This window comes from Rhinolophus ferrumequinum, chromosome 7 (assembly GCF_004115265.2).
Source record: "Rhinolophus ferrumequinum isolate MPI-CBG mRhiFer1 chromosome 7, mRhiFer1_v1.p, whole genome shotgun sequence".
Taxonomy (NCBI): Eukaryota; Metazoa; Chordata; class Mammalia; order Chiroptera; family Rhinolophidae; genus Rhinolophus; species Rhinolophus ferrumequinum.
This window is the reverse complement of record NC_046290.1, coordinates 11055048-11184665: the sequence shown is the minus strand read 5'-3', so window position 1 is coordinate 11184665 and position 129618 is coordinate 11055048. Positions and strand designations below refer to the sequence as shown.

The 129618-nt window shown below is 43.1% G+C and overlaps 1 protein-coding gene and 1 pseudogene across 3 annotated transcripts; both read left to right on the top strand.

The window, feature by feature from the left end:
• Nucleotides 1-7958: 7958 nt before the first annotated feature.
• RETREG1 (reticulophagy regulator 1) lies at nucleotides 7959-120690 on the top strand. Of its 3 annotated transcripts, XM_033110180.1 has the most exons (9): nucleotides 7959-8298; nucleotides 42174-42280; nucleotides 47816-47846; nucleotides 112587-112713; nucleotides 114883-114967; nucleotides 116760-116897; nucleotides 117698-117762; nucleotides 118004-118130; nucleotides 120111-120690. In XM_033110180.1, exons 1-9 carry the CDS (start codon nucleotides 7994-7996, stop codon nucleotides 120602-120604), a joined length of 1479 nt encoding a protein of 492 aa, XP_032966071.1. In that variant the 5' UTR covers nucleotides 7959-7993; the 3' UTR covers nucleotides 120605-120690. The 3 variants fall into 3 exon arrangements, with proteins under 3 accessions (XP_032966071.1, XP_032966072.1, XP_032966073.1); XM_033110181.1 differs by lacking the exons at nucleotides 7959-8298; nucleotides 42174-42280; nucleotides 47816-47846 and adding an exon at nucleotides 66978-67096; XM_033110182.1 differs by lacking the exons at nucleotides 7959-8298; nucleotides 42174-42280; nucleotides 47816-47846 and adding an exon at nucleotides 85039-85525.
• On the top strand, nucleotides 54134-55177 carry LOC117024724 (ribosome biogenesis protein NSA2 homolog; annotated as a pseudogene).
• Nucleotides 120691-129618: the final 8928 nt, after the last annotated feature.

Below are 129618 nucleotides of genomic sequence, written 5' to 3'. Positions count from 1 at the left end.
TTTTCTACTTCAGATGAAATGAAGGACAAAGCTGCTTTTGTGGTTTTTTGCATGCAAATACTGTTTCCAACAAAAAGTTCCTTGACATTTTACCCCTCGAGAAATGGCCCCGTTAGCTCTTTCCTCTGAACAGAGTTCTCGGTAGAGTTGTGGTTAAACCACTCCTGAATGAGACTGGTTTCTCTTTCTGGCTCTGCACACTACAGAGAATTTTGTGAAATTCTATTAGCACACAAAGGTTGATATCTGCTGCCACAATCCCAAGAGATACTGGGCACTCCTCACAAAATGGCTGGCCTGGGATCCAGATTCCCACGGTGATACTCTTCCCCCTGGGTCTCCCCAGCAGTCTTCTCAAGTAATTCCCACAACAGTCTTGAGAATCAGGTCTTAAAAGAACGAGGAAACTAAGACTCAGAAAAGACTGTGTTATGACACAAAGTCAGAGAGTTAGCGTATTTTCGTGAGTCTAAGATGCCATAGCTTGTAAGTTACATGTCATTCTCAGGTACTTTAACATGCGGAGGAAAAAGAAAACGAGTGTCTTAGGATCAGTGAAACAGTGGTTAGTGCCTGGACACTAGGATCAAATTCAGGTCTTCGTGACCATGAAACCCATGCTCTTTCCACTTGAGCAAGGGCTAGTGGAAAAGGAGCAAGCTGAGCTGCAGACAGCAAAGCTAGGGCTTGAGGACGATGAGAAGATGAAAAAGGTTTCAGAGCGTGAGCAAAGGCATGGATGGGAGAGTGTGCTTGGAGTGAGGATTTAGTGAAGAGCGAATCCGACAGCCGAGTATTCGGGGCGCAGCTAATCTGCCTGAAAAGAAATTCGGCTTTTAGAAAGAGATGCCGCGGGTCTGTAGAAGGTGGTTTATGATTATTTAGGTTTAGCTGCTCTAGGTAACTGGGCATCATAAGCACTTGGTGCGTGTTCCATGTTGAAAGCTGTGTTTCAGAGGAGGGGTGTGCAAGGCGGGTGGGAAGAGAGAGTTATGAGGCTGCTGCAGTCCAGACAGGCCCTGAGTGATGAAGCTTGAACAGGGCCGGCGGTTTGGAGACTGGGAAACAGAGCTATAGCATGGCAGCATTTAAGAGGACGGATTCTCAGCGGTGCTGACAGATTGGAGACGGATGGGGAGTCCATATAATTTATCATCCACACCAGGACACCTTTGAGAAAGAAAGTGAAGTGCTACTAAGAACCACGCCAGACAGGAGCATTATGGGCAAACCTAACATATGGTTACTGCAGACAGAGAGAATGAAGGACAGACCAGAAGCAAAGCATACTCCATATTTCTTGGGGACTGTGGATGACTGTAGTTGACAGGGAAGTTGGAAATGCTATAATACATCTTGTGCAGGGGGGCTCCTTGTGATCTCTACCAGTCCCCCCAACAGGGCTGGTGAGGAACCAGCCTTGCATGGTATGGATTAAGGAACAGGCTTAACTCATAAGGTGTGTGCCAGGGCTGGGGTGCTTTCAGGGACCCACTGGGATGGACATTCCTGGGGATAGAGTCCCTCCCCTCCAACTTGGTCACCTCCATTTCTTAGAGGGCAAGAGTGAGAACAACCTTGTCAGTGGGAGAACACACTGAGATGGGTACACTGACGCCAGCAGTTTGCAGAAGTTGTCCGGGAACTGCACCTGGGGAATTGGAGGGCCCATGGGAAGCTGGCTGTGGAAGCAGGAGCCCCTGAGCCTGTGGGACTCTGGGTTCACGTGCATCTTCTTCCTAGAGAAAGGAAAAGGCCTTCAGTCCCAGCCAGGCCCTTGTCTAGGCAGCCCAGAGTAAGCTGTTCATTACTCAGTTATTTACTTTGAGGACAGTTCTGCTTGTGGCACCAGAATTCCTAGCTTAGGACAGGGGTGGGGCAGGAAAGAGAGTGTTCATGGGGTAGAGAGAAACCATCACTTTTCAATAAATTGACCTACAGGCAAATACAGCAGGTCCTCAAATAAAATTGTTTTATTCAATGTTGTTTCATTATAATGTTGAGGAGAAAACAAAAAAGATTCCTGTCTGTGTAGAATTTATATATTCTCCCCGTATCTGCCCTGGTTTTCTCCAGAGATTCTGCTTTCCTTCCACATCCCACAGATGTGCACGTGAGGTCAACTGGCGTGTCCACATGGTCCCAGTCGGAATGTGGGTGTGTGTGAGCGGCCCTGCGACGGGAGGGCGTCCTGTCCAGGGGGTTTCTCACCTCTCACCTTGGCCCCAGAGCTGCCAGGACAGGCTCAGGCCACCTATGACCCTGAACTGGAATAGCGGGTTGGAAAAGAATTCTTTCTTGTTTTTATTGATTTTCTTAAATGTATAGATAGCTCACATATATTTCAATGTTTAATATTAGAAGTATTTTGGGTCTTCATTTAGAAGTTTGGTAATGATTTTGTGACCAGAAATATGCCATAGGAACTTAACTCTTGTTTATATCAACTAACCTATGGGAAAACTGGTGTTGTTCTACGTCATTTCACTTAAAGTTGCAGTTACAAAAACCTAGTGACGATGTTAAGTGAGGACTTAGCTGTATACTAAACTTCAAACTATATCAAATATGACCTTAATATTGCTTTGAAGGTTCAGAAGGCTCTTGAGTCTTACAAAGCTTCAGGGTCCCCATGGTTACCACTAGCTGCCCAGTAAACACCTGGCTGTGCCCATCTGTGCATGGTCTAAGAGGACACCTGTGCCACAGCCTGACTGCGTGTTCTCAGCAGGGCTTGCGGCCACCAGCCCAGCCTAAAGGGTCACCGGGTTTTGTGCCTAATTTCTAATGAACTAAAATTAGTAAGAGGTGACAAGCCAAATACACCCTTTGGCTGTCTGTGGGATGTAATTCTCATAGCTATTTCATTATATTCCACGAATCTAATTTTAGTTTACAAAATACTCTTGAGACTGGAGGCCTGATTTGGAGACCTTTATTTAGAAACCATCACACCACAATTTCACTTTGATGATGGAAGTTAAGCTGGAGTTCCTGGGACCTCAGGAAAAGGTGTTTTGGGTCTATCGCTTCCTTGGTAAAAACAAACCAACAACGACAAAGAAACCCACAAACTTCAGGAACTCTCAACAGCTCAAAGGATTGTGTCTAACTTGGGGAATGATGTGCAAAACCCTCCTCTATCTGCTGTGTTTATCCAGAAGTCTCGTCACCTTCTCTGCCCCATGCAGTCAACCTGGTCTGGCTAGCGCCTTGGAACTCACCTCGGCCTTACCCTTTGCCAGGTTCTCGTACAGGCCATTTCCTCTGCCTGGATCACAGCTTCCGCTGGTTTCTGAGCCGCAGACCCCGGGCCCAACTGCCTAACTGACATTTCCAAAGATGTCCCGAAGGACACTTGACAGTGTCCCTCCCAAGTCTGCTCCTCCTCTTTACGGTCCTAGCGAATGATAAGGAAAAAGCTCCTCTGGTGTCTCTGCCAGGCTCTACTTAACCCACTGTGCAGGGAAGGCTTTCTATTATAAACAGGCCCCTTCACTCTCCTGCTGAGAGCCCACCAATGGCCCCAAAGCAGCACGTGGAAGGAGCCCTTTCCAGGGCTCACCTGCTCATTCGCCCTGTCCTGTAGCTCAGAAGTGCTTCCTTTCTTTGAGGGCTGGGCTGGCTTCCCTCCACCCCAGCCATGCACGTCACGTGTACCCTCTCCCGTCACCTGGCCACCGTCAGGTCCTGTTCCCTTGCCCATGACCGAAGCACCATGAGGACATAAGCAGTCTTGCTTTTCTTACTCCAAACCAACCTTTAATAAAGGTTTAATGATCAATGAATGAAGAAATGACGAATGAATGATACCAAAGTGCAGTGAGGCAGAACCAGGACCATAAAGGAAAAAAAAAAAAGAGGCTGCAGATGATGACGTTGGTTTGCAACCTCAGGAAGCCCCTGGGTGAAATTTGACATTAGCCTCTACATAGAGGGCACGGAGAGACCAAAGAAAGTGGCTGGCGGACCCTCAGACTGATAGGTGGCAGGTTTAATGAGTAATGAATTTACTTAGTAGGCTTGTCTTGGGCAGCTGCAAGGTCTCTGCACCTGCCTGCCAGCCTCTTAAGGTTTTATAGAGAGGCCTTCACAGGTTCATTTCAGTCCAGATGGTCTCCACAACACCTTACTCTCAACCTGTGTCCCAGAAATGGCTCCCACTGTCACAGCAGCAGGCAGACGTACGTTCCAAGGCCAGGGACTGAGGAGCCTCTGATTGCCTGGGTAGCAGGTGAACCAGCGGTCACATCCTCTGTATGAACTGCTCCAACACAGGACCAGCAAAGCGGCTAGTCGGCTGATTGGAGTGTAACTTGTAGCACGGTGGGAAGGGGCTGGACGTTCATGTCTGCAGTCACCCTGGCTGAGTGTGTGTGTTGTGTGTGTGCGTGCGCCTGTGGCTAGACAGTACATTTTCTTAGGCTATATTCTTATTGTGGTGGGACCTAAGTTCTCTTTCATGAACCATTCCGAAGCCTTTAAAGCTCTTTTGTGTATTATCAGGGAGTGATACCTAAACTGGGAACCCAACTGGTGTGTGGATGGCTTCACCTTGGTGTGAGACTGTTCATGTCTGGAGAGCGCCTCCCTTACAGAAAACTTGTCAAATGTAGACTATTCTAGTTTGCAAGTTCCAATCCTCATGAGCACAACAGACAGCGGGCCCCCCAAGCAGAAATCGCCAATGCCTTCTGCGAGCCAGGAGTTAAAAACCAGGAGCAATTTTCCTTTCCTTTTCTGCCCGCTGGCTGCTGTTGGGTGATGTTGCTATTTATCTGTATACTTAAAGTGAATTCTCTAGGTTCTCTTGGCTCAGTGACATGAAAATTAGGGGAAGTCAGGAATAAGGAGGAGAGTCTATGGTAAGAATAGGAGGGTAGAATTGCTTTAATAAAATTATCAGCACAAAATAATCTACCTGTATTACTAATAAACACGTATGCACAGCTCCTTCAGTGAAGGAGTCATGGACCTACTGAAGGAGGATTCCAACATAAAACATTTTAGGGAAAAAAAATACTAGGGCATTGCCTGTGAGGCCTCCTGGAGAGGGAATTAATTATTCATTATTTTTCTCTCCTATTACAAGCTTTCTAGCTACTTTTGGAAGAGAAAGGTGAGTGGCCTCTTTTAAGAGTTCCTATGTGTATTTTGACTTTCTTTGCTGGAGCTGTGTTATTTTCTAAACTGTCTCCCAGCTTCAGTGGCTACAACTGTTTTTTCTCTCTCTCTCTTTTTTTTCCCCTCTGACACATTCCCAGTTTTCTAGTTTTCCTTGGATATATAATCAAATCATCTAGCTCATTAGTGTTAATCACTCTGTTCCCAATATACAGAGATGCAAAATTCAGAAGAGAATCTTAAACACTAAGGTTACCCACCGGAGTTTTAAACATGACATGTTCTAAAAACTAGGAGACAAGGTTTATTTTAACCATCATTAGCATTATTTTTATGTAGTCTTCACACTGAATAAATTACTCAAGCATCACAAAGATAATTAGACAAAGAGAAAACACCCAGTAGCACCTATTTACATGTCTATGCCAATGTCAATTCCTGTGACATTATTCCTTTGTCAGTAATTGTTAGAGGTCAGAGGTGAAAAAGACAGATTAGAGCAATTAGTCCAGCTTTTTATGCAAACCAGTTTTGTGTAGCACTTTCTCCGCAGTCATTTTGAGAGAAAAAGATCTCACATAGCGGTGGGTACGGGATTTATCATTAAACAGAGATAATAAGGATTGCAAACTACATATAGCAAATGGAGTTTAGTTTTTGTGTCTTGGTTGTCAACAGCTTTTGCTACTTCAAACAGATCCTGACAATAATTAGAATGGGGGCGGGGAGAGGAGAAGCAACGGGAAGAATGTTGCCAACCCTTCTGGAAGCACAGCCACACTGGTTTGGACAATAGGGTTCCTCATTACCTCTGCATGCCCCCTCCAGCTGCAGAGTCCAGTAACAAATCTTAGAATGTTGCAACCTCTGTGCTGTACTCCTGCTAAACAAAGACCAGATGACATAATAAAGCATCATTTATCTTTTCAAAAGCAAGAGGGGGATCAACACCTGGGAACAGATAGTCTTTCGAGTTGTTTCCACATTGTTTTTTCATTGCCTCCCTGACCACTTTCTTTCTGTTGTCAGAGGTGTTGTACTCAAAGGGAAGTCAGAAACGCCAGAGACCCTGCCTTGCCATCTCGGTACAACCCAAACTTCCTGCCACTAGTGGCTCATTCAGGGCCTTGGGGATCTGCTGCAAATAGAAGGAACTCTGGGCCTCCACACCTGCACCTCATGTTGATCTCCCAACAGAGATTACTGCCCCCTCCCCCGAGCCCCCACTTTACTTCCCTCCTCCTTACAACTCAGGGCAGCTGCCATCTGCTCCAAACAGCTTCCTGAAACCTGAGTCCTCCACTCCTTCTCTAATTTTGGGTGCATGATTTAAGTAAGGACTCTTCGCACAGAGCGATTATTTCCATCACAGCAGTTCTCACAATTGTAACTGGCCCCTCCTTGGACTGGGAGCTTCCTGGAGGAAGAAAAGGAGGGTAGAATTGCTTTAATAAAATTATCAGCACAAACATATCCACAGAGCTTAGCAATGCATTGGGCACACAGTAGGTGCTCAATAAACCTTAGAATTTACATATACCCTTCCTAAAGTATTACACACATACGTAAAGTGCACACATCTGCACTGTACAGATCAATGCATTTTTTTTACATATGTATACCCAGAGGGATAAACGTATATAATGACCACTCAGACGAGCATTACAGAACTTTCCCCAGAAGCTCCCTTAAAACAACAGGCTTTAATTGCTCTGGGAGTGAGCCCCACCCATCCTGTAAAAGAAGGCTGGGTGCTGGTGGTGGATACAAGATGCCCTGAGTCATGCCAGGTTGGATGCTCAGGTGGGGGGAAGGGGCATTTTATTCTAGAGGAAAGCAAGAACAGAAGGATTAAAGAATACGTTTTAGAAATGCAAATAGTGAAGAGTATAAGCAATTACCCTTCTTTCCTCTCCCCACACTCATCCAGAAGCACCAGAGCCAGTGAGGCCCGGTATGGGAGGTTTCGGGATTCTCTGTCACCTCTCCTCTACCTCACCCCTGTCCTGATGTCTGCTGGGACAGAGACCAGAGTGACTCTGGAGTAAGGCTTGCCAAACTGCCTTCGACACATGCAAAGCATCCACTCTCCTCAGGGGTTCTTCCTTCTGAGCTCCTGGTTCATCTGTGCCTCCCACAAACCAACGTGCCTTCTGGAGCCAGGTGCCTTTGCCCACAGTGAGAGAGGAAGCGCCTTCCCCCTTCGCTGAGGCCTGGCGTTTCCTCGCTTGTAAAAACCGGCCAGAAGCTTAGTAATTGACCCAAATGTTTTTTTTTTTTTCCTTCTCAATCCGTGATGACATTTATATCATCATGTTATTCCCAGAGTATTACAGACCTCTGCTATGGTTGGGTGGGTTGTCTCTGCGAGGGCACTGGGCCGGGGGATCGCTGGTGGCTGGCATCCGCTCCCAGGGGAAGGGACACCCCATAAAGCCCTGCAAGGCTGCGGATGGGCGAGTGGTGGCCCTGGCTCTGAGAAAGTGAAGATGTCCAATGGATTCTGCCGGTAGTCCCGACTCCCTTTTAGACAAGTCACCCGGCGGCGGTCCTCTGCTTCGCCCCGCTCCGAGAGCGGCAGGGGACGGGGGCTCGCGTTCTCTCGGCCGCCGGGACCCCGCCCAGCTCGCACCCACCGCGCGGCGGAGGCCGCCCCGCCCCCCGGCGCCCGCCGGCCCGCCCCTGCGCCAGCTGGGCCGCACCCACTTCCCCCGGGAGGCGCCCCCGCCGCGGCCAGGCTGACGTCACAAGGCACCCAGGGCCGGCGCCCCGCGGTGCGCGCCCCGCGCGGGGACCCGCCGCCCTTTCGGCGCCGACCGCCGGGCGCGCCCGCGCGCGTGCCCGTCCCGGCCTGGCAGCGCCGCTGAAGATGGCGAGCGCGGCGCCTCCGGAGCTCGCCGAGGAAGGATGCCCGGCGGCGGCTGCGGGCGAGCGGGCGCCGCGGCCCCGGCTTCCCCCCGAGGAGCAGGCGGAGGAAGCGCTGGAGGAAGGGGCGACGGCGGCTGTGGCCGCGGGGCGGCAGGTGGAGGAGGCGGCCGGCGGGGTGGCCGCCGCGGTGACCTGGCTGCTGGGGGAGCCCGTGCTGTGGCTGGGCTGCCGCGCCGACGAGCTCCTGAGCTGGAAGAGGCCGCTGCGCAGCCTGCTGGGCTTCGTCGGGGCCAACCTGCTGTTCTGGTGAGAGCTCGGGGCCGGGGTGGGGGTGGGGGGACGCCTGGGAGGGCAGGTGACCTTGGGGCGCCCGGGGCCTTGGGTGGGTAGTGCGCGCTGGACGCTGCGGAGGAGCAAGTGTGAGCCCTACCCTACTTTCTCGGCCACCTTTCTCGAACAGGTAGACACTCACTTCAACTTTCCTCCAGACCACTCTTGCCTGTAAACAGTTGTCATCCTCCGTCTGTGTTTCCAGCCTCGCAGGCAAGGTGGTCGGCTGACCCGTCTGCACCTGTACCTACAGGTGTGCCCAGCGTGCTCAGAAACTTCGGCTTTTTGCTTTCTAAAACTCGCAGGTCTTGACCTGCTCCCCCAAAGCATGCCTGAGCAATCGTGCTTGAACTTGTATTCGTTCTTGCACCCCCAGCAGGCCTATCTGGACCAGCTTAGGTACACGCTCAAGACTGCACCGCCTTCGTCAGCCACCTGAGATGGCACTGAATGACTTGTTTTTCTGTTCTCTGGAGGATTGGGTTTACTGTCTTTACTGCACGATGGGACAACAGGCAAACGGTGGATTACGTACATCACCCTGCCCCCTCCCCAGGTGTGCACAGGGTGGAAAACAGTCATATTTTTAGGTAAAATACAGAGAGAATACATAGGAATGTTCTCTGACAAGCCCCTGATCAACAGGTTTGTCTCTCCAGAGAGAACTCTTTACCTGTAAGGACCGGGGAAGTGTCTGGCTCCTTCGTTGAAGGACATGCCCTGTCATCTGCTACCAGTCTGGTGGAGGGCAGAGAAAAGCTGTCTTTGTTTGCAACTGTGTCCTCATAACAAGCATGACCCACACGGTACACATTAAACAGCTTAGGCAGCAGATAGCCTGCTGTAGGACAGATTTCTTAACCTTGCAGTTAGGAAACAAATAAATGCACATGGTATAACACAGCCTACCGTTTTCTAGGTGAATCTAAGCAATTCAAGGATTTTTTGAAAAAGAACAGATCTGTGCTAGTCCTGGTTTTCTCTAAAAACTGGCTGTGTCTTATCAGGGCCCCTAAATGTGAATTTACTTTGGGTCTCTTACTTCTGTGTTCCTAAAGATTATTCCAGATTTCTCTATCCTGTTATGAAGTTATGTGAGCATTCAAATAAGGAGGATATATTTATGGTATTATGCTAGATTGGGCAATAGTTCAATTGTCCTAGGGCTGTGTCTCACTCATTTCACCAATGAGGGACACATTTTTAAAATTCTCTTTCTTTAAGTTTAAATTTTCCTCATTAATGTTACCTGTTTCCTGTATCTTTCCAGGTAGTGCACATCACAATATTCTGTGCAAATTGTAAAATACTATCAGGGTCTTTACTCTTCTTAGTGTATCTTAGAAATCACGTCCATGCCCATTTTCAGCTGCATAGAATTCCCGTTGTAAGGTTGTCACAAATTATTTAACCTGTGTCCTAGTGATGGACTGTAAGGTTGTTTCCAAACGTTTGTTATTTCAGTGTTACTAATGGCTTCATACATGCATTATTTTACACACATGCTAGCATTTCTGTAGAATAAATTCCCAAGAAGTGGAATTTTTGGATCACAGGGGATGTGCACTTGTAATTTTGATGGATATCACTGAATTGTTGCACTTCCTTGGAGTTCTACCAATTTATACTCCAACCAGCAATGTGTGTGACTGTCTGTTTCTCTATACTCTTGCCACGAGCATTTTATCAAACTTTTTGATCTTGTAAATCTGATAGGTGAAAAAGGGTATCCCATTGGGGTTTTAATTTGTATTTCTCTGGGGTCAAGCATCTTTTCCTGTGTTCAAGAGCCATTATAATCATGTTTTCTTTGCATTATCTGTTTTTATATTTTATCCGTGTTTCTAGTTGAACTCTTGGGATTTTTCCTATTGATTTGTAGGAACTCTTTTTATATTAACCTCAGCCTAATTTCTATACTATGAGTTGCAAACATTTTTCTGTAATGTATTCTTTATAACCTCTATGGAAAAGAATGATTTTTGCATAAAATAATAGAAGGCAGATTTGGTAGTATTCAAGAGTGATGTCTCCTTTGTTTTTAATGAGTCTCATGAGAGGTACACAATATCAGGTCTTCAGTCCAGTTAGAGCTTTCTTCTTATCTGCTTTATATTTTCTCCCATTTGCAGTGTCTGCATTCCATGTATGTATTTTCTTTGACAGAAAGATAATAGTGTGGCTTTTTAAATTATGAAATATTTGTTAGCTGGAATTTATGACCCATTTATTAATTTCATTAAAAATTTGAACTCCTCCCACCCCTTTGTTGCTTCTGGGGTTAAAACACTTTTAGAAGACGTTGTTTTCCTTAAATAGTGTATTTCTTAGCAAGTAATCTTAAGTTATGTGATATTCTAACATTCTGTGTCCCAGGACTGCTAACACTCTGTATTTTTTATGAGAAAAACAAAAAGATTAATAATGTTAGCAATATGGGGAACCCAGAACTTAAGCAAGAGTGATAACGTGTTCACTTTAATTGATGTTACTTCATGTTTTTTGGAAATTAACTTTTTAAACACATGTTTTCTGAATGACTTAGTATCAGTTACCAGCAGTAGCTTTCAGGATTTTGAGTTTGAGTTCATAAAGCCTCTGACATTTCTTACCCACCGTTATGTGTAAGATTTTAGTCCTGTGTAATATAAGGACCAACACTGACACGTGGCCATGACAAATGGGTGTTAATCAAGGCTGCATGAAGTTAGCGTATCTTGGAAATCACGTCAGAAGAGTCAGAGAAAGGATAGTTTATTGTCATGCGATTTGCGGGGAGTGGTGCCATTGTGGAAGGAAGCGATTGTGCGGTCTTCATAAGGAGCTTCTGCTCGGACCAGACCTGGATGATAGGAATGATTGGGGTCCATCTAGTGTGTCATCAACAGCCTTCCAGCCCCAAGGAGTCGTACTTAATATTTTGACCAGTATACTAACTAAACTGCTGTAATGGCACATGGTAGAGGGACGTGGGGAAGAGGAGACTGGCCAGGTGTTTCTGAAGACACATTTGGGGGCAGTGGTTACCTTGGAGGTCATACTGTGTGTTTGAACTTGTTTTTTTCTCTCTAGCAAGTGGGAACAAAAAAATGCCTTGTAAAAATGTCCATGAATATTTTAATGGGTAAGTAAATCGTGATACATTTATTCCTACCGTAAAGTACTATATGACAGTGAAAATAAACTGCATGGATGAGTTTTACAAATGTAATTTTGGTCCAAAGAAGCACACAATAGATGCAGATAAATTCAGGTTTTAATAAGTTTTAAAATGTGCAAAACATTGATTAGGGGTATACACATAGGAGATGAGAAAGATGTTCTGATCCCTGAAATCAAGAGAGAGGTTGTCTCTGGGAGGAGTGAGAAGGTATGATCACAGAGGGGCACATGGAAAGTTTTGAGGGGCAGGTTTTCTGATTTGGGTGGTGGTTACATGGTGTTTAGCTTGTAGTTATTTAAAAAACTGTGTGTGTATGTGTTTTTATCTATGTATATATTTTATGAAAAGTACTAAAATACTAAACTACTAATACTCAAGTACTAAAATACTAAAGAATGCTAATAAAAATGGTATTCACTCAGAGCTCAGGAGGAATCTGACAAAGCACAGACCACGTATAGTCCCTGCCTTAGGAAGCGGGCTTTCCGCAACCTGAACTAGATTAGGCAATAGCTCAATGGTTTTAGGGCTGTATGCCCCTCCTTTTCCCAATAAGGGACATATTTTTTAAATTGTTTTAATTTTAAATTTTATTTATTTTAAAAAATAGCTAATACCGCCTCACAGTTCAAAAGTTTAAAAGTACAAAAGAGTAAACAGTTTGAAGCTCTCTTTCCTACGCCCGTCCCTGGCTGCCCAGTTTCCTTTCCGAGGCAGCCGGTGACACCTGTTGTCCCACAAGCACAACATAAAAGAGAATGAACCCAATGAAACAGCAAATGCCCATTTGGTTTCGTCTTAAAAGAACTAACTTTTTGTAGTACAGTGTCAGTAAAATGCCCACACTCGAAGTGTACAGTCAAATGTACACACCTGTGTAACCATGGCCGTCGGCATTTAGAACATCGCACCACTGCAACAGGTTTCTTTGAGTCCCGTTCCTGTCGGTACTTAACCCTGGGCATGGATCTGCTTTCCATCACTATAGATTTGGTTTGTCTTCGCTAAAGTTTCATATAAAGGATACCACATATTATGATGCCTTTTGTGTCTGGCTTTGTTTACTCCGCATGAAGTTTTGAGATTCACCGCTGTTGTGTATATCGGTTATTTGTTCCTTTTTGTTGTTGACTAGTATACCACTTCAGGGATATGCCCCAATTTGTGTCTCCATTTGCTAATTGATGTTCATTTGGGTTGTTTTCAGGGTTGGCTATTATGAATAAAGTTATTGAAAAAATTCAGGCAGAGGCGTGGCAGGCTCTGACTCATGTTTTGTCGGCCACGTGACACTTGCCTGGGATAGGCCAGGGACGGAGCAAAATGCCCCTATTCTCAGCCTTCCCGCCCATCCTAATACCGACGCTGGATGCCTTCCAGTGCAGCCACCGTCGTGGGGCAGTCAGCCTCTGCAGCCTCCAGTGCTCTCTGATGTGATTTGGTTCTGAACCCACCATTGGGGACCCGGCATCCAGAGAAGTCTACTCAGGAGCCGTTCTCCTCAGAGCCTGTGGCATTGCATGACTTTACCCTCCATCTGTGTAAATATTAGGTTGGGGCAAAAGTAAGTGCAGTTTTTGCAATTATTTTTAACCTTTTAAACCGCAATTACTTTAGCACCAACCTAATAGTAAAACTGCAAGGAAGCGATTTGCCTGAGGTGACCACGCAAGGGCAGGAGACCTTGGGTACTGTGACTTTTGTGGTGTCCCAGGCTGGGCACGGGTGCAGTCTGGAACGCCTAGGACCCACTGGGAGTCCTTGGCGTGCTGTCCTCTAGAGCTGGTTTGGATGGTTGCACTCGGTGCCAAGAGCAGCTGTGTACCCTCGCTGTCACTGGCGGTCCCTCTCCTTGCATTAGAGAACTCCTCAGAGTGCTCTCTGACCCGCAGTATCGTGGGGTCACCTGGGCGCTTGTGAAGATGCAGATTCTGGGCTCCACGCCACACCTAATGGACCCAAATCCCAGGATCTGGGCCAGATCATCTGAATTTTCTCCGGCTCCCCAGGTGGCTCCATAGCCACTCCAGCTTGAGAAGCACTGTGCTTGAGCACGTTCTGGGGTCCTCCGCTCTCTTCTCTATGAGGCAGCGTGTCCATCGCCAGATAACTCCTCTAAGTAGCAAATATCATTCTTACAGTGAGTTACAGCCACCTCTTGGTTATCTCTGCAGCGGCCCAAGGTCTGGGCCCCTCCCCAGTACAGTCCCTTGTCTGTTTCAGGATTCATTCTGTTCTCTGTTCCTGCTGAGTCTTCTTCCCAAATGAGACATCCTGGGCTCGTTCCACTCACTGTTTTCCAGAGTCTTCTGGACATGCCTCCATCATCTGTATTCCTCCTTGAATGCAGTATTCCTGAGACAGTCTGACCAGTGTGCATTTTACCCCCTCTGCCTGGACAGCACACACAGCCTGCGATAGAATTTCTTTATTCTAATGGCTAGAAACCCCCTCTGCCAGCTGCCACTGTTGACCAATGTTAGACTCTTGTCAAACTAGACCTGTATGTATAACTGTACAGGTGTACTTTGTCAAACGACAATTACTAAATTTATTAAGGACGTTCACATTTAGCACCTCATTTAAATCTCACAGCCCAGCAAGGCAGGTATTATTCCCTTATTACACAAGAGGAAACTAAGACCCCTAGAAATTAATTGAATTATCAAAGATGACTTCGACTCTTTGGCCTGTACTGTTTAATAGAGTATTTGCAGTGAAATAGTTTACATCTGTATTGTCCAGTGTGGTAGCCTGTGGCCTCCTGCAGCTGTTGAGCATATGCAGTCTGGCTGGTGTGACTCAGGAACTGCATTATTAATTTTACTTAATTTAAACGTAAATAGCCACACATGGCTACTGGCTGTCATATTGGGTAGCGTAGTAGACTACAGTCATGGGGCTGGGTCATGAAGGCACATTCTCTTTCTACAAATCCAGTGTATTGTTTTTACTCTGTCACTCTAAAGAATAAGAGAACACAGATTATGGGAACCAACAATCAGCGCCTACATTTACAGAATTACACTTAATGATTTCAGCGTAGGGTAAAAATAATTATGTTGGGAGAGGGTTGCTTCTGCATTAGCAGAACCTTTTCAGCGTATTAGTCCAGTCCCTGTTCCTCACCTATGTCTACTCCATCTGGGCGTAGCAGCCGTGGATGAGTGTTTCAGGTCCAGGTCCTATGGTGCTGGCTCCAGGGGGGTACCAGAAGCCCAAAATCTGAACTTGTCTTCGAAAGCTTACTCTCTGATTTAGGAGGCGTGGCTGCTTCAATGAATTAATTCAAACAATGCACCACAGTTCTGAATTGTATGTCACAGTCTCTAGGGCTGTACAGTTTAGGAATAGTGGAGATCAGGGGGATTTGGAATAGTTGATGAAAGCTTTGTGCGATTTATCAAATAGGCTTAAAGAGAAGGTGTAATTGTAAAAGTGAGGTTAACTAACGGTAAGGGCTGTCCACGTAGGACAACCCCAGGAGTAAATGGGGACGGGCACTGGATGCTGTCAGCATGGGAGACTCACCTGCCTCATGCTGAGGGTACATTCTGGGGAGCGGGGAATATAAATTACTGTTCTTGGATGTCTGGAACCAGTGTGGGTTCAGAAACGCTGTAGATGGTCAAAAGTTTAGTGCACTGAGCTGGACTGGAGGCTACTCCCGTAGCTTGAATAGCGTGGGGCTCGTGTAACAACGAGTGGTCTTGCACACATGGAAAAAGGCTTCATTCAGTTCACTGAGAGTAGCTATTTTATATCCAGCTTTCAGCAAGTGTTTCGGTGGCCCCCGTGTGCTTTTCATTAGACACAGTGGCTCTTTCACGAGTTCCCATGTAAGGCTCTTCTCTCAGACCTTCGGACCTTAGATCCAGGAGCTGCTGGTCGAGGACCTGAGAAATGGGGCTGTTTTCACCAGGTTAACACTCATTCTGGAGCCCCGCCAGGTTTTCCTCACCCATGTAATAACTACAAAGCTCATCGTTAGTGAGTCTGCACAGGTTTATGGTTACACTCTTTGGGTAATAACTTCACCTCTTAGCTTCTTTTTGCTACTCTTTTTTTCTTTTTCTCCTGTTGGTCGTGAATGTTTTAAAGCTGCCTGATTGATTGAAGTGAGTACAAATAAATGAGGTGTATCATTATTCCTAGCTGCTGGGAATACAGTGATGACTAAGACACATTCTGATCCCTGGTGAGAAACAGATTAATAAGCAAACCGTTCTAATGCAAAGTTAGGCTGTGAGTGCTCAGTTGTCACACGTGGGCCAAGAAGAACCAATAGGATTTTCTTGGTATTGAATGTGGAGGTCTGGTGACTGGGGAAGAGACAGGATGATCAGGATATAGAAAGGGGAAGAGAACTAATGCATACTGAGTAGCTGGTGCGTACTAGGTGCTCAGTTAATTCATGGAAGCTTGGACGGGTACACAGTAGCCCTCATAAATATTCACTTATGTAGATATATAAAGAGAATGAGAGAGAGAGATGGGGAGGGGGAGAGGCGGGAAGGATGGTTTTATGTACTAGGGGGAGTATCCAGAAGTGAGGTTGGAAAGAGAAACGTTAGGGCCCATTTATGAAGAGGTTACTGTTGGTTACTGTGCTAAGGGATGTGGCCTATATCAAATGAGCAGTCTCTGACTATTACCCTGATACAAATACCGTCCTATTACTCCCTTTCGAGACCTCCATTCAGAAATTCAGCAATTATTTATTGAGTGTCTACTACATGCCGACACTGTGCTAGGTGTTAGAGATGTAAGAGTAGACAGAAAATATTAGTAAGATCCCCTTTCTCTTAGAACTTCTATTCTAGTGGTGGAGATGACAGAAAAAGACAATAAATAAGTCTACAAAATGCTAGGAGAGTTGATGTTACAGAAAAACTAAAGCAGGGACAAGGGACAGGGGATGACAAGGAGGGGCTACTTCGCTGGGGTGGTCAGTGCTGGTCTCTAAGAGGAGCAGCCTGAAGAGCAAATCAGGGACTGAGCCACGCAGCTACCTCTGCAGTGGAAAGTCCCAGGCAGAGGGAAGGTGTGTGCAAAGATCCTGGGGTGACTGGGCTTGGGGTGTTTCTGGAACAGCGTGAGTCACTTGTTGCAGCTGGGCGAGCAAGGGGAGTCACCGTTAGTGTAGCTTAGTACTTCATGCAGCAACTGTGCCAAATTCTGCTTGTTGGCTTTCCATTGGCCCCAGTGGATGAATTAAGGGAGCAAGAGCCTGGAGCCAGAGGCCAGTGAGGAGAGGAAGTGGGGATGTGGGAGAGGAGGTGGGTTCAGTGCCCACCGGAGGTAGAATCAGGAGGACTGAATGATTCCATGGGTGGGAGAAGAGGCAGAGGTGGGGTAATGGGCCTGCCTACGATGATAAATGGGGAGTGGCTGATGTGAACAATTTTGAGGGTCAGTGAGGCTGCAGCACGTTGGGGCGGTGGGAGAGGAGGGTGACAAGCCCAATTTGGGGGTGTGGAGTTTGATGTGCCCTTGGGCCATCAAGTGCAGAGAAGATACATGGGCGGATGCTCCGGGGCCAGGCCGGGTGGGAGTACAGATGTGGGCATGTTGGGGTGCAGGCTGCAGGGGTGGGAGGCGGACGGTTGTCGTGAGATTTACTTGGGAGTACTTGCTGGCTAATAGAAGGGAGCCTGGGGCGAATGTTGAGGAAACTGGCATTCACTAGGTGAGTGACTACAAAGAGCACCTTTTGCAGGAGAGTTAGAGCATGGCAAGCCCCGGAGAGAGGTGTTCCGGAGAAACCAAGCGAAGTCCGCAGCTGGCATCCGACGGGCAAGCGCTCCTTCACGCCTTCGGGAGAGCGTGAGGCCGGAGCCTTCCCAGGCACAGCGGAAGGGGAGGGTTCTGCTCCCCTCCCCACCACCCCCTTCTCGCCCCAGCTGCACAGCTCAGTGTCCGTGGAGGGCAAGACTCCCACCTGGTCCTCCTGGGCTGCTCTGCGATTCGGTCCTCAGGCCTGTTCCTGAATTGCCCAGTGGAGTTCCGGCAGTTTAGGAAACGTGCTTTCTCTCCGAAGCCTGGCTTCGCACCTGCTGAGATACGCTGTTTGTAATGTCAGAAGCTGCCTTTTAGCTGTTTCCATTGCATTCCTCCTGTGGAGTCCTAACCATGCCCCTGCTATTCTCCACCCACTCTTCAGATGCTTGGAGACACCTGGGTGGGGACTCCGAAGGACCCTGGGGTTTGTGGGATGGAGGCAGTGCCACAGGGGAGGGAGAAGTGGCAGCAGGCAGCTCTGGGGAAGGCTGAAGGGGCTGGGCTTAGGACACGTGGGGAACGTGGGCATGCCGGTGGTGGAAGTGGCCTGCTGTCACGTGCCACTGGCAGCTAATTTCTCTTTAAAGGAGGAGAATGAACTACTGAGATTGAGGAGGCTGAGGGAGGACGAGGCTGGCTGTAGCTTTCACGGGGAAGGAAGTCAGGAAATCGAACGATTGCAGGAAAACGCTGCTTCATGCCATTGTTTTCTTGGTTTTATTTATATTTGGCCATTTCTTCAGTGAATACGTTTTCATCAGTTCCCTGTATTTTCATCTTTGCCCTCGTAGACCAACTTTTTTTTTTTAAGGTGCATTTTTTTAAATGGGCTAGTGTTATATTTAGTATTGTGGTCACTGCTATGCTGTATTACATTAACAGTAAATATTGCGTGGGAAATTTCCCATCTGCTAAAGAAGAGAGTTCAAATGTGTCCATGGTAGCCACATATCTTTACAGACATGCTTTTCATAGGAGCATAAAGCGCTAATGTATTTTCAAAGACTCTTTAGAAAGGTTTTCTACAGTGCTTTGTTCTCTGCTTATTTCAGTTTTTTTGGGGGAAGGAAATGTTTTTGTCTTGGGGAATTAAGGCAACACTACCTAAGTGAAAGCACGCCGGGCGAGGTGTGGCCACTTGCATACTGCAGATGGAATCTTAGAACTGGGAGAAAGAGCTGGAGTCACCCATGGGGCAGCCAGCCTGCCATCTGTGCCCAGACTCTGACCAGACCTTTCACCGGAAAGATAAATTCAGATGGCGCCAAGCACTCATGTGGCCATGCAGGCCCACTGGGTTTCTGGACTAAACCAGTTTGGCTACTGTCTAAAAAGCCAGTTTTAGGGCACACTTTCTGTGGGCTTGTGTGATTCCATTTGGTGATATCTTCAGTGATGATTGATTTTAACAATGGCCATTTATGGGGCTCCTCCTTTGCTGGGCACTTGACATAGTTATTTAATTCTCACACCGCCCAGCGAGGGATCATTGCCCCATTTTGCAGAGGGGGAATGGTGAGGCTCAGGGCATTTAAGTCGCTTGCCCCAAGATGACAGTATGTGGCAGAGCTGGTATTCCACCCACGCTTCTGTGTGTTCTGCCCCCATCAACTAGACTCTACTGCAAGGGGAGGGTGCAGCATAAGATGATAGTGCAGTGTTATATGGCTTATCCCTTCTGTCTTCTAGAGGACAAAGTTAGTCAGTTGCCTCTTACATAGCTGGTTACCTCTTATCTGCTTTCGGGAAAGAAGTTAATTTATTTTTCCAAGTAAAATTTTGGCATCCACCACAGCTCCACACTGCCACCTTTGTTTTCCATTTTCAGTGTTAACTACCAAAACCAGGGATGCATTTCTCTGAGTTGTCAAGTGGTCCAGCTTCGTCATATTTCAGTTCCCTTATGTGTTTGCCCTTTTGACCTGAGGATGGCTCTTTGTCTCCAGATGAAATGTCATGTGGACTTCCTTAACGCTTGGTGGTACCCAAAACATGTACTCTGGGGTGTGAGCCTGGGTGCGTTAGTGTTGGGCAAATGATGTCTTGTCTTTCGGGAGTGCTTCTGCTGTACCACAGTGTGGGGCTGGGCTGTTCGCTGGCACTGAGGGTGGTGTCTGTAATTGAAGGGAGCACCGGAGGATATCAAGAGAGCAGATCATTCTGCTCCCCTCCGGCCCATCTGCAAAGCCTCCCTGCTCCCCTTGCAGCTCTTGCCAGCTCCTGGGCTCGCTCTTTGAATCTCCAAGGCTCTGCTGTCCCCACCAACTTGTCCACAGCCCCTCGCTGTCATTAGTCTCATAATCACCCCCTCAGGGGGTCGTCCCCACCACCCTCTCCGGGTCTTTTCCTGTTCATGTCAAGATCTGCTTGTATCTTTCATGGCACCTAGTACAATTTGAAGATATTTTATTTTTCTTTGTGTTTGTTTTTCTGATTCTCAGAAACTTACTAAAACTGTGATGAATACCACTTGAGACAAAGAAAAAAATTAAAACTACAGTTACAGAATGTGTGGTAAATGATGTGAAAAATACTACATGTGAAAATCAATCGCTCTTTCTCTCTACACATACACACACTCTTTCTGGTTTTCCCTTTCTCTCTTGGATCAATTAATTCCACCTGACTTTTCATAAAAATACTGCAGTCTCTTGCTCCTCCACTTTCCAGTTCTGTTTCTCAGAGCAATTATTGTTAATTTTCTACTTTTAGCTCTATTTAGGCTTTTCTAAACAATATGGTTAAATTGCTATTTCTTTGTTTTTACATTTATAATTTATTGAACAATATTTTTGAAGCATACTTGAATTATAACATTATATTGTACAATATATAACAGCGTACAACAACAATACATACAGTGTACAATGTAATGATTTGATATTTGTATATATAGCGAAATGATCACCACTGTACGTCTAAGGCCACATCCGTCACCAAACATAGTTACACTGCAAGTGCCAAGTCTTGATTGAGCAATCTGAGACATTATTTTTTTTCCCCTCCGACACTAATTCACATACACACCCTTCCCTCCTCCATCTCCTATAATGATGCCACAATTTGGGGTTTTTATCATTAAGATTGTGTAAGCATTGTTTATATGTGAACTAAGGCGAATGCTACATTTACAGTTCTTGTGCAACTTTATTTTCCTGTTATTCTTAGCATTTCTTTTCTAGTTGATCTTTTTAACTCTCCAGCATTTCTGGGAAACGCCTTTTGATAAAGGTCAAGCATATCAGGCTGACACTTCAGTTTCTTTCTTTTTCTCCTTTCCCGTGGAGCCATATCCTCCTGTTCCGGTCTTGTGTGATTGTCCCCTGGGCCTGCGGTCCCTTTAGGACATCCACGTTGTCATCCTGCTCCTTCTGTCCTGTGTTACAGCCTCAGTTACTGGACCCTGGCTGAAAACCGGGTCAGAAGAAAGTCAGCAGCCTCATTGGGGAGGCCCCCATTGCTTCTCCTTACGCATATTTATGGTGGTTTAAGGCTTTCTTACGTTTGTTTCGAGTTTCTCATTTCTGTTTGTTTCTTCTGTTACGGGGCTCTTTCTTGGTGAGCTATTCTGTATTGAGAGAGCACTTGCTCTTGCTCTGAGACTCAGAGTACAAAGGAAATGCATGTTTTGAGAACTTGTGTGCAGAAACTCTCTTTATCTCACCCAACTGATTGCTAGTTTGGCTTGGTTTAGAATTCTGGGTTGGAAGTAATTTTCCCTTAGAATTTTGAAGCAGTGCCCTCCCTGTCTTCTCTCTTGTTTCCAGTGTTGCCTTTGAGCAGCTGGACGCCTTTCCAGTGCCTGGTCTCTTATCGATGACCTGGAGCTGGTCCAGCTATTGATTTCGGATTTCTGGTATTTAGGTAAGCAGGAAGTTGGCCAGGCTGTTTGCTGTGTGACTATTGCTCATGCTTTAGATTTTCAGGGCAAGCTTCAAGCATTTCTTTTCAGCTTTCCTACTTCCCAGATTCAACGTTTGCCATATGAAAGCTACATATGACTTTGGTGGTCCGTTGGAGCGTTGTAGGTCTGTGCCCCTCCCAGGAGTACTCACACAGAAAACGGCCTGAGTGGCGCCCCCTGGAGTTGTGCAGGAAGATTGCCCTGGCTGTCTGGATGCTGTGGGCTTTGCTGAGTCATGCCCTGGAGGGTGGGTATCGAGCCTGGCTTTGCGGGAACCCTAGAATAGGCTGCACCTAAATGAACCCAAAGGTAGAGAGAATTCATGCCTTGACCTTGTTAGTACAGCGCTCAAAACAAATACTCTAACTTGTCATAGACCAGGGTGCAATGAGTTGAGAGAGTCACTGCTATTTACACTTTAGGTTTGGTTTGGAGCTTAATGCCGCATGGGTGCCACTTTCTGCTTGTCAGCTTCTCAAGAACACCGGGTCCCTTTTGTTCATGGTTTGGCATTCTGTGTAGCACTGAAGGAAATACGCATCCAGAGTAGCAGGTTTCAGCCAAAGAATCATAGAATGAATCTATTAAAATCGTCTAGCTCCCCAGTACTTGGAAGGTCCTAACCTGTTTTCCTTTTTTCAAACAGCTGATGGAAGATACTCACTTCTATGATCAAGTTGCCCTAGCTCTGACCTAGTAAACCAGGTTATTTGTTTTGTTAGCAGCTAAACCCTTTCAAAAGAAGGCATCTGTATGATGGAACAAGAGGTAGGGAGTGTTTGCTCCAGTTTAATCATCTCATTTGAGAGATGAAGAAACTGAGGCCCAAGTCCCCACAGTGAGCTGGTGACAACGTGACCCATAGCAGAGCCTCCTGACCCCTTTTTAAAACTGCGTGCTGCTAAGTGTTGAAACAATGAGCGTGATGAAACTTAGGAAGGCAAAATAATAATGTTCCCAAGTGCCAGGATCACTGACCAGAGTTTTCAGGTCAGGGTGGAAACTTTGATGACCCAGCCACATCTCTGGGGGCCTTGAGAGTCTGGAGTGGGTGTATTGACAGATCACCCCACGATTTGCTGGGGCCCTCAAAAGCTCCTGGCTGTGAGCTTCAGACTCTATCGTCCCTCCTTACCCCTTGTCATAGCACCAGAGTTTGTGAAAGTCATTTTGGACAAAAGGAGACAATTGAGGGACTTGCTCTCGCTGTCAGTCATAATGGCTTGACTTGACCACATCTACTTGATACAAGATGTTTGCCATCCAGCAAATGGCAGTACCACCTTTTTTCAAATGATGAGGGTGACTCCATCCTGGAAAACCTTTTGTAGGGAGAGTTCTCGTCACTTCAAAATGCATGTACTAGTCAATGGAAACATTTTTATGTGAACCACAAATTGATAACTTGTGTTTGCTAAAACAACGCCAAGACTTGTTAAAATGGACATGGTCACTTTAATAGTTAGTTCTCAAATACAACGTAAGGGCTATTTTTGGTGTCGATAATAAAACCTCTTTAAAATAGCTGTTGACCTCTTCTCATCAAAGCTCTCCTGTAACTGGTACACACAATACAGGGTGTTCCCAACCAAAAACCATACATGCACTCAGTGTTAAAAAAAAGAAAAAAAATCAAATGTTCTTGGGAAATAAAATGTAAAAGTCGGGACCAGAGCTGGCCATTAGAACACAGGTTAGGGACCACGGTGCACAGGACTGCATGTGCTGTCACCAGCACCTGAGGAGAATTTCACCACAAGTCAGAAGACGGCCCTGTGGCTTCTCACCTGGGACTCTGGCTCGTGAGTTGCTAAAATCCCGATCCACCTGTGTATGAGGAAGAAATGGCCCCATAAGCTGGAGGAGGGACGTTATATGAACCTTCCTGTGTTGCGCTCCTCTCACTGAGTGGCTGTTTTGGGGTATTGATAGCATTGAAACCTTACTTTCTTTTAATTGACCTTTTTTTAAGAATGAATATATATTTTCTTAGTTTACCTTTTGAATTTAGCTTCCAAATATCTTCTGGGTAAATTCAAAACCACAAATTGCATTGTTATGTTGTGTATAACATCAGGTAATTTCAGTGAGAGTCTTCAACCAGCTTCTTATCAGGGTTTATGCAAGATGGTACATTAAGCTCTTAACCTTTTAAAAATAAATGATATCTAAATATTTAAAGATATTTAACAATACAATTTCACTTTTGGCTCAAGTTCTAAGTTTCCTAAAATAGATGTTTAACTATAATCCAGTGAAAATGGAAAATATGATTTAAAAATTGATTTTCTGTGTTTTTTCCCCAATTCACGAGTATTAGTGAACACTCGCTTTCATTTATCAAAATAGAAATTGATCACTTTCATTTTTAATAATACCGCTAAATAAAGCTGAAAAGTTCAGCACGCTTGTGTATATGTGCCATGTGTGACTAAGACATTGAATTCTGTGTGTGTGCCCACTTTTAGCTCCGCTGTTGACTGTGGAATCTCTGCTGTAGGTGGGCTTTGCCTGGTGCAGACAGGTGGATATCTTAAGGCTTATGGGCCCCTGGTTGCCACGTGCCTATAGCATTCAGAGAGTGGCCATTAACAAAAGAACCGTTTCTGGGCTACGGCCCCCAGAATGTCAGTCGTGATGTTTGGCGTCTGGCTAGAGGAACTCTAAGGAACTTCACCTTAGAGAAGCCCAGACGTGTGTTGTGTAGTGGTGTGGCCCACGCATGGCTTCTTACAGTTGAGGGAGACACATGTGCTGCCTCTGGGGATGAGGATGCGTGAGTTGGCCAGGGCACCATCTTCTTTGATGGGACCACCCACACCGTTGGGTGTTAGCACCCGGGCAGTTAGGAGAGCCAGACTGACTTCCCAACAGCTAACGAGAAGCCCAGGTCTTTCCTTAAAGAGAGAAAAATTAATCGAAGCCAAGGTCCATCCATGTTCTCAGTTGCTTCCCAAAAGGTGTTGGAAAATTGTACACAAATTTTCATGCTGCCCCCATACATTTTGGCAAGCTGTTACTGTTAATGATTGGGTGCTTTAGGGATTTCACGATGAATGATTATGTTAATGTCACCCCAGCACTAGGTCACGGCCTGTGGGCCAGGCAGTGACCTAGTGCTGGGGTGACATTAGTGAACAGGAGCAAGTGGGCCCTCTCCTTATGGAGCTTGGGGGTCAAGAAATGATAAACAAGTGATCAAGCAAATAAATACACAAGTAGGACTCAAGATGAGTGCTATGAAAGGAAAAAACGTCACTCTGGGAGAGCAATGGAGCATCTAATTTGATCACAGTCTGCCAAGGAGACTGGTTTTCAATGCCATGTGGCTACTGAACATGACAGCTGTCCATGGGATGGCATTTTGACTCATTCCTGTGCCTTTGACAGACTTCGAAAACAAACGCTTTTTGCCAAAGAGCCCAACTGGTCAGAATACCATTTCCTTTTGAGTATCGCAGGTTTGAAGGCCCGTCACAGTGGACTGCATGGTGGGGTATTGGTGAGACATGTTAAGGACTAACGGAGGGCGCTTCTCTGTCCTTTGTCAGCGCGGTTTTGCCTCTCATTTCACTTCTCGTCTGGTTGCAGTGCAGGCTTGCGATTGAAGTGCCGGTCCTGTTCTATTCCAGGCTCATGGGGCTCGCTGACTATGTTTGTGGTTGAGCTGAGGCATTTGTTTTCTTGTTTGTGTTTACCGTCAAAGGTTGTAAACACAGCAGCGGAGTCACTCATTTGGAGAGCTTGGTGAGAAACTGTCATCTTTCCTTATTATGTATTCTTTTATTCTTCTTCCCCACATTGTTTTTCACCGGCGTTGTGTGTCTTGTTTGGACTGTTAATATGGTCCGGGAAATCTCAGGCAGAATTATCAGGAGAGACACATGTTTTCCGTTGGAGCTTTGCGAGGGCTGTGCTAAGGGACGGCTTTGTCTCTCCTGTTTAATTAAAGTTGTTAGGGTGGTTTGTACGGCTGAGCACACCCGTGTGTGCACAGAGGGCGCGGGAACAGACAACCTTTACCTGCTGGGTAAAGGTTGCACCTTTTAGCACCGCCAGGTGAGTTTTTAAACTGTATGTGTTGAAGGGGGACTTTGTTTCCTCCTGCAACACTTCCAGTCACCATTTTTCTTGTCTTGTTTTGCAGCTCCTTTTTGGCAAACAGTGAAAAGCATTAAAAACAAACAAACGTTCCCATAGAGTCTCTTTGAATAAGTCAGCGTGATCTTGCTGTTCAGATCATTATTGTGGTTCCCAGGCTCTCCGAGGGGGTTTGGGGTGGTCATCTGACGTTCACTCTTTCACTATTCATTTGCTGTGTTTTACTGATTGATATTTGTCACAGTAAGAAGATATGGAAATGTTCTCTGTGTTAGTCTTCTCTTACTGGAGTCAAAAAAGGGACTCCTCATGATGAAGTATCCAGTTCTTAGCCTGAACAGTTCCTCTCAGGACCAAATTTGGGGCCGTCTTCTTGCATCTCAACTTATGGCTTGAATTCTTGTGGGCTAGTCTCAGACATGACTAATCTTTTCTCTTTTGGTCATTTTCCCTTTGCCAATTTCCTTATATTTTTGTACTTGTTCCGTATTATAGTAGATATTTAAGCTCTCTCCATTGCTTTTTGGACTGCGCTATAGTAGAAATAAATACTCATGGAGGCAAGCAAGTACGTCCGTGTGTGTGTACATGCGTGTGCACGCATGTGTGCACGTGTGTGTGCCTGTGGCTGGGGAGTAGGCTTCTGGAATGAGGTGAATAGCTTCTAGCAGGATGAGCCCAGTTAAGTGCCATAGTCTTTCTGAGCTTCAGTTTCCTCATTTGTAGAAAACAGGCACCTCGCAGAACAGCAGTAAGGATTTTGGAGACAACAGCCCTTCTTGAGTCTGTGGCCTGCGGGTCATGAATTTACTCTCAGGCCAGTGCTCTTGCCCTGTGGTTTTTTCCCAGAATCACAGTTTTCCACCAAAAGATGTTCCACTAAATTTCGTGTTGCTACTTGTTTGTGCTGTTTTTAAAAAAATCACAGAATGTAAAGCACGACATTAAAATATTATCTTAAATAAAAATAACTTTATAGCTGAAGGGAGCCCGATTTATAAATTAACTTGACTTTGGGGTCCAGGTTCAGCTAATCCACCTGTGCAGGTTTGAAGTGAGAGGACTTTCTCGTTAGAGTGGATCGTGCTCTCACATGCACGTGTGCACACGCTGCCCCTGAGTGGACGGGTAACCTGCATGAGTGAGGGGCTGTGCTCGGCCAGCTCCTCAAACCCTGCTGAGGGGTCCTGGATGTCCCCGGATCAGGGGCTGCAGTTGAGGGACTTTGGAAAATTGACAGCCATCGAAAGAGATTCATTCTCATCCCAGGTTCACTCTCAGTTTGGAATGTTCTAGAAACAGAGAGTATAAGACATTTTGAGGACCGAGGTCCATGAGGCAGCCAGCCCTCTCCCATACTTGTGCACTCAAAGGCATTCTCTCCCTGTCTCCCTCTGTCCATGTCTGTCTTCTTTTTTAATTGGACGCATAGGAAAGAGTCAGAAAGGGTTTTCCTACCTGGGATGACAGAACGTAGTCTCTGGCCTTGAGGCGGCCCTGCCATCAAAATCCACTGGACAGTGTCCATCGGTGTGTGGGCCCAGAGTGCACGTTACTGATACGTAATATTGGTGCCCAAACACTTACCGCTCCTTTCTCCTGTGCCTCCAGTGTGGCCACGGAGCAGCCGAGAGTCGTAGCTCCCCACGCACTGGGAATACGGGCCACACGCTTCCCCTTCCACGCCAGCCATTAGGACATCCATTGCACACACCACAGACTCCCTTTTTTTTTTTTTTGACTGAAGTTTTGAAAACATTTGCCACCCTGGGTTAGTCACGACAGTGGCACCAAGTAGGATTATAATCCTTAGCTTTGACTTCCCTCTCCCAGAGTGGCCTTTCATGGGGACACACGCCCAAGAGTGTCATTACTGTTCTGTCACTTGAAGGTATCCGGAAACTACAATGACAAGAGTCCACAGCCAGTTCTGGGTATGACGTGGTTTGTTTTAACATGTTGGCATGAATGAGAAATAAAAAGTGGCTGATGTGTTCCTGGGTCAACTACTGGATCTTGTGTTCCTGATATTAAGAGCACGTCTGTGTGGGGAGGCTGCTCCCCTGTGTTCTTGGACAAAGCGGTGTGTTCATTAACGGGGTGACCGTGGGCCGTCTCGCCTGGGCCTGCAGCTTCAGTGATGAAGCTGATAAAGGACACTTGAATTTGGCCTTAAGATAATGGCCCTCCCAGGAGGACAGAATACTAATTCAGTGCTCAGTCTATTTTATGTTTTGGGCATTTGGAACAAACAGGACGGACAGTTGCTTATGTGTCATGTGATCATTTGGATCTTTATTAGAGTGACCGTATAATTTACTGTCCCAGCCTACGTACGCCAGGGCAGCGTGTAAGTCAGGATACTGTGGACTCTCTGATCTTAAGTCACCTGTTGGTACTAACCTGCACAGTTTCTTCTAGTTTGTTCAGATATGTCAGTTGTTCTCTCTTTGTTCACTGAGTGTAGCAGCCTGAGAGAATGTCTGCCTTTGTAGCAGGAGTTGGGAGGAGGAAGGCTGAGTCCTCATCTGTGTGGGGCTGACAAAGCCAAGTGCAGGGCTCCTTAACCTGGACACAGATGGAGCTGCAGCAGGCAGTTCAGTCCAGACACTTGGCCCACGGGGTATGCAAGCCTCAGTGCTAGTTCTGGAGCCTCCTGATCTGAGACTGGGGCGGCGAGGTCTGGGCTGTGTGAGACCTTGTTGCTGAGCCTGGGGTGTTGACGAGGAGAGGTCAGGCCAGGAGCCCGTCTGTGTGTGGCTGTCGTCTTGGACTGTGGGTCATTAGGGTATGATCAAGAGTCATTCCCCTGGAAGGGGACTGGCAGGAGCTAGAGAAGGAGCGCCCTGGCCGGGCTCCTATGGGAGGCGAGGAGGGGAGCAGGGTCGGGATGGGCTGCAGACCAGGCCGACCCACAGGACAGAACCAATCTGCTGTCACACGAGGCGAGGTGGCTGAAGTCCCGTTCCTTGCAAGCTTGGGTTTGCAGAATGAAGGAGGCGAGGAAGCAGCACATCCCCTGTAGCTGTGCCTGTGCTGCCAGTCTCGGAACTGCAGGACAGCGGAACTCCGTTTCGGGACCCTGGACAGGGCCAGGTACATTGGAACGGGCTCTTGGACAGAATGTGGACGTGAGCCGATGAGTGGTTGAGCAGAACTGGATGGGCAATGATAAGGCAGGAGGAAATACGACAATGCTCTTTCAACTCTGCTCTCTAGAACATTCTGGTGCTTTTGATCAGTTGATTAACGTACATGCCAGGGGACTCTGTAGAGCGGCGGCCTTGGAGTCAAGAAAACCCAACTCTTTCAGTTACAGGCTGCACGATTTTAGACAAATTGCTCCATCCTAATCTATTTATGAACATATAATTTTCACATATCTAACTTCATTGGTCTGCAGCCTTAAATGAGATGGAGATGTAAAAATATACAGCACATGGTAGGTCCTCATTACACATTGAATTAAACTTTTTGGGGTGACATTTGTTAATCCATGAAGTTCCAAGTGTACAATTCTGTAATACATCATCGTTCTATTGCGTTGTGTATTCACCACCCAAAGTCTAGTCTCCTTCCTTTGCCGTATATTTGACCCCTTTACCTTCTTCATCGTCCTGCCGACTCCCTTCCCCTTTGGTAACCACCATACTGTTGTCTATGTCTATGAGCTTGTTTGCTTTGTTTGTTCGTTTGTTGCTTTCTGTTTTATATCCCGCCTATGACTGAAATCACACTTCTTGTCCGTCTCCATTTGACTTACTTCGCTTAGCATGATACTCACAAGATCCAGCCATGTTGTTGCAAATGGCAGGATGTCATCCTTTCTTATAGCCGCACCTGCTCCTTTCTTTGTGTCTCGGGTGTGCCCATAGGGTTCCTTGAATTTATTAGTATGTGTCTGGCCCCCGTCCCCACCCACAAGCTGTTCTTCACAACCTGCTCAGCACCTGCCACTGTGCCTTGCTGCCAGTATGTGCATGGATTTATTTATGAAGGGAGAGGCCCCAAAGGGCAGCTTGATGTCTGGATCAGTCACATGGCCGACCTTTAGTTTGCAGTTTATGGCCTCAGAGAGTGTTCGACTGGCAGTGGCCGGAGCGATCTTTGCAGTCCAGTGTTGGCAAAGCTGGCTGTGAACACAGTAAATCCCCAGGCCTCACCCCTGAGGATTCGGATCTCCTAGGTCCAGAGTGGGGCCCAGGAATCTGTGTTTTTCCAAAGTGCCGCAAAGTAATTCCGCTGGCCAGCCAGTTTGGGGAAGGACGTACCTTGCCAGTGCCTCACTTTACAGACGAAAACACTGAGGCACAGAGAGGAGGACGTGGGGTGTTTCTCACTGGCTGTGCCCCACCAGCTTGCTGGCCTCCCTGTGCAGCTGTGATTTGGGCCAAAATTAAATTATGGCAGGTGCCACTGGCCAGGAATACAGTGTATTTCATTGCATTTTGCATAAAAACCCAAACAAACTAACCGGGCTGCTCGTGACAACAGTTTCTTGACCTTCATGTATTTATTTCTTTTTCCCCTCCATGCTCCTGGATTTCACGTCCCTTTTGCCGTCCCCTCTTTCTTCCCTTTGTCCCTCTTACTCTTCTGCTACATTGCAATGTCTGACTTTGATCGGATCTCTTCTTTTCTAGCTCCTTTCTGTGACCGAATCTGGTAGTTAAAAGTTAACTTACTGGTCACTCAGCTGGAGAGGCTGCAGAGGTATTCTCCCTCCCGGTGTGGAAGTCCCCTACTGAGCTGCAGTGACTACCTCTGGTAGAAGGTGCGAGGCTGTGGATGGGAAGATGTTGTACTCCAGGTGGCACTAAGGGGCCCACTGCACTGACCTGCTCCTGACTTGATTTGCCCTTGGCTTTGGTCGTAAGTCAATGCAAAGCAGGACTAGAGCAGGCTGATTTCGCTTTGCCTTGACCTTAGATGGACTTGATTCCGCTCCAGCTGTGCCCTTGGCTTCTCCCACTCTGTGGGTTCAAGCATGCAGACTCCCTGCTGCTCTCCCCGCTGCCTTGTGGGTTCTCCACTGTGTCCTGCTGAGCTGGCACATTCCCTGAATTCACTGGGTTACCACCCTGTGCCCCATCTCCACTGCCTGGACACTTACTTCCTGGTTGCTACCACCCAGCGTTTCCCTGCCTGTGGGTGCCTTCCAAAAGTTCTCATCTTCCTGTAGAAGGAAGCTCACCCCTTTATTTTTTTCTTCATATTTCTCTCCTCTCTTGCTTCTAATTTACTTTTTTGGTCATCACAACTAAAGAAGTACTTCTCTAGGGGAAAAAAAAGGCTTCTGAGTTTACTTTCCCATTTGTAATTGAGTTATTACTTTACCTCACTCCATTTTTATTATGCTTTTGTTTCCAAGTTATTTAAAACTCTATATTTTGTTGATTTTTAAGAAATAGAACCCTCCCTCCCCAATGTAACACATTTAAACAGGTGTGAAACTTGGATGCATTTTACAATTCAGAGGGTCATAGTTTACTTGGCACTTTTTTCTTTTTCTTTTTTTTTTTTTTGCTTAATGGTGAATAATTTAGTTTCACGTAGCATCTTCAGACACTAGTTTTGCAGGATCTGCATAAAAGGCCAGGAATATTAAAGCCAACTTTAGCTGAAATTCAGAATTTTGTGATAATAAGGCAGATAGATGGCTGCAAGTATGCCAAGCTCCTGGAAGATGACAGAATTATTTTTTAGCAAAATGTGATGATCTGGCTTTGAATGTTGTTGGATAAAGTATTAGGCCTTAGGAGGCCCTTCTTTTATGCTCTAAACCACCATAATATTAAATAAAGCCAACTACATAAAGGATTCTATCTAGGCAAAGTCTATGGTTATATATTTCAGTAAAGGAAAACAAAATCCCCTTTTTGGATCTCTATTTTGAAAGATTTATAAGCAAATACTATAAATTAATTCCCACCTCAGAACTATGGAGGACTCCAGTGCTTTTGTTCATAGATTTTCTTTCTTTGAAGATAAAAAACAAAAATGTATATTTTAGCTGTTGACACTATCCTTTTCGTAGTATAAAGCCGGTTATGCTGTTCCCAGAAATGAGGGTTAAGTTTTAACACCCAGAATGAACTAACTATTGTCCTTTTTATCTATTACCAAAGAAGTTTTTTCGATTTATTTTTGTGAACTATCCCTTTCTTTTCTTTATAAAGTTGGATCCTGTTGAGCCATTTAATTTGACTTTGCAGAACTCATGTAAAGTAATGGGAAATTTAGTTAGGTTTTCCTTGTCAAGTGGATATACAACTATTTGAAACTGTTTTTAGAGATTTGTAGTAACTGCTGAGTGGCAGTGTCCGGAAGGTAGCGGTAGTACCTTCGTCTCCTTTTTGTCACGTGACTTGTCCACACAGCCCAATGCCTGTCCTGGCGCTCTGGCCAGCCCGGTCACTTTGCTGTGACTTCCTGCATTGCTGAGGCTGAGCAGGCATCCTGGGGCCCCATGTGCATGCAGAGTGCTTGAAAGTCAGTAAAGGGACAAGACAAAGCTGTGCCCCTGATGGACGGTACACAGAAAGCCAAGATGGCAGATTACCCGAGAGTAATTTAGTTCGCAGCCTGTCATTTCGTTTTGAACATCTTCATGGGGTTGGTGCCCAACTCTCATGGATCTGACTCATGAGCCCCGAAGGCAGACTGATTTGATATTAGTCAAAGCCCGTGATTTGATAGGAAATTGTTCCTTTAAAATCATGGTGCGTTCCACGATGGACATAAATCGGCGATTCCCCAGCCTCCTCTATTTTTTTTTTTTTAACCTTTTGTAGAGGGTTGACCCTTACAGTCTTTTAGGCTTTCTCGGCATCTCTACCTGTTTTCCTTATGCTCTCCTTTGTCTCTGAGTATACGGACCAAGTCTGATTTTTTAGCTGACCCCGATAACAGAGACTAATCCTGTAAACCATCCCAACAATACCAAGTGGGCTATGGCAGTCGGCTTGAAAACAAGACTAAAATTCAAAATAATATAGCCAAAGCACAGAATGAAAGAAAGTATAACAAGTAAAAAGCAGGACGAAAAAAGCAAATAGACAAACATTCCAATATAAAAATTAATCAGAGGGCCGGCCCGGTGGCTCAGGCGGTTAGAGCTCCGTGCTCCTAACTCCAAAGGCTGCCGGTTCGATTCCCACATGGGCCAGTGGGCTCCCAACCACAAGGTTGCTAGTTCGATTCCTCAAGTTCCGCAAGGGATGGTGGGCAGCGCCCCCTGCAACTAAGATTGAACACGGCACCTTGAGCTGAGCTGCTGCTGAGCTCCCGGATGGCTCAGTTGGTTGGAGAGCATCCTCTCAACCACAAGGTTGCCACTTCGACTCCTGCAAGGAATGGAGGGGCTGCACCCCCTGCAACTAGCTACAGCAACTGGACCTGGAGCTGAGCTGCGCCCTACACAACTAAAACTGAAAGGACAACAACTTGACTTGGAAAAAAGTCCTGGAAGTACACACTGTTCCCCAATAAAGTCCTGTTCCCCTTCCCCAATAAAATCTTTAAAAAAAAAAAAAAAAAGAGAATCAGAACTGATTCTATATAAGCAGGGATAGAAATCATCTGTGGCCTGTAAAAATCACAAGCTCATCATGAGTCAGCTGGGTAATGTGGTACTTTTTAAAGCAAACCATCATACTGAGATGTAGAAATTGGACACAGCTTGCTGAAGGAAAGGACATGTAGCGATTTGCAGAACTTCTTTTCTAATAGCAGCTAAACCATACAGTATGCCTTTATAAGACAAATGGGTATTCTTATATACATATAATTTTATATACAGTCAGCCCTCCATATCCACGGGTTCCATATCCATGAATTGAACTGACCATGGATGGAAATATTCGAAAAACAATGTTATGTCGTTGCAGACATTTACTATATAGTTAGGTTTAGTGGTTGCATCTCTTTTGAGCATTAATAGACTTTCTTTTATTTTTGACAAGAAAAAAATGGCCAAATTTAATTACAATCTGTTAGAAAACAAAATTCAACGGAGTAAATTTGGAAATCTAATTGGTTTTATTAAACGACTCATGAATGGGGCAGCACCCCAACTAGCAATAGAATGGCGCTCTAGACGTTTTTCATCTCCTTATTGCCTAAACAATGCAGTATAACAACGACGAGTATTTACATAGCGTTTACATTGTACTAGGTAGTATAAGTAATCTAGAGATGATTTTAAAGTATACAGGAAGATGTATGTAGGTTATATGCAGATACTACACCATTATATAAAGGACTTGAGGATCCACGGATTTTGTTATCCATGGGGTCCTGGAACTAATATCCTGCGGATACCGAGAGAAGACTGTATTTATAAAATGTGTATTTGTATATGATTTTGTATATATATAGCATAAATTGTCATATGTAATGTTTACATATCAAGATATGTGTATAGGTATTATAGTTATTCTATATAATGTTTGCCTGTTTTGGTTTCCAAAATCTGGGATATACTTTGTCAGATAAAAGTTATGCCTTCCTCATATGTCAGCGAAAAGAAGTACATGTAACTATTTTAGTAAACAGAAATGATATGTAAAAAGATGGAGTGGTTTTTGTTCTTTAATTGCTTATAGAAAGCCCATCAATCTACAGGAAGATGTTGTTATAGCCGGAGACGTAGGGATGCGTAGTGCGTGGGCTCGGTTCTCGGACCCTTCGATGCAGCCGCAGGTCCCGAGACTAATTTGGATAAAGACAAGGGTCAGTGTCCTGCTTTACTGAACTTGAAACGATTTTAAGGAGAAAGAAAGCCTTTATTGGTCAGTAATGGGGACCTCCCCTCCAGGATACGACGAGGGTGTGGCCGGCTAAATGGGCGAGGGGCCTGGATGCTCACACAGAGCCTGGTGTTCAGAAGGCCCGCCCGTGGGGATTAATGCTCTGAGGTTGCCGTCTTGCAATTCTGACTGATTTCATCTTTCAGTTTGTATTTTGTAAGTGAAGTCTGACAGGTCGATGAAGCATGACCTGGGGGCCTCGGCTCACATGTGTTTCCATCTCCCCGGGATGGGGTTCTTGCCAGCCCCTCCCTGCCACTTGGTGCCAGTTCTGCCCAGCCTCGCCCTCCCCACCCTGCCCTGCCTGACTGCGCAGGGTCCTCTGCCCAGCGCCAGGTTGTATCAGTGGAGGGAGGCTTCCACTGTGGCCGTCTGCCCCTTGCTGGGGCCTGAGCACAGGTGTGAGAAGGCTTCTTTTAGGGCACATGCCTTGTAGCTGCAAGATAAGGTGGTCACCTGCCTTTGTGCTCACTGGTAGCACCTTGGTGCATTGAATGGTGACTGGACAGAGGCCTCAAACCCACCCTGGATCAAGGTCCCGATCCCTGGAATGAAGGTTCCAGTTGTCTTGGGGATCTCCCCTTTCTCATGGGTTGGGGATATAGAATAGTGGGATGGGGATTTTGACTTCTCCACCCCCAGCGAGGTCTCTGCATTTTCATCTTGCTCTGGACTTCAAAAATTAGGCCCTCTGAGAATGGCGCACTTCCACAGCACACTCTCCCCCTTCAAAGTCTGCGATCACTCTGCTTCTCGTGGTCTCTCGGGCATCCTGCATTTTGACCACAGCCCCTCTCTTAATAATTATTCTGCAGCATTCAAGAATCCTCTGACCACTATGTGTAGCCTTCTTTGCCTCCAGATTTCTCCATGGGTGAGGTGGTCACCACAAATTTCTGTGAATTCTGTGACTAGGCATATAGCAGGGCCACCCCGGGGCTCAAGTCAGGCTGTACCAGGTGATACCATTTGCCAGGTTCTAATGGTGTTTGGTTCTTCCACTGAGAACAGCTCCTTACCTCAAAGTAATTCTCAGCATCAGGCAAGCCAATCAGTACTTCCTGACACTTAGACCTTAGGAATGCAGTAGATTTTAGCAAGATGTTTAAGAAAATCTCACATTATGTCTTTGTGGACAAGGTGGAATAATATGGCAAGAATACAGTGGCAAACTGGATGACCTGCCAGCTTCACAAAGTGCTGATTCATAAATGGAGGTCACTCTGGGCGCAGTTGCTTATGAGCAGTGATGGAAATCCATGACTGATGGATCTCTTTGATCAGTTGTGTGGACGGGGACTCATGACACACGGATATCAGATGTGTGGGTGTCATGAAGCTGGACAAGAGAACGGGTGTGATTGATGGCACCTTTAAGGCTGCGGATTTGAATGATAGGTTATGTCAAACAACATCAAATTCAATAGGACATACTTAGATTTAAAAAATTGCATCTGAAAAATAGGAATTTTTAGGGGTTTTAACTGCCTGTAAATTCAAAATAAGGCAGCATACTGATCGAGTTGTTGAAAAGAAGTCTGTGACCAAATAAGTCGAAAACTTATGAACGCACAAAATCCTACATGGAAATTTTTAGAGCAGTTTTATTCATAATTACCCCAAACTGGAAACAACCGTGATATCTTGGAGTAGGTGAATGGACGAACGGTGGCACATCATCCAATGGAATATTATTCAGAAATAAAAAGAAATGAGCCACGAAAGACACAGAACAAACTTAAGTAAATTCTGCTAAGTGAAAGAAGCACATCTCAAAAGGCTAGAGAGGGAGGGGTAAACAGGAAGAGCCAAGGAATTTTCAGGGCAGTGAAAATACTCTGTATGACCCTGTAATGGTGGATCCATGTCATTAGACATTGTCAAAGCCCATGGAATGTACAACACAAAGAGTGGCCCTGATGAGAACATGGACTTTAGTTATAGCGTATCAGTATTGGTTCATCAATGATAACAGTATCACTGACGCAAGATGGTAATACCGGGGAGAGTACACAGGGGAAAGGGGATCCATGGGGACTCTGTACTGGTGGCTTAGTTTTTCAGTAAACCTAAAACTGCTCTAAAAAAAATAAAGTCTAGTGATTTTTTTCAAAAAGCCTGTAGTAGAGCTATGGTGTCCAGAACAAAGGGATTTAAGGTGCCTCCTAGTCCCCCGACTCTGTAGGGACCAGACGCTGTGGGAGCATTTGGTATGAAGAGTCACCACCTGGGGCCTGGCCAGCGGAGGGGTGGGAGGGGTGGGATGCGTCCGGAAGATGTGTGTCCCGAAGACCACAGCGCTTCCGGGAGGCCTGAGCATAATCCCCAGTCCCTGCAACTCTGGAGGGGACTGCTGGTGTCTTTGAGGTACACTCCCGGCATCTCCGAAGTCCGTTTGGCACACCTGAGCAGACCCACTGACGAATTGGTGACAGTCCTCCCAGCTATTTTCGTGTGATAACTGGCAAATGGAGAGGCAGAAACTTGTGTCTGGGAGACATTTCGCAGAGTGGTAAGAGCCTGCTTAGAGCCAAGCTCCTGGTCCCATGTCTCCCTGGTCTTGGGCAAGTTGCTTAAACTCTCTTTGCTCACCTGTGAGATGGGGATAATGGCGGTGCCTTCCTCATGGGATTCGTGTAAGTAACGAATGAGTGACTGCATGTGAAGTTCTGAGAACACTGCTCACACTCACCGAACATCAGCTACTTCGCTCATCCACAGTTTGGTCCCGGAGGGCAGAAGCAGCACCACTGGGTCGGGAGAGGCACACTCGAAGAGCAAGCCTTCCCACTCTTCTGGCCTGGCCTCCATGCACTCGCGCAGTCCCCTTTGCTCACGCCATTCCCAAACCTGGGATGCATTTGTCTCTTTCTGCCTGGCAAAGTCCGCTTCTCTGGGAAGGCAAAGCTTAAACGCCACCTTCTCTGGAGCACTGTCTCTGACTTCCTTATGCGTTTGTCGGCTCCCGTTTCTGCTCCCACAGCATTTTGAATGGTACTAGGGTTAAATATAGTGGTTTACTTGTCTACTTCCGGCTCCGCCGGGCAGGCTGAGGCCTGGTTGTCGGTGTACTCCCCACGGCTCCTCTAGCATCTGACCAACACTCATTATGCAATGAAAACAGAATTTGCCCTTCCCCCAATGATCATAGGATGCTGCAGGAAATTGGATGCTGCAAGAAAGGCTGAGCTTCCTGATCTGAGATGTATTTCCGTAGTGGTGGGTAATGCTAACCGAGGGAATTCATGAGGGAGCAGAGGAGAGGGTCGCATTTTCCTGAGTGGTGCTACAGAGTGCCAGCGTCGGGTCACCGAGGACCAGACAGGCAGTTTTTGGGTGTTCTGTCCTATGACAGTTTTCATTGGTTGGAAACTTGAAGAAAAATAAATTTCGATACAGTAAGGTCACACATTCAAAACCCTTTGAGCTTTGAATTTTACCTAACATAACCTATTTTGTTTATAAATCGAGGAGATTTTAACAGCCATTTCCAAGATAGTCATTGTTGAATGATTGGTTCCATTAAAAAGTTTAGTTACACGCCTTTAAACATTTTAAATGCATTTGTAAATTTTATATTTTCTCTGTCCCTTTAAAGTACTTAATTATCAAAGATGACGAAGGTTGTTCCAAAGGGGCTTGGGAGCCAACCTGAATGAGTTCCCACCAACCAGGAGGGGACACTTGAGGATCAGTTGGGACAGTGCCACAGTGGACTGAAGCACAGCAAATATGTTCATAGTAACACTAAACATACAAAAACATTGAAGAAAACCAACTTCGTAACCTTTAGAGAGGGGTGTCCAAACTTTTTTTCAATGTTTTTCACCAAGGGCCATTTGCGGTAAAATACAAAAACAGCCGGGCCACTCACTTGAGGTGAAGTACGTATTGCCTCACCTGGTTTATTTAAGTAAACTAAATATATTTTTGGAATTTGCTGCGGGCCAATTAAAAATGGATTGCGGGCCGCCGTTGGCCCGCGGGCCGCTGTTTGGACACCCCTGCTTTAGAGAATACCAAGGAACCGCCCATTCTCTTGAAAGCTGGTAAATAAAGAGAAAGAATAAAATCCTGACCCTGCCTCCTCCGAGGTCCGCCTCTCACAGTAATCAAACGTGGAGGACGGGAAGTTTCCCTTTGTAGATGTGATCCAGGTAACACCTGAGGCCAGAATGAAGGGCTGTCACCCCCACGTGTCTCCTGAGGAGTTGCTAGCCCGGCAGTCAGCATCAGTGGCTGCTAGTATCACAAAAATAGGGACACTAGTCACCCAGACAGTGTGTACCTCCTGATGGAAATACACCTATCCTGTGGTTTTACAGGGGAAAACAGTTGAACCTAAATCTGGTCAAACCTCTAGACACAGCTACCAGTTTTTACAGTCTGCACAAGGAATAGAGGGAAATGTTAAACTAAACCACAAGGATACAGGGAGCGAGTCTCAGCCTCTGGAAAACTTTACTGGACAAATGAGTCTGTTTCTTCCACAAAAAATTTCAAGCCAAAAAGAAAGAGTGAGAGATGGCAGGAGACATGTAAATTACAGGAAACCTAAAACGTGCATCTCTCACTTTCATTGTATGACTTTTTTAGATCCTGTTTCAGCCGTTCAGTGTGTGTGTGTGTACATGTGTGCGTGTGTGTGCAAAAGATGATTGGGAAAATGTGAATGCTGACAGAATATCTGATGACATTAAGGAATTAAAACAATTTTTAAGGCATGATAGTAGTATTGTTTTTAGGTTATAAAGTCGTTTTTTGAAACTTAAATGGCAATATTTGCAAATTATATGATGTTTTGGATTTGCTTCAGATAATCTCGGGGTGGGGGGTGGGGGATGAGGGGTAGAGCTTAGTGTGCGGGTATATAGATAAAACAAGATTGGCCATGAATGGACAATCGTGGAGGCTGGGTTTATTATAGCTTAGCCTCCCTTTGTGTATATGTTTGAAATTTACCAAAGTAGAAGCTTAGAAAAATGACATCTAACAACCTAAGCCCTCCCAAGTATCAGGCAATTTCTATAAAATGAATTCAACTCAAAGTGTTCCTAAGATTTTAATTTCAAATCACAAGTCTGAATTATACAACTACATATTTTAAATTGGAGCCATGAGATATGAATCATCTTAGTGTAAATAATTAAAACACCAAATGTGCACAGGTTTTTCTAGATCCAAATTATTAATATTAGGGATTCATTTCTTGAAACATGTCTGTACTTAATTCTTGGGGTTCAAAGACGCTAACCTACCAAAGAAACAGTCATGTGACCCCATGCAATTTTTGCATTACCCCCCTCCCCCAGGCAGTCGTTGGGGTGGCTTTCTCATGGGGCTGAGGATTTGTAGTAACTATTGAGACCTTTGGCCAACATGCCAGGATACATGGGGGCATCATCTTCAGTGCTCTTTCGAGTTGCTATGGCAGTGGTCTTCAAATGAGGTTTTCTGGAAGCCCTGGCTCTGGGCTGAAGTCCTGTCATTACCTAATTTTTCTATTCCTGGAAGATTGCAACTTCCGCTAAAAGAGTAACTAATGACCTTCACCGTTTCAGTTGGTTTTGCCCCTTTCTTTCTTTCTTCCTCCTTCCTTCCTTCCTTCCTTTTTTCCTCCCTCCCTTCCTCTCTCCCTCTCTTCCTTTCTCTCTATTCTCTCTTGTCTCTTTCTTCATATTTAAATGGCTTCTTCCTGGCTAGCTCTAAGGATCTTTACACTTGAGGGAACTTTCTCTCTCTCCTAGGGCTTTGCCTGATTCTGCAAAGAAGGCCAAAACGTGTGCAAACACACACGTTTGCAGATTCCCTCTGATGCAGTGTGAGTCAAACTGTGAGTGACAACTCATGTGTGGATCCTGAGTCACTTTAGTGAGTCACAGTCAGCATTTAAAAATAAAATAGCGCTGAATGGAAAGTACCAGAAGGCATCACAGATTGTAAGGATAAATATTATTTTTTTAAATTTTGGTTTTATTTGTATATATTTAGATGTAAATGAATTTCTTACTGTTGGTCACCATGAAAAATTTTGTAATTGTGAGGTGAGGAATACCGAGCGAGCCTGGCACGCAGATGATAGCAAGAATTAATCATAAACTGATAGGGAGGCAGTAGGCCAAAAAGAAAATAAACACCAAAAAAAAAAATCTTGATTAAAACAAACATAGGAACTCAAAAAATAGAGTAAGCAGTGGTTGGTTAGTGGAGGAAAAATTGTTACCCAAGTCATGAATATTGATTGGCATTATGTTATGTTTTGTTTTGTTTTGTTTTTTAATGTCTGTTCCTTCCCTCTGTGCTTCTTGTTCACCATTAATAATTCCCTTTTGGTAGCACTGTGCCTGGCCCAGTATAGGCAATCCATAAATACATATTTATTGAATTTAAATACTAGTAATTAGACTACCTGTTTTAGAGAACCGAGAGGAGGACCCTGGGGTCTGGGAATCTGTATTTTAACATGCTTTCCAGGCAGTCAACCTGGTGGCAGCTGCAGACCAATATTTAAGAAGCCCACTGTTCTACCCACTCATTTTATTCATTTTACTCATTTAACTTATGTCACACACAGTTAACATTAGAACCAAACTGGAAACTTGGGCTGCCCACCTTCTGGTAGAAGGCTTCACACACAACTTCACCAGTAGCTCATGTTGCCCACTTCTTACCAAACACATTGCATGACTTTATGGTAAATGTCCTGGACTCCATGCTTCTTGCCTATCGCACCTCGTCCTCTCTGCAGCCTCAAGGCATTTTCCTAAATCACTCAGCATTTCATTTTCCTGCCCTATACCTTTGGCTTTCTCTCTATTGCTGGTATCGTTAAGACAAATGCCCTAGTTTATCATTCAGAGCCTGCACAGTGTCTGCCCCCAGCCTGTTTCCTCAGTCTCTTCTCCCTTTGCCAGTCTCCCAGCACTCTCCTTTATCTGTCTCCTCCTGCTAGGGTCACTTCAGAACACTTGGCATGCCCCGGGCTCACCTCAGCCTTCCCCGACTCTGATCTTCTGTTCATGTTGTATCCTCCAATGGGAGCAGCCTCTGTTTTCCTCTGAATTGTATCCATCCTCCCAGACCAAGTTCATAGGCCACTTCTGTAAATTTTCCCCTAGCGTAGTTAAGCCACTTCTCTTTGCTTCCTTGTATTTTTTGCTCATGTTCTGTTATAGCACCTAAGACTCATTGCCTTGGGCTTTGTTAGCTCAGTCTGTGTTAGTCTCTCTGATGGGGAAGTAAGTTTCTAGAAGGCAGTATTCACGTGTTCTTGAATTCACTATATTCTCTACAGTGCCTTGCAGTTAGCACTGAAGGACATTTGTTAGGTTAATTTTTCTATGCATTATGACTACATCAAAGTTAATATTAATTGGCAACTTAGTCAATTAACTTGTGTAAAATGGGCTTCGACCTTTATATGAAGCCTCAGAATTCCTTGTGACTTTCCATTTCTTTATAAGCCCAATTAAAAAAAAAAGTACTGTAGGGTTTGTGTGCCTCATGATAAAGGATTCTTTGTTTTCCTCTGGAGAGGAGGTGGGCAGATACACAAAAGGGTAGTGATCTTAAAGAGAAAGCATTAGCAAATTGGATCCTTAATAACTGCTTTTTTTAAAAAAGAAATTGGTGGGGAGAGGGTAGTAGTTAAAGAAATGAATATGTCATAGAGGAAAAACAAAACAGAGGAGAGCAAGTATAGGGCATCTATGGTAGCTCTGCTGTGCATATTAGAAAACCCTGCCGCTCTGCCTTTTTAGCCCATCATAATTCTGTTTCAGGTCAATTCCATTCTCCATCTGTTAGCAGAGCAATATTTGGGCCATACCCAGGCCAGCAGATCCTCTGTCCAAATTAGAGTTTAGAACAGAAAACCTAGCACAAAAATACATGTGGTACAAGCATTTTTATTTTGCTGACTTTGATGCCTATTAAATAACTTTCATGTGGTCACATTGGGCTTTTGAAAAGTGAAATCATTGTTGAATGTATTTTTTATTTCCTGTGGCAGAAACAACCTAATTTGGAAAAAAAAAAAAAAGATGAATATCCTGAAACCGAAATAACAATTTCTCTGTTTTTACTGTGATAGGTTCCTTGCACTGACTCCATGGAGAGTGTATCACCTGATTTCCATCATGATACTTGGGCGTGTTATTATGCAAATAATAAAGGATATGGTTTTGTCTAGAACGAGAGGTAAGAAAACTCAGAATTCATTTTTTATGGTATTTAATTTTCTACACCCTGAATGTCCAATCTTTGTGTAGGCACATTCACCAAAGTAGTCTTTTGAAAAGGAGCAAAAAGCCAGATGATACAGGCATTGACTGCTATTTTTAATGTTGATTACATATTATTAAACATTTATTTAATATTTGTTGTTTATTTAAGTGATATTGTCTCTAGTCATAGCTGCTGCTCTTGGGCCAAAGGGTTGTATATGTTGGTTTCTCTTTTGGATCTAAGTGCTGTTATTTTTGAATACCATTTTGATACTTAAGTAGGCTGCAATGAGGGTAACAGTTAAATATTTAGTACATGCCACATGATAAAACTGGGCCATTGGAAAATGGACTAGTTTATATAATTTTTTTTCTCCCTCCGTGGACAAAAATAATTCAGGGCTTAAGGACAATTAAGTAATGGTTACATTTTTTTTAATTAGTTGGTGATGCAAAACGAATTAATTTTAAACATTAGGTTTAAAAGTGAGAACTTGAATTATTTAAAAAGTTTTCTTAAAGTATTTTCTGACTAATTTGTCTGTATTATAAATCTGAGTCAAGTTTTTCCATAGTCGGAGGGGCCTCTTCTGCCAGGCTTGGAGCTAGTTTTGTAAATGGGCAAAAAGCCCTCCTTGGAATCATTGAGCCTGGTGAACCTAAATGTGGTATGATTGATTTGATTAAAAATAGCTAAGAGAAGGTTACAATGAGGCATTTGATTTCATGGAATGTAACCCCAAATGGAGAGATAATGTTGGTTGGGGTCCTTAAGGATCGGTGCGCATAAGACCTATGCAGAGTTCGAGCCCTGGCAGGGCCACCGAGGCCTTGGTGGGGGACACTCGTCTCCTCCCAAATGCCCACTCAGACCAGGAATTACCGTCATGATGTTTTATAGTAGGATTAAATCCAGTGTATATTTTAAGTCTTTGTAGTTCTAAATTAAATCATATGTTAACCATTTTTTTTAAAAAATACGTTTGTGTATGTACTTTCACATTGGTGTGCCTTAAGATTTGAAGGTTATTCCTTCATCCTAGTGTTTTGGGAAGGTGCACAAACTTGTTTTTGTCCAGTTACCTCTTTTCACGAATCTGTACATTTAGATTACATTCTTGCATGTTCTTCCGCGTCTCCCTCGCTTCTCCTATCTGCCTCTCTGTCCCCCTTTTCTGTTTCAGAGAACAGACTCCCTGACCTTTCACCTTCGCAGGCACTTTCCCTGATACTCTCTGTTTATGCGAGATGTGTTCAGGCCACGCAGAGGTGCACCATTCCAGTGCTATAGGATGTTGTATAGGGTCGGCCACATCAATGCCTGGTGGTGCCCATGTTTGTACCTTGATTCATAACTTACACAGCCTGTTTTCCTTGAATCGACTTGGTAACATTTTCACCCTCCAGGACCTCCCTCAAGGAAATCTTAGAAGAAATAGCCTCTTACAAGTTTTATACCCAGTCCTTTTAGCTCAGTGGAGGAAGTTCACTCACAGAGCCAGCTGAGCATCTCAGTCTTTTCAGTGGTGTAACAAACTTGGTTCCAGGACAAGTTACAAGGAACAGACAAATGTGGAAGGCCGAGGATGAAATTGAAAGATTTCATAACTGTCCTTTTCTCACTTTTGGTCTCTCACACAGAGATTGTTTGCAGCACTGACTTATTGGCTTAATGTTCTTGCAAATCTGGAACTTTCATATTCACCAATTGCTGGAAACATCTGCATTGCAAAGACTCAGTCCTCTAAAAAATTAAGGTGCTAGAGTTGGAAGAATACAAGCCTAAAGGGTCTAGTTCTTGAGCTCCTTCACTTCATTTCTGAGCCTTCATAGACGGTATGAGTTTCCTGTGGCTGCTACTAAACTTGGTGGCTCAAAACAACAGAAATTTCTTCTCTCACAGTTCTGGAGGCCAAGAGTACAAAATCAGTATTCCTGGGCCAAAGTCAAGGTGTTGTCGGGGCTGTATTCTCTTCTAAGGAAGGTTCTACTCCCTTCTTTTTCCAGCTGGCAGTTGATGGTGTCCTTGGCTTGTGGCTGCGTCACACTTTGGTCCCTGCCTTCATGGTCATATTACCTCCTCCTCTTCCTGTCTGTGTCCGGTCTCCCTCTGCCTTCCTGTTACGAGGACACTTGTGATTGCATTTGGGGTCCATCTGGATGATGCAGAATAAACCCATGGTTCTTAGCTTAATTGCATCTGGTAAATCCCTTTTCAATGCAAAGTAACATTTTACAGGTTCCAGGGATTAAGACCTGATGCCTTTGGGAGCCATTGTTCAGCCTCCTACACAATCTCAACCTCTTTGTCCTGTGAAATGGGAAAATCCAACACCTACCACAGAGCTGTGTGAGGGTCGAATTAGAGGGTAAAATAGCAGAGCTTCGGGCACAGTAACAATCTGTTCAACTCTGACATATAACCGGAACCACCTGGGGTTTGTGCCCTCGTCAGTAAGTCTGTGAGCACCTTTGTGTGCCAGGGCCTGTTGTAGGTGCCAGGCTTCCAGTGGGGTCCACACGCACCCCGGTCTCTCTGCACAAGTGGAGCTCTCACGCTCCATCCTGTGGGGTAGATATTTGTCACAGGCCAGTGTTGCTGTCAGGGTTTTCCCTGGGTGACATTGCTCTGAATACAGCATTTTCTGCTGCGTAAAAAGAAAAGGGGGGTGAGGGTGGAGGGAGAAATAGGATTAACGCTTTCCTAGCGTTCCTCAGTCTATGACTGAAGAAACACTGGTGCCTGCTTCGTCCTCTTAAGTAGTCTTCTAGGACAAAGACTCATTTGAGGCCTGTAAATAGTTGGCGGGAGCCCAACTTGACAGGCCTTTCAGCCCCAGGGCGCGGCTGTGATGGATTGGTGTTTCGGAGGCCCAGAATCGGCCTCAAATTAGATCCAGATGCCATTATGGTAATGCCATGGCTTCAACCAGAACTGCCAGACACTCTCATTAGCTACTCTGGCTTATAGCAGCAGCTACAAGGAAAGGATGATAAAGTCATGAGGGCTCACGGGGCCGTCCTGTCTCCTTCCATCTCTCAACTTCCCCTCCTCCCACAACGTTTTTGGGAAAAGACATTAAACTTCTATTGCTAAGTACTTAATTGTATCTGTCCTTCCCCTCCATTATTATCTCTAATACCGTCTTAGTGCTTCATATGAAATAGGTGAGTGAAAGTACGGCGATCCTTCTTGTGAATTAATCTTTGCAAAAGCTCCGGGAACCCAGGCCTCCAGCACGAGCACCCTCTAGCTAGCCGCGGTGGGCTTCTCTCTCACTCTTACTGTTGTTTACTTTGAGTGTGTAGTTCCTGCTGTAACCCCTTCGTCTGGGCTCTGGAGGACTCTTCTGCAGTGTGGAAAAGCCTCCTGCAGCCTTAGACTCTTCCCTAACCTCCTTCTGCTTCTCTCTCATTGCAAAAGAACCAGGTTTCCGCCCCAGCTCTCTTTAAGATGCTCTTCAAATACTGCCCTGGGCAGTGGGAGGGCGGAGGGCTCAGCAGGCTCCCCCATTTGCAACCCCTGTCTCTTCCCACCCTTTCCCCTGTGAAATCCACACCATGTATTTGTGCCACGTTCTGCCTGCTATTGAACATGGAGCCACCGTGGCTTGCGAACCGTCCCTTCTCTGTCATGCTGACTTACACCCTGATGATTTGTACATCAGTCCAGATTCCGTCACCTCCTCATGTGGCTTCGTCTTTGACCTTAGCCTTTGACCTCCAACCTTTACAGGTCAGTCCTCACTGGACCCAGTCCTCAGTGGACCCTCAGTGAAAGTCAGTCCTCAGTGGACCCTCTGGCCAGGCTGTGCCCCGTGCGCCTGTTGAACCAGCTCTTCATCCTCAGTTCAGATATCTCCCTGCTCAGCCTCTTGCCATTGCACTGTCCCTCGGCCCTGTGCAGCCTCTACCTGGCCTGCGTTTAGTGACTGTGGTGATGCTGTCCTTACCCTTCGAAAGGTCCCTGTCCCCTTGCCAGCAGCCACACTCATTCTTTCCAATTTTTAATCACAAAATGAACACGCAAACAGCCCACACTGTTAACCACTTTCTCCACTCTTGGCTCCACTGTTGTCAGAGAAATGTCATATGTTAAGGTGAGTTGGTGCCTCTAGAATTTAGTCTGTCCAACTTTCCAACGTTAGTTGAGACCTCACGAGTGTTCATCATTCCTTGGAGTCTTTTGTGTTGTTCATTTTCTTTGTTTTGATATGCCATCTGACTGCAAAATGTGGGAGGCAGCTTACAAAATGGAGGCAGAATATAGAAACTAAGGCTGCTTACGCGAGGTCTCGCAGGAGAGCAGGAGTCAGTCTGACGTGGTGACCGTGACTGAGCACCAGCTTTATCCCTGAGATGACTGGCAGTCAAGGCAGAAGGGGAAACAGCATCAACCGCACAGTTCTACTCATCCGAGGAAAGGATATGAGCAATTCTGAGAAACTTTTCCCTGCGACTACGTTTTAAGAAGAATTGAGGACATAGAGCTTTGATAGGAGATACTGAAGAACAAAAGAGACAGCATCTGTGGCATTTGTTTGATGGAAAATGCAGTCACCGCCTCATGGCCATTTCTTACATTGGACTTTATTAGAGCTGGTAACTGGGAGTGTAATATTAAGACATAGTCCAATGAAGACAGTTACTGGAGAATTAAAGCAAATGAGGGGCGGCCGGATGTCTCAGTTGGTTAGAGTGCGAGCTCTGAACAACAGGGTTGCCGGTTCAATTCTTGCATGGGATGGTGGGCTGCGCCCCCTGCAACTAAACATTGAAAACGGCAACTGGACTTGGAGCTGAGCTGCACCTTCCACCACTAGATTGAAGGACAACGACTTGGAGCTGATGGGCCCTGGAGAAACACACTGTTCCCCAATTAAAAAATGTGAAAAAGAAAGAAAATATGTATTTCCATCCATTTTTTTTTAAAAAAAGAAAGCAAATGAGATCTACGTATGTATATTTTTTCTGTTGTTTTCATTTGAGCCTAGATATAAGCTCTAAATACCTAAAGAATAAATACTCATAGGTAAAAATCTTTTTTCTCAAATAAGATGCCTTCGGTTCCCTTTAGTCAGTACCATGTCAAAGCTCACTTTCATGCCACCTCTGTTATTGTTGCTTTCTTGAGCAGCCACATTTTCTGCCTTTGCTAAACTCTCATGGTTTGTGCTGCTTGTATAGTTTCTACACCCCCTACGTTGGTTCATGTCTACTTGCGTGCAGGTTTTGCCTGCCCTTCTGGGAAGTCTAGTCCCCAAGCCAGGTCCATGTGTTCTACAATGTTCCAAGTGTTTTGCATGTAGTAGGATCTCGATAAATATTTGTGGACTAGTTGCCTGAATTAGTTATGGTATCGAAGGGATACACTGTGTGATTGGATGGCTTCTAGAATTTAAAGATTTAAGCACTGCATTTTAAATAGGTGGGAGTATTTCTAAGTTGAGAAATGCCTCCACAGAACAATACCTTGGTTAAGTTTCACGTTTTACTTTCCTTGTTGCAGGTGCACAGTTGTGGAGGAGCCTCAGTGAAAGGTAGGGACGTTCGTCTTAGTGTTGTGGCGCATGGAAGGCCGGGTGGGGGAGGTGACTGAGCTGCCAAGATGGGTCTCTGAAATAATATTTTAGTGACAGGGACCTCAATCCTATAGTAATGTACAAGAATAGGAAAAATACAAGAAAATTCAATTGCACTGAGGGCAAGGATCAAGATAAGCCTCGTTCTAAGGAATAGTTCAAATCTCGTTATAATATTGAGCAACGTTGATATATCGTGACACCCGCAGTGTGTGGACCGGAAGTGAAGGGAGGAGGCGTTTTCATTGGGGATTTCCTCTCAGGCTTCATTGTGGGGTGGGAACAGCACTGCTGTAGTGGGAGAAGAACAGGGCAACACAAGCGTGGGATTCTGCTGGACCATTCCTGGAGGTTAACATGCTGTCAGTTGTAGGACTTTGGGGTGGGAGGAGCAGGTGCGAAGCTCTTGGGGGTGCGGATGCCACAAATGTTGGCTGACCTCTTGACTCCTTGCCCAGCCAGAGGCAAGTCGTTTCCCTTTTCATTTGGCGTCACCCATCCTGAAGTAAAGTGCTGTTTGCAAGTGGGAGAGAAAAGTGCAAGGGCAGTTGATGAGGGGAACATAATTCACTTCACCGACTGTGCATATGAGAAGTGGAGAAATGAGGAAAGCATAAGGATTAATAGCCTAGTAAAATGAATTTTAGAGGTACTTATTTTGTTTTTAATTCTGCCTTAAAAATATTCTTAAAGAGAGAGGTGGTTGGGGTGCTCGATTTATATCAAAGGGGACAGCATGAAATGAATGCACAAAAAGCAGGACAAAACAATGCCATTAAAAACCTATGGGGAGAAAAACATAACTTGGTATTTTGTATAATGTAACTTTAAAAGCTGTGCTCTTGGAAATAATGCTTATTTCAGGTGTAAAGGGTAATTTTATGACCCTTCTGCTCGCTTTTGAGAATTTCGCACTTAATATCGAAGCTGTTTTGAGTGTTTGATAATCATTTGGAGAAAATATTAGCAAGCACAGCAGGACCAAGGAACTCACTTTGCTCATATTGAGTTTGGTCAAGGAATGAGTGGCTCCTTATAATATGGCTTTTCTTTTTTCTTCTTCTTTTTTTTCTTTTTTAGATTTGTAACATTTTAGTGCTTGGGGAAGGGCATGATAATGGAAATAACCTTTTTTGGCAAAGGTCTCATTCACTTCAGAATCACCTACATGTATATTCAGGTGCAACTAATCTTCTGTCCTGATTTCAACAACCCCTCCAGTGAGTGGTCTTGCCAAGTTCATTTCTCTCTTGGCCTCAAATTTTCTCATCTGCTGAATGAGAAAGTAAGAGAGAGAATCATTTTGAATATCCCTCCCAGTCCTAAAAAGTCTGTGATTTAATCTGAGAGATTTGTGTTTGTGATCTTGTGATTTGTAATAAGAAATGTGTATTTGGTCTCCGTCTCCGTTTCTGGCTCAGACCTCCTAAAACCATTGGGTTTTCCTATATAATGAAAGGGATAAAGCTGTCTTATGTTATGTGAACGAGGTGACTTTGGAAAGCACCAAGGATATGCGGCAGGTTGCCAGTGGAGCTAAGGATGTAATTAGGAGGCTAGAACGTGCAGTGCCATCCCCTGACCTCTGGGAGTGGAGACGGGCTGGAGATTGAATCAGTCACCAATGGCCAGTGATTGAATCAACCGAGCCTGTGAAATGAAGCCTCCTACAACCCCTACAGGACAGGGTTTGAGAAGCTTCTGGGTGCGTGAACACGTGGAGGTTTGGGGAGAGTATTCCCCAAGGTATTCCCTAAATCTTGTCCTATGTATCTCTTCCGTCTGACTGTTTCTGAGTCATATTCTTCTATAATAAACAGGTAATCCAGGAAGTAAAATGTTTCTCCAAGTTCTGTGAGCTGCTCTAGGAAATTAATCGAACCCAGAGAGATGGGGTCGTGGGAACCTACAATCGATAGCTGGTTGGTCAGAAGTACAGGTGATATAGATAACCTGGACTTGTGATTGGCATCTGAAGGGACGGGGGCGGGGTTGTAGAACTGAGCTCTTGATGTGTGGGAACCTGACTCAGTCTCCAGGTAGAGAGTGTCAGAATTGAGTTGAATTGTAGGACATCCAGTTGGTGTCCGAGAATCGCTTTGGTGGTCTGGGGGAAAGAACAACTTCACACATTGGACTCGGTGCCGCAATTATGATTGGTGATCAGAAGGTGGGATCAGAGTCAGAATCATCAGTATTCTTTCATACTCTCATCCATTTATGTCCTTGTTTGGCCACTGCCTCTTTCAACGTGAATTAATTCGCTCTAGAAGGGATACTATCCAATATTTTTTCACTGCAGTTTCCATTGTGCAATGTCATTCTCTTCTCTATCTCACACTGAAGATGTGAAATTAAAATATTTTTTCCTTGAATTCTTTTGATGATTTGGTACGTTGTTTGCAGTGCTTCTTGGCATCTAGTACAGATAGTGCTTGTGTTTTTAACATTGAAAATTTAAAACCGCTTTAAGGGTAAAAGACAGTAATGGGTAAGAGGATCTTTGGAGCAGAGAGAGATGCTGTCTTGCTCCTGGGAGCCATGTGGGTCAGGATCTTTCCCCTTCCACGGTCGCAGGTGCTGAGCTTAGAAGCCTCCCGCTTCACTTGGCAGTAGTTAGAAATCAGCACCCACCACCACCATGCCCTGCACAGCTGGGGTGCCCGGCTTAGCAAACCAGGGTTAGTGTTCCCTCTCTCTGCATTGTCTAGTAGTTTGTGTTCAGTCTCAGAATGAGCCAGACCTTCTTTTCGTGGGACTTTACTTGGTTCATTTAAGGATCATAAGTTCACTGTTAGAAAGGAAGCAAATAACGGACCATTCTCTCTTCATAAAGCCATTTAAATTAAATTAAAAGCTTTTAAATTAAAAAGGAGCTCCTCAAAAAGGGAGCCCTCATGCCCTGCTGGTGGAAATGTAAAATGGTTCAGCTACTATGGAAAACACTATGGAGGTTCCTCAAAAAATTAAAATGGAAAACTACCCTATGATCCTGCAATGCCAGTTCTGGGTATATATGCAAAGAAAATGAAAACAGGATCTTCACGAGATATCTGCACCCCCATGTTTACTGCAGCATTATTCACAATAGCCAAAACATGGAAACAACTTAAGTGTCTGTTGGCAGATGAAATGGATAAATAAAATTGGTATATATTCACAATGGAATATTTATTCAGCCCTTACAAAAAAAGAAGGAAATTCTGCCATTGGTGAGAGCATGGATGGACCTTGAGGGCGTTGTGCTACGTGAAATAAGTCAGATAGAGAAAGCCCAATACTGTGTGATCGCACTTATATCTGGAATCTAAAAGCTGAACTCAGAAACAGAGTAGATTGGTAGTTGTGAGAGGGTGTGGGGTGGGGAAATGGGGAGATGTTGGTCAAAGGGATACAAACTTTGTTATAAGGGGAATGAGTTCTGGGGATCTAATGTATACAGAGTGGGACTATAGTTAACACTGTATTATATACTCGAAAGTTGCTAATGGAGTAAATTTTAAATGTACCACAACAACAAAGTGGTAATTATGTGACGTGAAGGATGTGTTAACCTTATGGTAGTACATAACCATAGAGCCAGCATCTAATTTCCAATATTGTCGTCAACAATAAAGATTGGATCATTTTAATCAGACGTTATTCACCTATTGATTTTTGTACCTGGAAAATTAATTCCGTGTAAACGTGGTTCTCAGTGAGGAAATTCCGAGAAGGGCCCATGCTTGACCCATTATTTAATAAACAACGAGCACTAACTCTACAATCTGTGAACAGGATTTATACAGAGCTGTCTGTCAGCCTAACCAAATTAACATCTTTTATGACTACTCGTTCCTAGTATTGAAATGAAACTTGATCCATACATAGTATAATATTAAGCTTTTTATTTCTGCATGTGACTGCGGCAGCTGACTGAATAAAATCCTCAGTTAACAAAGGAAAAATTGTGCACAAAATTGTTTTCAGTTAGGCCAAGTTTTTCTAAGTAAGTGTAAATTAGAAAGAAGTGACTTAGATACATATCAATAATTCAAAAAAAGTTTTTACCTAGTTCTTTAATAGTTTTATACATTATAACCCAGATTAAGGAGCTGTTCTCATCATAAATCTTGTTTCATTGTTCAGTGCCAAATTACAGAAAATACAGGTATTTTTCATGGCAAGTAATGATTTTGAATATTATGGCTGTGGGCTCTGGGACTTTCTACTAGACTTCCCCGGAAGCCCCATGCCTCTTGCAGGGTATCCTTCACAGGAAGTGGAGGTGGCTTTTCAGTGGTATAAGCGGCATCAGATCTAGTTGCCTTACCTCAAGCACAGCAGAGAGTTCACAGTCTTTGTAGAGCTAGCACGGATTAGCAGGAGTTGTGAGCTCTTTACCTCTAGCTTGGTCACATTGCAGGATGGCTCCATTAGCCTGACTCTCTCTCACCTGCTCTCAGGGAAGCAGTTGTGTGGCCCCGCTTCATGGGATGAAATGCTCTTTGTCCTGTCAGTTTCCTCATAGCTACCAAAGCATTCTAGCTGGTTCTCCCCCCTGACCCATCCCCCTGGAAGAGGAGCCAAGAATCTCTGGTTGTAAAACCCAAGTTCTGATCTTGCCCCAGCTCATATGCTCAGAGCGAGTTGGGGCCTTTAAGTAAGAGATGTCTAATTAAATCCTTGAGCGCAATATTATGTCTCTGTTAAAAGTGAAAAGTCATCTAGCATTTGTTAAACTGTCTCCTCGGAGGAATAGATTTTAGTGTGTAAACTGTGTATTCTGTATTCATGAATCATCATTACTCATCAAAATTGCATAGACAGGGTGAATTACCAAGTAAAAAGCATTAAATAGTCACATGTGTTAAATAACAAAAATTCAACCTGGTAAATTTTAAAGATCTTATTGGCTTTATTGACCATTTCATGAATTGGGCAGCATCTCATCCAGGAAATAGAAAGGAGGTCCAAGGAGCTGTACAAATTGGAAGGCTTTTATAGACAGAAGGGTGAAGGAATAAGGAAAGCTGATTACCTCATCTTCCTTTGGGGGATGGAAAGAAAGGGCCCATGGAGCAGATGATCTCATTGGTGCTCACCAGAAAATTCTAGACTGACCAGTTAAGATTACATTCCTGGGGAAGGTTGAAACTGCAGTTAGGACATGTACTAAATATTGGTTTGGAGACATGAGCTTAACACAAGTGACTCCATTTTGGGCCTGTTGTTTTTTTTTTAACATGATAGCTTTAAGAGTTTCTTTCTTTGTTGTTTTGGCACAGCAGTAATTCTGACTCATGCATTGAAACTACTAGATTTTACAGTTTTAGCATTTTTTAAATGTGTTTATAACCTGTATTTTGTAACTTTCTGCTTTGTACCTTTCTAATAAGGCATAATATTTGGAAGCTGTATTTTTTAGTGTAATTGCAATCAGAACTATAGACAGGGACCCACACATCTCCATGAGTTTTAAAAGAAAACCTTGCTATAAAGGATACATTAGGTTGCATTAAATGAGAAAAAAAAATTATTTTCCTCAGGGAAAGAAAAATTCACTTAAATTCAGAATATGCTGGATTGTAGCATAAGCATATCTATGTACTTGGGTAAGTTTTTGGCAACAGAAGTCTGGGGTAGCCTGGGAGCTAAGCACCACTTTAAAAGTCTCTACCCTGCCAAAATAAAAATCCAAATAGGCCTTTTATTCCCTTTAAAAAAATAATAAATGCGCACAATTCTGTAGTATGTGTTTCACAATGGAGAGTCAAAGCCCTTTTCTTCCTCTTTCAGGAAAGAGCGGATCCATTCATTGACGGATAGATAGCTCTTAGCCAGAGCTACTGAGAAGGGTCTGAAAGTTTCTCAAAGTTCTTCATCCGGATTCCATTCTGTTGTGTTCATTTTTCAAAAGTGGTACTTTGACAATTACCCCATTTGCAGACAAGCATGGAACGTAGGACGATAAGCAGTTTTTAAAGCTGTTTTGGAGGACAGTGGTGTGGAGAATTCTGCTTTATTCTTCCCCATCGGTGTGTACCTATAGAAAAGATTATTTATGAGTTTTTAAAAATGCCTTATGCTAGACATTTAAGGGCCATTCTTTTCTCTCAGGTGTCTGTCAAACTAAAGTACATGCCTGGATTTTGCGTTCAGGGGACAATCCCTCCATGCAATTGACGTGGATCTTTCTGACAGTAACTGATAAATTTCTTGAGGCATTAAAAATAAAATGAGATTTTTTCAAAGTTTCCCTTTCCTGTCGCCAGTTGCATGGAGTAGGCTCTCGAGTTTCTGAGACCCGAAAGTCGAGAGCTTCTTTGCGCCCAGGGGACTGCGCCTGGCGTCTGCGCGGTCGTAACCATGCCACAAAACGAACATATTGAGTTACACCGGAAGCGCTATGGATACCGTTTGGATTACCATGAGAAAAAGAGAAAGAAGGAAGGTCGAGAGGCTCATGAACGTTCAAAGAAGGCAAAAAAGATGATTGGTCTCAAAGCTAAACTCTACCATAAACAGCGCCATGCTGAGAAAATACAGATGAAAAAGACTATCAAGATGCATGAAAAGAGAAACACCAAACAAAAGGATGATGAAAAGACTCCACAAGGAGCAGTACCTGCGTATCTACTGGACAGAGAGGGACAGTCCCGAGCTAAAGTACTTTCCAATATGATTAAACAAAAACGCAAAGAAAAAGCGGGAAAATGGGAAGTCCCTCTGCCCAAAGTTCGTGCCCAGGGAGAAACAGAGGTATTAAAAGTTATTCGAACAGGGAAGAGAAAGAAGAAAGCATGGAAGAGGATGGTTACTAAAGTCTGCTTTGTTGGAGATGGCTTTACTCGAAAACCACCTAAATATGAAAGATTCATTAGGCCAATGGGCTTACGTTTCAAGAAGGCACATGTAACACATCCTGAACTGAAAGCTACCTTTTGCCTGCCAATCCTTGGTGTAAAAAAGAATCCCCACTTTATACAACTTTGGGTGTTATTACCAAAGGTACAGTCATTGAGGTGAACATGAGTGAGTTGGGCCTTGTGACACAAGGAGGCAAAGTTATTTGGGGAAAATATGCTCAGGTTACCAACAATCCTGAAAATGATGGATGCATAAATGCAGTCTTACTGGTTTGACAGCAGTTCATACAAGTAACTCCTTATAATTATTGAAGATTATACATCAATCAAGAAAACCACCTTTACTGTGATGTTTCTGAGTACCAAACAGCTTCCATGTCTGCAGTCAAGAGAACTATTTATTCTATTGTAAAGAACATTAAAATGGCCCAGTTTTACAAATTGGTCTTTATTTTGGGGTCTGTTTAGCATTTAGATGTTCACGAAATTGAATGATTAAACAAGCAGTTATAAAAAAAAAAAAAATAAAATAAAATGAAAGTGGCAATACATTTCATCACCCACTGGCTTCACTGACAAGAGCTGTGAATTGTTAGACCTGTTCCTGGCTGCATATTCCTTTCATGAGTAACACATGCTCCTTATATTCAAGCAGATTTATCAAGTCAAAACATGGGCAAAATCCCAGGGGTCTGGCTCCCTGGGGACAGCAGCCCTCAGGTGACCCTAAATGACTTAGTACCTAGAGCTCCTAGGTGAAAAGCACTCAGTATCACACTTGATTATACTTTTCATTAAATTAAATTAACATTTTCATTCAATAAGTGAACATTTAATGTAATTCTATAGTAATCTGATTTAACATGAGTTCAATCACCATCCTCCCCATTATTGTAGAAGGACATCTTTGCATAAGTGAAAGTGTGTGTACGTCGTCACTCCCCATGGCAGCCCCTTGGGTCTCAACTGCCACGTGATAACGAATGACAATTCCAGCTCTGACCATTTTAATCCATGTTTGCAGATTTAGAGCCTAAGTTATTACGTATTTGAAAATGTAGTTCCTTTATAAATATCTGAAATAATTACACTATACGAATTGTTTCCTAATAGCATTCTTGCATCAGTAAATTTAAATTACCAGAGAAGGAAGAGTGACTAGTAGTTAACATTTCTCTTAACTGCTTATGTTGCAATTATTTGAATATACATTAAGACTTCACAGGTAGTTGGAAGTCTCTCTCTCTCTCTCTATATATATATATAGTTATATAGTTCCCGTATATATATATATAGTTATATATATAGTTATATATATATAGTTATATATATATATAATTCACAAACATTGTTATAGTCATATTTGCCTAATAATGTTTAAAATATAACTTTATTTTTAAAAAAGTAATACATGCTAATTTGGAAAACTGAAAATATTGGAAACTTATTAAAAGATGAAAACCCAAATCCCTTTTATAACCCCATTACCCAGAAATTAAACTCACTTTCAATTTTATTTTCTTCCAGTTTTTTTGTAAGCTTATATATATGTGCTTATTCATTTATCGATCCTTTCAATGATTTATTGAATGTCTTTATTGCCAGAACTTCTAGACATTTGTGGAAGGAAAAAAGGCAACAACAGACAAACAGCCGTGTCCTCGTGTAGAATGTAGTTGACGTTCTAGTGAGTGAGCCAGAAAATAAATACGTACTACAATAGATAATGTTAGATGGTGAACCTTGTTTCAGGGAAACTAAAGCAATTGCGGGGATTAGAGAGTGTGAAGGAGGGCAGGGAGGGTCAAGTGTAATAAAGTGCCCAGGAAAGACCTTCCTGAACAAGGTTTTAGAGCAGAGACTTGAAGGAGTGAGGTAGTGAAACATGTCTGGAAGAAGAGCTTCTAGGCAGGTGGAATAGCAAGTGCAAAGGCCCTGAGGTAGAAGCTGTGTATGAGACTGATTTTTGTTTTATATCATTAAGGGTTTTTTTGTTTTGGTTTTTTTAAATTCAGCCATAGTAACTGGAATAAATAGGATATTATATAGCTAATTCAGATCATGTTGTAAAAGAATATTTAGGGATATGAAAGTTTATCCTTTATTGCTAATTACAAAAAAAAATTGTAGATTTACAGCAAGTGCAGGGAGGTATAATGCACAGTACATTATAATTCCGTGTTGTTACATAAATATCTCCATGTGAAGGGAATACAGGTGGATTTTGTTTCCCCTTCTTCTTTCTCTGTATGGAACATGTATCGCCTTTATCATGAGGGATAAGAGGGTCGCTGAAAGGGGGAGGAGGGTGTTGTACCAGGCAGGGCTGGGCCAGTGGCTGGAGATGTGGGAGGTGGCACGTGCAGGCAGCGCCGCGCCAGGTATTCGGTTCACCTAAGTGCCAGAGAGCTGCCATCCAGCGATGCGGTTCCGGTTACAAGGAGAGAGACTAGCCCGGCCCAGTCATTGAAACAAAGGTCAGGGCCGAAGTCCAGAGAAGCAGCTGAGCTCAAAGGAGGGGATGGATGGAGCCTCAGAAACAAGTCAGAGGCATTGTGGCCCAACCAGCCCCCGTGTTCCTTGGCACTACGTCTCATAGGATTGGGGTGAAGAAAAACGACTAATGTATTGGTAAGTAATAAGGCGACGTGAATATTTCCCAGGTCAGGTGGTATGCGAGTCCTTTAGTTCTTCCTATCGGAGGCTCAGCGACAATCACAGTGAAGCCTCCTGGTACAGGTGAAGGGGGCTCAGTGCACATGCTCATGATTTAGGTATCCATCCCCAAGAATGTTTTCTTTAAGTAAAACTTGGAAACTCTTTGTGTCCAGAGTAAGACTGATCTCCACAGCCTTATGCTCCCAAACCGTAGTTTTTGGGCCAAACAGGAATGGATCTGGGAAGACATCGCATTCTCTTCTGAAAAACACATACCTGGGTTCTGTTGGCCTGTCTGTCTGTCTGTCCATCTCTCAGATATCAGCTGTCAATGTGTCAGTCTATCAATCTACCTACCTATACTATACATATTCTTTAGTTATATTTTAGTGATCATATTTGATATGTTGAAGAATGTATGTAACATACACATAAATTGTAAGACATTACCATAAAATGAACACACGGGAACCTGTCTGCCAACCAGGGCCGACACTGGTGTGTCTCCCTACCCTCCCCTGCCCCCTCCCCACACCAAAAGCAAGCATAGTCCTGAATTTTGTGCTGTTCGTTCATTTGCTTTTTAAAATATATACATACAATGCGTGTATACATACAAATGTATTAAGATAGAGTATAAATATACATATAAACATATGTATACATATACATATATTTTAATTACATGTATTCCTACATAAAATTTTTGTTTTCGAGGTCTGTAAAAGTGGTATCATATTTGTATAGTCTTCTAGAACTAGTGTGTTAACACTAAACAGATTTCAGAAAAATTAATCCATGTTGCTGTGTACAGCTCTCCTGCGTTTTTTTGTTGCTGTGTAATATTTCATCATGTGACCACAGCACAATTTATTTATACATTCTATTTTCACTGGACTTTTTTTTTTTTACCAGACAGACCGTTGCTTCTGTGAGTTTGAGTTTACTACAGGGCAGCACCAAAGATCACAGAAAGAAACGCCTAACGCATAAAGTGAACAGTGCCCTGTATACTGTATATTTGAAAGCTTGTGTAAAATCTGTACCAATTCTTGGGTTCTGACACCTATTTTAGTAACACTTCCTTGCAGGACCTGCACTGTTCTTGTGCTGCCCGCCACTAGAGGGCACATAAGAGATGGGACACCAGCATGTTGTAGAAGCGAAGAATAATAGCTACTGTTGAAACCTAGCTAGCTTCCTGGCTCCAAAGTGTTGTTAGGACCTGCATATTTCATCAGGGCAAAAACATTAGTACGGCTCCAGTTACAAGAAGAAAAGACAATTAAAAGTTATGTTTGTATACATGCACACATATGCATGGGTACGCATATATTTTAAGGTGGTAGGGGGAGTGAAAAAAATGAACAGGGAGTAAGAGAAGTGATAGAAGGATGCATCAGTGGAGAATAAGACAGACTGGGTGGGGAGGAAATTCACAAGTCAATGACAGATGACTGTGCTTCTTAGTTTAGGGACAAGCTGATGATTTTTGAGGCCTCTAAGAACTCAGTGGCACTTTGAGTGCATCACCATTTTACTCCTTATTTCTATCCACTCTCTTATGAAATCTTTTGAATATTGTTTATTACGTGCTCTCAGGAGTCTCTCCTTTCCTCACTGGTCCCTGACTTAATACTTTTCCTCTGTTGGAAATAAATGGGAACATATGGGTCTCTCCTCCCCCGCTGCCGCACACATGCACGCACACGTGTACAGCTCTCAGTATTCTTGAATCTTGAATTTCAAAAAATTGCTTAGTTTGCACTTTCATGAAGAGAGGACTTCTTGGTGAATTCTTGGCCTCTAGGTGTGAATTGACCTGTGAAATATTGAGGGCAAAGGTCCCTGCTTGTTAGAAAGTGTGCAAAAGAAATGGCTGCGGAAGCCTGTCTTGGAGACCTTGGAGGGTTTGTGGTAGACTGAGTAACCCGTCCACATCCATCCCATACCCCTGAACCGGCCCTCCCCCCCAAAGATGTCCACCTCTCCTGCCCAGAACCCATGACTATGTTCCTTCCATGGTAAAAGGGACTTTGCAGATGTGATTAAGGTGGGACAATAAGATGGTGAGATTACCCTGGATTATCCAGGAGGCCCAATGTAATCATAAGGGTCTTTATAAGAGGGAGCAGGTGGTCAGAGTAGAGAAGATGATGCGCTTTTGGCTTTGGCAGTGGAGCATGGTGCCACGAGTCAAGTAGTGCAGGCAGCCCCTAGAAAGTGGAAGAGGCCGTGATTCTCCCCCAGAGCCTGTAGAAGGAAGGCAGCCCAGCAGATCCATTCTGGACTCTGATCACCAGAACTGTAAGATGACAAATCTGTGTGGTTTTAAGCCACTAAATTTGGTACTTCGCAGCGATGGTAAACGAATGTAATGTTCCTTCATATGGAAGAGAACCAGCTTCCTTTGAAAATGTGGAGGGTAGGTTTGCTGGGTCATATCTCTGTCCGCTGAAATACAGTTTGAGCTCAATTAATGGGAGATCTGCATCCTCAAACAAGGAGGGTTAGAGGGATGATGGCCCAAGTGACCAAGTTGTTGCGGCAGTGGAAAGGGACAAGGAACCCAGCCCGGCCTGGGAGACTGTTCCCACTGGGCAAGGAGAGCTGGAAAAGGGAAACACGAGGTCAGAATGGGCGAGAAATGTCGTGAAGACCCCATGCCTGGAAGCCAGGGGCAGAGCGTTTCAAGGAGGAGGCTGTTACGTGGGCTCTGAGAGCACTGAGAAAGATCACTGGATTGTATCCGAATGTTTGTGGAGACCGTTAGAAATCGTTCTCCGTGCTTCTTGTTTATGTGTATGGAGAAGGAGAGTTCTTTTGGCGTGAGAAACCCAATTCAGGGGCTTACGGATAAGAAAACAGAGGTTGGTAGCATGAACCACACATTAGAAAATGTGGTGAACAAACGGAGAGAAATTAAACAGTGACCAAGAAAAGCAGCAGCTTGTTTGTTGTTACTAATTTTTTTTTTATTGTGGTAAAATCCACGTAACAGAAAATTTACCATGAATGTACCACTAGTACATTCACAGTGTCGTACGAACACCACACCGTCTAGTTCCAGAACATTTTCATCTCCCCCAAAGCAAACCCATAACCATTAAGCATTCCCTTCCCTCTCCCTCCCCCTTAGCTCCTGGCAACCATGAATCTGCTCTCTGTCTGTATGGATTTGCCTTACTCTGAGTGTTTCATGTCAATGGAACCATACAATGTATGGCCTTATTGTGCCCGGCTGCTTTCACTGACCATAATGTTTCCAGGGTTCACCCACGTAGTAGCGTGAGTCAGAACTTTGTTCCTTTTTCATGGCTGAATAATATTCCATTATTTGGACAGACCACATTTTACCTATTTAGTCATCATCTGGTGATTTAGATTGTTCCCACCTTTTGACTACTGTGACTAGTGAGAAGTTGTTTGTTTGTTTCTTGTTTGGTTTTGTTTTCAGAATAGAACAGTGTGACGGTGTGGGTGAAGCAGAAGCGCTATGTGGAAAGGGAGAACTGTGTTCCACCAGTAGTCAGGGACTTGCACAAGCCGTCCAGCTGCTGGGAAAAGCTTGCAGGAAGAGTCTGGGCTGTCACTAGGGCCAGGATTATGTCTGGGGCAGAGGGGGACCTGGGCAGGGGATTGGTTTGCTCATAGTCCATAAATCTCTACTGGAAAACTGAAGATAGCATTAGGTAAGCTGGCAGATGCTGGAATGCCAGTGGGAGAAGTTGTGTTCTAGGCAGCCTTGGGGCTTCAAGCAGCAAGAGTGATGCTTCTGAAGGGAGGACCCAGAAATGTGCTCTTCATGTGTCATTTTAGTCATGTTTCCTTTTCAGTTCTGTTTATTTTTGAAAGAGGAAGGAATACGCAGGAAGGAGGCAGTTGAGAGAGAGACTACGTTATTATTTAGAGGTATTTGGTAAAAAGGGGGAAAGGCGTGTGATGTAGTACTTTTATTGGGTAGATTGCGTTACTCATATGCTGTTTGTTAGTCTTTTTCAAGGCTATTCTTACTTGTGCTTGTTTTTAATACCTGAACAACTGGGAGAGAGAACTTATAATCCTGGAGTCATTTGGCTTGTATTCTTAGAGAGTATTTTTAAACTATAATTTCAGAGCCATCTAATGCCATTTAAAGCACAAGAAGTGCTTTCAGTATTTAGTTCTCCTGAGCTGCAAGCTTTAGATTTTGAATAGTATTATTACTTCCACTGAAAACGCATTTCTAAAAGATCTTTTCCTTGATGTTTGCCTCAGTTTTGCGGGGTCAGTTGTTGTTATCTTTATTAAAACGTGATGATATTTTCAATCATGACTCAGGAGTCATCTGTCTTGGAAAGCAAACTGTCTGAATTCCAGCGTGTGTCAAGCTAAACATCCTCAAGTCAGAAATGGATATTTATTTTGAATAAATTGCACATTTAAGGACTTTTTCCCCCCCTGGAGCTAAGTTGGAAAATGAAATCATCTTGCTTTAAAGAACTTTTAATGGCTGTACCATTCTTGGAATAGATAATGAAGACTCAGTAATTGAGAGAAGTTCGAAATGGAAAAGAAATTGTATTTTTAAATTGAGAAGTAGATCTGAAACTAATTTGAGGTCAAAACAGGACTGTCCCAATCTAGGTCCTCACTAAACTGGACTGGAAAAGGCCACCTTTCCCCAGTTTGGCGCAGATACAAGATGTTCAATAAATGCGTTGGTGCCTGAGTTGAGCCATTTTTACTTGCCTCTTGGAAGGGGAGACATGTTCCTGGTTTGGGGGAATTTGTGCTCTTTGTGTGGGGCACGTGGAAAGTTAGACATTAACCTATAAGTTTGTGTTTGTTCTGCGTTCAAGGCATGAAAATCCACCAACAGTGGAAGAATACACAGCTTGTAATAAATGAATTTTCTCCTGCTGGTTAGAATATGGGATCGATAATTTAATCAATAGTCGGGAGTAGTTAGCTAAAATCCTGGAGAAAGTTTTCCTCTTGCTACTGATAACTGATTTCTGGAATGGAAAACAAGCAATTCTCTGCTCAGCGGGTGATTTCGAGAAGTAGAGGGAGGCCATTGAGAAGTGGATGAGGCCGGGCGACCGGGGTGACACCCCAACACTGCGTCACTATTGTTGCCCGAGCTCATCGCCTGGACCTTGTGTGACCTCGCGGCCTGGGGTTCTCTTCCTGCCCATCTCCCCCATTTTGAAGTGAATAAGGAGGGTAAGCAGAGGGAATTAATTGGCTGACACAAGTCACAGGAATGCAGAATTAGAGTGCAGGATGAAGCTACCAGTGATCCAAGCCTCTGGAAAAAGATCGTCATGAAACAAAATCATTGAGATAATCTGTCTAGCGCTCAGATTCCGGAGAAGGAATTGTTTGCTAGTCCCTTCGGTTGAGTAGTTCTAGCATCTCACGACCCGCTTAGATACAGAGAAGTGCTCCCTTTCATATGCTTTTTGGAAGCTCCTTCCTGCTATTGCTATTCCTCTCCGGGACTCCTGAATTACAGGAGTTACTTCAGGGGATGTCCGGATACTTTGCTGTGGACCATTTTAGTCACAGACTCCCTTCGCAAAATCAGAGCAGTTAACTCAGGAATAATTTCAGGATATGACATTATTGGTAAATTTGATACTATGATGGCATATTTGTGTGTATTCATCTATTCAGAGCTAAAGGGCTTTAAAAAAATCCTGCTGTTACAGGACTGAACATACTGTGTACCCTTATATTTATGGAAGGTCCTCTTTGTACACATTGAAAGGGGAACTTGGAAGAACGAGACATAGTTTTGGCAAAACCATCAACCTATTTCTGCGGCTTAAATTAGTGCTGTTGAAACAAGAGTTAATGCTTTTGTATCATAGATTAAATTCCCACTGTTGGTAATACTCACGGTTATTCAATAACAGTTAACAGAGAGCCAACTGGGAGCCGGGCTCTGCAAGAGTATGGTCGAAACGTGACTGTAGACTGTTTTAAAAATGTTGTTTTTATTCCGAAGTCACCAAAGTCTCCTGTTATCTCTGCAGGAGTCTATTAGCCATCTATGCTTTCCCGCAAGAAAATATCTTGTATTTTGCATATGACTCAGAAATTCTGCACTCTTGTGATATTCATAAAGGGATGAAATGCTTCGTAAATGTCAATCTTTTTGTTTGAGAATAGAGAAGGGGTGGGGACGTTTACCCTGGGTGCCCTATAGGTCTCTAACAGCTGCTATTTTGGGTCCCTGCTTCAACTTTGGGGCCACTTTCCCTGTCGGTGTCTTGAGCTTGGAAGTGGCTCGTTCTTCCAACATTTAGTAACCGCCTGCAATGCATAAGGCACTCTGCTGGAGATCTAGCATCAGACCTCATATCATGTCAGGATTTTATTGTATTTCCCTTGATGTTGGAACAAGGGAGAAGGTCTCAAATGTCAGAGAAGTGGTAGGAATAACAAGAGTTATACATTGTCAGGCAAAGTTGAAGCTGTGTCATTTTCACTTTTGAAGTGATTTTTAAAGAGCTTCCATTGCTATTTGTTCTACATAAAGAGAGAGAGCCTGTGGCTGCAGAATAAAAATAGCTGTAAGTATTACATCATCACAGAAAGTTTTCATGGGTATATCGTGCCGTCAGGGGAGCAAGTCCACAGCTGTAGTTAGATTGGTTCTGTTTTGCTCATTGAAATAATAGTTTGAAGACCAAGTAAGAAAAAGGAGGGGGAGGGATACTGGAATACGGCCACCAAATTTATATTGTACGCATTGATTAATATTTCAAACTTGGGGTGAGGTGTTAATTTTTGTGTACATTAGATCAGCATCCTCTTTATTGCTGTTTTCCAATCACTTGCTATAATTACGTCTCATATTTAAACTACACAACCATCTTTGAGATAACATGTTGTTTCTAACACGTCGTTTCAGATGTTGAATGTTTCTTTATCAAGAATAGGAAATTTCAAGGTTTTGTGCAATGGGAAAGCAGAGGTACCAAAGCAAATTTTCTTTTTAGTGTTTTTTCCCCCCCTTGGGATTTTGGTCATTGAATCTCATAGCTTTGCAGTTTATGACCTGTGAAGACTGGACTTGTTTTGAGTCTGTCACTGAGGGACAAAGGCTTTTAGCTCACTACCCGTGTGCGGCGTTTTGTCTCAGCCAGCGGCATCCATCCAGCACTCCTGGCCCCCAGAGCGACAGTGTTCAAATGACCAAGAGCAAAAAAAAAAAAAGCTGCATTGTGGACACGGAAAACTGTGAGTCTTGGGGAGCTAATTTACCTGTCTTTCCAAGGAAGCTTCTTGGAAACAACAAACAAAAACCTCTCAATCTATCATTAATAAAGGAGGAATTATTATTTGGACTCAGTATCGTATGGAAACTGAAACCAAGAAGTGCAAGGAACCAGGAATTGAAGCAGCTTGAAGGTGTCCTCAGGTATCTGAGGGAGCTGACGTGGTGCTTGGAGTCCAGGGAAGGAGGCGTTGGAAGGGTGATGGAATTGTTCATTGTATTGATTTTGGTAGTGGTTTCATGGGTGTGGAAATGTCAGAAGTTATCAAATAATGCACTTTAAATACGCACAGTTTATTGTGTGTCAATTACATGTCAAAAAAGCTGGTTCAAATAAAACAAAGCAAGCACAGCTGTCAACACCAATACATGAATGAGAACACAAATAAAAGTAGGAGCTGTTCCATTTAGAAGCCAAAAGGAATTTTATTAAACTTTCTACAGATGGTTCCAGAACTAGTTCCGACACCCTTTTATACTGCTGGGGTGTCCCTTTCCTGTGTGCTGTGTGGCACCTATGTCTTTCAGTCAAAATGATTAAAAGGTCCTTTGCCTTTGAGAATAATGTGTTACCCACTAAAAAACAAAAGGATGCTTTGTGGAGACACAGTGTACAGATGGACAAGTGTAGACCTGAGAGCTGAGCGGTGTTTACCTGGGGGATGGCTTTCAGTTTCTGTGCTTGCCTGTCATAACAGCAAAAACCAAAGAAGGTTTGGGGGGAGAGGGAGGCAAAAGATTCTGCCGACTCGAAAACTAACAGCTCCCCACCCCCAGGCCTGTCTTCTTTGGAGAGCCTGTCACCGGCTATGGTTGTATGTAGAAGAGCAAAATGAAATCAATACCCCCACCCCCAAACTGAAAAACATTCAGGTACAAGTCCGGTGGGTAGTTTTTTTTCCCCCGAGTGCCATTAAAGCTCACGCCTTCACGCATCTGTAGTGACAGAAAGCAGAGCAGCAGTGGTTTTCTGGGGCCGAGTTGGGTTTCAAAGGAGTGTGACTCGGGTGGGTGGGTGTTTCTTAGGTGGGCATAGAAAGTGTTCTGTGTCTTGCTTGTGGTGGTAGCTTCGTGGGTGGTAGCATCTGTCAAAACTCACCAGATTTTATGCTTTAAGTGCATAGTTTATTTTCTGTAAATTATACCTCAACAAAGTTGCTACTTTAGAAACGGCACGTTTCTGTCCTCAGATCTCAGAAACGAGGCTATAGTGGCCCCTGAGCGCGCGCGCGCACACACGCGCACACACACACACACACATACCCCAGTTATGTTTTAATGAAACAATCATGTTGTTAATCCCCCCCTTCCCCGAGTAGTTTTTCTTAGGCAACAAGAATGAAACCACTCTTTTAGTTGTTGTTTCAACCATGGGCATATAGACTAGTTTTTATTGTTAAACTTGGATATTTCTTTACATCTAAGGACAAAGTCAAGTGTGAAATTGAGGCAGTTTTAACTAATAAAATATGCAAAAACGTGTGGTTATTAGTTGAGTCTCTTCACACACGTAAACCGTGGGGTAGGAATGAGTCTAAGGTTTGTTCGTCCTGGCACCTCAAGCGGTGAGGTCACATAAGTGTTTGTTGACTTGCCACTTGACTGAATTGATTCAGTTATTCAGAATTGTCCCTGTTAGGCAGCTGCTCTACTCTCTGATCCCCCCAAAAGACGCCCAGGACGTATTAGCCAATCGTGAAAAATGTCTTCACAGCCACTTTGCACCCCGGCCCCCTTCTGTGCTCCGACAGGTCTTTTCTCTTTGGTTGCTCCCAGCATGGGGGAGCTGATGGATGTGGGGTGCCCAGCACCTGTGCTTATCTGGAACAGGCACACACTATCCCTCTCCTTCCTTTCCCTTGTATATAATCATCCGTTAGTTCCAAATTACTCATTAACAAGCCTGCCTTTCCCAGATTTGATTTCCTGCAGTGACCGAAGTGAATCATTCACAGGCATGTGTATGAATTTCCTGAAGGGATCGGAATCAAAGGGGTTTCAGAATCTCAGTTTTTAAGATCCTTTCTGTCATCACTGAATTCATGGTAGAAATGAATCCATCATGTAGCCCTGGCCTGTGTCCGCAGAGGACGACCAGTGTTCCTGTGTGAGGTCAGTCCCTTAATCCTGAGTTCCGAGTCCAGCCTCGTCAGTTCTCCCACCGCCTTCCCACTTAGCAGGTACGCTTTGTCCTCTCAGGGTTTATCATTATTGACTTTATAAGTGACTCTACTCGATAAACAAGTGTAATGAGGTGATTGACTTGCTCGTAAGAAATTTACAAGTGCTTCAAATGCGTCAGTCAGATAGAGATCACTGCCACTGGACATGCAGCCTATTGTGTTGGTCACTTTTCGTCGGGGAATTCCGGTCGGAAGGAGAAAGCTGTTGTTCAGATGCCTAGGCCCCCATCAAGAGGGGATCCGATTTTGGTAAGCGACTCAGTGAGTGTCTGCATTTTTATCAGCAGCCAAATGCTCTGTCCTAACGGAAAGCTGCCAAGAATATAAATAAGATCATCATAAGTTTTACATTTAAAAAGAAAATTATGTGAATGCGTGCTTCCCTCGGGCAGAATTCTTATCTGTTCATTTAAGTGTCATTCATGTTTTCTACTCCCAGCAAGCATTACTTTAAAAAGGAAAGTTACTTTAAAACATGTCATTCAATTCAGGCACATTTATTAAGTGGAGAATCTGTTACCAGTAATTATTTGGCATCTAAATCTCTGGTGAGTAAACTACTCGTTAATTTTTGACAGTTACTCAAAACATGTTGAAGAAGAAGGGATGAGACCTGCCTTCAGCGATAGTGGAGTGACACAGCAGGACGTCCATACTGGGACAGCCGGCTTTCCTGGTGGTGGCTGAGAAGGGACAGGGCCGCACGCAGGGAGCAGTTTGTGTGGGCAGAAAAAGATGAGGCGGGTGTGGCAGGACGAGGGGTTGTGTTTTGACCTTTCCTGTCTGGCTCACTGAGTCCTGGCCCTAGATTATGAAACATGTTCTGGAAATTACTTCCAGAGGACACACATCCCTTTGGTGACAGCTTATTTCTGGATTCCCAGTGTAAATGCCTGGACTCTGATGACACTCAGGGGTGTGTTTCACGGCCCATCATCTGATTAGTCACTGAAGTGTAAGGACTCTCCCGCTGGCTTCTGGTCGGAGCACGTGATCACAGGAGCAAAATAACTTGTTTATTTCCTCCAGGCTCATTCTAACAGAGAATGAAGTCAGGCCCTCTTTCCTTCCCGGGGAAATGGTCTCTGATTCAGAGCTCTTTGAGGCGCCTTACAATGACCTGTGAACTTCGTGTCCGAAGAGATGATTTCAATCCCCTCTGGAAAAATCTCGAAATACAAAGTGTGTCCGTAATAGATTCTTATAAGCAATCAAGCGCTTTTGTTCCTTGTTGAGTCTAAGATGAGGTCCGTGACCCCGCTGGCAGGGTAGGTCTCCCGAGGTCAGTGGTTGCACTGAGTGGCAGGCCCTTGTGGGTAAGACAGGCTGGAGTTCAGACCTCTCGCTGCCTTCCTGCGCTCATGTTTAAAGGGGGTGTAATAGTCACATCTCCCCGCGGAGCTTTGAGGACGCTTGAGTGAGGTCATGTATGTACAGCATTTAATACAGAATGGTGTGCATTCAGTTCATCCTAGCCACCTGTCCTTGTTATTATTTATCTTCATTGTGTGTGACAAGGAGGAGAGCCCCTGAGTTGAACCCACTTTCATGCTCAGAACAAGACTCGCAGGGGGAGCCAGGGCCCCACTAATCCTGCAGCTGCCCGGCAGTCACTGACCTCACGGTGTTTTCATTTTCCCCCTGAGATTGGCGGCTTGGTCGGCAGAGTGGGAGCCAGGTGTCCTCTGCTCCCTATTTTGGATAAGGCGGGTGGGGTGGGGGAGTTAAGTGTCTGAGTCCCCTCCAAGGCTGGGGGCTGTGCTACAGACGGAGGGCCCTGCTGTGACCTCGCAGACACCAGGAAGCGGAATCTCCCTTCCTTCCCATGTATATCCATGAGAGCTGAGCTGCTCCATCTCCTGTGATACACCCGAGGCTGAGGATTCCTATAGTTCATCTGCCCAATATGTGCTCCCAAAGCAGTGGCCCTTGCCTACCAGCTGACAGTGGTCCCAGGCAGGGCTGTCACTCTCTCCCTCAGACAGAGGGCCCCTCGGATGTGAATGCACCACCTGGAAGGTGCAGTCCGCTTTCTCCTGCCCCCTGCACCCCATCCATGCCTCACACTGTCCTCTTCCCTTTAAAGAATTAAAGCCTTCATGTGATCTGTGGCCGTAGCCACACACCACGCATGACCCACTCCCATACCCACGGTTTAGTTGCTGCAAATGTTGGCAGCTGGCAGCCTTGCTGAGGCCTGGACACCCTCGCTGGCAGCTTCAGGCCACTAGAAGAGCCATTTACAGAATGTCCCCACCTCGCTCTCAACAGGTACAAGGCCTGGACAAGTTCCAAAACCTCAAAGCCTCGTTTCCTTACTTTTTCTCTATGGGTAATACTATAATTCAGGGAGTCCTGGTGCGGATGAAAGCCCACGCAAGTCTGCAGTGTGCCTGGCCCCTTGGGAAGGGCTCGGAGAACAAGTGGTGTCAGGTCCATATAGCTGTTTGGGACCAGCCCTGGAGTGTGTACTCTCTCACCCTGAAAGACAAAATGGGCAGAGTGGGATTGGCACAGGACTCATCTGAGGAGAGTGGGGAAGCGTCCAGAAGGCAGTAAGTTGACATTGGACCTTTTTCTATCTTGGGACCGTTGAGCGGCATGAGGTACAGTGAAGAACCCTTCCTCTGACTATGCATATGCCTTCCTCATTTTGGGAGCTCATCTGGGGTGGGGGGAGCTCAAGCAAATCCATATGTGGAAAGCATTCTTTTAGTCTTCCAGAATGCTCCCCTGAAACAAGAGTCTGTGAGGTGACTTGGAAGCCCCTAGTTTATGAGACATCCCAACTCTAATTTTAATGTCCAACTCACAGTCTCAGGCATCCTTGCTTTGGTGCCACCAACACTGTGCACTGACCTCCAGTCTCTTGTCAAAGCGCTGAACTGTGCCACGGTGACCCGGGAGTTTTCCATCCAGTGTCCTGGGGCACGTCAGTGGTGGTGGTAGTTCCTCTTGGGTGGGATGAGAGAAAATGAAATGGGAAACATACGTCCTGAGATTGTGTGTGTCTTGGTGGCACCTTGGCAGAGAAGTTAAAATGTGTTGAAGTGTTGACATGTCCAGGTCCCAGGGGTGAACCAAGTTGGCGATTTCATGTTTTGTCAGGTCATCCACTTATGCTGACTCATAGCCCTGTCACTCTCCTCCACTGTGAACAGGCAGCGTCTTCCTATTTGAAGACCAAAGGAGTGAGTCTGCGTTTCTCGCAGCACCAGCTAGCTTCAGGGCATCGTGTGAGCGCTTCCTTCTCTCTGAGAGTGAACGCGGAGGCTCACTGATTTCAAGGCCACCTCCTTTGTGAAAAGCTGGCCTGAAAATTCTGATCCATCCTGGAATTTGGATGGTCCATTTCGAGCAAGAGGAGTGAAATGGGTGGGAGGGGAAGGCAGTGATAGAGAACTTGTAAAAAGGTGATAGAGAACTTGTAAAACTCTTGCTTTGCATGCTCCCCTGTGATTTTAGGTCAGGCAGATAGATACCCATGGCAGTTAAGTCTTCTGTCACCCCCAACTCAGCGTGCGTCACAAACCACAGCGTCCGTTTCGTGGAGGGGCCTCTCCACATGTGACGTCCCTGATATCAAATAGAGCACTCAGATCTCATAGGACTGACACGGACGGAAAATACATTTGCATGTATTGGACGGCAGGAGCCGGAGGGAGCAGCAGAAAGACGGCACAGGTGTTCTGGTTGAAAGTTGACCTCATTTGGCCCCAGCTTCTCATAGCTCTTAACACAATGTGTCTATGTGATTATTTGTCTTCACTTGTTTAAAATCCAGCTTCACTACCCTGGGAGCTCCATGAAGCAGAGAACATGCCTCCCTTATCCGCCGCTGTATTTCTGAGGCCTAGCACAGTGCCTGACATTTGATAAGTGGTCACTAAAAATGCTTGATGAATGAATGTATGTATGATCTGGCTCCCATAAGAAGAAAAACGGGAGCCGAAGACATTGCCCTTTGGAAGTTTGGCGGGGATGTTTCATCGACGTAGCAACCGCTGGTGCCAGAGTATACTTCTGAGGGGGCTTCTACTCTCAGCAGCTGAATAAGACAGAGGTTCTGAGTGTCATGTGAAAAGTGACTAGTAAAAACTCAGAAAAGGAAACTGAGAGCTGGCTGGAGTTGAAGTGTGAATGTTGATATGAGGACAGAAATACCCGGGCTACCCCTTCTGATTCATTCACACATTATCACATGATGGCTTTGGCCTTGAGACGGTTGTCTGAAACAAGCAGGGTAATCTCTCCTCTCTGCCTGCTCTATACATCGTCCTTGCCGTCCAGTGGGGCTGGGCAAATGTGGAGCACTCTGCACGTCAGACGATAACCTCGCGGAGCCTGTCTTCTCACGGCTCCAAACCAGTGGGACACTCGTGTCTCGGCTCTTTGAGTGTGTGTAGACAGTGTAGTTCTCGCACAGAATCAAAGTCTCGTCTGCTCTGAATGGACTCTGATGCTCAGTTCTTTTGGTTGGTAAAATGTTCATTATGGTGAACCAGTGGGTGCAAGGAAAACACATCATGCTCCCTGGCTGCCCAGACCTTTGGAAGCGCTGCCCCATGAAGGGGCATTTTCTGCCTTATAAGTCCATGCCTTGCCAACACAGAAACCACAGCTCACTTTCCCAGCGTCCCCTGAAGCGAGGATGTAAGCAGGTAACCCAGGCTCTCTGCGAGCCCAATGGACGGACCTCAGACGGAATTAGAAGCTGGTCATGAAAGAAGCAGGCTTTCAGGAACCCATTCTGGTGAGGGCGGCAGCCTGTAGACCATTTTCCAAGGTAGCAGTGGTGAAGATTCTAGACTCACCAGTATTCTGTGGGCGGCCAGGTGCTTCCACTGGTATTTCTGGTGGTGCTGTACTGTGGTGACATTTAGGCAGCATTGTGACCTGGTTCTCTGGCCCTTCGTGAGACTCCCTGGGTTGCTTGTTAGTGAATTCCTATTCTGTTCAAACCAGCCAGAGAAAGTCCGTCTTATTTGCCACCAGGAATCCTGTCTGATACTGTGGGTTGTTCCAGTTGTAGAACCATGAGGATGTGAAATGTCCCCGTAATCACCTTGCAGCTTCATGTTGCACCTCTGCTGATTCCCACAGAAGTTTTCCTCCATTCCTGAGCACGAGTCAAGAAAAGGCTTAGACCTGGAGACATGTAGGTTGGTCTGCCTCAGACAGAGTCCCTCCCCACTTGAAATTTGTCACTTGTCCTCGGAGGGCGTGGGGATGGGGTGGTGATCAGACTCTTGGGTTAAGCAGTTGAGAGAATCTGAGTTTACACAAGGCTTTTGATGTTCATCCCACCGGCTGCTGAAGCATGCATTTCAGGCCTTTGCAAATCCCGTTCAACTCCAAAGTCTGGAATCTAGGATGAGCATCTTTCTAAAAGGGTTTTCTTCATCTTTTTCAAATCTTTCCAAAGTGCCATGTGCAGTGAATTCAGATAGCATATTGTATAAAATCACATTTGGCTATTTTATGGGCTGGAATAATTCTAAATTATCGACCTTCACAGTTGGCATTGTTTTAAATCTCACCGTAGTCTTTCGCAGGAGCTATGTTATATCAGCTCTAACAGTTTATAAAACAAAGATACCGATAAACAGCAAGGCAACCCAAGGCCGACTTCCGCTGTAGTCACTCAAACTATAACTTTGTACAGAGAATTCATGCAGTGAGCTCCGTGTTTAGATAATTTGTATAAATTTCTTCAGAACTATGCGTATAATACAGGCATTGTAAACATGCTTTAAAAATTTACATCTAGGTAATTGCTTTAGTCTTTCCCCTTATTGTCTGCGTGGAGAACCCACAAAAAGAAGAAACAAAAAGGAAAAAAAAACAGAAAGAAAACCGTTTGGACACTAAGGAGTAAGCTGAGAGGAAACCCCTGATGGTCTAGAAAGCTGTGCGCCCTGATACCCAAAGACTTGAGTGATAAACAGGCGCCTAGCACTCAGTGTCACTGGGTATCCACTGGATGTCAGGACACATTTGGTCTAAGTGTCGGCCTCCCTGTGTCTGTTTTCTAAGGAAGGTTTTTCAAGTCTGAGGAGGACGTGGGTCCATTACCTCCATCCCAGCAGAACGCGGGGGCGGGCCCTGGGAGGTCTGACAGGTTCCCTGATGCTCTCAGAATGACCTTCCTCTGTAACCTTGAAGTTGGCAGAAGGGCACTTGCAAAGCTTCCTAATCGGTTTGCCCACAGCGTGTGCTGTGAAAGAGAAGCCCAACACGGGGCTGTCTGCTGCCCAATTTGTTAACAGAAATCCTGTTTACTGCTGGGTGGACCCGCGTGTCCCTCCGCCTGTTCTCTCTAACCACCCCCCTTTTGGTCCTCAGACGTGCCATGAGCTGTCTTGTTTCCACCTGGAGTCTCCCCCCCCACCCCCGCCCCAGCAATCCTGTCCCATCACTAAGACGTCACTTCCCAGGGAAGCCTTTTCTGCCCACCACAGCCCCCAAGCCTGTCTCCCGGCTCGTGTGTGACGCTCTGTATTGCTCTGTGCTCTCCCTGTCACCATAGCACTGATCACATTGCTTTGTAATTGCTTGTTGATTTGTCAGTGTCCCTTACCAGACTTACACTTGGTGCTGACAAGGGACCGTTTCTAATCTTCGTCCTCCTAGTGCCTGGCCTGCGACTAACATCAATCAGCAGTTATTAAATGAACCAGTCATTAACCAAACTGTAGTTAATAAACATCTAGATGAGTCTGGAACTGTGCTATGAGCAGTAGGTGATTCAGGAGAAGAAAAACATGGCCCTGGCCCAGCCGTTTACAAGCTCTGTGACCTTGGGCAAGGTACCACGCCTCTCAGTCTCAGTGTCCTTGTCTGTGAAATGGAATAAGAAACACCACCTTCCTGGAGACATTTTAACGATTATGTGAAATGGTTAACATAAAGCACTTGACACATAGTAAACTCCTTAGCTGCTACATTCCCTGTCATCAAGGAGTGAACTGGCCAGCAGGTATGAGGGACCAAAAATGAAAGAATAGGAAATCTAAAAAATTGTTTCGTTCATTCATTCTTTCCGTATGTTGATATTCTGATGAAAGTCAGAGAAGGAGAAGATCACTATGATTGAAGAGAACAACATGAAAAATGTGAGATAGAGTATCTGTATCTCTTGAGTATTTTTTAAAGCAGACCTTTGAGTAGGACAGTCCACATGCCAACACTGTTCTCAGTATTTTGCGTATGTTTACATTCTCGTGCAATCTTATATACTTAATCCAGTCCAATCCACTTCACAACATTTACAGATGCATTGTCTTCACATCTATATGAATGCTATTATTTTCCCCATTTTACAGGTAAGGAAACAAAGCACAGAGAGGTTAAGTAATTTGCCTGAGATCACACAGCAGGTAGGTAGTAGAGCCAGAATGAGAACCAGGCTGGCTGGCACTAGGGGTCACCTGGCAGAATTGCCCCTTAGAGCACATACCAGTGCAATGAAAGGCTCAGATGCCACAGACTCTGCCCTTCCGTGGTTTACTGCTCAGGCCAGAAGTTGCAATCCATTTGAAAAGTAAATAAAATCTGGCAAGAGAGGAGAGGACTAGAGACAGGGTGGGTTTCCTGGAAGTGGTCAGGTGTGACCTGTTAGTTAGGATGAGCACCTCGGCTGGGCAGAGGCGAAGGGGACCTGCAGTGCAGTCTAGCCTTCTGGGGCAGGGTGGACAGACTCAAGTGATGGAGAGAGTCCAGGGCACAGCTCTCTGGATGCCAGAAAAGCTACATTAGGCTTCGCTTAGACTTGACGCTGATTGAAACAGAGGTTGAAAATGAACCTGACCACCAGGCAGGATAAATGCTAATAGTGTCTTGATTGATAGTGTGTTTGCGCCTGAAGGACACTCAAGGTTAAATTTCACTCTCTGCTCTGTCCCGTGTCACGGTGAATTAACAAAATACACAGGGATGCAATTAAAAACATGAAAAAAGGAACTGAAGTGGCTGAGCTAGCTGGGAACTTATCAAGATGCTTTATTTACTCTGCTGTTGACCAAAGCTGTAAAATAACCGTGCAGGTACCTTCGGCGGGATGGTGGTGATACAGGAAAAGAGTGTTTCTAGTGTGTTCAATTACCACATTAACAGCAAGTGCTGCTGGTTTGCTTTGCACCTGATAAGATAAGAGGCTAATTATATGACAGGGTGACCCACGTGGCAGGACGATTTCAGTCATAGCAACACAATATTTATCTGAACAGCAAACAGTCAGGCTGCTAATTCAAGATGCAACCTTTTCCAGAGACTCGGCCAATGCAGTGAAAAAACACCTTTCTCTGTTCCTCACACAGACAGACACGCTCCAGTGCTAAGGGACACAAACGACAAGTTATTTTCTTGTCAACTAGCGGTGCAGCATTTATTGACTGATGACCTTTTTAGAGTAAATCGTTTCCATAAAAAAAAAAAAAAGTATGATCAATGACGAGACACCGAAACACAGAATCCCAGACTTTGCTTTCATTTGTAGATTTTAATTTAAAGGGACGAAAACTTTTAAGATCTACTTTCGTAGCAACTTGCAAATGCACAGTAGAGTTTTGTTAGCTGTAGTCTCCATGCTGTCCAGTAGGTCCCCTGAACGTATCTGTCGTATAACTGGAAGTTTGTACGTATTCACACGTTTTTACCCAGTTCCTTCATCCCCCAACCCCCACCCCTGGCAGCCACCAGTCTGTCCCCCAGTCTGCGTCACACGACCACTTACTATATTACTTCTTGAAATTTTTGAAAGGTTTTTGTATAATCACAGCCCCTTCCACTCTGAGGTCACCCTCCCCCACAAATAATTATGAATTCTGTGATAAATCTTTCTCTTTAATTATATTATTCTTGTTATTAATATTATTTTACCACTTCTATTCGGTAACCTTTATGGCATCTAAAGGCTTCCCAAAGTAGCTTTGATTGATGTCATTTCAGCCATTCCTCCTCCACCACTACTTTTCTGTTCTAAGTAAAGAAATTGGAATGTACAGCTCTGCTGTATGACAGATTTGGTAAGACCACAGACATGTGGCCACATCCTCCTTTTGAGGGATAATTTTAAGTAAAACAAAGCAAAGCATGTTTTAAAGGACTGTTGCCACCTCCATGGTGGACTCTGTGAGACACCACCCGTCAGGTTCCCCTTTGGGAAGGAACCCTGGCGAACACACCTAGGAACCCAGTGTTTGCTCTTTCTCATCTCCCAGCTTTGGCTGAGCTCATGTCATGTTCATTGGAGGACCCATGGACACACAGGCCCGAGAAAGGTGCCATCTCATCCCCTGACGCCCATTTTTCATGATGAGGAGCCTCGCTGTGCCTTTGGGGTTTGTAATTCCATGTTATTGTGAAACTCCCAGGAACAGCTGTTTCTCACTCTTGGTGAGACTCCCTGTTTATCTCCTTACTTGAAGGCAGTTGCACCTTAATGGGGGGAGGAGGGGACCTGACTGTCCCTAGAAGACGTGTGAACACGATATCCCCTCTTGCACCTCCATCCACAGCCGGTGTGGAGACATACGTTGTTTTCTGGCCTCTGTTACAGCTTCTGGCACAGTGTGTCTGTCCCTTGCTCTTCACTTATATTTAGGACTGAGGTGACGTTTACATTTTAACGGGACACAGAAGCTAGATCCGGGTCTTTAACAAGTCATTGCCCTCTACAGTTTTCAATACAACCTGTGATTTTATTGTCTTATTAAAAATATAAAGTCAAGTTGGATATGAAAAATTCACACATTCGTTATAAATAGGCAGAGTGAAGGCAGCATCTGGCAGCGTGAAGCCGCTAGGAAAACCTATGATGAAGTGTGTGTATGATATTGCCATGGTTTGATGCTAAAAGCAGGACCAGGTCAAGAAGCCAAGTCTCGTTTCCATTTTAAACTGTGGATTCCCTCTAATACTCAAAATAGGAAAGAAACGTGGAAGGTAAGGACAAACAGCACATGTAGAAAGGACATTGGAACTCCAGTTCAATCCTGGAAATTTTACCAGAGCGAGGAAAACAAACAGCAGGTTACCATGGCTTTCAGAAGAATGCACTGGCGGCAGCTCACGCGTGCGCACAGCTCACCTCCAAGGACGCTACCTGGAGCATCTGGCACAGCATGGAGGGGCATAAGCAGTGCCCTGCCTCGCAGATGTCCTTGGAAACGGATGCACACGCATGTGCTCGGGCTTGTGTTCCCCTCTGTCGGCCCACCTCCGACTTCTGGGTTCCATCCCCGTGTCGCCTCTTGGCTGACGTAGGGGAGAAGGAAGCAGGATGGTCGTGGAGGGGGCAGGCAGCTCTGTGATTAACTCTGAACTCGGCTGGAGAGTGTCGACTGGCCAGAGTTGGGCAGGTCTAGTGGCACAGTGCCAAGAGGACAGAGAGGTGGTCTCTCCAGGTCTCTTGGTTAAGGGGATAGAGGAGGAGTCGGAGTGGGCAGGGTGGGCAGAAACAAGCTTGTGGCTGGAACAATTCGAGCAACAAAATCGATAACATAGAAGTGGGTTATAACGCAACGTCCTCATGAGGGCACGGAAGCCCTCACTGATATAAATGATTGAATAAGTAGATGAGGGAGGGAGGAGAGACAGAGCTCCCTTCCAGAAGAATTCTGAACAATGTATGTCACTATTCCCCCATTCAGGAGGTGGAGCTGTGCCTGGCCACCACCACCTCCCTTCCCCTGTGCGGAGGTTGGACTTAGACTTCCTTTCAAAGACTAGTGTGGAAAGGGAAAAAATAATAAATTTGCAGTGGAGGAACCTGGCAAACACTGCTTTATCCAAATGACCAACTTAACATCACCAGTGACAAGGCAAGTGTACATCGGGAACCCCCTGATGTGAGAAGGGTCCTTCACCACTGTGGTCTTCTTCCCCAAAATCCGTAACCTCAGTCTAATTGTGAGAAAAACGTAAGTCTAAACTGAGAGATATTCTGCAGAATACCTGATATCTACAAAGTTGTCCTCAAAACTGTCAAGGTCATGAAACCAAGGGAAGACTGAGAAATTCTCAGACGATAGGAGACTTTTGTAGGAGACTGTAGTGTGGTCCCCTAGATGGGATCCTGGAAGAGGAAAAAGGACGTGGTGAAAAAAGTGAGGGAAACACACAGTCTGGAGTTTAGTTCATAGTAATATACCAATGTTGGTTTTTAGTGTTCATAAACATACTGTGGTAATGCAAGATATTAACCCAGGTGGAATTAGGTGAGGGGTATACGGGAATTCCTTTGCAACTCTTCTAGAAGTTTAAACTTACTCCGAAACAAAAAGTTTATTAAAATTATTAAATAAAATGAAATAATCTTGTATATTAAATAAACAGTATTTTATTAAAATAAAATAAGTTTGTTATGCTTAGAGAGGTGCTGGATGCTGGGGGAAACCCTTCATGAGGAATTTTTGTGGAGCCAAGAAATCAGGCATTAGCTCATCAGTCTCAGTGGACCCAGTTTCTCTTCTAAGGCTTTTCAAGATTCATGGTTTAGATTTGTTTCATTCTGTTTCTAAAGCTTCTGCTTTTTGCTAGTCGTCGAAGGGGTTTTACTCAGATGGAAATGAAGTCACTTATGGGTCACCTTCAAGTTGCTGTTCTTGTATCATTTGGATCCCTGAGGTGACCTGAAGTTTCTGAGAGGCCAGATTTATTATCAGTCAACCAGTGGTTGAGGCAATCAGGAGACCCGATCCATTAAGTTATTGGAGGGATCTGCCTTTCTACAAGAAGCAATTTTGAAGTCTCTGTAAGTTAAGGCCTTCTCCTTTCTCACTTATCAAGATCAGCAGATGCCCAGCTTTTCTTGTAGCAAATGCTTCTAAAGGGGCTGCTTCCTCTTCAAGAATGCCTAGAAGCTGTAGGATGTTGGTCTCTAGCACATTTCCTCAAATTCCATTGCCTGGAGGAGAAGTTGGTTCTTCGTGAGTCTGAAGAGATTTCTCATCCCCATCCACGGCTGCGTCAGCAGGTGGAGCCCAGCCAGCCAAAGCCACAATGGTGTCACATGCTACAAAGGAAACGGACTAAAAGGAGGCTTTCTGGTCACCCAACCCATAATCTCCAAACGGATGATCAAGTTCACTAATCATTAATAGGGAAAACTAATATGGAAATAATGATTAACCATTGTAGGCCTGTTTGGCTAGAAAGTCTCCATTCAATTTGGCTTCTCCACAAAATACTGAGTAAATGTATAGCCAAGCATCTTATCAGGCGCTATTTAGGAATGAAAAGTATTGCATAATCTGTAGTTAAACAAAAGGTTCTCATTGCCCTCTGTCTTGCATTTTATTTTTAAGCTCAAGAGGTAAGTTTTATTTTGAGCTGTGTGCCATTCTTGTTCAGTCACTCTAGGGTTTCCCGTCCACAGAGACCTCTGTCTCTGGGACTCGTGGTCTTAGAAATTTTCCATTTCCTTATGTGTGCTAAGAGCAGTGAAGTCTGCCAGACTTCTTTTTCTCCTATGGCTGTTTGTTCTAAATTTCTTGGAACCAAAGACTGTCAAGGACCTTTACCCCTGAAATACACATAAAGCCTTAGAAGAGAGCTTTATATAAGAAAGCAAGCAAGATTACTCAGAACAGGTGTGTTCTGTGGAGGGAAGCTCGAACCAATGGTAACACTGGGCCCCCTAGGAATTTGATTTCTACCAGTGTCTATACTCCTGCTGGAATTTTATAGATTTTGGGGGGAGGTAGGGAAGAGAGGGGCTGGGGAAGGATGGGAGGGAGAAGAGATAAAGAAAACAATTGATTTGATACAGAAGCATATCAACTCTATTTTAAGGAGCGAAGGAATGATGAGATAAGTAGGACCAAGGCCGGTCACAGGTGACCAACAGGTGCTCGGAGAGCGGATCACAGACGAGTTTGTGGAGACCGTATGTAGTGCAATAAAATGGGCCTCAGAGAAACACATGCTAAAATAAAAAACAAACAAACGAAAGACCAGGCCAGTGAAGTAGGGTGACGTGACGCCTGAGCACGTCTTGTTTCACAGCGTCCTTTTCTCCCCTCTTCCTTAAGCAGCCGCCAGACCGCCTCTTTTTCCTCTCCGTCTTTCCCGAGGCCATCTCTGTACTCTGAATTCACTGTCACTTCCCGCTCTTCTCCACCCCCATTGCCCCAGCCTTCCTGCTGTGAGCCCACTGAAGGACTGGGTACATGGGTTATTTGTGGTGTTTACACTTAGCTTCATGGATTCAAACGGTCATTAACTCCTAAATATCACAATTCAAAAATTAACAACATGTAATGAACTTCATTAAAAAACACATTTGATTAGAAAGTTAGGACACCAAAGAGACCCCCAAAGAGACGAGCATGACAAAGGTGTAGCTGGCACAGGACAGCACCCTGGGGCTCTTGAGTCTCTCGTCTTGCTCCCACCCAGCTTCTCTCCTTGACCCACTTTCCCTTCCGCGTCTCTGACTCTCCTCCCATATTTGTCTTCCACTCCTGGTCTTTTCACCTCCACCAGCCTGGCTCGTTTCCGGGGTCCCCTGGGCTACTGCCCTCTATTCTATCTAAATCACACTTTCCAGACAGCTTCACTTCAGTATCTTTTTTGGGGGAACACAGTTCAACCATAGCAGGGTCAGACAGCAGGTGTAGCGTGGACAGGATTGGAAAGGTGTGAGAGGCACTCACTGGCCACACTGCATGGTCTGTGGCAAAGATTTGGCTTCAGTTGGGGGTCCCCAGCGAGACCATAACAAATTATGTGACAAATCAAGACATGACAGTCCAGCACATATGAACAAAATAGACATGCTGACTAGTAGGGGAAAGAAAATGGTGATCTATTGGGTTACCCTACGCTTCGATGGCCCAAACAGGTGCATTGATGAGAGTGAAAGGGGTCTGTTATTAATTATATCAGGAGAAGAGGTGCAACTGGGGACTGTTCCAGGCTGTATCTTGAGCAGCTCTGGGTTTCCTAGGACCCAGTTCAGGGGCTCCCTTGGTGGAGAGGTGAGGCCACGTGTCAGTGCCCTGCCCCCATTTAAACCTGAGTAACTTTTTTTGGTGGTTGTATCTTATATACTGAGGTTTGGCATAAGATAGCATTTGGGGGAAAAAGCTTTTAGTGCTTTGAAAGCCACCGATCTAGGACAAGTCTCAGTATGATTTCACCACCCGGAGAGCAAGAGAGAGGGGACCATCTCTCAGTAGTGTGGCATGTTGTCATTATTCATCAGATCTGTCATTACCGAATGGCGTCATTCACACCATGTACATACATGATGGTTTGATCCTTTGATTTGTTTTTGTTTTTTAATCTAAGAAAAATATGCCCTTTTCCGCTTGGCATTGATACTAGTTCCGTATTCTTATTCCTGTTTTGCAAAGTGGGTGATACATAGTCTGAATTTTTGTGGTAAACTAATTCTGTATCTGCTGAACACTAGAAGTCGGTGGGATACGAAACGGGGAGGGTGATACTTAGACTCCCGCGGCGGTGTGTGGGGGGAGGGCTGGCTTGGATTCCCTTTCTCGTTCTTTCAACATGTGTCTACCCGACCGTCAGTTCCCAGACTCTCACAGATTCTGAAGCCTGGTGCTCCTGCCGGCGTTATTTCCCATGTGAAAGAACAGGGATTGCCCCCGCCCCCTTTGGTGACAGGAAGCCACAGAAAAATGTTTCCCCTTCCATTTTAAAGTAACATTTTTTTTTTCGTATTTTAAGAACAATATATTTTTTTTCTTATCACAAGAGCAATTTGTATTTGTTGCTGAAAAATAGAAAATCCAGACAGGCAAAAAGTATATAATGGAAAATGTTCTTTATTTCCTTAAGCTGGAGAAGAAAACTACAATTAACACCTAGGTATAGGTCCTTTATGATCCTTTTCCTTTCTCTTCTTCCCCTCCTCTCCTCCTTTCTCTTCCTCTTCTCTTTCCCTCATCCTTCTCCCCTTGTCCTGGTTTCCCTTTCTTCATACATACTTTTCCAGATATTTACATATATATGTTTACATGACCACAGGCCACTGGTTAGGACCTTTGGCTGTACGGGACAGAAGACAGAGGTTAGTAACTAGGGGACTGTGGTCAGTGGTGGGCTGAGGGGAAAGAGCCAGTGGAATTTGGGAGGGGCATGGACTGACGAGAAGATGGATCATTGGTGGTACCAGCTGGAGGAGAGAGGAAGGGAGGGAATCAGGAACTCGGGATCCAGCCTGGCCTTGAAGAACTTACCAGATCTTACTCTTGTCTTCGGAGGCTGGAGGGAAGGAAGGATGGGAGAGGGTTGTTGGTGGAGAAAAGCAGCGGCCAAGATATTGAGGGAGTAAACGTTCAGTGGACTCTTCTCAGTCCTGTTAATTGCCTTTTGTGATCTCTAGTCTTTTCCCTTCTGATTAAAAGCTCTTCCGGAAGCGTTGTGAAACAGTTGGCAAGATTGTGTTAGTTAGCTCTCATAGTAACTTTGTTTTATGTCTAATTTAGGCCAATTTTGTCAAGGAAGTAGAGAATTGTAGCTCTAGAGCTGTACAGGCCATAGAAATATAATGTAAACTACATACATTGTTTAAAATTTCTAGTAACCAAGTTAAGAAAAAGTGAAAAACAAGTGTAGTTAATTTTAATAACATACTTTGTTTAAGCAGTATTCCCCAAATATTATCATTTCAACATGTAGTCAGTATAAAAATTAGTAGTGAGATGTTGTACATTCTTTTTTTCTGATTCTGTCTTAAAAATCTGGACTGGCCACATGTCATATGCTCAGTAGCCATGGGGAGCTGCCGTGCTGGAAGGCCCATACAGTTTTAGCACTGAGTGCTAATCTAAGAAATAAAAATGTGCGTGCTCTTAAGAGGTGACAAAGACCCTCTCTTGGCCAAACTGTAGTCAGCCTACCCTGAGCTCGTTTTCAACAAGACCCTGTCCTGTGCGGGTTCTCAGGAACCCGTTTTATCAAGAATCTTGTGGGTAGGATTTTGAAAGAGTATGGATGTAAGACACTTAAACAATGGAAGTGTCTGGCCACATGAGCTGTCGCGAGAATGTGTGGGCTCTGCGGTCTCTTCAGCTGGCATAGGGAAAAGAGCACTTTGCACTGGAGGCGGCTCCTGGCGTTGTCGCCTGCAAATCCCCTCACTGCTGGGCCCCACTTTCAGCCTCTGAAAATCCTGGGTAGCTTCATTGGCCCTCGTCTCTCCCTGTTTCCTTTGAATCCTCCAATTCGGGATGCCCAGTGGATTTCAGGTCAGCAACGATGAGTCCCTCGCAGGACTGAAGGTATCATTGATGCGAGAAAGCCACCCTTTGTGTTGGTCAGGTAGCTGCACTCTTGGTTTTGTTATCTGTGCTGGCTGTGTTTTCCCTTCTTGTCCTTGTGAATTTCAGGAGTTAAAACAAATATACGTAAAGGGGAATCCATGGTTGGAGCAAGTAATTTAAAAACACATGAAGGAGTGCTTAAAGGAAGTATGTTAGTAAATATTTTGTGGTAGTGATGGGCAGTTCACCTGTTATAGCACTAACCAGTTAATTGTCCTTTAAAACTGAGAGGCTGGTTCTAGGGATGTATTCATTGCTGTAGTACCCAGCACCTAAGTTCAGCAAAAGCTGTGCTCAGTTATCAAGGAATAGTAACATAGGAGCTTAGGAGAACAAAAGGTAAAATTAACAGGGTTGAATTATCAGAACTGAGAGACAGAATTAGCATTTTTGTTTTTGTTGATAAGGTTAAATAGAAGTGCTGTAATGTTCTCACTGATAATATTTTCAGTGTTTCAACGTTTCAATTCTTCAAACCTGTGATTTCTAACAACACAGCCCATTGCTTCCGTTCTGAGAGACTCCTGCAAAACCTGATCTTCAGAACTCTGCTGATGACTGTTTTCTTTCAAGGTCAACGGTATTTGAATTATGTGTTTGAGTACCTGCCCCGGCTTAATCTTAGACTTTGAAGTTGAAAACTTTAGATCTTGACTGAAATATTAAAGAATTGTCTCAAACTGTGACATGCACGTATCACAAAATAGCTAACACTTTCAAAAGGAATTAGGTTAATATGTTATTTGCTTTGACTCTTCAATTCTTTAATGCTCTAGAAATCACTTTGACAAATATAAATGTAAAATATGCGTTAGCTATAGACATATTGCTCAGATTAGCTATAACATGACAATGGAGCACACGTTTTTTAAAAAAGTTCGTAAAAACAAAAAATATATATATTGTTTCATAATAATTAGATCTGCTTAACTGCCTTACTTAATGTCACCAACGAGGGAAAAAAAAGTGGTTTCAAGTTTTTGTGCAAAGATTTTAGGGTACATTGCTAAAGGAATCTCAGTAATATTTCTCTTAGCCGGTTTTTTTTTTTTAAGTGAACAAGGAGTTATACTTTCTATTTTTTTAGTTGAGATATAATCGACATATAACGTTGTATGAGTTTCAGGTGTCCAACACAATGATTAGCTATTTGTATATATTATGAAATGATCACCACGGTAAGTCTAGATAATACTGTCACACATAGTTATGTATTTTTTTCTTGTGATGAGAACTTTTAAGATCTGCTCTCTTAGCAATGTTCAAATATGCAATGCAGTTTTGTTAGCTGTAGTCACCATGCTGTACCTTACATCCCATGACTTATTTCTTTTATAAATGGAAATTCGTACCTCTTGTCCACCTAGGAACGAACTTTTCTCCTAGCCTTTTTGGAAGCAAGTAGCATTGAAGTGATTTTTGAAGTGATTCGCTGCTCTTAGAAGTTGCAGCGAATGAAGGTACCTAGTGATTGATGACTCCTGTGCAGTGATAAGCCACACTTTAAAAACATCTCAGGCTCACAGCCCGGCCATGTGCCAATGTCAGGCTGCTCCCAGGTGATAGAGGGAAGTCCTGTGGGCGAAACCATGTTGCCCAAAGGAACACAGGGACTCGCATACGTGTGCATACTTACTCCGAGTTGAGAAATCTACATGACCCAAGGACAGATCTTCTTGCAAAACAATATCCGTCAAAACACAATTGTTTATTGGCATTTTTTCCTTTCTTTTTTTCTTCTGTTTTTGAGTGAGCGCTCTTTTGCTGAGTGGCTAAGCGTTCTCGGAACAAACAAACCTCTCAGTTCTGGCACGTACAGCCCATTTTGCTCTCTGCCCTCCAGCTCCCTCCTGTGAGTTAGAGATCTGATAGCCTAGGCTGAAGTTTCCAGCTCCCCGAGGCCACGCCACCCTCCTGTGGGGTGCTGGTCATGCCAGGAAAAAAAAGGAAAGAGAAAGGGTAGGCAGGACTAGGCGAAGTCATCCCAATAAAGGTTAATAGCTGGGTGGTGACACCTTCTCACACGACTGGACAGAAAATGCTGGGCAGCTGGGCAGTACTTGCTCCCAGCTGCCTGTCACGGTACTGGAGTAAGAGGTGACCTATTTATTTTTAGAAGGCAGCAGTCATAATAACTCGGCTCTTAGCTTCATTCAAGGCAGGCAGGCGCTTTGGAAGTTTGTAAACACCTACTTTCTGTAAGGGAGGAGTGCTTTTTCCAAAAAGGAAAGAACTTGATCACTGGGGTTTTTCCCTCCTGATACTCATCGTTACAGTGGAGGAGAAAACATTGCGGCACGAAGTGTTGCAGCTTTCTCCTCTGTGTTAGTATTTTCTAAAAGGCAGAAATGCCTGAAGGTGAGGACGCGGGACCAGGCAAAAGGTAATTATGATATATATTTTTTCTTGAGTGTATTTCATTCGCTTGCTATGTTTTTAAAAATATTATGACTAATTTAAAAAGTAGTTTAAATTAAAATTAAAAAAAAATTAGGACTGTTATCCCTTAATTCCAGGAAACAATTTTCTTTACATTGAAGAGAGAGAGATAAAATTAGCATACCCTTATATAGCTTATCCTAAACTATACCCTTAGAAACATGTGTGAGTGTTTTTCTTAAATGAGGAGGTGATGGCGTGAAATTTTTAAAAAGTATTTCCCTCTACACCATGTAAAGTCTACTTGAATTTTTTGATGTTTGATTTTTAACTTTAGATGATAGTTTTTGGAAATCTAAGCTAGTGAACATTTTGTAAAATGTGCATTTTAAAGACTTGCTGAACATTTCTAAAGGCTAAATATTAGACCAATATACCAGTTTTGATATGACAGCACTTTTCTTTTAACCACAATTCTTATCTTTGAAAATGTGATCGGTTGAGCTCCCATATTCAGTAAATTAATTGTAGTGATGTTTTTATTACTGTCTAGCTCTAAGAAGGGTGCGGGATAGAGATGGGAAAGGAAACAGGCAATAATTTCCACTAATATGAGCATAATTTGTGCCTGTATTGAGGGGCCATTTCTAGCCCCATTTCTGTGTTAACAAAATTTGTATGAATCAGTTTCATTGGAATTCTAATTAGGATCATGGAAATTAGGATATGAAGAAGTAGAAAGAGAGCTATTAAAATAGGAAAAAGGGAAATTGACAATTTTGTCAAAGAGGGTAGAAACTGGTAACTCTCTAGAAACAGGAATGCCAAATATATATATATTTTTTGGTCCCTGTCATGAAGATAGCATCCCTTTACAGCCTTAGTTATATGATGTGTGTGTGTATGCGTGTGTGTGTGTGTGTGTGTGTTATAATCAGTTACAATCATGTCCTTCAAAGCTACTTTTCTGTTTAGTTTTCTAATTTTTATTTTCTTCCACATTCCTTCCCAGTACGTCAAAGGGGACATTACGTTGACATTTAATTGAATAATGAGATAATTTTCTATATAAAATGAGAAATTAAGTACTTGAAGATGACATTTATAAAAATGCCTAGGTTTAGGACGTGGACTAACTAACTAGTTAAGAAAACATTTTCAGAGAAGTGTAAACGTCAGCCTTGGTTTTGAGCTAATGGATTGAGCTACCTGGATTGTATGTATCACCCCCACCCCCATGACATTTTAACATTCTGAAAATAGGACTTTCTCTTTTTCCGTTAGCATCTTGGCATTCCCACTAGCTCACTGCATAGAATTTTATGCAGAATTCGCATTTTTAATTAACACTTGTTGAATGGAATGTATTTGTGGACAATTTTTATACGTGCAATAAATACGAGTATCTAGGGGGCAGGATCATCTAGAGACTGACAGGAGAGATTTGGCAGAAATACGATAAGGGTTGCCTTAATGAAATGTAATATCACAATTAAACTGTAATTGTGGATAATTATAACTATTTTGAACTAAGTTTGTGGTTTAAACTAAACAAACATAAGATTATTTTCTAAGAATGTTTTATTGGTTACGAAGAATAAACATAAAAGGAGAGTATATGTCTAATAAAAATGATTATTACTAAGGACTGATAATATATTTGCTGAAAATGGGAAACTCCCTCTCCTTTGAAGTAATGTACCCTTCCCCCCCACTTTTTTATTTCAATGAGGTAACTCCCAGCTCTTAACATTTGGTGGTTTTCTATACAATATACTTTGCTTTGCTTCGAAAGTTTGTTCTTTCCCTATCTGTGCAGAAAGTTAGAAAGGGCACCCCGGACAGAGGGAAAGTTTAAAGCTAGGCTAGAAATAAAAGATTACACTTGAGATTCTTGCTAAATTTGAGATTAAATGCCACTGGACAACTCCTTTGGTGATGTCTAAATGAGAAATAACTATTATAAGTGGTAGATCTGCTGACATATCTTGTTTTTAGGGCTTGAATGCAACAGATTATGGTTGAATCTCATATCCAGGCTTCTTCATGTTATTTTAGTCCCATTTTGGAATTTGGTGACTCAAATTGCTCTGTAACTGACAGTGAGCTAAATCTGAATGTAGTCTTTTTTTATTTTTTTATTTTATTGGGAAATATTGGGGAACAGTGTGTTTCTCCAGGGCCCATCAGCTCCAAGTCGTTGTCCTTCAGTCTAGTTGTGGAGGGTGCAGCTCAGCTCCAAGTCCAGTCGCCGTTTTCAATCTTAGTTGCCGGGGGCGCAGCCCACCATCCCATGTGGGAATTGAACCGGCAACCTTGTTGTTGAGAGCTCGCGCTCTAACCAACTGAGCTATCCGGCCACCTCTCCGGAAGCTCAGCGGCAGCTTGTTCTCTTCAGTCTAGTTGTGGAGGGCACAGCTCACTGGCCCATGTGGGAATCCAACCGGCAACCCTGTTCAGAGCTTGCGCTCTAACCAACTGAGCCATCCGGCCACTCCTGAATGTTGTCTTTTAAATAAGTGAAAAAAACCAAGGGATATGAAGCTTCATCAGTGTGTTGGGATGTGTGCAATAGCCGCCCCGGTTCTGACTGCTTTGTACACTCATGGCCCAGCGGCTCTGCGGCACCGTTTTATACTCACCAAATGGAAGCACATGAACACGACTTCCTGGGAGGGGAGGGAGGCAGGTGAGAGACCCTCCTCCTCACCGTTTGCCATGTTGCAGGAGTAAACGCTCTTGGTGAGTACCTCTAAAGACTCCATTCCAGTTTCAAGGTCAGAAGATGCGGGGAGAGGGTGTGAAAGAATGCCATTCTGCAGGATGCGGAAGGGCGAAACCCAAGCAGGAAGCGTGAGGTGCCAAAGAAGAAGGAAAAAAGTACGGGCAGTGACTGGGGAAGCAGACAGGATCAAGAAATACGAGGAAAATTAGACTCTGGCCAGAGGCGTGGCTCTAGGTGTTTTCCTCGTCTCACCTACTGTGAGGCCCCACTGTGGGTGCAGCAGTGCAGCCCCTCAGATGTGGTCCATATGTGGTGGAGGGAGGAGTGTGATAGGCGTGACATCCCCTCTTCCAGCTGCCAGCAAGGGGGCTGGACCCTGGGCCATCGAGACCAAGCTCTGAGTCTGAGTGTGTCTCATGGACGCACTTCCACACGAGATCACTATGTCCTCACTGCCTGGTTCACTCTGTATGTACTTACAAGTGCTGCACCTGAGCCGGCTGCTATGCCAGGTGCCGAGAGGATGGGTCAGGCCCCTGTTCCCATGGAGCATACAGTTTGGATGGGGGAGACAAGGCACTGGCATTAAAAAATAAGTGAATATTTCAGACAATGAGGGCTGAAACATCTTTTTAAAGGTAATGTGGGCGAGTACCTTGTATGTATGTGGTATGGAAGCCTCGCTGAGGAGATGCCCTTGGAGCTGAGGTTTGAAGGAGCGGGCCCTGTGAGGATGTAAGGAGAGTGCTCTCTGAGAAGTGGACCCAGTGTGGGCACAGGTCCTGACAGGGGTGTGGGAATTGACACCTGTTAGGAACGGAAAGGCAGGAATAGAGAACAATGAGTGGGGAAGAGGTTTGGCCAGGCCTGCAGTGTCTCACAGGTACAGTAGGAGGTTGGACATTAATTAAGGTGGTGAGAAATCATTAGAGGGTTTGAAGCCGGGGGGTGGGGGCCACTTAAATACTATAAGGTAATATGCTTTTGTGAATTGGCCTGAAAACGTCACCATTTATAACTTCTCATGGAAACATGGGTTCTGAGGTATGAAAATGCTAACTTGGGAACACAACTAAATCCATAAGTTGGGAATTAGGTGGATATGCATTTCAGAAATCAGCATACATTACACATCAAGAAAACCCAAGGGTGGAGGCCGATATACTGGAAATTCAAGACAGCGCTGTTTATTACAGCGTAGTTTGTGGTCACCCACTGGGTGACAGAGAACTGGTTCTCACACGTGTAATAGGTACTTGGACTCCTGTGAGGGGCTTTACCGTCTGCAGAGAGAGAACAGTTTCTGACAGTGACGCAGACCCTGCAGCTGACCCAGTGGGGTGCGCTCTGAGTGTGTGACAGGCTTTAGTGTCTTTCTTTTGGACAAGACTCTTCATAAATCAATAGTGAGGAAGTGTGACTTGCTGTCCTGCTAACCATGGGACAGTCACAGACAGCAGCTGGTTTTCTAGAGTCTTTAGAAGGGTCTACTCTTTAACCAATAAGCAGAAAACATGAAGTTTTCGTGATTAAGAAGCAAAATGTTGGCTGTTAATACAGGACTCTCGGAAGCATTGTTGCTTGACTTGTCATATAATGTGGTCAAGACTTAATTGACCCTTTGATTGAAAAAGGCCGACTGTAACTCTGTCGTGGCAGTTTCAGTTGTTCACAGATCTTACTGCTCTGGAATGGTGAGGTGGCCACATACCAGGCTTCTGGACAGACGAAGGGCTGTTTCATCTAAGAAACCCACAGCTCTTTAAAAGCACGTTGGCCTGGTTAGTATTTGGAAATGGCAGCGACCGTCACATTAAATTTTACTCTTGGAAGGATGGAAAGAAATTGCTTTAAGTAGACTCTTTTATCCAGATGTTTGAATAATTCAAGTTGCCCCATTACAGGATTGATTTGACTGTATTGATGAAGCCTCTCCTTTGATAGTGCTGTTTCTTTAAAATATGAGGTGAGGCTAAGAATAGCCTCAAAAAGAAATCTGACTAGTGTGCCCATCTCAAGCTTTGTGTGAAATGGGTTTCCCGTGAGCAAGCGTATTTCAGCTTTTGGTTGCCTGAGAAGTCTGTTGGAACTAGGCGCAGAGAGAGCAAAGTTGGCGCGGCCATGAAGTGAAGGGCTTGCTGTTTGAAGACAGGCTGCTGAGTCCTGAGCCTGTGCAGTTAGACACACACGTGGTCCATATGGTGGTGACGCACTGGGTGGGTTTGACGCTGAGAAAGGTCCGTATGGTTGGCACACAGGAGGAAGGAGAGAGTGCCTGGAGATGAGTGGACAGGGATCCAGGAGCCCGTCATTGGGCCTTGGTGGGTAATGTGTGCTGGTCGACGACGTTTAACAACTGGCTCTCTGGGGCAGGGGAAGCCCTAATGTACCATTTGTCGATTCCTTTCCAAGCCACCCACATGAGGTCACTGAGAGTGGAACTGGGAAAAGATGTACCGAATTGGTGCCGATAAGCTTGGGGCGGTCGGTTCCAGCACACACATCGATTGTGGGCTGATGAAGGAGTTAGCGTTTAAATCTGTGTTACATCTTCTTCTTCATGGATGTATCCCCAAGACATACAAGCATTTCGGTAAAGGTTTGTCCAAGGAATTAATAATGGTTTCTTTTTTTTCCACCCTCCAACACAGTCATGGAAAATCGCTCTCAGGCATAGAAAATGTTTACCACTTTTGAAATCCTACTTTGACCCAGCTGGGCTAATATTTGAAATTGATTAAGAACACAGAGAACAACACAGTCTGCCCTTGTTACAGGAGTTTTTCTGTGTGTGATATCTTAACACCAGTGAACAGGCAGTATGCTTCCCAAATCCTTGCAGCTCCCCAATAAGCTTCCGGTCATCAAGCCCCTGTTAAAGCTGATTCCTATTTTATGAACATGGGCTGACCAATTTTTTGACATCCCTAAAATGTGATGAAGGTCTCTTTGGTTTCCAGTGCCAAAGGAGGTGGCAGCTACTGTGTGGTGAGCCATTGGAAAGGGCTGTCCCAGGGCTGCCAAGAGAAGCTGTTGCTAACAGAAAAGGCCATTGTTTGGGCTTTCCTTACTCCCAGCCTTTCGTCCCTTCGTGGGCTAATCTGTGTCCAAATCCAGTTGTCTCGCTTCTTCTCCTCACTGTGTAAATCTGGGTCCCACAGAAGGTGTGTGAGTACACGGGCTTGCTTGGGTGGCAAGTCTCATATGCAGTCTTGTTTTTCTTTTTTTTTTTTTTTTAAGATTTTTTGGGGAACAGGACTTTATTGGGGAACAGTGTGTACTTCCAGGACTTTTTTTTTCCAAGTCAAGTTGTTGTCCTTTCAGTCTTAGTTGTGGAGGGCACAGCTCAGCTCCAGGTCCAGTTGCCGTTTTCTAGTTGCAGGGGGCACAGCCCACCATCCCTTGCGGGAGTCGAACCGGCAACCTTGTGGTTGAGAGGACGCGCTCCAACCGACTGAGCCATCCGGGAGCTCAGCGGCAGCTCAGCTCAAGGTGCTGTGTTCAATCTTAGTTGCAGGGGGCGGAGCCCAACATCCCTTGTGGGACTTGAGAAGTTGAACCGGCAACCTTGTGGTTGAGAGCCCACTGGCCCATGTGGGAATCGAACCGGCAGCCTTCGGAGTTAGGAGCATGGAGCTCTAACCGCCTGAGCCACCGGGCCGGCCCCAGTCTTGTTTTTCAACTAAAAGATGTTAAAACTGTTCATTTGGGGATATAAAAATAGTATGGGGAAAATGCATTTGAAGAAGAAAGGATGAACTGTCATCTTACTACCCTAAAAAAATACTGGTATATTTTGCTTTTTAGTATTTCTTTGGACAGATTTTCTTGGCAAAGTTAGAATAATTGTATATATGTTACATACAATTTTGTATGCTGTTTTTTCCCTCTCTCCTGAGCACTTCCCAGTGGCATCTAAACATTTTGGAAGCATTTTTTTAATGCCTGAAAAAGAGTCTACCCTTTGGAATTTCCTACATATATCACCACTATATGACTGAAAACAGTGTTGCCCTACAAATGAGAGTGATGTATCACTTCTAATTTTTCTAATTAGGGACTGATTGGATGGGAAGGTGTGAACTATGAGCGGCTAGTTTCCGAAGGCCGGGCCAGCATCATTTCCCCTACATCCTGTTGGTCAAGCAGCCAAAAATTCCAGACTTGAGGGGAGAGGAGATGGGACCCCGCTTTACCTTGGGGAGAAAGAATTTGGGGGCTTTCTTATCAAACTTCTAGAAAGAGAAAATTTTTTACTTAATATTTGTTTTTATAAAAATTGTATCCGTTATCGTTTGAAAAAACATCTATGGAGAAACTTTCCACCTGACTCCGCCGCCTGCTCTTAAAACAATTGCCGACCGACGACATCTCTTCCTAACAGAGGACTGCTCCAGTGGTCTAGTTTCTTGATGACTGTACTTATGTATAATAACTCTGCATTTCTTTGAAGCTCATATCTTTAGGCATAAACACCTATCTATTTTAACCATTCTGTAGAGTGACGATGGCAGACATGGCTCTTGGAATTAAGCAAAGTCGTTTTCAATCCTGGCTGTAAATCCCAGCCTTGCCATTAACTTGCTGGGTGACCTTGGGCACGTCTTAATCGCTTAATCACTCTGGATTTCATTTTGTTTATCAATAAAAATAGGCATAATGATACTTTACTTTTTATAGACTACATATGGTGATCCACAATTAAATACATAATTTTAGTAAATGGCTCACTGTAAGTCCTCACAAAGTAATTAATAATAGTAATAATAATAAATAATAATGATACTTAAGTTATCCACTGCCTTAAGCAGTACAAAATAGGTCACTTTGAGTGAAAACAACCTCAGTCATCCGCGGTCTAATCCCTGTGACCTGTCCCGATCTCCAGTCACGACGTGTGTGGGAGACACTCAACGTACGCCGTCCATCTGCTCTGCCTACACGTTGTCTCAACCAGGGGGAATGCAGGCTCGCCCAGTGCATTCCTCGCTGGTCTGGTCTGGACAGTCTGCATGGTCTTTGTGTGGGGAATAGGGCCACGAGGGGTGTGTGTTGGGTGCATACAGTTTTGACCCTTCGTAGGATTGCTTTAACCCAAGTGAGTGTGGGTGTCACACCGCAGACATGGGCTCTGAGTGAAAGGATTTGCCACTTCGAGGGGGAAGCGAGGATATCTGCACAGTTGCAGCTGACGGTGAGCTGAGAAGCCACAGGCGCAAGCTCACGCTCAGACATGCATGTATCTCTTGTGCAGTTGGTCTGTTTTAATCATATGAGCACTGTGAATCTTCTCAGCGATCATAGTTCCGTCTTTGATGTAGCCAATTGGGAGGTAAAATGACCGCTCCACCTCCAGCAAGTGTATGGAACCCCTCTGGAAGACACTTTTGTATGCTCTTCTTCCCTCGGCTTTCTTGTTTTCTTCCCATCGGGCCTCTTAGCCCCATTGCCTTACAGGGCCACCCCGCACCCACGGCTGGAATGGCTGTGTACTGAGGGACCATGTACTAAGCCCTGGTGAGGAGCTGACACCCATCCCGCCTCTGTCCCCAAGCCGTGGGCCCTGGTTATGGGGCATCATTTTCTGGATGAAGGTGTGCTACCTGTACACGTGCGTCCTGGGGACAAATTGGCTCTGCTCCCTGGGTGTTTATTTTAGCCCTTGTTTTCTATGTATTATAAACGACCTCCTTTATGGACTGGACTGAGATACAATAATTACCAAGAGAATAGCCTCTGCCACACACACATTAAATATATCCATATATATGAAGAGCCAGAAAATGAACTGTTCCATTCACCTAATTTTTAACTTAGGACTAAGGGACAAAAGTGATTCAGTTCTAGAGATCAGTTACTGTTGGAGATAGGGTGAAAGAAATGCCTCAATTTTGTGTGTGAGAAAATAGGGCATCCGCTTGCAATGCCTAAAGAAAGGTTGCTTTGAAAATCAGTCATTTTCTTCAGCAATCAAACTTCTCTTTCAACTCAAATCCAGGGATTTCAGTTTGTTTCTGGAGCTGGTTGGCCCCCGGGCAGCCTAGTGAGACTGTATAACGAGAACCAGCCCAAACTCAGTGGAAAGACCTTCAGGCGCAAGTGAGTTAAAACTCTGTGTTTTCTCAGCTGTTCTTAGGAAACCACCAGTAAACTCTGAATGGGACAATAAAAATGGCCTCCAGGGGGAATATTGGCTTCGGCCAGAGTAATGTGACCTCATCCAGTTTCTTGTTTGAGTGAGATGCAATCGGGCAAGACAGTTCTACCCCTGCTCTGCTCTTACCCGTATTTTTTTCTAATTTTTTTCTCACACACATTGATCTGTTCTCACTCTGATCTCTTTGCTCCCTTGTACCTTCACACCCACGGTACCGGCTGTCTCTGAATTCCAAATTGGCAAAGGAAAGGGGCAAAAACTGGATGTAGCAATGCATGGCACTCTATCTAGGTCACAAAGTGTCCTGATGCAGGAGTTGGGAAACAGTGGGAGGGTCCCGTGTCTCCCTGGGGGACACATGCATTAGGTGGTGGTCAAGAGGACAGTGGTGTTTTCCTTGAAAGGAGGCTCCTGTCAGCCTTCCAGGCCCGGCCATGCCCCCCCCCACCCCTTCCCCTGTTATAGCCTCATTTTTTCAGGGTTGGCCTGCCTTGGGTGTGATTGTCACCCACTGGGGAACTGCCACTGAGGGCTATTAAAGATGTTGCTGTGTGGTTTCCGTAGTGTCTTGGGTGGGTGGGAACCCAGACTGTGGACTCTTTGTCTTGGACAGAGGAGCGGGGGGCCGGGAGGGGGGACTGCAGTGGTGCGTGCCCCATATGGAAGAGCTGAGGGCAAGGCTCAACACCCCAAAGTTCCCTCTGCCTGGAAACTGATCTATGCAGAGCGCTGTGTTTCAGGGGTGGAGCCTGGTGCTCCAGAGTCGGGCAGACACCCACACGCGGTGGTGCCTGAGGAGTGCCGTGTAGTAATTACCATCATGATGTGGCCTCCTCGCTGGCTGTAAACAGAACAAGCAGCTGTGCACAAATGCTGCTCTGTGACTCGGGAAGTGACATCTCCTGGTGGTGTGTTAGTTGAACTGTAAGCAAGTGCTTTATTTTGAAAACAAAACAAGCCCGTCAATCAGTGGAGCACTTTCAGTGTACACCTATAAAATGTAAACCAATAAGGTGAGGCGATTACAAATGTGTTTATACTTTTTGGAAATTACTAGTGTCTAGTAGAGTATTCTATGTAGGACTCACAAATTTTGTGGCATTTGTAGGTTTAAACATGGATCTCTTTTCTAAGAAGTTAACAAAATGTTTCTTGAATAGATTATAACATAACTTGGTGGATAACTTTCCTTACCGAGTAATTAAACTGAACATGAATGCTCCATAGTCTTAGCTTCTCCGTTTTTCAGTAATTTGAAGACTTCTTTTAGAAGCCTATTTGGTTTTGCAAAGGAAGTCTTTGAGATGGAGATTTTGTTATAAAAGGAATACACACATAGATGAATTATAACCCTAGACTGAAGGGACTTGCTTGCTGCAACGAGATTTGTTCAGTAAACTAAGGTACAACAAACATTGGCATTGATGGTAAAGGAAGTAGCTGGTAATCCGTTTTTGGGGCACAGCAGCGGGGAAAATGGGAAGCTCTTGTGTTCCATAAGGAAGGAATGAGGGTTTGATGGCAGATGGCTTCATTATCTCGTGCCAACTCCTGTAAACTGGAAATGGTGCCTGGAGTTCTGATAAGGGTTGTGAGGGTTTGTCAAGAAGGTTGTGGATAGAATGTCACGACAAATTAGTGTGATCTGCCATGCTTGGGGAGAGGGTATGATTATGTGAGTGAAACACGCTGTGCCAAGGTGAGAATGGAAGTGAGGGGTTTGGGGGAGCGGTGAGGGAATAATAATCTTTGTGTATTTAACTTTGAAAGACCCTAAAAGTTTTCAGTGATATTGCTGGCACTTTGATTCCCCCTCCCCCCATTAGTTACCTATGTTCTGAAGCTTGAGGAAGTAGCAAGTTTAGCCAGGAAAAATTTGAAGGTTAGATACCTCTTTGCTAAATCCTGGATAAGCTTCTAGGGCAAGGACTATTTTAAGATCACAAGGAAACCTTGTAATACTTTAGGAGTCAAATCTAGCATATAATAGCTTCACTAGTAATATGACAAGAAATCGTGTGCTTGTATTTCATTTCTTATTAGCAATAGGACTCTTTTTCATATAGCCGTTGGAGAACAGGTATGGGAGGCTGATGGGTCGGAGCTGGAAAGACCTGGAAGGATCTGATCCTGGTGCTGACACTTCTTGGCTGGGTCTGCATTCTCATGTGGAAAATGGGGACGTTTACCCACCATGTCAAGTTGTGGGGATTAGAGATAATACGCTAAAGCTCCTGATGTAGTTCCTAGTCCTTGGTACACGCACAATACGTGAGAGGTGTTTTATAGTAGAAGCTCTTTGAATGGTTCCCAGGCAGCTTGTTGGGTTAATCACTGATCTCCATCAACGCCGTTTAGCCACATGGCTGACGTCCACGAACCCTTGAACCTAGCCGACTAGTTCAGCCTGGAGGCCAAATCCACCCTTCAGCCTGTTTTTGTAAATCAAATTGTATTGGAACACAACCAGGCTCTTTCATTTGCATGTTATCTGTGGCTGTCCTCGTGCTGTAACAACAGAGTTGAGTACAGAGACCACATGGCCAACAAAGCGGGAAATATTTGCTATCTGGCTCTTTTCAAAAATGTTTGTCTGTCCCTCCTCTAGTATGCAACTGCTTCCACCATTGGAGTTGTGTGCTTACCAGATCAGTGTGTTTATTTACAAATCTCTTTATGATGCTTTTGTAATTGTATCATTTTAATTATAATTGACGTAAACTGATGAAATAAGAGATCAAAAAGAGTATTGTTGTGGGAGATTCTTCTCTTTGTTTGCAAATACCCAGCTTTCCTTCCTTTGGTAATACAGTCTCAAGTTTCAGCTGTATGATGGCCACCAGTAACTCAGTGACATTTCCTAGGCTCTCTTGCCGCTAGGCATGGCCGTGTGACTAGGTTCCAGCCAGTGGGATATAGGTGGAAGCTTTACATGCAACTCCCAGGCCATGACTTTAAGGGAAAAGGTGTGCCCTCTGGTTCCCTTTTCTCCTTCCTGCTGGCTGCAAGGTGGATGGGGTGGCAGGAGCTGCAGTAATGATCTTGGGTCATGGGATGGACGTGTGTGATGTTGAGAGTATCTGAGAAACAATGTGAAAAGAGCTTGGATCGCCAACACGATGGAGATCCCCTGTCAGCCCTGGACCACTCTTTTCCGCTGTACACGAGGGAGAAATGGAGTGCTATCTCATTTAAACCACTGTCACTTTGACTTTTGAAACACTAGGTCAACTTCTATCTTAATACATAACAGCTGTTTACTTCTTTGGAAATAAGGTGAATGCACTGGAGAGAGTCAGTAAGGACCAGTTGCTAATAAATACTGCTTTTTTAAAAAAAAAAAAGTGGACAAAACGGAAAAGGTTGGCTGGGGATGTGCGTAAGAATGATTCTTTATGTGGGTTGTTTGACTTATTGTTAAATTCTTCCTCCTCTTTAAATACATGAAACCAGAAATCACAGATGATTCATGGGGGTGTATTTTATGCAAGAACACCAGTCTTTGCTCCATACCCTACATTAGTTGGCAATTTTATAGCTCTCACAGTATGTATATGAAGTTAATATTGATTGAATCGAGTTAATGTACTCGGTTGGTTTGTTAGTCTCCGGTCAGCATTCAAGTTATTCCCCACGTCTAAGAATGTTCATTCTGATTTCTTGTTAATAAGGTGGCCGATACAGCACAGAGGCCAGGAATGAATCAACTCTGTGAATTGTTATAAATCAACTCTTTGAAATTATAAGAGCAAATAAAATTCATGTTCTTTTAACACACTATGCTAAAGAACGTGGGGCTATAACACTGCATATAGATAATCTATACTATTCTAGATAAAGGAAGGGGATGTTATCTAATACTGGAAAAACAGCTTAAAATTGACCATTGTTTATAATATATAAGGATAGGGTAGCTGTTTGAAACTCTGTGGTGAACATTTGAGAAAAGAGTTGTTCACAACTCTCGGATGATTAGGTCCTGATAGATAACAGCACCCATTGTTTTGGGTGAATTTGCCTTTCCATTCTAATCCCCATCTCTGGAATTTCCAGCGCATGTTTCTAGTGAAATCATAGGTCGCTGCTTTGTCCAAACCCAGACTTCCTAGTTGTGTGTTTTACCGAAAGGGAACAAACCAGTGAAGCTTGCAGCATCCAGGCCACGTCACAGACCCAGCTGGCCCAGCCTGCAGCAGGCAGCCGTCAGGACATCTGCTCTGGCCTTGCGTCATGGTGGCCTGGGAATCAGCATTCCATTGGCTGTAAGCTTCTCTGTTACAGGACAACTGAAATGGGCATAACCTGTGTTTGACCATTTACATTTTTAATATCCTCATAGCCTCAGAGAATGGAAGTACCTGGCTTTGTCTCGGCTTCTTAGGAGGCCTGCTCGCTGGGAACCTCTTTCGTCCTGAGATCTGACACTTTGCCATCAGTACTTGCAGGGTCACTGACAGCTGCTAAGCTTTTCTTTTCCATTAGTATCACCAGGGATGTTATAAGGGACATCGCCAGCTTTAAATATTCCCCTTTCAAATCTGCTTTTTACACGAGAAAGTAAGTGCTGTTTATTTCATAAAAGCTGAGGACTTATTCAGTGTTTTTCTAAACTCAGTTTTTCAAGCAAACGTGAGTGGATAGCCGATTACAAAATCCTTAAGCAGAAGATGTCATTTATCATCCAATCCAGGAGTACTCAACCCATGGACCCTCTGATTTCCTGAGATGTGTCAAAGGGGCCATGATTCCAGAACGGTCAATATCCGGTCTGGTCCAGCTCCTTCTTTTACAGATCTGGGAAACGCAGGTCCTCCTCTGAACTGGTCAGAAAGTCGAATGGCCTCCTGTGGTCACATGTACCTGATATGCAGTGTTATAGCCCCACATTCTTTAGCATAGTGTGTTAAAAGAACATGAATTTTATTTGCTCTTATAATTTCAAAGAGTTGATTCATAACAATTCGCAGAGTTGATTCATTCCTCGCCTCTGTGCTATATCGTCAAAGTAAACTTAATTTTTGAGTGAACCTCATCATACACTTAGCTTCTGGGGTGTCTGCTGGCTCTATGTACAGAGATCACTCAGACCATGTTGGAACTGGATAGTGTAGTTAAAGATTACATAGATTAGAAAGTACAAGGCTTTTGTTTATCACAGGAGAAGAAATGGCATATATCTTACTTAAAAAAGAAGCCAACATTTTGATGAGCCATTTTTTATCCATTTCTTGAAAATGCATTATGGTTACATGAGGTAGGGGAAAAAAAAAGGGGGGGAAACAAGCAAAATAGATTCAGTTCTGATCAAAATACAATTCTAAAGCATAGAATGTATTCCAACGTATTGACTAAAGGATATATCTGTTTCCCTCTCTGTCTTTCATTGCATGTTTGTTTAAAATAGTCATTGTGTTGTTTAATGACAGGTGACTTTCTTTGGCTATCTGGCTCCATTGGTTCCATTTTGGCTGTGCTCACTTCCCTAAAGACTCATTATACCTGTATGGCTCTCACCTAGAGTTGTGAGCTCCCAAGTAGCTCAGGATAAAATGTTTAGCACCACTTAATTGATCTAATTAGCTGGGTGGAGACAACCCTTAGAATGTCCAGGCCCAGTTAAAAGCTACCGTGTTTCCCCGAAAATAAGACCTAACCAGAACATAAGCACTAGCATGATTTTTCAGGATGCTTGTAATATAAAATAAGCCCTAATGCATCTTTTGGAGCAAAAATTGATATAAGACCCGGTCCTATTTTGGGGGAAATACGGTAGGGCTTATTTTATATTACGAGCATCCTGAAAAATCATGCTAGGGCTTATTTTCCAGTTAGGTCTTACTTTCGGGGAAACACAGTATTTCACAGTAGTTTTGTCTCTGTGGCTCTGGGTGGTCCTCGCCTAGGAAAAGTAAATAACTGAAGTAGATCAAAGAGTTATTTCATCTTACTAGAGGATCTTACCAAGTCTGTTTCATATCACTGAATTACAGAGTACAAGCAGAAAATGGAACAATAATAAACTGTATGTGGAACAAACCAGAAGCTATTTAACATTGTACTGACTGACCGGCAAGTCCAGTAAACAGTGACCTAGAGTGAGAGGAGTGAGGTATGAGCTTAATACTGTGCCCGGGGGAGGAGGTAGGTGTGAACACACACATCCCTTTCTTGTGCTACCTGATTGACTGAAGGTGATTTCCTAGAAATGGCTAGAATATTGGGCAAGCAGATTTCCAAAATGCTTGGCAGTTTTCCCAAGCATACAGCCCACGTGGCAGCAGTCCGATTCTCCTGAACACATTGGCAGAAACTTGAATTCTGGAGGCAGAGATGAATACCTGGACAGGTAGAAGTGGAGGGAGACGGAGTAATAGGCAGCCTCGCTCGTGGCAGCGCCAGGTTCAGCATAGATCATTCAGGTCTCATTGACATGCACCGAATTACATTTCACAAAGGAACACGAGTTTTTAAGAAGGAGGATTATGAGCACGTGAATATTGTGAATGGAAATGAAAATGTTGGAGGAACTCTGTATTTTCAGGAAATCTTTAAATCTTCAGCTATAAAACACGCAATAACTAGGATAATGGTGATGAGGAGTGCACTGAAGGCTGACTCCTTTCTGTTCATTATGAGCCCAATTCTTATTGTCCTTCCCTCTGTATGAGAACGTGGAGGAAATGCATTCCTGTAGGAACTCTCTCTAAAGCAGACAGGCCATGTTAATTTAAAAATGATTATTTTCCTGAAGAACCTATTATGAGGAGAAATAACTTCTTTTGAAATCTGTCCTCACTCCATAGTATAATATCAACCACTGAACCCCGTCACACATTTCGTGTGCTGGTATCCGTTTCTACCTGCTCTCCCACGTGTCCCTTTCTAGTTTGTGCCAGGCACACTCCCAAATACCTACCCCGCATCCCTGCATGCTGTCGTTGAATATTGCGTTGTACCAATTTACCATGAACACATGCTTATTCTTCAAATCCGCTTTTGAGGGAGGCTGATGGCAGGTTTAGCAGGCTTTGAGACACTGTCGTGAAATTCTCCTTCTTTCTATGACTGACGAGAGTGATCCTTTCGGTAAGGGTGTGCTCCTCTAAAAGGTGGGCACAGATGTCATTCCATGGCTGGCTTGTCAATGAAGATAAATGAGAGCTGTACTCTTTAAAGAACTAAAGTGAGACTCTGTCCTGTAATTTACAGCCCAGCATCTCAATAACCAATAGTCACAGACTCCAGACTTGCCGTATTCCAGGGGAACGCTCCCTTACCACGAAGACTGACGACAAATTCTCCAAACAAAATTAATTCTAATTGGCCTTCATAAGAAACGCACTTTGGAGTAATTTAGTCATTCTGTCTGTTTCGGTTGTATATACTTGTGCAGGCCCAGTGAGATGGGTAAGTTGTCTGAGAAACAAAATTAGGAACTATATTGTTGATGAAAACTTTTGCACTGTAAGAAACATATCCTTTAGTATTGTCACAGTTTAGGTTTCAGATAACTAGGCCAAAGGTGGAAAAGCAGGGAGGGGATACTTACTTTTGACTCCAACTACAGTAAATCCTGGATTTTACTTCTTTGGAAATTGTGGGTCCCAAATAGAAAGCAAAGAAAGGCTTATATCCAAATTATCCAGCTTGCTTTACAATAATTTCTGTTTTCCTTGAGAAATGTTTCTTGACTCTCAGATATTATCCATCCTTCAGGGATAAAGTTAGAAACCTTTTCTTCCCTTAGGGAGAGTGATTAAAACAAATCTTGGCATTCACAAATGAAAGGGTGTTGAATCTCCTGCAGGTCTCAAGTAGGTGCTTGTTCCAAGCTAGTAATGGAATTTAAATTGTTCATGCCGAGTTTATGAAAGTCTGGTTGTTGAAAAGTTAACAAAATTGAAAACGCTGGAAAATAACTTCTACCTGGCATCTGTTCATAGAAACTAGCATAGCATAAGAAGTAACGTGATGGCGGCAGCCTTCCAGATTATCTTGATGGATAATTGATGGCCTCTGCACCCAAGGAAGTGGCAGAGCATAGCTGAGACAGAAGAGACAAAGGGGCAATGTCACAAAGTGACTGATCTCCGATTCATTTGAAATTTAGGAGAGAGAGAGCCCCAAAGAGAGAACCCCAAGTTGCCCTGTGGGAGGTGGGGCTCAGCTTCTCAGGGCAGAAAAACCCGGCACCCAGGTGGCGCCTCCTGGTCCCCGGCTTTGGGAGGAGTTGCTCACGTGGTTAATTGGCCTGAGAAAGTGCTTCAAGTTCAGTGCTATGAAATTTCTTAATCTTGTGTTTGCTTATTTTAATCCTCCAGTTGACACATCTTATTTGCTTTGTCATGGTTCTAATGTTGTGCATGTTTGTGCAGAGATACGTACCCTTGTTTTTATTGTTTCTCTGTGTGTGCACACGGAGCAACGTATTATGTGTCCACAGGATTAAACAAAATTCTAACACATTGCCCTAAAAAATGTAAAAATCTGTAACTGGATACTGACTGACCTTTCTAAGAAAAATTCGACAGGAGTTACCATCAACAGATGTTCAGTACCAACAGAGAGCATGAGACCATTAGTCACCAGCTGAGAATGAAAGGGCTGCCAGGGCTCCCCGCCAGAGCTTATTTTTAAGTGTGATGGCTGAAGCAGCTGCTTGTCGCGGTTGCTAGGTGACAACTTAGGTATAACAAATCCCTTCTTTCAAAAGTTTGGTCACAGGGAATGTTGAGATAACTCATTTACTGAGAAATATTGTTTGGCTTCAATTTCCAATTCCTACAGATTAAAAATAACATCAAATAGTGTAAAGTAATGTACGTTCTCTGGAGGTAGTATGACAGAAGTCTTCTAAACATGTTTGGAAATTAGTATTTCAGTATAAGTTCTTTGGGCTAGGGAAAATCTAAAAAGTGATTAAAAAGGTTGTGTGTGTGTGTGTGTGTGTGTGTGTGTGTGTGTCAGTGTATGTTTAAGAGGCTACAATAATATCTGAAATCTCTCCAGTGGATTGAGGTTGCCCAACAAAGACAAAACAGAGACTCGTTTTTATCTATCACATGTGAAGGCTGGGTACTGGTTGATTTTTCACATTCTGGCTCAGCCTCCCAGGGCCCCATCATATTCCACCAAGGTATCACAGATGCTCCTGGGTTGTGTGAGAGTATTGTCTGCAGGAGGTGTGCCTGGATCCAGGGTTCCCCATGGACAAGTCATGCACTTGGACCTACATTTTGCCAGGAGGAGTTTCACATAAAATACTGATTTCTAGTTAAGGAAACTTTTGGACTAAAGGAGGCAGTTTGGAACGCAGTTTAACTCTCCATTTCCAAGGGGAAAAAAAATTAAAACAAAACTATTCCATACAAATGAAAGTTAGTTTCCAATTTTTTGGACCTTTTGCCCATTATTATATATATATTATATAAATAAAGGAATACCTGCTAATTATTGCCAATATTTCACATACAGAAACATTCAGGTAAGTGAATAAAAATAATACATAATGTCACTAGTTAACCACTGTTAACTGTTTTTGATATTTTCTTTTTTGATATTCATTCATTGTTTATAGTCATTCCTTCATTCACTATTTCATGTGTCTGAGATGTCAAGCTCTGTTAGCTGCTAACGCCAGAGCCACGTCTGTGAATTATTTCATGCAATTTAAAGTCAAATGGGAGACAACAGTACAAACATTCAGTAACTACAATGGATAACTGCCACAAAACTAACTGATGTCCTGATCGGGGGGCGGGGCTCCGGTGGAGAACCTTCAGTGAGAAGATGTACACAGAGCGCTTATCACCGTGCCTGGCAAGTGCAGAGAACTCAGCCCCTGGGCGCTCTGACCGTGCTTGTCACTGGCACGTTTGTGGAGTCACTGTGGGTCCTGACTTAGAAAGAGCTCAAGTGGTGCAGAGAGAAAATAGCAATGAATCTAAGCGCTCCGGTCCTTAGTTCCACCTGGGAACCAAAGCCGCTCTTTAGATATTTCTATTTCTGTCGCCTGGCATGTAGGGATTCTGTATTCTTCCCATGTTACTGCTCTAATGTCCTTTCCCACTCATCTTTGAATGACCCCCATGTTCCAGTCCAGAGAGTGTTCTTCCTGTATCTGCCCTCACATCACGAGCAGCCTCAGCTCCATTTCTTACTGTTCCATCACGTTCTCGTTCTGTGACCTTGGGCGAGACAGTTAAGTGTGTGGGCCTCAGCTTCCTCATCTGTAAGGCAGGGTGATACACAGCACCTCACTCCTCAGCCGGGTGTGAGGACTGGAGGCGACAGCAAGTTTACAACACCGAGAGCGGTGCCTGGCCCCTGCTAAGTGGCCCGTACTCTTCTTTCATGCTGCCCAAAGCCTCCTTTTAACCAACTGCCTTGACTTGAATTATTCACCCTATTTCCATTCTACTAAAAATTGTCATCTAAATAACACTGTGACACTAATCTCTCTGTGTAACCTTATTCCATAACTCTTTTTAATTAGTTATTCCTACCTCCCGCTTTAAAATATATAACTCTTCATTGCTCCCACTGAAAAATATAGGACTTTATTTTGTGTTGCAAATGCCAGAAACTAAACCGAAACCAGCTCGAGGCCAAAACTTTGCCTCTCGGGGCTGACAGGACCCCAAAACTCAAACCAGCCCCATCAGGATTCATTCATACTCTCTACATCCACCCACACACTGCTTTCCCCTTCGCTTTCTCCACCCACCACAGGTTACCTGTCTCTTGCTGCTAATTATGTCCTCAAATCTAAAGCTCAAGAAATATGTGAAAGGATTTGAGCTTTGATATTTTAAAAACTCCGAATATTTTGCTAGGAAACATAGCTTTGTTATAAAAACATTTTTTGACTTTTAGGTTCACGAGTATATGCTAGAGAAAGATTTATTATCCTGTAAAATGTACAATGACAAAAAGATAGTGTCTTATATTTATAACAGGGTTCTCCTCATATGTCCAATCCCCAACTTAGTTTTCGATTTTTTCCCCTAATAGTCCTAAGCACAATTGAATGTCATTTTATAAAAGTGAGTTTCATATAGAATGAGAGAGAGGGAAAGAGAGAGAAATCATTTGGGGGTCACACATAAACTCTCACTTGTTGAGTAGGGGGTGTGCCTTAGTCAACTCTATATCCCTGAATCCAGGATTGATGACTAGCAGTCACCTACTATCCTCAGCACAGGTTTGTAGAAACGAACGGAAGGGAAATGATGCTGAGGTATCATTAGTTCTGTGCCAAGATTCATTTGTTTCAGCAGTATTTCTTGTAGTGCTCAAAGGCACTTTGGGTGAAAGAGATGAAACAGGCTGCGAACACATGTTCTTTCTTACAGAATTACAATCTATTTGTAGAGCACGTGTCACATTTCCTGGTCTTCTAGCACCCCCTCATGGAGAATACTATGTACTGCATTCTGAATTTCATGCACGGAGCCAGTACGCTGTACAAAGACTAATTTGTCTTTTCACATAAAATTTAAACACTGTGTTTGTTAAGTATATTTTAAGAAAAAAAAAGGCACATAATAATTTAAAATGTAAATATCAAAGAAAACAAAATCATTCAGGTCCCATGTGAGTTACTTGGTTCATAACAAAACTTGGCACTTTTTACTCCTACATCTGACACACGTAAATTACTTAAAATCAGTTTGATGCTTTCGGAGTGTGCTTTTAGGACCTGTTAGGACCAGACCAGTATTTAGTCTAGGATGAATAATTCTCTGCTCCTGAGGCAAGACCCTTCTGGGTACGACCCAGTGTGCATGAATTTGAGGTTTTTCAGTCTGGTTGGTAGGACCTGTGTAAGCTCAGGACTCTGTCCCTTCTCTTCCCTTCTGGTCACTTGTTCCTGGCCCCCAGCTTCCTCACTGGAGACTCCAGGGGCCCCTTAGATGGTCAGCGTTCTTTCTGCAGGTTCTACGTGCCACACTCTGTCCTGCGTCTTTGGTCTTGTCTGTGGAATCTGAATTCTGTCTCCTCAACCCAGGTAGTCACCAGCATCCATCCTTGCCGCTCCGTGGCCTAGAAGCTCAAGGCAGCGCTGGGCCATCGCAGGACCCACCGTCTCTCAGGGATGACTGACCTTCTTTACATAACATGCACGGTCTTGAAAACCAGTGTTTCGTTATTTTGTCTGGTTTTTCTTGCTTACCTTTTTTTTTTTTTTTTTTTTTTTGGTTGTTTCAAATGGGAGGGCAACTTGTGGGTCCCTGATAGACCATCTTGCCCAAAGCAAATTCGCCTCTTGTCTTTATTTTTGCAACGGGAATTCTGTGTAACTTTCTCATGGAGTGTTTCTTGCAGTGACTTTTAGGGTAAGAAACACCTGGGATACCTACTAAAAATGCAGACTTTTGAGCTTCCCCCCAGGCCTGCTCCATCAGACTCTCTGCAGTGAGGCCTGAATGGCTGGGGTTTAAATAGTACCCTGGGGGTTCACACTCAGCTTGAGAACTGCCTAGAAGGGTTACTTTGACCAGATCACCTAATGTGTAATATCCTAAGTGTGTTCTATTAATAACTGGAATATGGAAGCAGAGAGAGGGGATGTTGCCTTCAAATTCCACCCAGTTCCCTTCTGGGATAAAGTGAAGCTGCTTGTCTGAGGAACCGTCTTCCTAATTTGTATTCCCTTAGATTCTCTCTGACAGGTGAAACCATACATTGGTTCTTTGGTAAATAAATGCTTATCTTGAACCATGCAGAATGTCTTCTGTCAAAAATCTGTCCTTTAGTGTTTCTTAAGAAGGAGAACATAAGTACATGAATCTGCTGTAGTTTGGGTATCTTATTTTGAAAGCACTACACGGCTGTAAATCCTGGGACAAAGCCCATTGAAAGATGGTGTGGCCACGAGGGTGCCTCGTGTGGCTTCTTGCTTGGAGCCACTTCAACTGGACTCACCAAGAATGTAGAAGGTTGGGGATGGTGGTCACGGGGGAGGGACTCTTAAGTGGTCCTTACCTCTGGCTGGAGTGTGCAGCAAGTTCACTCCCTGGTGAAGGCGTGGGTGAAAGAGAAAGCTGAAGGAAGGGAGCAAGCAGGTGAGGGAGGAAAGGACAGAAAGAAAGAAAGACGGGTGGATGAACCAAAGAACTTGACTTCCCCTTTGAACATGGCAAATGCGTGTTCTCTCTGAAACTAAGGAGGAAAAAAATCAGCCCTGGAATATTAATACTGATACTCCTGGTGACTAGTTTTCTCTTCTGGATGAGCTTCAATCATAGAAGAGTTATACTCATTGGTGAAGGACTCAGTAAAGCTTTACACTGTTTTTTAAGCATCCTTTTATGTTATTTGGACCTTTTGGTGCACATGATGAGTGCCAAGGAGGGTGGGAAGAGAGCCACACACCATGTAAAAGATCTTTCCCAAGCATCGTCCAGTATTCACAGGAGATCCTTTCTGTGGTTATGTGTTTTCCAGGTAAGGCTCTCTAGGAAAACCTAGAGTTTCATTATGGAGCCACTCTGCGTGTATGTGTGTGTGTGTGTGTGTGTGTGTGTGTGTGTGTACGTACATATAGACATCACCTGTATTAAACGTCAACCAATCACCAAGCAGGAATCTTAGTTTCCGCTGAGTATTTGGATTCTGCACACAAGGTGCTCTCTTTTGCCCAGAAAAGGTGGGTCCTAAACAAGGATGCGTGGGTTTGGGTCCATCACACCTCATTCCTCCTGACTCCAGAAAGGAGGGAGGAAGAACATCGTGTGTTCCTTCTCATTCTGAATTTCAGTATGGGGTTTCTTCAAAGAATGTCGCTGAATTTATTCATCCTTTGAATAGGGCACATGCTTAAAGGAAATAGAACTGCATTGGAAATCAGGAGTCTGGTCCTCGACTTGTGGCTCTGCCCCAAACTGGCCGAGGAATCTTGGGTTTTACTCTCCTCATCTATTAATAATAAGGGACTTTGAAATATTGGCATTAAATGTTCTCTCTCACTCTAAATTACGTAACTATATTAATTATGTTACATTTTGGTGACATAATTGAATTGTGGTGACATAAGTTGATGGTAGACTATATAATGGAAGACTACAGAAATGTTCTTTCCAGTGGTACTCAGAATTAATCACTGGACAATTTGAAACTATTATGACACTCCCAGAGAGTGATTCTTCTGGGTCCATGTTTCATTTAAAGAAGTGTAGAGTGACATCTCTTCTTTGCCCTTGAGTTCCGATTTCCTTTGTAAATCATGCATATTTCCATTCAGTTCTATTCAGCACCATCTATACGTTTATTTTTATCACAAACCTTTACTGCATTTCCCAAACCCATTTGGTTAGAAAATAATTTTCAACTGTACACAATGAATTTCACATTTTTGTTGCTGATTATAACAATAATTCAAATATCAATTAGAATTATTTAAGGGTTTTATGTTAATATAAATCTAAGTAACAATGCAATTTATTGTCCCAACTTGGGTTTCCCGTCAGGAATTCCCGCCCGTTCTTGTGAATTTTTTGCGTTTTTCCATTCCCAAAACCTGAGAAAAGTTGGTCGGGAAATCGGGAAAATCAGCTCCTTGAACCCAGGTGGTTGTTAGTATCGGCCATCACTTTGTGGAAACGCTTCATCGTGGAGAACAGAAAACAGTTTATATATTGGGATTCGGGAACGGGAAAGCGAAAACAATTCCTGAGAACAGGTAGGAGTTCCCGCCCGGAAACCCTAGTCCCAACGTACTATCCCAGGGGTTTTCTCAAGGGGAGAAATTTAATGTGAGAGTGTCTTTTTATGTCTAGGACAAATATTCACACATTGAATATTCTCTTGTTTCTTCTTAAAACCAAGTGGTGATATCTGTAGACACAGAAAGGAATAATGCTACAGTGTTGACTTGAAATAACAATAATACTAAACACACCAAATATAATGGAAGACAAAAACGGGGGAACTTTGTAGCTTTTTATTGAATAAATGAATAAGGTAATGGATGGATGGGTATTGAGGTTTCTTCATATCCATTTGAAGCTCACTATGAAAATAGGTAGGATCCTTAAATGCAAAATAGAATTTTTAGTTATGGTAGTATCTCAATTTTTGAACGTCTCCGTTGATGAACATTTCGGTTTATGAACACTGTACACCTGGAAGTAAATGCTTCGGTTTTCGAACACGCCTCGGAAGTCGAACATCTTGCACTTCCGCTGAGTGCAAGATCTTGAGGCCTAGCTGTTGGCTGTTGTCAAACATTTCAGAACTCGAACAGTCTTCAGAAACGGATTACATTAGAAAACCGAGGTACCACTGTATTTAATTGTTGTACTAAGCATCTTAAGTTATACGAAGACTTTACTATAACGTTAATCTCTGCGCAGATCATGTAGGTAATTTTAGGGATTTAGTATTAGACAAAGCTCCTTTCCAATTTTAGGGCATTTATTTGTTAGGGTAATAAAATATGTCTCTACAAATGTAGTTTCACTTCTGAGACATGTATCCTAAACATAGTATCAGAAGAAGGTTCCAGCATCTATACAAAGTACCATTTATTCAAAAAAATTATTTTTCATGGCTCTTGTAAGCAGAAATATTATTTTCACTTCGTCGTACATAAACCGAGGCAAACCTTAAGTAACAATTTATACTTTGACTATTGGATGTGAAGTGAGATACAATCATTTAAGGATGTTATTCAATAGAAAACATGATTATACATTTAAGTATCAACATATGTTTAAGTAGAGTCCGCATATGTATGCAGGTATACATATAGGTGTAGCTGTAAGAGCAGTAGATAAGTCACTTCCAAGTATCCATCCCCTAAGTTAACAAATAGACATGCCCAGTACCCAGGAAGCTCCCGTGTGGGCCTTGCTCTCATTTACTCCTCCGCCCCCCGAGGTAAGCCCTCTCTTGAATCTTGTTTTATTTTTTTTTAATCATTTCCTTGTTTAAATAATCTGTTAGCTTAGTGTGATTTTGAGTCTTACATAAATGAAAACATACTATATATACTCTGTGATTTTTTTTCTCTCAATATTATGATTCTGAGGTCCATAGACAAATGTGGAGTTGGAGTTCGTTTCCACTGCTATTGCACCTCTTTTGCTTAAATACAACTCACTTATTTTGTTCATTGTCCTAAGGAAATGATGTGCTTTAAATTTGTTTCCAAATAGGAAATGTTCATTTCATTTTAATTATTAAAAGAATGACAGTCAAATCATTCCATTGTAAGGTTTTCATTGCTTATTATTAGAATTATATTTGCCAAACAGTTCAACCAAATTCCTAACTACTACTCCTTATGCATAGAGAGCAGAAATTAAAATTTATATTTCTGTTAGCTTCACGGTCCACGAAACTGGACAGTAGCCTAGCCTAGCCTTGCTGATTTGCACCTAGTCTGTGGTGTTCTGAGAAAGGTGGCCACTGTTTAATAACCTCCTTATTTCATTTGCTGTTGCAGCTTTTGCTCTCCTATACAAAATCTTTTCCCGTTAAGCGCACATGTTGGCAACAAAGAGTGGCCATGTACTTAGTGTTTCTTTTAGTGGGTCTGAAATCATTCATGAGGTATGGAAACCTACGTTCTAGATTTGGTCAGTGATGGAGTAGAGTTAATGGATACATAAACCACTCCCTGGTACCTAAGCATCCCCCAAAGTTCATTTCTTACGACCACAGGACATCATTTGGCAAATACCTGCCTAGTGGAATAGCATCAGCCCGGACAGCTTAGCTCAGTAACTCTGGCAGAGCATTAGTTGAGGCTGAGAGAACAAAGAAGAAGAAAAACGCAATATTTATTTATTTTTCTTTTTTAATGCTATTCTCATTTAAACTTGGACTAAAATTTATATTGGCAAAGGAAATTTTATTTAGTTTACAAATTGCATTAGTATTCAAAGTACATTAAAAAGTAACAGCCTACGCGTATGTGTACACAATTTCTGTGTAGTTGGGCGCTAAGGGCCAAGATAGTTTTGACTTGTGTTAGTGCTACCGGAGTTGAATCCAGAGGTCAGGCTTTACCTGAACCCCTGCAGTCAGCGCTCAGATGATAGCTCGCTAGTAAACCTTGTCTTTTACTGGAAACATGTTTAGTTTATGGCCACATCCTTAGCTCTCCGGCAGTGCCTTCATCACGGTGGTACTAGATGAAGATAATAGATAATAAGTATCTATTAAATAGATAATAAGTATCTATTAAGTATCTATTAATAGATAATAAGTATCTATTAAATGAATGAAGTTGAGGGCCCTTAGCAGGGTTTGTTTGAACTGGTATATTTTTGTGATGAGTTAAGATTGCGAGAGTGGGATTTGAACTGGACGTCTTTGTAATTTGCTTGCGTCTTCTTCCTGGCACGATGGTTCCTAGTTTTTAGCTCACTGATGTTCCTACGGAAAAATGAGGGCAGGGACACAGCACATGCCTGGGACAGGCATCACATTCAACGTATTCTATGACGATAGTTGGGGAAAGATACCCTAGAGAAATATGAGGTATTGTGAGATCCTGATGAGTTGAACAATTTTCTGTAGAGTTGACCAATCATAGTGTTTGAAAATGCATTGGTGGTGTTGATGATGATGGTGACGACAGTGATGGTGATGATGGCAAGATCCATGCCGAGGTGTCTTTTAAAGCACTGTGGCTTCCCTGTCCTTACGGTTTGAGATGTCCCTAACAAGCCCTACAGGGCCACTTGGTCCTCTCCCAGCTTCATACAGTGAAATTCTTCTGGTTCCCTCTGCTGGAGCCACAGCCAGGCCTCAATAGACTACTAGTGCCCTCAGCTCCTTCTCACCTCTGAGTAGGTTGTACATTGTTCTTTCTGGAACTTTCTGAGCCCTTATGGTAAATGCCTGTTTATCCAGATTTTAACTGAGAGCGACTGCTTCAGAGAAGACATCCCAAAGCCCCCATCCTATACCTACCTCTTTCTCAGCTTATCCTTCATCGTAACTGGGTAACTGCGTAGCTGGTGGTGTAGCCTGTATGTCTTTTCTTGGCATTTGAGCTTTGTTATGCAGATATCTGTCTGGCTTGTTTACCTCCAAATTCACAGGGCTTTTTCTGAGAGTGTGACCAAAAGTAGGTGCTCAATAAATGTTTGCTGAAGCAATAAATGTTGAATGACTCATCCAAAATTCAGTTTAAAAAATTTTGTTTTTGTTTTCTTTTTTTCTCCTTAGCTGGGAAGTTATCAATTCCAAACCAGAGGAAAGGCCCAGGCTCAGCCACTGTATTGCAGAATCATGGATGAATTTCAGCATATTTCTTCAAGAAATGTCTCTTTTCAAACAGCAGAGCCCTGGCAAGGCAAGTTTTCCAGTACAGGAGAATTACTGCATGTGCTTTAAAATGTGCAGTAAACTTAGAAGCAAATGAATTAGCCTATTTTATCAGCTTGTAAGTGTTCTCCAATTCAGAATACCATCTCCTAGGAACACATGCCGTAAAAGCTGATAGCAAGATTCAGAAATGTTAGTGTTAGCATTAGAAAATCCTCACCCTCATCTTTTGAAATTGGATTGGTTTCTGTTTTTATATGTATATGTCTAGCTCATTAACTGAAATGAGTGGTGATTGGCTTTATCAGCCAGACCAAGGTGAAATTCTCATTGAGAATTTCAGTTTATAGTATCTGGCCTGGTTCTGAAGTCAAAGGAAGATGAAATGAATACCTAGTCCTTCAAGAGTGCTTTCAGAGATAATTGAGTCTCAATTTTAATCCAAATAGTGAAGATTGTTACATGATTTATTTAAGAAAGAAAACCTTTGGTAAAAACATTTGTAGTGATTATATACATGGAATGAGAATTTTTCCAGTTAAGATGAAAACCCAAGAGAAGAGTCGTAAGTGGTTTGAAAGGGATTGCATGGAGAAGCATACACACTTGTATATTTTCGTGTGTAGAGACAGCTTCAGCTGTGATCTTAACACCAAAGATGAGGCATAGAGCCATCAATGGACTCTTTCCCTTCTCTTGTTGCCTTTCAAGTTTCTTGCAGTTCCACCTATAATTGGAAAGAAGAGCTGAGGAATGCCAGCATTTAATATCCCTCTCTCTTAACTGCAATTCTAGTATTAAATAATAGAACTGTACTCGGACACATTGTGAGCATAGTGAGGTAGCAACGTTGTATATGGATGGATTTTTTAAATCACTGCAGGAGACTTTTAGCATAGATATCCATGTGGTGGTGGAGGGGTTGCATTTTTTTATGCCAGTTTTACTGAAACGATTAAACAGTTTTAGGAGGTTCTGAACTTAAAACTGCATTGAACTATATTACTGGGCCCCAAGTCAATTAACTTAAGAGGATGATGCTACAAACTCATGAATAATATGAAATCCTTGTGCAAAACTGGATTCTGAATATAGTAATGCTTTCATGGATTTAGCTGTTCTTTCAACTTTTATGGTCTTTCTCCTTCCAGTCTACTATTAGAATTCTATATTCGTCAAGGGCCTCTGCTGTTTCAGAAACAGCTCTTAATTTAGTCCCATAAGCTCATCAGTTCTCCTTTTGACTAGTTCATTTGTTAACCCTGTGCTACAGAACGAAAAATCAAAGTTAATCTGAATCGCAGACCCCCTTGATCTTCCTCTTAATCAGTTATTGATTAGAGTTATAAATCCCTCATTCGTGTATCTTTTTGAAATGTCCTTATTTTCTTTGCTTAGCAGTTTTTAATACCTTAATTTAAAGACAAAGCAAAAGAAGATAGTTTATTTTTAAGATTAGAATGTGAAAAAATATGTGAAGACTTTACAGGAGAATTTTTGCTATCTTGATGTTTTAATTTCTTAAAACAACCAAGATTTTTTTTTTTTTGGGGGGGCGGTCATGACTGACAGAAGGGAAATAATCACATTTCGCTGTAGGACTTTCATTTCATTTGTAGTTGGTTTCTAGGTGACCTAGACGTGGGTCAGTCTGAGGGACAGATATGGTAGGAAGGAGGATAGTAATGGCCGGTAGATTGACCGCAGCAGCTTATCAGCTATGCAAATTGCTGTTACATTTATGTGAATGCCTCTAATTTCTGTAACATGTTTTGCTGTATTTATGAATTTTGCTGGGCTCATCAAAGTAGTTAGAACTTGCAAATTTAGTTACCAGGCTGCTGTATTTTAGTGAGTGATCCTGAGTGAAGGTTTCCGGGGGCCTATAAATCTCCAGTTCTCTTGCATCTGGCAGTAATGCAGCCACGGGCATGATTTATGGGAGACATTGTGTTCTGCGCCAGAAATTAACTTCTGGAATGTCAAAATGATTATTACCAAGTGTGAAGGGAGGACTAAGGCTGGTTCAACACAGCAGTCATTAGTTAGACTTAAGGGCAAAAGAACACTGCTTGGAAAACATTTGCCATAACACGGTCGATCGATCGCAGATAGATAAATAATTGTGTGTGTATCCTGTGCTCTAAAATGTCTTAGTGTTCTGCTAACTGTCACATGTTATCTCTATAATTTCTAGTTTTGTCTCCTGGTCTGCAGTGTGTGCACATTTTTTACGATCTTGGGAAGTTACATTCCTGGAGTTATACTCAGCTATCTGCTCTGTAAGTACAGTGGATGTGATGCGTATGGTATCGTTTAATGGTCTGCAAGACCTGCCATAGTTTGGAAGAGGAGGGGTGCGTTCTTATTTATAAAGAAAGTCGATCATTCTTTTCTTTCGACCTGTACGAAGTTTCTCCTTTTCCTAGAGACATAGTTTAAAATAGGAACCATAGTTGCCAAAAGGCAGTATTATAAGTGATTCATTTTACTTTAAACGATGTCTTAAAACTATAAATAAGCTCTATGCCCCACCCCCCAAACACGAATACCTCTGCCCTTGTGCATATTCATTCTGTAGCTCCAATTATTCTGTAGCTTTAATTATTTTAAGATAATTAAAGGCACAGCGAGATACCATGACACCAGAATGACTAAAATGAAAAATACTGGTCATATTAAAGCATTAGCAAGGATATGAAGCAACTAGAATTCTCACATACTGTTGGTTGGTAATGAGAATAGTACAAGCACTTTGGGTGACAGTTTGGTGGTTTCTTAAAAATTGCTATATGGTCCCACCCATTCCACAGCTTGGTGTTTACCCAGGAAAAATTAAACATACGTCCACAAATGACTTGTTCATGAATATTCATAAGCAGTTTTCATTGTAGTAACCAAAAATAGAGCACAATCCATATGTCCATCATTAGATGCATGGCTAAGCAAATTGTGGTTTATCCATACAGTGCATTACTGCTCTGTGAACACTAAAAATTAACATATTTAGCAACCTGGATGAATCCAAAAATAATTAGGTTGAGTGGTAGATATGTTCGCTATCTTGATTGTGGCAATGGTGTTTTAGTTGTATGCATATGTCAAAACTTACCAAATTGGATACTTTAAATATGTCAATTTACTGTATATCACCTATAACTTGAAAATGCCATTAAAAAAACAGGTGTAGATTTCCTGCTTCTCCTGAAAAGTACGATCTAGTGCTGCCACCTGTCGGTGGAGAGGGCATACTCCACTTAACTAACTCGCATCTCCCCGTTTTTCTCACACCAGCTTCTAAAATTTACATGTACCACCTTGGCTTCTAGAGATATTTGAGTTTGCAGCTCCCATTTAAAAGGTAAATGGGCACATTTCCTCACAACAACAAAGAAATAAACATTAGGGAAGACGATACAACCTTCATTTCTTTTTGTATTCCTGAGGCATAACACAGATGGCAAATGGTCCGAGCTCGAGTCTGTTCTCCCCCGTAGAACTCATGTAGGATAGGAGCCTGTTGGTCTGCCCTGTGCAGCGGGTAAAGGAGAAAGGGCCAGAGAGGAGGGTCGAATAGACGCAGACATCAGCCACATGGTATCTGTCCATCTCATTTATTGTTTACAACAGCCCCGAGAAATGTTACGATCTCAATATTACTGAGGAGAAGCTAATACATAGTGACTTCCCCATGGTCTGTTAAACACCCAGGGTGTTTAACAAAAAAAGCAGAGTTGAGATTTTAATCTAGGACCGTTGTCTGGAAAGCATGGAATCTTTGTATAAATTTTGACGGTAAAAGGATTAAAGGAAGGGAGTTGATTTAATTGCAAGTCTTTGAAAACAATGACTAGAAGTATCGTGTGTGTGTGTGTGTGTGTGTGTGTGTGTGTGTAGATGTTTTCATTACGGGGGAAGAATTGAAATTATGAACTTACTTCACAAAGGCATTTCCCTAAGAAAAAAATTCTATTTGTCAGTCCAGGAAACTGAAATATTTTTGTGAAATTCAAAGATGTAGCCTTTTGAAATACAGATCATCTTATCTACACTCTCTTCCTTCTTATATTTCAGTACTGTGTGCATTTTTGTGTCCACTGTTTAAGTGTAATGATATGGGACAAAAAATATACAGCAAAATCAAATCAGTTCTGCTGAAACTAGATTTTGGAATTGGAGAATATATTAATCAGAAGAAACGTGAGAGATCTGGTAGGTACAGTTTGAATTTTAGGTTCCATGCATGAAATGAGACATCGGGGCTATTTATTATAAAATCAACCTTCAATACATTTCAGGGTGTTTTAGCCATTTACTAATATCACAGAGACTAATACCCCCAAAGTAACATTCCTGTTTTGACTTTTATTCTTTTCTGAAACATACAGTAAATTGACTTTTTAATCCAAATTTTCAGGGGAAGGAGAAAAGGATTCAACCATTCTATATTTGCTACTTATGATTTACTTTATTTAAACTGTTTTATTTTGGGGTGAACGAATGCAAATAAAAAATGATACAAGCAGAACTAAGAGTGTGGGAGCCGTATAAGTGGGATTGAAAGAACCAGGGAAGGAAGAGAATACATATTGGAAAAACCAACGTGATCAACTTTCACTTTTTAACTTGGCTTATGACCTTATAGATTCTCAAACTCTCGCAAGCATCACAGCTGCCCGGAGGGCTTACTAAAGCGTAGCTTGCTGGCCCCCACCCCACAGTTTCTCATTCAGTCGGTCTAGGGTAGGGCCTGAGAATTGACACTTCTAAAAACGTTCCCAGTGATGCTGATGCTGCTGGTTGAGGGACCACACTGTGAGAACCACTGATATGGACCATTTGCCTTGGAATTCAGACATTTGCCAATATGTGAAGCTTGTTATGTGCGAACATTTAACTCTGTGAAGGCATTGGAGAATATGAGGAATGTGGGTAAGGAGATGTAATAGATGATAAAATACAGTGTCTACGCTGGCCAGGAAACTGAAAGCTTCCAAATTTTTTCTCAACAGAAGCAGACAAAGAAAAAAGTCACAAAGATGACAGTGAATTAGACTTTTCAGCTCTTTGTCCTAAGGTATTTTTTGTTTAGTTTTCAATTTGTTCCTGTGTGGTTTGGCTGTAAATTTATTGACATGCACTCCTGCTGAATGGTTTTCCTAAGAGTCTCCTCCTATTTCTCTAAGATGGTTGAACAGTCCTGAAAGGAAAATACTCATCTGGTTTTTATGATTCTGACATTTTTCGGTGTTAGTGTGGAGTTTTCAAAAGATTTCCCACAGAAGTCTAAAATGGGCCTGGTATTTCTATTGACACAGATTAGCCTCAACGTGGCCGCCAAAGAGCTTTCTGTGTCTGACACAGACGTATCCGAGGTCTCCTGGACTGACAACGGGACCTTCAACCTTTCAGAAGGATACACTCCACAGACAGACACTTCTGACGGTATGCTCCCATTTCTAGATACTCTTCTTTTTGTTAGTATGAGTGCTTGCAGAAATTTTTAACTCTGTCGACTGCTGAATGGCTAAACACAAGGGTGTGTATCTATACCATGGCTGTCAAAATGAAGTACTGATACTTGCTGCGACATGGATGCACCTTGCACACACTGGGCTAAGTGAAAGAAGCCAGACACACAAGTCCAATTTATATGAAATGTGCAGAATAGGCAAACCCATATAGACGGAAAGGAGATGAGTGGCTGCTAGGAGCTGGGAAGAGGGAATGGTGAGTGACCGGTAGTTAGTATGAGTTTCTTTCTGGAGTGATAAAAATGTTCTAGAGTTAGATGGTGGTGATGGTTGTACACCTTTGTGAATACATTAAAAACCACTGAATTGTACACTTTAAAGGGGTAAATTTTATGGTGTGTAAATTATATCTCAAAGCTATTATTTTTTTGAGTATGAGAAAAAAAATCTGAGCAAGTCAATGTCTAAAATCCGCCTTTATTTTGAAAGCAAATGAATATTGACAGCAAACAAAATTAACTCCTGAAATGTCTGGTGACATTGTTTACAGCACTAATGGGAGGAGAGGAAGAGAGGAGCTAATCCCGCATTTTCAGGGCTCGTCCTCATGAAAGGGGTGGAAGCATGGAGGGCAAGTTCTCCAAACCCAAAGCTGACTCCAAGGTTTCTCATGTTTCTTCAAAGTTAGTTAAAAAACAAACGAACAAAAAAACCTATTTAACTTAATAATTAAGTTAAATGCAATTTAAAACAGAGACACAACTCTTGTGCATGAATTTAACTGTTGCTAGTCTCATTGGATTATTTCAAGTCCTGTTAGCCATACACTGAAAATATGAGATTATAATGGAAGATTGTGAATAAATTGTTTTATATGTAGTTTTACAAGCAAGAACACACTTTCTTTTTCAGAAGAAAGAGGGAGCTTGTGCAGTGTTTGAAAGGAGACATATTTGGGGATTAGGAGACCCAACAGTCATCTTGTCTTCTTCATTACTAACTGTATTTCTGTGGACCTCAATTTCCTCATCTTTAAACTGCATTAGGACAAGAGGATCTGTTGGGTCCACTCAGTCTCTTCAACTCGAAGTATCTACATGAGCAGGATAAGAAAACACTTTGTTCTGAAGCATCCCATCTCAGGTTTACACAAACAAAGGGCAACAATAATCCAGCCCACATTCGAGGCTTGAATTTCAGTAATCACATCAAAGATTTTGAATCACTGTTGTCAAGAGTTAACCATTATACTGAAAGATTGTCTATGAAAAGTGAAAAATAACATCAAATCACTCTCTGCCTACTAACCGGGCATTGCTTTCAAATGTCCCAAATCTTAATGGTATGGTCACTTTCAGCTGTATTTATGGGATGTTTCCATAAGTTCTGAGCTTGAATATGGAATAGAAAGAGCAATAGCTTCTTCTAATTCATTGCTTTAAACAAACGCAGGTTACAGATACTCGGATCTCCACAGCTGAAAATGCTAAGGTTAGGTAATATTCCACATCTACTGCACCAGGTTCCCTGAAAACCTCCAATTGACATATTTTTTATTTTGTGATCATACATATCCACACTGGCTTAATCTAATTCTCTCCCCAGAGGCGGGATGGAATTTTTGTTTATGGTGAATACTTAAACTTTAGCTTAAGCCTCAGGCTAACATTAGATGAGTTGAATCTTCAGTCGTTCTGTACGCTGTTTTGTGCTTACAAAGAAAATTAAAGATGTATGGGAGACACATGGTATTTGTGTCCTGGAGAGACACTGTCCCAGATTTGGGAGGGGTCCGACGTGTGGTTAAGTTGATCTAAGCTGAACCAGGAGGCTAGATGAATGCCAAGGTTGCCCAAAGGATTCAGATTAAAATCAGGTATTTTTGAGACAGCTCTTTTATTTCAAATTTATGGTGGTGCTTAAACAAGAACCTCTGTTATGTATTTCACAGATCTTGACCGACCTAGTGAGGAAGTTTTCACTCGAGATCTTTCAGATTTTCCATCTCCAGAAAATGGCATGGGAACAAATGATGAAGATGAATTAAGTCTTGGCTTGCCCACTGAGCTCAAGAGGAAAAAGGAACAGCTGGACAGCGGTCGCAGAGCGAGCAAAGAGAGGCAGTCCGCGGCTGGTCTCACCCTTCCTCTGAGCAGTGACCAAACCTTTCACTTGATGAGCAACCTGGCTGGGGACGTCATCACAGCTGCAGTGACTGCTGCTATCAAGGACCAGCTAGAGGGCACGCAGCAAGCCCTTAGTCAGGCTGCACCCAGCCCAGGAGAGGACACAGACACTGAAGAAGTGGATGACTTTGAACTCCTTGACCAGTCAGAGCTCGATCAAATTGAGAGTGAATTGGGACTTTCACAAGACCAGGAAGCAGAAGCACAGCAAAATAAGAAGTCTTCAGGCTTCCTTTCAAATCTACTTGGAGGCCATTAGTCTGGGAATCAGCTTGCATAACAGAGCACAGATAAACTACCAAAAAAAATTTCAAACAAGCAAAAAAAAAAAAAAAAAAGGAAAAAACGTTTTGAACTGTGAGCTTTACTGATTACTTTAGATTTTTTTTTGTCTTATTTTCCCTTCTGCAGTGAATTAATTGGACATATATCAACTAAAATTGATAGACTGATATTTCTGATAGTTATTTTTATGTAATAAGCATGAAAATGCTTATATATGTACACACATACACACACACACAGTTGGCCCTTGAACAAACGGGTTTGAACTGCGCAGGTCCATTTATTCATGGATTATTTTCAATAAATAAGTGTATTTTCTCTTCCTTATGATTTTCTTAATGACATTTTCATTTTTCTAGCTTACTTTATTATAAAAATAAGGTATATAATACGTATACAAAATGTGTATTGATCGACTGTTTATGTTATTGGTAAGGCTTCCGATCAATGGTAGGCTATTAGTAATTAAGTTTTGGGGGAGTCAAAAGATATATGCAGATTTTTGAGTGTGCGGCAGGGGCTTGGGGGGGGTGCCTTAACCCCTGCATTGTTCAAGGGTCAACTGTATATATAGAGAGATGAATATTAGGGGTTTATAAAGCAAAAAAAAAAAACCCACACCAAATTATTGAGGTCCTCCATAAGTATTCCTTATGTTTTCTTTACAATTAATTTTTCAAGCATGCAAAAACAGTTTATTGTAACTCACTGAAATATTAACAATTAATCATGAATACATGCTAAACCAGCTCCTCTGTTCCTAATGCTTGGAAACAGTTAAACGTGTTTGATAGATTTTGATATAAAAAGACAAAAAATATCAAGGCATCTTTAGTTGAAGGACTTGGGAAATAATATCAAAATTAATTTCCTAGGAAAAATTTTAAAAACATATTTAACTCCTTCGGATAGGCTGATACATTTCCATGTTTTTCTGTAGCTATAGACTTAGGCTTATTTGTAAATGGCACGTTCCATTGACTGCCAGCTCTAGTCTTGCAATGGGTGGGATTAACCCGTAGAAAGCAAGTAATTCTATATCCCATAGATGGTGGTTTTGATGTAAACCGAGATTGGGCTGTGTTTTGTTGTTTAATTGTCATATATTTGTAATAGGGGTATTCTACCTGCTCAGACCTAGGTTAAGCGCTCATCTTTCATATAGCGTCATGGAAAAAGTCTCTTAACCCCATGAAACTAGCTCCTGGTATGTTCTGTGAGTGACGTGCTCATCAGCAGTAGAGAAACAATAACTGTTTTTGTAGTCTGTATAGATTCTCCTACAGGAGAAAAACTTGTGTGGCTTTAAAGTGTATTTATATTTGCCATTGAAGTTTAAATATTTAATCTGTTTCTCATTGGGAAGCCACAATGTATTTTTCCTTCATTTTAAACTTTTTAGGTCACCTTTAAATAATCAAATTTGACTTAGGTTTTTAACAAAGCACTAAAAGCAGAAATCAAGCTGATCTTGCTTTTGTGGTATAACTTTTAGTAGTGTTGAGGGACCATGTCAGCAACTACCAACAATCTCTTCAATCTTCGGGTCCAGCTGGCATTTCTACAGACACATACAGACATCTGAGACCCTCAGAAAGGAAGGATAATCCAAGAATACAGGAAATCTGTGGTCCCCTTTCTTTTTATTCCTAAAGACTAATTATAGGTAATCTGACATTTTAATGTAGCATCTCTTATTTATTTTTTCTTTCTGAGATGTTAAAATATCTAGACTGAATTTTGCCAAATGTTAAAGGGAGGAAAGTTACTGCAGACTTGGAACACTTGCTTTTCGTGATTGACTTTGCTTCTATGTCATTAGTGCCTCATGACTGTGTTTGATGTCCTGCATTCATAAAAGTGACCCTGTGCCTTCGTTATCTTGCCCATTTTGGTACAAATGAAAACCTGGTGTTAGATTTGTGACCTGTGTGGGTTTGGGAGGAATATACCTGAATTCTATTCAATAAGAGTTTCTGGACATGAAGAAAAATACAGTCACATATTTATAAAATAGTTGTTACCAGGATCCCTTTTTTTTTAATGTGTATGTTTCTTCATTTAAAAAAATATTCTTGGCTATCAAGTAAAAGAGTTAAAGGTCATTTCAATTTCTTCACTAAGGTGAAAAGAAGTTTAATAATCCAAGTAATTAAAGAATGTGTTACAAGTCACTGGACAAGCTTACAAGAGAAGATGAACTAGAATCAAATGTTATAAAATTCAAAGGGGCTTAGGGATAGAGGGGGGATGCGGAGAGTGGAGGGTAGAAAATGTGTTACCTGCACAATGGAGGAGGCATCCCAGCTCTCTATACACAGTACCACTGTCACCGTATATACACTTCAATATTGTTTGTTCAAGAATATATGTGGCAACCAAGTTACACAATGCAATAATGGTATTCTGAATTCAAACAAACATAGGGATGTCAAGGGTTTTTGGTGTTTTGGGGTGTGTGTGTGTGTGTGTGTGTGTGTGTGTGTGTGTGTGTGTGTGTGTGTTGGTGGGGAGAGAATTATAATCTTGTTTCTGATTTTAAGATACAGTCACAATAAACCCTGTGGTTGATCCAGTACAGTGGGGGGCTACAAATCCCTTACCATGAGAATTTATGCAGTCACTAAATTTTGAAGTATGGATTTTTTGTTTTTAATTATAGAGGAGTTGTAGAAAAATGTTTGTTCACTTCCTGTAGGAAATGCTGAGCAAAACCATACAATGGGAATAGCATACATTGATCATGCATTTTCATCTGAAACAATAAAGCAGGGCCCAGGAAGATCAAGCTTGCTATGGAAGGTCGACCCAGGATTAAAGCAGTGTTTACATTCTCATTCTGAAACATCTTTGCTTTTTCTCTTATCCTAAAAATCTTCAAAAGGCATTTTTTTAAAACTGCCCCTCCCCAGTTTAGTATTATATCAGGAAAAGAAACTTTTATAAGGTTTTGCAATCGGCAACCATCCTCCACACGTTTAGGCATTCACTCTAATATTTGAAATAGGTGCAACTATTTTTCCTCTTACAAAAGTCGCTAATGCCAGCAGCAACTTTTTTTCCTCTTACAAAAGTGGCAAAATGCAGCAGAGACTACTGATTGTAGGCTAAAAGCAAATCTACATTTAAGAAAAAGGTGATTTAAACATTTTCCTTTTCTGTTCATAATTTAGGTCGATGTAGTTCTTTACACTGCTCCAGCTATGTTAGTTATAAGGTTGAAATTATTCTGAAAACCTTTACTGAACTCTTGTCGTAGGTCAATTGTTATCATGATGAAGTGAGAAAGTCCCAGAAATATATTTTTGTGTATTATTCCTCCATTTCCATTGCAGCATTTCAGTTAGGATGGAATGTCAGAAATATGCTTCTCACACAGGGATGTTTTGAGAATGAATGAGAAAAAACAGTGTCTAAAACACTTTTAGGGTTAAAAAAAAAAAGCTGTATAAAACCAAGATAGTGATTTTTTTTTCCTGCCTGTGTTTCAACTAAGATGATTTTTTTTCCTGCCTGTTGCAACTAAGCCATCTTTTAAAGCATTAAAACAAAATCAAGTACCTGCTTACAAGGAAATTCTTAAGTTTCTTTTAATGGGCCTACCACTATATTGGGCCTCAAAATCCAATAAATGCTATGGAATAAAAGGATGAAAAATTTTGCAAAAATGTCTATTATTTCAGCTGACTCTGGACTATGTGTGAGGTTCTACACTATACACTAGTCATTTTTAATGCTTCTAACATTTATTGGCTGTGGAACTCTGAATAAATCACCTAACATCTCTGTACCTGTTACTTTCATCCATAAAATTAAGATATAGCACCTACCTCATAGTATGTTACGAGGATTAAGTGTCTCAGACGGGTTGGCAAACTATGGCCCGTAGGCCAACCTGTTTGTATGTGGAATACCATCTAAGGTTAATTTTTACAATTTTTAAATAGTTGAGGGAAAAATCAGAATATTTCATGATGTGAAAAATGTATGAAATTCAAAATTCATCATCCAAAAATACAAAGTTTTATTACAATAGGCCACACTCATTTATGTACTGCCTATAGCTGCTTTCATGCTATAGCCGAAAAGTTGAATAGTTGTGACAGAAAACATAGGCCTATAAAGCCTAAAATATTTATTATCTGGCCCTTTATAGGAAAAGTTTGCCAACCGTCGGGTTAATACATAGAAAACACTCAATTACCATTAGGATCGTGTGTAAACCTCACAACTCTATGGTAAAATGGATTAAAAGTATTTTTCAGAAGAACGGGGTTAAATTGTTCAAAGGCACATAACTAGTAAGGGGAAAAGTCATTTGACCCCAAAGCCTATTCTCTTTCTAATATGTCGATTTTATATAATTTTTAAAAATATATATTAAGAATGATCATAATTTTAAACAGTTTAACAGAATTTCACCAAATATTAAAGACTAATTGTATTTGATTTAGGTTAATTTTGTTTTTTCAGAGAATCCAGAAACCATTTGACCTATATGTTTTAAGTGCTGTAAGAACCAGGTTTTTCTATAAATTCCTATTCCTTGTTATTAAGAACAAAACTTGGCATATCTAGATATCCAAAAACTAAGAGCCAGTAAAATGTTTTAAAATTGTTTTTACTGAAAATTGTAATACTTTAGTTAATATTTTTATGAACACAGAATTCATAGAAACTGCAAACCATTTAATAAATGTATGTTAGTTTTATATTCTATATTTGTTACCCTCCAAAAATTAACCTCAACAACACAATCCCCTTTACAGTTTTCCTTTTAAAAACCAAGTTGCTACTGCAGTATAGAAATGTGAAAATAGTAAACCTGTCACAAGCAAATATTGTGATCGCAGTATCAATTGACTTCAAGGTGACCCTACTAACTTTTTAAATTTTGTCATTATCAAAAATCAACATCCCAACGCCTTTGAGGACCGCTAAGGAACCACATCATCATGGGTACCGTCACTTTTACTGATTATACCATAACATCAGCAGTTTGATAATCAAGTGAACTATCTTAAGGGATGTGTCACAGTATCCAGAAGGAATTCTACTTTTCAATATTTTCAAATCTAAATTGTTTTGTCATGGGCAGTCTCAATTTAAATTCTGCAATAGAATGATTGATTCGGTAACAAACAGTTTTAATAACATTTTCAACAGTGATTAGACACATTAACAGTGTTCTGGATATGCTGTGGACAATTTAACTCACAGGTCCTTTAGTCAATTGCCTTACATTTACTATTGAGCTATTCTGTAGACCCGCTCCTTTTTCGTAGGATTTTTCCAGTCAATTCCAGCTGCTGCTGCTGGGTCTACTGAAGACCCAGTTCTATTCCCGATGCCCATATAAAGCTTTTTGAGTCTCCACTGTTTACTAAATGAAGAATGAACAGCAAGCACTAGCATTCCTCGCTTTACCCAGTGATACCTTAATATTTTCATCTTATTTATCCTCTTTACCTGCATCCTATGCTTCACCCAACGTAGACTTACATTCTTTCTAACTATGGTCCTTATTTTCCTTCCTCCACAGTATTTATTCTGCCTGATCCTTTTTCCGCTTGCAGCAGTCCTCAATGTCCCCCTCCTTCAGGACCTTCTGAAATGTCAACTTAATGAAAACTTTTCTGATCTAACTGATGTTTCTCTGTTGTAAAGACCCCATTGCTCCTTTCTATTTCATTGCACTTGACTCCATCTTTATTGTATTAGTTAATTGTGTATTTCTTACCATTCATAACATCCCAAAAATGAAAATAGGGGTGTCTTAATTTAGAATCAGTTGAATATTATAAAGGATAGGTCATGCTGTGATTTATAATAAGAAGCATACATTTGGTCTTGCCACAGAGCTCCTAAAACCCTTAGAATTTCCTAAGTGATGAGAGCTATATAGTTGTCTTTTAATATGTTGACGAGGTGACTTTTGGAAAGCTCTGGGTATCCTAGCCAAGTGGGTGGGGCACCCCAAACTCAACAGGGACAGAGCTCTGGTGTTTGGGATCCTTCCCGACCACACTTTCTATATCTCTTCTTCTGGCTGTTCATCTGTATCCAATAACATCCTTTGTAATAAACCAGTAATCTAGTAAGTAAACTGGTTTCCTGAGTTCTGTGAGCTGTTCTAGCAAATTAATCAAATTGAGAAGGGGGTGATGGGAGCCTCCAGTTAGAGCCCATCGGTCAAAGCACAGGTAACAATCTGTAGGGTCTGATGCTCTTTCCAGGTAGAGTGTAAGGATTAAGGTGAAATGTAGGACTCTCAGCTGGTGTCAGAGAACTGCTTGGTAGCATGGAAAAAGCACATGTATTGGAAATAAGCAGAATGGGGGATGGGTTATAGGAGATACTGAAAACCAGGCAAAGGAATTTAAATTTGACCCTTACGGGCAACAACCATTCTTGAACAGAATAAGTGACATAAAAGGAACAATGGTTTAGGAAAATTAGTTTGATTAAGTACCGTAGGGTAGGGTAAGAGGAAAGAGTGAGACTGGCTAGGAGACAGCGGAACAAGAATGAATATGGTGGAGAAGACAATGCTCCTCTGAGGAGGAAAAGTAAAGAACGTGGAGAGTTCAAAGAGGCTGAAATGGGAGGGTGGTGGAAATGGACTGGAGAGGCCAGGGAGGAAATAATGATCTGAAGAAGGAACAGATGCTGGAAGAACCAGGTAAGAACAATAATAGGAAAAAGTAAAACCAGAAGTTACTTACTTCATATAGCCATCTTCTTTACTCTTTAGAGAAGCACGAAAATAGATATTGTTTTGCTTCACCCAGCTGATGACTACTAATACTTAGCTACATTTCTTAAAATGGGTCTCTGTCCAGAGGCCTCCGCTATTTTACAAGATTTTGATCACCTCAAAATCAAGCTTCCTGAAATACAAATCACCATCAGACTTAACTTTTGTACTACAAAAGATTCATTTTAAAATGCTGAGCAATGTAGGAGTCAGCACTACTCTGGCATTGCTCTAGGATATAGCAATGAAAGCACCCTGCTCTCACGGAGCTCACCGTCCAGATGTGGATGACGAACCTATAATGTGACTAACCATCCTGGTTTGCCCCAGATGGAGGGGATTCCGGGCATACAAGACTTTCAGGGCTAAAGCTGGGAAACCAGTCCCAAACAACAAATATTAGTGGTAGCCAATTTCCCAAAATGGTCCCCAGAGACACCCCATTCGTGCCCTTATGTAAACCCCTCCCACATTAAATAGAGCTGACCTTTGTAAGTACATGCACCGCATAATGACATTTCAGTCAACAATGGTCCGCATATATGAGAGTGGTCCCATAAGAATAGACCTGAAAAATTTCTATAGCCTAGTGACATTGCAACACATTCCTCACATATTTGTGGTGATGCTGGTGTGAAAAACCTGTGTTGCCAGTTGTTTAAAAGTATAGCACATGCAATTATGTACAGTACATAATATTTGATGATGATAAAAGACTATGTCACTGGTTTATGTATTTACTATACTTTTTATGTCATTTAGAATGTACTGTTTTATATCAAACTTGTTTTTCCAGTCCATTTCCACGACCCTCCCATAAAAACAAGTTTGATATAAAACAGTATGCTGTCACACTGGCAGCAGCCTCACACATCTGTTTACCACATCTCTTGAGTGCACCATTTTCTCTTGTGCTTGATTTAATCTCAGTTGTTTTGTACAGTAGTGTTGTACAGGCTTGTAGCCTGAGAGCCATAGGCTGTACCATACAGTCTTGCTGTGTTATAGGCTATATCATCTAGGTTTGTGTCAGTGCAATATGATGTCTGCACAACAAAATCACCTAACACTAGTTCACAGAACTTATCCCCCTCCCTAAGCAGCACATGCCTGTAATAGCACACTGTGGAAATGGCTGTGTGACCTCCAAAGCTAGGTCACAAAAGACTTGACGGCTTCCATTTTGCTCTCTTTGGAGGAAGCCAGTTGCCATGTTATGAGGACACTCATGCAGCCCGGAGGAAACAAAACCTTGCTACCAGCCTGTAAATGAGCCATCTTCCAAGGGGATCCTTCAGCCACAGTCAAATCTTCACGGGACTTTAGTCCCGGCCCGTATGTTTCCTGCAATTTCATGACCATCCCAGCCACCCAAATTTCTGATTTACAGAAATTCGGATAATCCAAGTTTGTTGTTTAAAGCTGCTAAGTTTTGGGATAATTTTGTATAGAGTAATAGGTAACTACCACAGTGCTATAGAGAAAAGTTATGTTTAGCAAAGACTTATTAAGAGTTGGGGGTGGGCACTATATTTGACAAGAGGGGACGGATGGGCCTCTCTTATAAAGGCATTTGGGCAGAAACCTAAAAAGGAAGCAAGCTAGCAAAAGAACATTCCAAGCAGAAGATGAAAGGATTTCTTCTAAGACTTAGTATCAACAAAAGATGCTTGCTTAGCCTTGTTAGAGGAATGGCAACAATTTCAATGGGGCTGAAGTGGGGTGAGCAGAATGGGGAAGGGAGCGTGGCAGGAGGTCGGAGGTAGTGGTAGGAGTGCTGGCAGAGCAGAGAGCCTCCGAGCATAAAAAGTGTTTTAGTCCACTTGAGCTGCTGTAACAAAATACCACAGACCGGGTGGCTCATAAACAACACATTTACTTCTCATAGTTCTGGAGGCTGTAAATCCAAGATCAGTGTGCCAGCGTGGGCTGGTGAGGATCCTCGGCTGGCTCAGACTTCTCATTGTGTGGGGTCCTGGGTCTCTGAAAACAGCACTAATCCCATTATGAGGGTTCTGCCCTCATGACCTAATCACCTCCCAAAACCCCCACCTCCTAACACTACCACCTTGGGTATTAGGTTTTCAACATACGAATTGACGAGAGAGGGATTGGGGGGGAGGAGCAAACCTTCAGATACAGTATTAAGGTATTTGAATATCATTCTGAGTCAGGGGAAGCCAGTGGATGGCTTTGAGCAAGAACAATATTGGCTTGAGCTAGATTTTTTA

Coding starts and splice junctions, on each gene's coding strand:
- RETREG1 (XM_033110180.1), top strand. CDS start 7,994: ATGGCGAGCGCGGCGCCTCCGGAGCTCGCCGAGGAAGGATGCCCGGCG. Junction 47,847..112,586: donor TGGAGGAGCCTCAGTGAAAG/GTAGGGACGTTC, acceptor TTTTCTCCTTAG/CTGGGAAGTTATCAATTCCA. Junction 112,714..114,882: donor AACAGCAGAGCCCTGGCAAG/GCAAGTTTTCCA, acceptor TATAATTTCTAG/TTTTGTCTCCTGGTCTGCAG.